Source organism: Argopecten irradians, chromosome 7 (genome assembly GCF_041381155.1).
Source record: "Argopecten irradians isolate NY chromosome 7, Ai_NY, whole genome shotgun sequence".
Classification (NCBI taxonomy): domain Eukaryota; kingdom Metazoa; phylum Mollusca; class Bivalvia; order Pectinida; family Pectinidae; genus Argopecten; species Argopecten irradians.
In genome coordinates, this window is record NC_091140.1 from 30,395,982 (window position 1) to 30,497,957 (window position 101,976).

At 34.2% G+C, this 101,976-nt stretch overlaps 5 protein-coding genes across 6 annotated transcripts; 4 read left to right on the forward strand and 1 right to left on the reverse strand.

Moving 5' to 3' along the window:
- Positions 1 to 236: 236 nt before the first annotated feature.
- LOC138328114 (uncharacterized) lies at positions 237 to 15,735 on the forward strand. Its single transcript, XM_069274747.1, has 13 exons — positions 237 to 486; positions 1,865 to 2,130; positions 6,019 to 6,147; positions 8,152 to 8,287; positions 8,616 to 8,777; positions 9,100 to 9,254; positions 11,119 to 11,280; positions 11,478 to 11,521; positions 11,997 to 12,113; positions 12,664 to 12,747; positions 13,171 to 13,317; positions 13,695 to 13,708; positions 14,421 to 15,735. Exons 1-13 carry the CDS (start codon positions 385 to 387, stop codon positions 14,787 to 14,789), a joined length of 1,887 nt encoding a protein of 628 aa, XP_069130848.1. The 5' UTR covers positions 237 to 384; the 3' UTR covers positions 14,790 to 15,735.
- Positions 15,627 to 31,401, forward strand: LOC138327135 (uncharacterized). Its single transcript, XM_069273119.1, has 15 exons — positions 15,627 to 15,633; positions 16,844 to 16,983; positions 18,432 to 18,700; positions 21,952 to 22,083; positions 23,127 to 23,262; positions 23,512 to 23,658; positions 24,795 to 24,934; positions 25,393 to 25,551; positions 25,881 to 25,921; positions 26,458 to 26,574; positions 26,785 to 26,868; positions 27,113 to 27,257; positions 27,573 to 27,667; positions 28,088 to 28,101; positions 30,928 to 31,401. Exons 1-15 carry the CDS (start codon positions 15,627 to 15,629, stop codon positions 31,354 to 31,356), a joined length of 2,055 nt encoding a protein of 684 aa, XP_069129220.1. The 3' UTR covers positions 31,357 to 31,401.
- Positions 31,402 to 31,571: 170 nt separating this feature from the next.
- Positions 31,572 to 47,639, reverse strand: LOC138328115 (cytoskeleton-associated protein 2-like). Of its 2 annotated transcripts, none has more exons than XM_069274748.1 (11): positions 47,527 to 47,639; positions 45,820 to 45,907; positions 43,512 to 43,736; positions 41,580 to 41,645; positions 40,431 to 40,809; positions 39,501 to 39,790; positions 38,278 to 38,425; positions 37,783 to 37,950; positions 36,844 to 37,014; positions 36,210 to 36,379; positions 31,572 to 34,869 (listed from the first exon to the last, which is right to left on the reverse strand). In XM_069274748.1, exons 1-11 carry the CDS (start codon positions 47,609 to 47,611, stop codon positions 34,602 to 34,604), a joined length of 2,058 nt encoding a protein of 685 aa, XP_069130849.1. In that variant the 5' UTR covers positions 47,612 to 47,639; the 3' UTR covers positions 31,572 to 34,601. The 2 variants fall into 2 exon arrangements, with proteins under 2 accessions (XP_069130849.1, XP_069130850.1); XM_069274749.1 differs by having other exon boundaries at positions 47,493 to 47,634.
- A 3,626-nt stretch (positions 47,640 to 51,265) lies between these two features.
- On the forward strand, positions 51,266 to 59,414 carry LOC138328116 (tyrosyl-DNA phosphodiesterase 2-like). Its single transcript, XM_069274750.1, has 6 exons — positions 51,266 to 51,515; positions 53,108 to 53,214; positions 54,941 to 55,057; positions 55,735 to 55,945; positions 56,986 to 57,156; positions 58,537 to 59,414. The coding sequence occupies exons 1-6, from the start codon at positions 51,366 to 51,368 to the stop codon at positions 58,852 to 58,854; spliced, it is 1,074 nt and encodes a 357-aa protein (XP_069130851.1). The 5' UTR covers positions 51,266 to 51,365; the 3' UTR covers positions 58,855 to 59,414.
- Positions 59,415 to 76,357: 16,943 nt separating this feature from the next.
- LOC138327136 (protein FAM47E-like) lies at positions 76,358 to 79,145 on the forward strand. Its single transcript, XM_069273120.1, has 4 exons — positions 76,358 to 76,490; positions 77,769 to 77,925; positions 78,458 to 78,679; positions 79,098 to 79,145. Exons 1-4 carry the CDS (start codon positions 76,420 to 76,422, stop codon positions 79,143 to 79,145), a joined length of 498 nt encoding a protein of 165 aa, XP_069129221.1. The 5' UTR covers positions 76,358 to 76,419.
- Positions 79,146 to 101,976: the final 22,831 nt, after the last annotated feature.

The following is a 101,976-nucleotide window of genomic DNA, read 5'->3' on the forward strand; positions in this document are numbered from 1 at the left end:
CACTTTATTATAGATAAGGGCCGAAGAGAGTTGACCACAGATTACCTGTTCGAAAGGGAGAGATTTACGATATAAATAATTTGCTTTCGCCAATGTCCAGCTCAATAATAGAATATAAAATTTCACACATGATAAATACATGAACTTATGATAATATACTAAAACCAATTTAATACACTATATCTGACCTATCGTCACCAATCTGCGCATGCTCATGACGAATGACCAGTGAATTTCGTTGTATAACGATAGGAAATGAGATATATGATACTTTTTATCAGTTTATACATGTTTTTCGTGATGTTTTGTTAAAACTGCTGATATGGTTGGACTTTACTGACCAGAACTTAGTTCACAATCTTCCGTACACCCCGCGGACATGCAATGCACGTACTCACGGCCTGTGTAGTTTTCTGCGCCTCCTTCATACTCACACAGACGGCGTTTCTTGGTGGGACTGTCAGCTGGCGTGAATTCGAGGGATCGGTAAGGCTGCAAATTAGAATTAGCAACATCATGTTTCAAAAATAATATTTAAAGACCCACTACGTTTTCGAAACGTATTCTTATCATTTTATATTTCAAAATAACTGTAAAACGAGTAATTTGTAAATGCCAAAAGTTATTAGATTATCGTAAAGTTAATACTACACTTTAAATCACTCCCTGAACAATTTTAATCAGGTAGATAAATTTTTCATTTTTATTTTTGTATCCCGGTGTCGTCCTTATCACTGCGCGTTAGTTGACTATAACTACGTCAGACGGCAAAACAGTAAAAAGAAACTTTAACCTTCATTCTCAAAGTCAAATGTGCCGTATTTTTCATACTCACAAATCAAGATAATCTTTTAACATGTTATTCCCAACCAACAGTAACTAATATTTTGAAATTACAGTACTTTCAATGTATTGGTTTTAATTCTACAAAAACAAATAAAATCAGAAGATGATTTTCAACAGTACTGCCGAAAATCATTATATTTACATCTATAGTGTAGCGAAATGAGAACCTACGGTCAGACCATGAAGCAAAATTGTGGTCGATAATTTCATGTCACATTTTTACATTAATATAAGTAATTGTAAAGTGAATTTTGCAGGAAAGTTTCTATCTAAACATACATAACGCATAAATAAAAAAAAATTACAGTACATAATTTCTGTGTTGTAACTAAGGTTTATAAGGCATCTGAAGCCATTTGAATAATTTTTCACGGCTTACTTCGCCAAGCCTTATGGTTTCCAATAGATAAATGGAGCCAAAATTTTTCGCCCAGTAACGGCACACATAACTAGAAATTGTCTGCTAAGAGATATTTTCCTGCTGGGGACTGACACTGTATAACCTGACCAATAAAAAAGGGAATTTACGAGATCATAATTCTCCCATAACTCCCGTTATTGTACTGATATATATAGTATATTTTGAGACGTCGTTCTTACCGACGTCATGACGCAATGCGGTTTTTTATTTGTACTTGCATTATACCGTAATGGAATACCTCAATTGCTTTATATTATTCGCAAAAGTATCTGAAGTGATTATTTCGAATTGATGAATATTCTTAAGATTGAACATATTGATTAAAATGTTAGAAGTGTACTGCTAATTTTATGGTTATTTCTGTGTAAGACGTGATTAATCATAACGCGATCTAACGCGCGTTATTAAATTTGTATGCAATGCTGGGAGAAATATAGGCCTATAATTTCCTCAAAAAGGCAGCTTAATGCTTACGTATAAAAAAGATACAAACATCCAGTGAATAAGAAGTTTCAATTTTCTTAACGTGATGGTTTTAGTGTAATTCAAAGGCCGACACCGGAATTGTATATGTTGTTCAATGTCTGCCTCATTTAGATCCGTTTCATTTATCGAACGACATGGGAGAAGGGGACTGGACCATGCGGCCCTTCGTGCTCACGCGCTGACTTCCTATCCAGACGTCCCCTTCCGCAATCTCTTAATTCCCTGTCATGGAAATGCACTTCCGGTTGTACCGGAAGTCCCGTGTTGGGAGACGCCAACTACATTTTGACATCAGTGAGTGAAAGTTTTCCTGGATGGGAGCAGGGCGAGGATCAGTTCTTCTACAACCTCACAGGAATTGGGCCATACAGTATTTCGTAAGTCTCATAAAAAATCAAACTTGGATATTGGTGTTGACTTAGAATTTTGAAATATTTGACATTCGTTAAAATTAACTCATTAAAGTACCATAAAGTTAAGGTTTTGCATCTGACCTTCATAAATTTTATTTTCGCTTCTGCGATATTGTATTTTGTTTTTACAGCTACTTATTCAATATCTGTGGTAGCTTTTGATAACACATTGACAAGAATGACACAAATGTGTATTGGTCAAAAAGACATATTGTGTGTGTTGTCGAGCGTCCGGCACTGTCAGCGTATTGTTATGAAACATAACGCCAGATATGACGTCGAAGATTCCCTCACATTTTTTATAAACGGTATGTTACCAAGTTTACCGCATTTGATGAAATTGAAGAGTTTTTTACACAATAATGTGTCTTGCGATATTTTTACGACTTCTGAAAGGGCGAATGATTCGGTGAACATAATTCAGAAAATAAATAGAAGAAATGAATAAAAGGTGTGTATTTGAAACTTATCCAATTTTACATCGAAAAAAAACATCAGTAAAGTTGATTGATGATTGTCTGACATCGCGTATCTAAGAAATAAGATATATAAAGTTTCTTTTCTGAAATACAATCTTATGCAATTATACCGTAAATTTTGTAAGTCAGACAAGTTTTCTTACAATATAGGAACATTACTTATGATTTGAATTATTTTGAAGAATTTCCCACCCAAATATATAGTAGAAAGTCATGACTGATATACACTGTCAATATCCCGAATATCGTCATTATACAGTCAACGCTTGATATTCACATGAGGTTTATTGAAGTGGTCATCTGGAGTTCGTTCAGTAAGGGAAGTTAATGAACACTATAGTGTAAATCCGAGAGAATTAATAAAGATGACCGTATATTGATAAGGTACTTCAGTAAATCACTTTCTATTCGTGATAAGGTTTAAAAGGATTCACAGCGGTCACCTTCACCATATCACTAATCCTATTCATTGACACGGCGACTTTGGTTGTGTTTCTATTGAAAATTATATACTGTACATTAAAATACGTCTTAGCGGCCACCAAGCTACACAATAACCAATATATGTGCCATACCGGGGCGAACATTTTGACATGCTATTTTTTCATAGGTAATCTATTTAAAAGCATTCGTTTTGATGTATGGAAATCACTCATAGGCATGACAAATATGTATTATGCTTTGTACAAATGAGTTACAACATATCATTTACTCGTCATAACATTTCTTGTTTTATTATAGTAATTATAATAAATGGTTATTTAATAAAACACATACACAATATTGATAGTAATGGCTACGGTGTTTATTTTGCCATTTAATATTGGGCGTCAATAAAGGCCCACAACAAGCTAAGGTCGATAACTGCCCAACTGGCATCCCTACCAGTAGAAAACAAGTATAATAACAATTTACATTGACTGAAAATTCAAGACATTTGATGATCGAGGAGAATCCAATGATCATACAAAATATGCCAATTTAACTTGTGAAATATGATTTTAATTATTCCCTGGGCTGATGTTAGCGAAGTCCTGCCAGCCCAACTATATGGCATTAAAAAGCACGAAGGAAACACATGCGCAGACGTATACAAACCAAAGTCATGGCACAAACTCTACTGAAGCATTCAATATAATGTCCATCCTCCTGTAACTGTATAATTGGAATGGCGACTTTCACAGGTGTTATACAAACCATGAGGAAAATTCCAGCGTTGCTGAAAGGGACATAAAAACAACGCAGAAATCTCTTTCAATTTAAAAGGATAGGGACGGAGGTTTTACGTTAACACCGTGACAAAAAAGACCAGAAAGGTCACTTCCGGCGAGCCACAAAAGGTCGATTGGGCTGTATGTTATGAAGGGGGAACATTCGTATATATCAATTAAACTAAAAAAAAATGAAATAAACAAATTTGAAAAGCTAAAATTGTTCCTTAAAAAAATAAGTTATTCTGTAGTAAAAACTTGTATTAGTAGAATCTTACATGGGCCTGTCAGGTGGACAGGGATATATCAACACGAGTGAAATATTTTGGCTTGTCTACCCGAGGCTTGCCGAGGGTTGATGGTCAAAATATTTCACGAGGGTTGAGATATCCCTGCCAACCTGACAGGCCCATGTAGGATTCTTTTTCTCCCATACTTTAACGACTCATATATGGTGAAGAACGTCTCTGTGTGTAAAATGGTCAGCGCATTTATATGATGACGTCACTATCTAGCGCGTGTGAGCTGTCTTTTCCCTACCCCGGTAAAAGACAAAGTAAACCTTTCCCTTACAACCGCGGGATAACCCTGTCAAGTATTGGAGAACAATATATTTATCCAGCAACAAGCATTAATTGTTATTGAAATACGTATATGCATAGTGGTACAGCCAATTGGAACGAATAGCATGATGAGCCTATGCACATTATCTCTCTGCTTATTAAGTTGGCCAAAGTTTGTGGACAAGTATATATTTATACAAAATTACTATTTTACATAATAGCAATGACATTTTATGGTACAATTATAAACATAGATAGTCTTTTGTTAGTAGAGATATGAGTACTTTTAATACACTTGCCTTATCTAATATTTATATAATAAAATTTTAACAGTTTTATTTCTACCTTTTTAAAAATATATATTCCTTTCAAACAAACAGCTGCTCTGAAATATAAGCTTTAATTTTAGCACGGGTCAGAAAAAAATGGCAAGCCACTTTTGTCGGTCTTAACATTCGCCAAGATACAGCTTATTCACTCATTGGCGTTTCCTTATATCTGTTATTTTATTCTTTTTAAAATTGATTTTTTGTTTCTGTATTCTGATTTTTAATGTCCTCTACCAGATCCTCTCACTTCATACAATAAATTAGTATTTCCCATAATTATGCTTTATTGGATTTTTTTGTTGCTCTGCGTGTTAACATTACTATCTGAATACAATTTTCAGGCCTTCTCTCTATAACTTATTTAAAACCAAATAACATTAAGTTTTATAAATCTTAATTTCAGAAACTACATGTATTGTTTGCTCTTCAATCCCATTTTTAATGCAATGTAGTTATTGAAAATAAAACATTTCGAAATGAAATGTAATATATTATAAAACACTTTCATATGTGGTTAAGAAGGATAGGATATTCTTGTCGAGAGTAACAAAATTCGATTACCAGGGAATGTATCAACATTGTTTGGTCCCTATCAAGACTAATATGCCTATCCTTCATATGGGCATATGAAAGGTGTTTTTCTCTCATACCTACACTATATACAATACTGCACATGTATAGTTTTGCACATTCCGATGACGTTTTATTGTTTACATTTTGTGACAGTACTGTTCAACTTTGTGTTGTTCGCTACGTCCTGTATTTATACGGTTTTTGTTTATTTCGTTGAAAAAGAATGGTCAGATATGACAGTATGATATATTGCGGATATTGAGTTGGATGAAGTGTAGTCAAAGTCTTTTAACATCAAAATATTTAATAAATATTATCATTAATATTATTCAGACTCGTAAAATTTGGAACAGTAGGAATTTGTTAATCATTCAACATCCTCATAACTGAAAAAATTATGTTTATGCAAAAAATATACCTTAATCAGCGACATAGATAGATAGAATACACATACAAAAATGTTGCATTTGTCTCTATAATACCGATTTTTCCGTGTTAATTTGTTTCGACTTCAATTAATACATTCTTATCATGTTAACAGCATGACATTGAGAGAGAAATCCAACACTTAATAAATGCATGAATCATGAATATAGTAATCAATATTGGACGGATTCATCTCTACATGAACGTTATATAGGTTATTTTCATTTAAAGTTAAGTATTGTAAAATCCCAAGTTATTTATTCACTCGTAGAATGGATGGTCTCCCTTGGGCTAATGCCTCCGGATTTGGCCGCATGGTTGCGTCTGTTCAACTCGGAATTCGGAATGACACGAACGTTACGAATGCTAGCCCTATCGCTGCGGTGCCGCCCTCTGTCGGGTGAGTAAACCCATACAGACAATGTTTATAAATAAGATTTAGATTTTATAATTAAAGGCCCACTACCTTTGCAAAACAAAAATTTAAAGTTTAAAAATAATATACGAAAATGTATATCAATGTCCGTAGAGGATGTTATAACACCGACCAAATGCTTGATTCCCTGGGTAAAACTATGTTAACAGTGGAGATTTATTTCGCTATTTTGTCGTCTGGTACATTGATAATCAACCGACGCCCGGTAATTAGGACGATGACGGGAAACAAAAAACGACCCGCGTTATGAAAAATTTACATTGAATTTATCTAAAATATATTGTGACAGTAAGTGAAGTATTAACGGTAAGTTAATAACTTTTTGACTCTATGAAATTATCAATTTTGTTTAACATTCCCATTTTAAAGTCGTTTCGGAAAAGTAGTGGGCCTTTTAAGCTGTATTTCATTGGGTTTTTTTGTAATTATTATTTGTTTTTGTTTCATAGTTCTGAGTGGTTTTGCATCTTTTATTGATATGATATCATTTCTTATTGATTTTTATTGTTTACTTGTATTCATTAATAAATCTTTTATTTTATTAATTTTATTTGATTTTTTATAGTTTGAGTGGTTTGCATTTTTGTTGATACAATATCATTTATTGATTTTTATTGTTTACTTGTATTCTATAATACATCTTATTTATTTTTTATTTATTTTTTGGGGAATGCGAGTAAGAATACTGAATATACCTCTACTAAAATTCTAACGTTTAAGCATACATTTTGCAGAATTCCTTTTGACTGTAAAAGTGTAATAAGTTTGCCTGCTGAAGATCCGGACGTAGACACTGTAAGATGCCGGTTAGCTACCACTAGCCGAGTGCGCAAGTGCGTGCACTGATTTGCCGCATTTTCGTATCAACGAGGTAAAATATCAAATATCAACACTTTTCCCCAAAATAAATGTATTTCACTTTAGTATTTTTTACTGTTTTTACTTATATTTAAAAAAAAAATCATAAAAGGTTTTAAATTAACATAGCAAATATGGTTTCAATGATTATTTTTCACTCCCATCTCTTCAGTGATTTTCTTTTTTCTTTCTCAAAAAGGCATATGGTCTCCCTTGGGCTAATGCCTCCGGATTTGGCCGCATGGTTGCGTCTGTTCAACTCGGAATTCGGAATGACACGAACGTTACGAATGCTAGCCCTATCGCTGCGGTGCCGCCCTCTGTCGGGTGAGTAAACCCATACAGACAATGTTTATAAATAAGATTTAGATTTTATAATTAAAGGCCCACTACCTTTGCAAAACAAAAATTTAAAGTTTAAAAATAATATACGAAAATGTATATCAATGTCCGTAGAGGATGTTATAACCCCGACCAAATGCTTGATTCCCTGGGTAAACTATGTTAACAGTGGAGATTTATTTCGCTATTTTGCCGTCTGGTACATTGATAATCAACCGACGCCCGGTAATTAGGACGATGACGGGAAACAAAAAACGACCCGCGTTATGAAAAATTTACATTGAATTTATCTAAAATATATTGTGACAGTAAGTGAAGTATTAACGGTAAGTTAATAACTTTTTGACTCTATGAACTTATCAATTTTGTTTAACATTCCCATTTTAAAGTCGTCTCGGAAAAGTAATGGGCCTTTTAAGCTGTATTTCATCGGGTTTTTTTTAATTATTATTTGTTTTTGTTTCATAGTTAGTTCTGAGTGGTCTTGCATCTTTTATTGATACAATATCATTTCTTATTGATTTTTTATTGTTTACTTGTATTCTATAATACATCTTATTATTTTATTAATTTTATTTGATTTGTTTTATAGTTCTGAGTGGATTTGCATTTTTTGTTGATACAATATCATTTATTGATTTTTATTGTTTACTTGTATTCTATAATACATCTTATTTCATTTTTTTTTAATTAATTTTTGGGGAATGCGAGTAAGAATACTGAATATACCTCTACTAAAATTCTAACGTTTAAGCATACATTTTGCAGAATTCCTTTTGACTGTAAAAGTGTAATAAGTTTGCCTGCTGAAGATCCGGACGTAGACACTGTAAGATGCCGGTTAGCTACCACTGCCGAGTGCGCAGGTGCGTGCACTGATTTGCCGCATTTCCGTATCAACGAGGTAAAATAACAAATATCAAGACTTTTCCCCCAAAATAAATGTATTTCACTTTAGTAATTTTTACTGTTTTTACTTATATTAAAAAAATCATAAAAGGTTTTAAATTAACATCGCATATATGGTTTCAATGATTAATTTTCACTCTCTTCTCTTCACTGACTTTCTTTTTTTCTTTCTCAAAAAGGCATCAAAATAATTCAATATTTTATAGTTATTTATCTATTTGGCCTTCTTTTATTATTGTTTTACTCCCTTTGTTTGCCAATTATTTATATCTTTTCCGTTTGCTCACCTATTTATTTATTAGTTGTTTTTGTTTGACTTTTAGGAAAACTGTACCCTGACTGTAGACACATCCGCCATCAATGGATACCGACCTGATTCACTTTACCGTGTAACAATTATGGTTGAAGATTTTCCGGATTACACCATCAGTGTCGGATCGGAGATAAAAAATCCCCGTCATAGGCTCAGTGCAATACCTTTGCAAGTGAGTACAATTTCATTTCCGAAGACTACCGGAAATTTTTCCGAAATGCTGCGATAGGCACGCTTCCGCCTTAAAGAGCCCACGTCTGTAAATCGTTACAAATTCCACATGTAATGATTCATGCCTATCTCCTCATCTGAAGGTAAAATAATTGCAAAATAAAGAAGAAAAGTACATGAAAAGCAATGAAAAAAAGCTTATGAAAATCCTGATATTAATTTCTTTACCTTGATGTGATGTTATTTTCCTTGTTTATTGTAACTGCGCCATTCTTTGAAATAGTGATTGATCATCTAATATTTATACATGCGTACTCGTATAGTTTTCAGTGAACGTGTTATCCACCAATGATGGCTGTTATAACCCGGAAATGACGTTTACAGCTCCAGATATCCCGGATGAGATCCGTTTTCCATATCCGCCGACAGGGCCCTTGTTTCAAACACTCTCTTACTACATTGAGACACCTAATATAAGGTAGATATTCACATTTGAAATAAGTCTTCTTTGGTTATATTTCAATTAATCTGTCAACACCGAAAAGTTCAATTTCAACTCAATGTCAATGTGTCGATTTGTTTCCAAATGTAACACACATCATATAGGAATTACATTGACTTAGCCCAAAAATAAATGAACATGATTCAAAGATGCGGTATGATATGTCAAATGACATTCATGATCTTTCAATGGTGTTAGATGATTAAAACCGTCATCATTCGTCTTTGCAAAAATGTAACGCTTTACCCAGATAAAACGATGTTCAATTTCATAGTAATAATATTACTATTAATATTAATATTGAGAGAAAGCTGCAAGTTATTTCAAGTATTTGAAAAATGTACGAAATGTGTTTTTATTGAATTTATCATACATATGATATAGCCCAGTTTTAAGAAAGCTTTCACTTAAAACAGAGAAAATTATCAATTCCGTTATGTGTCCACCAAGTGAGTTTCTATTACTTTTTGCAAATATAGCGATTTATTTATGTTTATCAGTTTATTAGGAAATATTGAATATAGATATAAAATTATATTCGCAATGTGTCCTAACTGAAAATTGTTTAGCACTTTTTCTTTTGATTGTGCGATCAATAATAAAAATAACTGCGTATTTGAAAGATTCCGTAAATTGTCCGCTTATAAAACGACGTAAGACCAAACGATATTCCGAATGGAAGTGGCCTTGGAAATAAGATAAAACGGAGTGCCCGGATTTGATAACTAGAAATGTGTTAAACTATGGAGAAAGACTAGGAACGAAAAGGGTATATTTTAGCGTTCACTTCGTAACGCAGGTACCTGAGATATAGTTACAGTTAATACATATTTAAGACACACTAGAGTGTCCACACTCCATTTTTAGATGTGTAGGAGTCTAAATAAAAAAAAATAAGGAAATTTCATTCTCTTCGTGGTGTATTATACGAGCACAGTGTACATGTAGAATACGAATTTTACCAATTTTTATCTAGATCCATAAAACGTCTAAAGATAATATATGGGCACTCAGTTAGGTCCAAATTGATATATACTGTACTAATTCTCAGACCCCTGTGGTTCATAACGGTAACTCCAGGCAAGCCATTTAACAAGCATGATTAGAAATCGATCTGTACTAAAATTAAAAGAAAATTAATCAACATAGGTCATAGGAAAAGTGCTTTAATATTTACAGTCAAATTCGCGACGACGACGCGATGATATTACATGTTTGTCGGTACACCTTAACCACTCAGCCATCACGGCCGTGTAAGTTCCAGTAAACCTCAATAAAAATAGTGAACATAGTCATGAGGAAATTAACTCCTTTATGCATAGTCTAGCCTGTAAATGTTCGTTATTTATAATAGCGTATCATTCTTTTATTAATGGTACATGTATACATTGGATAACGGTAAAACATGCGTTATAATAATAACACGTCAGAAAATCAACGCAAAAACGACGTCAATTATGTGTTACGCAAAATGTCACCAACATCGCGCGTTACGTCATTAAACATCAATGTATATTGCAATACAGATATAAACAAAATATTTCTCAATTGCTGCGTTGAGATGAATCGCCAAAAGTATTAAATGCAGGCACGGAGTTCTATCCCGCCTGCGGCGAAATCTTTTGGGTTTGTATTCCCATGATTTCCCAATGCTTCTGTTTTCTAAATCTCCATTGCATACTTTTTTAACTTGCATTGTCAGTAATTGTATTTTGTTTTGATATGGAAAAGCAGAAAATCAGATAAAGAGTAATTTTAATTGAGTGATATAGAAACATTTATTGGTTTCAAGAGACTTCCTATATTTATTATTTATAAATGCATATTTATTATTTTACAGTGCTACCGATTTCGTAGTCAGTCTGGCCGCAATGTTTAACCACAGCAAGATCCCGGATGACAAAAATCGGGTAAACGTGACTCACCTTTACGGTTCGTGGTACTCTCGGCGGGACCAATCAGGAGACTCCTTCAACTGTGTCTGGGGCAGACGTCAAGACGGGTAGGAACTCGCGCGCAATTTCACGTTTTGAATTATGTTAAAATAACACTTTTAATCGAAAACCATTTTAGTTAACGCATTTCTTTTTTATAGATTTTGCAATGGTTTTTGAAATTAAACAAAACACATCACCTAAATATTAAATTTAACATCATTTGATGACAAGCTGAGATTCATTTGACTAATTTATCTTGCAGTCTTACTACACTTGGCAAACGCTGCATGACTGTATATCTTAACGGTAAGAACTATGTATGTACATTGAATAACTTCTGATAGCATGGATCCATATATAAACTTTAAATGCTTTCAACAATAATCTTTACTATTTTCCTTGACGAGTATATCCCCCTAGCCTTAGTTTCATACAATGTCTTTTTAATCGCGTTTCGTCTTTTAATCCGCGTTTCGTCTTTTCATCCGAAACAATCGCGGTTTCCATTTTGGATTTTGAGTTAAAACTTATTCCATTTTGATAACTAACTCATATCAAGATGGCCGGCAGAAAGCCATCTTAGTTTTTGATAACTAAACTTACCCCTATTTCTCAGAAATAACTGAAGAGATCTGTTTCAAATTAATATAAAGTCTCGCTATTGAATATACTTTATAATAGTACTAGTATGCTTAACCACAAACAACGGAACTGATAAGTTGATATCTTATTGTACTTTGTTGTTTTAGACAGAATCATTCATACCAATCCTTTGTTCTAGATGTTGACCACTGTGGCGGGGGTGCGTCCTGTAAACGTAATGGCACGTGCATGACACTTTACAAACGTTACACGTGTAAATGTCCGCATGGTTTCAAACCTCCTGACTGTATGTTACGTAAGTGTATCTGTAAAATAAATACAATACCATTATGTAATTGTAATAAGTGTATTTATTATTATTTTTTGTTAAAGAATAAGTTCAAATGACACATATATCCATTCAAGAATAATGTTTAGTGATATGCTTTTCAAAAATTGAGATATTTTTGTAGTGTTTGCTACAAACTATTAAAAGCTTTTCATTCAACATACATTATAGCATTTAATAGTTTAGAAACAAAAAGAATATAAAAACAACATTTCTACACTGTACATTAATTGTTATTTCCACATTTTTTTATTTTCTTTGGTGAATGCAAAAAAATAAGCATATAAATGGCAAAAAATGTTTATTCGTATGACCAGTTATTTTCGCTGTGATGATATTTTCGCGGATCTTCGACGTGATCGCGAAATTATGATGAAGGAGGGAATAGGTTAAATCGCCAAATCACAAAACAAATATTCTTTAAAATCTGATCATCCTGTTTTTGTCCTAATCTAATTTTGACCTCCAAAAATAATCGTCTATGCGGTAAATAAAATTCTCATCATTTTGTTAAAAGGTGTAAGTTGTCTGGATTTTCCTTGTAAACACAATGGATCGTGCATTGACACAGGAAAGATGTACAAGTGCATGTGTGCACCAGGTAATGTTCCTACTCTAGTATTGTAAAGAAGAACTAAATATATCGTTAATGCAATATTTTGACAATAGTCCATGCTTATTTGTTACGATTGTGGAAATTTGAATCATGGGAACAGCGTTGCTTCGTGATCATTGTGTTAAATCTTAATTTTTCGATCATTATGAAATATTTACAAAATAATTACTACAAGTATCAAACGTATATCTGGCGTATATAAACAAGAATGCACATTTTGGTTTTTTATTTAAATATGTGCAAAACATATAGCTATTTGACTCCAATAGAAACGTGTTGTTGAAGATGAAATCATTATGCATCAGGAATTTGTTTAGAAATCATGATGAACAAAAAAGATGACTTCATTTTTGAGGATTATGTTTCTACAAACTTTGATACTCATTAATCTGTGATATTTCTTTAAAGGATATTACGGAGTTGATTGTGAATGGAAATATGACCAATGCGCAAGCACACCATGCCAGAATAATGGCACGTGCAATAATGATGACGCCACAGGGTTTACCTGTACATGTTCAGCTAATTACACTGGCGACGCATGCCAAACACTCGGTTAGTAAAAAACAATCCAAACGACGTATAGATATACGTCAGCTTTGTTTGATGCATTAACGTGTTTTATTGTACGTCATTATATTATGTGTACCACGTTATTCCATTATGTGCGATACGTTATCAATCAGTATATTGTTGCAGTAGAGTAATTTATAAAAAATTGTGTCGTTGCTTACTACAAAAGAAGCTATAATGAATCTTATAATCAACTATAATGAATTTATAATGACTTAATTCTACAATTCAACATCCAATATAATGTGAAGAGTGTTTATCTATCAGTGATAACGAATTTCTACTTAGCAGTAACTAGATGTTGGAAGTCATGCAATTTATGTATCCATTTTAAAACATATGTTATAATGGTGTTTCAGGCGCAACTGATTTGGTATGTAGAACGTTTTTCATATATTTTATCTACATGTCAAATCTTCGAGCTAGATTTCAACAAAAATAAAAAATAAAATGTGTGTACTTTGCTAGTGCCATAAACATTTTATGCTTTATGCTCTATAATAAACGTTCTGATCATAATATTATGGGGTTAAGATGTGCGTTGAAATGTCGAAGTAACAATCAAACAAGTAGATATTTTTGTTGTCACTGGAATCAAACGTGTTCATCTGTTTATATTTTTTACTACGGCAATCTTTTTAATATCATAGGGAGTACGGGTTGGCGGAGTATGGAGGGATGAAAGATTTCAAATGGTGCTATTTGATTTTTTTGGGGGGAGTTATTTTGTGATTTTCCATTATGCAACAGTCACGCTAATGCAACTTTATATTAAATAGGCTATTGCCTCATGATGTCACGAGAAATTCAACGATATTTAAAAACATGGGCTTGTCTTTTTCTGGTTAGTACATTTATCATTAATATTAAATTTTAATGAACGTGTATTGTATAAATTTAATAAAACGCACCTGTTAGTATTATATCAACTCTATGAAAATAACTGGTACGGTACGTCATTAGCTAGAGAGAAAATCGTCATTGGTTTACCAGAAACGAAAATTATTTTCGCGAAAATTAGTTGGTTTACAGTATTTTGCATTATTGTCACTATGAGTCCTTATATTCCCTTTTTTTACTGACAGGACGCGCGTGTTATGGTAAAGACGCTAGATCCCCCAGTCTGGCCCGCTTTGGTTGGTGTTTTTGGCGGAGGGACGTTAGCTGTGGCGGCAGCTGCGTGCTGCTGGTACTTCTTAGCTGCTGCAAAACGCCGGAAGAAGAAAAAGAAGAGACAGGTAGAACCCGCGTCAGGCTGGGTGGACAATTCAAAGGACATATCGCGGCCTTCAAGTGGCCATACCAGCAAGGAGAAATCTGTACACAGTTCTGGTGCGGCCAATGGAGACCTACACATCAAATCACAAAATGGTGGTATTACCGGATCTGACGTCACAGATAACGGAGCATCTGCACATGTGTATAAAGACTCGGTGAAATTACTTGATTTTTAAGGCATGAAAGAAAAATCGTTCATAGACGACCAATGACAGTACAACTATAGCTGTTTATCCTTAATATAAAGATAGTGTAATTCCATATAGATTGAGATTTTAATAGAATAAGGTAATCTGCTCTTTGACATTTATATTTGTAATATAAGATTTGGCCTGAAGACTTGATTTGGACAATTTTGTGATATGATAATTGTCAGCATACAATTAATACATATTAGAAAATAGTATCAATGGCAAAAACAACTTAATTATAATTTAAATTAAAAACTCCCAAAAACTTTCAAAGGAAGGAAAACGTATTCGAGATTGTTTCTTTTTGATTCTGTAATAATTATATAATGCCAAAAACAAAAAATAATAAATGTGTTTCATCTATATAACAAAAGCATTGTCAAATTTATCATCTTTTCAACATTTTTTTTTTATTCTGAAAAGCATGCGATTAAATTTTGCGTGCAATAAGAAATCGTGAAAATACAGCTAAACTGGAAACAAAGCTGTCTTGACCGCGAAATTACATTGTCATAACAACAAAGTTAGACGTGAAAACACGGTTAGGCGTGAAAACAAGGTTAGACGTGAAAACACGAAAACAAGTCATCGCGAACAAGATTTGATTTACATTAACTGAATATGGAACACGTGGGAAACTGATAAAAGGTGTCGATACTAGAAAGAACATCGCTTAGAGAGAAGATTATGTGATTTCTCTGCACGTATACTATCTTCTTACCCAATGATAAGCATTTGTTAAAATGGAAGATATTTTTAAAAATAGCTTTCCGTTTTAATACCACGGTAGTATGCTATCAGTATCGATAAGATATCAATACCATGAGTAGTAATATGTAAAGATTGTCATGCTTTAGCTGGTGTCAAATTATCAATGGTAAATGTAACCTTTGGGTATTTGTCGAAGGTCAACGTTGTTATTAAATTAACGTGCTACTTTTTAAGAAGTAGTCCTGATCCGTTAACATTGTTTTGATATTTGGTATTTGACTTGTGCATCCTATAAACAGTTATGGTCATTTAAATATATGGTTGTATTTGGTGGTAGAACAATTACGACGTTCACGGTATACAAGTATACAAAAGGAAAATTTCTGTTCTGGTTGATAGTAAGTTCAATTTTGTTCGCGATAATAACTAAGCAGTGAGATTACATGATGATTATATTGTGCTATATTTATCAAAGTTATAGGTGAGGAGGAAACACCTGGAGTCATACATCTCGTTTAATTCAAATTGTTTAGTCCCGACTAAACTTTTCACCGTATATCCAGTTACACGTAACTCTAACACTCGAATAACTCAAACACTCGGAAACTCAAATACTCGGAAGACTCGAATACTTAGATAACTCGATTACTCAAATAGCTCGAACACTCGGAAAACTGACCTTCTCTGATAACTCAAATTCTAGAACTCAAATGTACAGATAACTCGAATACATGAATAACTCGAACACTCGGATAACTCGAATGCTCGGATAACTCGTTCTATATATTCCGAATTAGACAGATTTGATTGTATTTGTAATTTATTTAAACAGCAAATCAGACTGATTCAATTTAATGATTCTTTTTCTAAACATGCAAGATCAATCAAAATGGAAAACAAATCAAATAATCATTTATTGAGTTCTGCGTTTCTCCCATATTCGGCCTCATATACTGATTAAGACACCCGTCCGTTTCTCGATTCGATATAAAATTTTCGAAAAACATACCATATGGTGCCTCGGTTGCTAGTTAAGTTAATAATTCGTCCATATGTGTCCTTTATTTATAAGGAATCAATCTCGATTCCATATGAATGACGTTTTCCCCCAAATGGGACCTCTGCTTCATGTTAACGATTGTAGTTTATCGGCTAATAAGTTTCTCCCATCAGGAGCCTCTGCAGATGATTTTAGGCAATAACCGTTTCTCAATTCCCTGTAAAATTACAGTAATAAGTGGAGTATCCTCGATACCCTAATCCGGCGTCTTAAGACGATTACTGATAACATATGCTTATAGGCGTTTAAACTGTACCTTCTCAATAAGAAATTCTATCATTGTTATCTTCACTGTCCAAGACGATGTCAGTGGTACGGACGGTTACAGTCATCGTAATTGCTATTTCTGTATACTGTGAAGGACAATTTCTTGGTGGAAGCATTAATTGGTATATGCTGAATGGCAAGGTAAGTATTTCAAATATGGAATACTGAGTTGATCATATTATTAAAAAATAATTACTTATTAGAAATTAAATTAGCAATTCTAAGGTTTAGAAGTTTTCGAAGTGATATTTATCTTCAAAAGCCGAAAATAGGTACATTTTGACGTTTAATTATTTTAAGGTTCACAGCAAGTCATATTTGTATTTCCATTTTAACTTAGCTGCAGCTGCTTGTCACTGACATTGGAGTTTACACCTTCAAATGCCTGTTTTGTTCTCATTTTCAACGTAAAACAATAATAGAAGACCAAGTGATGACATTTAGCAATGTTTTCGCTTTCACTTTGAAATTGAACGTTCGCCGTAGTAGAATATAAAAAGGCATCTTAATATCAACATCGTGCCAATAGCAATATAAAAATCGTTTCAGAACTTTTACTTTCAGTAAGATACATATTCAGAGGTCTTTTTTATATATATATCATATAGCAGCCTGTTTAATTTTTGATCACACTTTTGTCGCTCATTTAATACGCCCAAGTATTATCATTTGTCTTAGTTTAATATGATTTTTAAAATGACATGTACAGTGTCAGAAATTTATATTGTTAATACATTGTTCGTCTCGCTTCCCAGCATTGTTAATTAGATTTTTAATAATCGCCCAAACCTAATGAAAAATAATCAATTCTAACCCTGAATACATTCGTCATATCGCCTGACATTGATATAAATGTACTTAATATGCATGATTTTTTTACATGCGTTTGTTTTAAATATGCATTCCGTTCGTAAATGTGGACACAGTTAACATTAACGTATACAACATAGAAAAAGTACTAATTAATCACTTTTGGGGGTCGTGTCATAATTTAAGTCACACCAATGACACATTATATGTTGATGTTCAGAAAAACAAAAGGTTTTGGTGAACGATATAAAACAACTAAGCCCTGTCACTGCATGATATACTATACGGGGTATTTTTATAAATTTATAAATATTGAGTGCTGCTTTATTGAAATTAAACAAAGCCTAGCAACAATAATGTTCCGTCAAAGATTTAAAAACCTCATGATCAGTGAGCGTGAATGTTACTGAATGATCTCGCGGTTGACTTCGTTGAGCGTAATATACTGTGTAGCTTGGAAGTTTTGCGAGAATGATGTTTTCGCGGTTTCGGGGGGCATTGCTATGATCGCGAACATGTGATCTAAGAAAAATAGTGAAATGAATGAATTATCCATAGCCTTACAGTCAATTCCCGTAATTTTAAAACCACTTATATTTACTTTTCTGGCTTTAGTCTAATTCGCGAAAACTTTGACTCGTGAAAATAACTGGCTTAACAGTACTTTATAATGTGTTCTTGTGATTTTGATAAATCTACATCCACGTACGTTCAGGTTTTTTTTATAAATATTATTGGAAATGTCTAATATGTAATGAAGATCTAAATTTTCAAACAAGGTTCGTTTTACGTACCGCATGACCTGGGAGAAGGGATCGGGTCCCTGTGGTACCGGTTGTTCACAAGCAAGTATAAACAAAGCTGGGACATTACCTCTTCCGTTGACCATATCGTCATGGACTTGCACCGTCGGTTGTTCTGGAACGAAAAAGCTGCATGACGTCAACTATATAACCACGTCAGTTGGATCAGCGGCATCAAGTTGGGAGCAGGGAGAAGGAAGTTTTCTCTGGACGCCACCTGTGCCTAATGGAAAATACGAAATTACGTAAGTTGTCTGAAGTTTTATGAAGCGTCCTTAAAGCCCCAATACCTTTCCGAAAAAATAAACATTTTTAAAGATGATCCACCGCCGACAGAGCATAAATGATATTCATTATTTGAACAATAATTGGTGTTTAATTGTATATATATATATATGTGTCTAATAAACACAAAAAATAATATAAAATGATTTATTTCGCCTTTGGTGCATGCGCAATCAGTACTTCATTCCATATAGGATATAGTGCAATGGAATTTTTTCGGGATGCAATTAATAATTTTCGTATTTTTAACTTGAAGTCAAATTAAAAGCTCAAACTTTTCAGTGGTGGTAACGGTGTAAAGTAAGTAACTTTTGTAACTTAAGAAAATACTTAATCGTCTGCTCCTGTTTTTGATAGTGAAAAAATACCATTTGTCAGCGGTGGAGCATCTTTAACAACAATTATAAGATAATAGAATTGATATCGGTGGTTTTAGACGAGGTTACAATACTTAACAAATGTAACATTCCCTGCGATTCTTATGCTATCAGTAAAAATTCATTTCCCTGTTTTGCTGTCTGATCCAGTGATAGTCAACTTACACGCGGTAATTAGGACGAAGACGGGAAACATTTTACGACCCGCGTTATGAAAATTGACATTTTATATACTTTAACTAAATACTTCAGAATGTGAATATAATTATAGCATTAATGGCAGCTAATAGATTTTGCGACACCACAAATTATAAATATCTTTTTACATTCCCATTTTGAAAATTAAAATCTGTTCGGGAAAAGTAGTGGGCCTCTTATTCAGGATAATAATACATGTACATTAAAATTAGTAGTATGGTGTGTAATTAATTTTCGTTCAAATAATATTTCTTTTCATACTATCCGTAAATGTATGTGCATGTCTTGAATCACACTAAATAAGTGACCGGGTGATTTAGGTTTCCAACCATTCAATATTTTTCCTGGTTCCCCCTCCCCTCGGTCACCATATTATAGGAGAGCGTAAGGGAGTTACAAGGTACTGAAATATAACCATGGATTTCCCATGGATTTTAGATTTTATTTTCTTACTCCTAAACTGTTTTAAGGACCACGGCACTTGTTATGATACAAAATACCTCTCAAATTTTTACATTTGATATATATATGATATCAAAGCATGAGCATGGGCACAATTGCTATACAGGATAAGAAACCAATGTTCCTAAACCTCAACGCACGTTTTCTTTAGAAAAATCTAATATTTGAGAAATAACATAAACTGACATTTTATTGTGTTTTACATTCGCTGGTCAAATGAGCTATCATTTTCTTAGCAATCTTTAAAAAAAATGATGATTTTTTCAAATAATTTAGGATTCAATATATTTCTTTAAAACAAAGTTATTTTCATAATATAACCAGTTTTTTCCGCGTTAATTATATTTTTCTATAATGTCTAAAAAAAATTGTGATTCCAGACTTGTTAGCATTAAAATCTGAACTGATGACTTGAAGTGTCATGACGGATTTGCCTTGTGCGTGTTTACATCCCTTTCAACGAAATTCAAATATGATGTGTAAATGTATATCTTAAGTTCAAAGAGGCAAATTAGGCAAACAATAATTACAATCAAAATACGATTACTTTTATTTCATTTGGTGGTATTTGTAAATAATTGGTGGTATTGCGCCGCAGTCATTTACTATTATGGAAGGGTTTGATTCTGAAAAATAAGAAGACTCGAAATTGTACTTTGTTGCTCCAAATGAAAATTGTTATTTGTTTTTTTCATCACGCGAAATTACTACTAGTAACTTAATACTAAAGTGTCAGTTTGTTTATCTCATTTTGTCTTGTTAAAAATAACACTAACATGCAGCATTGTTTTGTGTCGCGGCAGTTCATAAATGTGCACCGATATTAAATAGGATGGTGCTTAATTTTTGACACTGTGTATCTTTGTTTATACAACGATATTGTTTTATCAATCAATAAAATTTGATATCAGCATAAATAAATTAATGTGAAAAGTTTTCCCATCAGTAAACTGTATACACCTTAACACAAAAATAGCTTTATAAAGCACTTAATGACAGTTCAAGTCACCACCATACATCATAAATATTTAAAAACAACAATAAAAAATCAATATTTATAATATCTTTGTTTATGTAACAAATCTACTCTAAGTTACAAGTAAATCAAAATTCCATAATTGTTTTATAAAAATCCACTTGTGATAATAAAATGAAAGTGACATATGAAGTTTGGCCTACTTCAAAGTATCCCCTTCATGGGGTATCTATAGTCATATCATTATGGAAAGACATTACGTTAGTCTGCCCTGTCAAATCCTCCTTTGACCCTAACAGCGAGACTGGATTACGGGTATTAACCCCAAAGTTTGGTCCTGATCTTTCCCGTCAACTCGACTACGTAAAAATATTCCTATAATATCTTTTTAAAACAAAGTGTTCTAATTTCAATTTGATATTTACTCGTGGATTAGCTGATCAATACTCACATTTCTCCATTACCTCGGCGTCACCAGGGCGTCACCAAGATAGGTAAACTTCACGTTTCTATTCAAATTGATTTTCTTGCCGTAAACCAACTTTTCGAGTTTTCATTTCTAATGAACTTTACCGTTTATTGTAAACTAAATTTCTAATCGGCCACGAAAACGCATGTGTATCTGAACCGCAGTAAATGCGGCCCCTGTTCCCAGGGGTTAAGTAAATGATTGTTGAAATAGACACCTTCATGAAATAGTGGCTTATTAAAGTTGTTATGACTAAATATGTTATGATTTGTCCATAATCTTGATTAGCACAATCCTTAGCATCGTCTCACATGTTCGCATATGTAAGAGTTGGATATTTAAGTTAAGTTTGACAAGAAAATTCTGTCAAACCATTCATTGTCATTACAATGTTTTAAATGCAAGAACATCGACGCGAAAAGGTTGAAATCAAAAATCATTAAATTAAAATCTCAGTCAGTACATTTACCAGTGTTTTGGAATGTTTAGATGCGTTGCATGGAAAAATGAATTATACCTTACCAAAATAAAGAGACACATATTAGGATGAATCTAAATTAGTAAATGTTGTATTTTCTTAATACTACCAAAAGAAATTAGTAAAGAATTCGTGACATAGCTAAAGATATATGTAGTGAAGTTCATCACTCAAATAAATCCTGTGCCTTTAAACTAAATCAGGAGTTTAGAAAGACATTGACAGTACCATGATATTGCTTTTGTTGAAAGTTTGAGCCCCTTGCGGTGGTCGACACAGGCTAATGGTCCCGGCCAGCTGAAGACAACAGTGGACCTAAGGACTCGGAGTGATACGAACCTTCCTAATGCCAGTCCTATAGCAGCTGTACAACCCACCATTGGGTAAGAGACACCATTTACAGCATTTCGTGTTATTGTTTAATTAGTCCGGTGAAAGCGGAGTGGACTATGGTGTTAGTCTCCATCTGTCTGTCTGTCCGGATGCTAGTTTCCAGACGATAACTTGACAACGAGTTGATGAATGTTGTTGATACATTATGCAATGGTAGCTTATGAGATAACACAGCTTGCGATTGATATTAGAGTCAAAAGGTCAACTACAAAGGTCACTGTTACTAAAAACAATTTTTTTGGAAATTTTGGTATCAAGACTTTCAACTAAGAAAGGTTGGATTTTCACGAAACGTTATACGATGGAATGATATGAGGAAACACAATTGGTGATTGACTTTGGGGTCAAAAGGTCAACTACACATGTCACTATTACTAGAAATAGACTGAGGTCAATGTGATAGCTTGTAGCGACCGGCAGGGGACATCATTGCTTCAGCAATACTCTCAGAATACTTGATAGTTTTGTTTTATCTACCGTGGTAATTACAATTAATATGTATCGATATTCTGTAACATTAGTTTACCTAACTTCGTCGAAAGGAGAAGGGGTTGTTTACGGTACTAAAATACGATAAACAAGAGGCCGAAGAGGCCGTAACGTTCATCTGAAATCCTACTCATCATTTAAGTATGAAATTGAATTTAGTTGTATTAAATATGTGTTTTTCAATATTGTGAGAATATGATGTCCACCTCGGCTTTTGAATAGACAGGGCAGTGCTTTTTGGAGGTTCTAAAATAACTATATTTTAATTTAGATGTCATTTAAAGATGGATTCCTGCATATTTGCCCTCAGTTTCATTTTCCGCAAATCATTCTTTATTTTAGAAGTAATTCTCTGTTAATACCAAATCTATAATGTCACTTGAAGTATAAATTCTAACAAAAAAGATATCCCTTTTTGAGAATTATTGTGTTAATAGTTAATTATTTATACTACAATTTACTTCCGGAAAATGAAAATTGAGCGTAATTTTTGCAAAACAAATAAGTGTTTTGTTAGTAATATTTCTGTATCCATTTATGCCAGAATACCAGCTGGATGTATGAAGACAGTGGCATTGCCAGTGATAGACCCAGACGCTGATAGAATCAAGTGTCGACTAGCTGGTCCATCAGAGTGTGGAGCTGCGTGTACAACAGATCCAGGGATACACATAGATCATGTATTACAATTATTATTTGGTTTTGCAATAGGAGTTAGCAACTACATGTAGCTCAATACGGAGATTCCGATATACCAAAACGATTTGGGTACAAATTACTGTCGAGTAGTCCTACCTTCCGATGATTGTGACGTCAAAAAGTACTTCAAATCATAACGTCACAATTACCGGAAGGTGAGACTCATCGACAGTAAATCGTACTTTACCAACGTCGAAACCGACGTATTACTTTTTTTCCATAACTTACAGAACAAATGCACAGCGACTTTCCCGGCTTCTCTTAAAAAGGGTGATTACCGACTAACTGTGGTTGTTGAGGATTACCCGCGTAGTGCCATCAAACTAGGGAGCGCCACCAGTGGCTACAACCAGCCCCTCAGCAATGTACCCCTACAGGTAAACACACTGATGCCTGCATGTTTGATAAAATGTTTCATATAAATTCCGTTAAATTAAGAGTTATCTTCCTTTCTTGTAGGTATCGATTGTGACGTCATAACTTTGTGAGCACAAATTACGTGGTTTTCTAAAAATAGAAGAGAGAAAAAAACCGTTATAATCATTTCCATCCCGCAAGGGTAAATAACTGTAACAGTATCGTTACAGATTTATTCTAAAGAACTTAAAGCATCAATGTCAGCTTGTTTATCTCATTTTGTCTTGTTAAAAATAACACTAACATGCAGCATTGTTTTGTGTCGCGGCAGTTCATAAATGTGCACCGATATTAAATAGGATGGTGCTTAATTTTTGACACTGTGTATCTTTGTTTATACAACGATATTGTTTTATCAATCAATAACATTTGATATCAGCATAAATAAATTAATGTGAAAAGTTTTCCCATCAGTAAACTGTATACACCTTAACACAAAAATAGCTTTATAAAGCACTTAATGACAGTTCAAGTCACCACCATACATCATAAATATTTAAAAACAAAAATAAAAATTAATATTTATAATATCTTTGTTTATGTAACAAATCTACTCTAAGTTACAAGTAAATCAAAATTCCATAATTGTTTTATAAAAATCCACTTGTGATAATAAAATGAAAGTGACATATGAAGTTTGGCCTACTTCAAAGTATCCCCTTCATGGGGTATCTATACTTTTAGCACCGATATTTGAATCAATTTCCTACAATAAATTATTTTTTGTTCGTAATTATGGAAAAAGTCATTTCATTTATAAAGCACTCCATATTTCTTGATGGGTTCCCGCATATACAATTGTTGATTTTTTTTGTCAACGTAGAACCGGAAAATTTAATACGTCGGCGATTTTCATACACGCGGAGATCTTTTATCGTTTCGCCATGTTATATTTTTATTATTTCTATTTCGAATTATATGGTAAATCTTGTATAAATAAAATATTGATAACTTTAGACATTACGGAAAAAAAGAATCTGTCGTTTTACTTTTCTGAGAAGATAATTTGAGCGCAAAAGATATGGGAACATATCTTAGATAATTATATCACGAAGATGACAGTTCTTGTACTTAAACCTAAATTCGTATTATTTAGTTGACTGTCCACGTGACCCAGACCAGTGGCCCGTGCGGTCCATTGTCTCAAGGTAGTACAGATACAGGTCCGACTGTTGTGTACCCAACTTCCGGTTCTCATCCTCGAACTCTCCACACGGTGAACGTTTCTGCTACAAGGTGAAGGTCATGCATTTGAAAGTATTATTTTTTCTCTAAAGTATTTAAGCGTATGAATCAAAAATCCCTTATCTGAACCTTTAATCAGATATTGAACGGTTGTACAAAAAGTAATCACGATCATACTTTTTGCTATATACTTAATTAAGATTGATTGTTTGGACCACTCAACCTGTTCTATAACAAGCAAGCAAATATTTATCCATAAACGTAAATGTGTAACGTTTTGTATCATGATAACAAGATAACATACATTGTATATATATTATATATAATCAATACATATAGATCTTATATAAATATTGCATAATGATGTCAAAAAAATGTTGTCATCATATTTGAATGGATTGTTATCGATGAGAACAATTGAACTCCCATGCCATGCTTTCCTTAAAACCCAAACACCGTTTTGTAAATTAACCTTTAAAATATGTTGGAAGTTCTTACTGATTTAACAGCCATTCGGAAGCTATAGTTAGCTCGTCTGCTGGGATGACCGTCACACCGAGGCCGGACCCTGGTCATCCTGGAAACATTATGGTGGACACACAATGGACGCCAAGTTCAGACCAAAACGGGCCAGCATTTACCTGTGTGTGGGCACTACAAAGTGATGGGTTGGAATCGTATTTTATCTTTTCTGCTTTGTCATTATCCCTTGATGTGCAACATAAATCCTAATAATTCCATATACTGTATAACATGAAATATTCGTGTACTTTTGTGTGGTTTGGAGCTTTCAAAGCATTTCTTGGGTAGAAATATTCGTGGTTGAACACTGATGGATTGGTACATATCAAATAAGATGGCATATCATCCCGGTAATTGTCGTTCTAAAAGTAAGAGCAATTTTGCATAATTGCACTGTAGTCTATAATACCTTTACAATCATAGAACAATTATTTCAGTTTAATAATTCAATGGATATTCATTATATCTGTTCCAGAACTACTTCTGAACAACAATGTTTCACCACAAACGTTAGAGGTAAGGGTTTCTAAAACTCGGTCTTCAGTACCCTACATGATGCTGTTCAATGTCATGTAGTTTTTCGTTGGCAGTTGAACATGATGTCGTATGAAGATTACACCCATGTATTATATCTTCAAAAGTAACATAGCGATCCCTTTATTAACCTGAATCAAATTGAACTGGAGATAGCATCACAAGTAGTGACGCTTTTAGCGAAGTGGGTAGTATGTAAATATATTTGGGAGCATTTGATTGCAGATTATGCGTGTAAGGGTCATTTTATACAAAACTTGTAGTAAATATAATCATCATTTATGCCTTATTCCTTACTGTTGTTCATTAGTTATTTTTTCTGGGTTTTTTTTTCATTTTTTTTTTCGTTCGTTCGTTCGCCAATTCGTTCTTTCATTCGTTCGATTTGAAGCGAAGGGAAAACGTGATAAAGCGTTTGTCAGTTCGATAACATTACTACAAATATGCTGAGTGGAAATCCCGTCTTTTGATCGCAATCAAGGTAAGTTATTCCTTATATTTTGCAATTTCTGATTTAGACCAAGACGACTGTAGTGGTGGAAGTAAATGTCAGCATGGCGGTACCTGTGTTGATCTGTACAAAAGATTCACATGCAAATGTCTAGGTGGTTTCGTATCAAACGACTGTTCGGTTCGTAAGTATTACTTGTCATGCTAAACTTTTATATACAAATGCATAATGTTGACCGAATGAATAAAAATATAAGCTTACCTTGTGAGCTAAACATTGTCTAATTTTGGATGATTTGAATTTAATATGCATTTACATTTCGACCCAAATGCACTGCTGATACAAAGGTTGATAATACATTATCTTTATAATGGTATTTTTTGTTTGTTGAAAGGTGCGTCATGTGCGACTTCTAATCCATGTGTGAATGGAACTTGTGAAGTGAGGCATGGGTCGCTTTTCTGTATCTGTACTCCAGGTAAGACAAATTAAGTTCATTGATTTTATGACATTGAGTAATGATGAAATCACCCCTGAAATTTCAAAATGGACTGATCTAGTCTTTGATTTGGAAGAGCCTAAATATGCCTTCGGGGGTGAATAAGTTAATAAATATATCCTGCTGTTTTTCGCTTCAAGACTGCCTGCTTTTGTTATAGAATTCTACCTTTTCAAAAAGAAAAATGTACTTCATTTAATGTCTAAAAAAATGTTTTTCGCAGGTTATTCAGGAAAAATTTGTGATACAAAGATGGATACTTGTGCTTCATCACCGTGCCAACACGGTGGAACGTGCACTGCCAATGCCACTGGGGCATCATGTGCATGTACTGCGCAGTTTACCGGAAACCACTGTGAGACACGTAAGTTTAATATCACTGATACATGTTCCGACGTTTTTTCCTGGACGGATACCTCAGAACTAAGGCGATACATTAAATGTAACACGTCTTTAAAAACTGCATAATACACAATGCATAAAAACAACAATTTTACAGTACAAAATTATGTGTTGTAACTAACGGGTATAAGGCATTTGAAGCCATTTGAATGATCTTTAATGCTTAATTCATCAAACCCAGTGGTTTTCAATAGATAATTGAGAAAAATTAAAATGTATTTTTTTCGCCTAGTTAAGGCACATATAACTTTAAAATCGGCAGATACCCGTCAAACTACGAGATTTCCCGTCACTGGAAAGCACGTGTTACAAGCCATAGCTACCATAGCGTCAGACAGCCAGGGGATCCAGGTGCTGGATTTTGTCAAAGTGTTGGGTGAGTGGAAAAAAAACATGTCTATAACGCATGATATAAGCTAACTTTCTTTTGCGGCTACTACATATATAATTTCTGCGTTTGTCGTTTCAAAGTATTTTCGCATTTAAACTTGAATGGAAATAGCTTGAGAAGGGATGCTATTTTCTATGGTGTAGGCATTTTATTTTTAAAATAACTCTTTCATGATTATGTAGCCTAAAAAACGGTTTACCTGCTGACAATATAAAAGAAATAAGTGCTGTGAAACCTTTGTCTAAAAGTTTAGAAAGTTGTATTTCTTTGTAAGCTTCCCAAATCATTCCTAACTTCGTCTTTGTTACTCGTGCAAAGATTAAAAACAACTAAAACTATCGACTTAAGCAACAAAATTTAAAGTAAGAGATCATATGTAACATTTTTCTTTTTCTTTTCTTTTAGATAAAAACAAAAATGTAAGTATACTTTAAGTCTCATTTTACACAAGGCAAGTTTAATATATGTATGCCTAAGCTAATAATCTAGATATTTTTGACAACATGTTCATATATACCAATTTCTTATTTTTGTTGAAATTAATATACGCAGCAGTCATATGATGAAGTCTTTCGGAGAAAATGCTTTAAATGTTTTGTATAACCGCTACATTAACAAAAGGGCCATGGGCCTTAACGGTCACTTGATATTTGATACAAATTAGTTACGTAATTTACTAGCCAACTGATGTGTTTTGTTAACGAAATAGGAACATACATCTTCTAGGTCTACATACAGATTTTCATTAAGTTTCGTGCATATTTACTCACATTACCGTTTTCACAAGGATCAATAACTATTATTGTAAAGGGAAATAACTCCGTTAATGATTGTCGAATCAAGCTGATTTTTCAAAATCGTCCGAGATCTTTCTAAGGTAAGTCTACATACAAAAATCATTCAGCTCAGTGCAAATTTACTCAAATTATCATGTTCACAAGTTTCAATAATTACAATTGCAAAGAGCAATAGCTCCGTAAGTTACGATCTGATCAGGTCAATTTCCTAGCTTGTCGGAGATCTTTCCAATTTTAGTCTAAATACATAGTTTCATGAAGCTGAGTGCATATTTATTCAAGTAATCGTATTCACAACGTCCAATAATAATTATTAGTGCAAAGGGCAATCACTGCGTAAATGATCTCGAATCCAGCTGATTTTCAAACTCGTCCTACATCTTTCCAATGTTAGTCTACACACAAAGTTTCATTAAGCTCGGTTCATATTTACTCAAGTTATAGCGTTCACAAAGTCCAATAGTAATTATTAGTGCAAAGGGCAATAACCCCGTAAATTACTGTCGAATCAGTCTGATTTTCGAATTTGTCCGAGATCTTTCCAAAGTAAGTTTACACACAAAGTTTCATCAAGATCGGTTCATATTTACTCAAGTTATCTCGTTCACAATGTACAATAATAATTATTAGCGAAAAGGGCAATAACTCCGTAAATTAAAGTCGAATCACGCTGATGTTTCAAACCCATCTGAGATCTCTCCAATGTTAGTCTACATACAAAGTTTCATTAAGCTCGGTTTATATTTACTAAAGTTGTCGCGTTCAAAATGTCCAATAATAAGTATTAGTATAAAAGGACAATAACTCCATAAATAACAGTCAAGTCACGCTGATTTTCGAAGTCGTCCAAGATCTTTCAAATGTTAGTCTACATACAAAGTTTGATTAAAGTTGTATGGTCTATCACTTTCGCTCTTTTTGTCATAGTGGAAACTGTTTAAGTGTTATACACATTTTTCCCCGTCTGTCCGAGGTTTAAACTTTCTACTTTTACCACTTTTTATAAAGTTGCAGCACTGGAAGTATTTTTAATTATAGAAGTAAAAAATCTTTTTAACGTGTACACGTCAAAAATAAACTCGAAAGATGCCGAATCATTCCGAACTCTTCCGAACATCGTCGCGACAATCTCGAAGTAACACGAGAGTTGTGAAACCAAATGTCAACAATTTTTTTCATAAACAAAACATGCGGTCGACCTCAGCAGACTGGATCTACAAAGAAAATAATGCTTGCACATTACAATATTTGATACACACAATATTGAATTACGGCAATGTGTGAATTAGATGTTTCAAATACTCGCTCTGTGGTAGACATATACCAGCACGATTTGCTCATATTAGCCAGAAGGAAAACGTAAACAAACACATGTGCGCTTACGCTAGTTACCTGGATCACCACGTGCAGGACGTGTAGACATAAGTCACATGGTACGATTCGGAATGCCGACAAAAGCCGAAGGTACTGAACATGGCGGTGACTGAAGGCGCTGTATTCAAAACCAGGAATATATGATCCCTAGATTTCGGCGCTCTTATAGGCCGACATATTCTTTTGGGGAGCTTAATCAATAAGTTACATGTGCATGTTCAAATATCAAATGTTTAAGCAATGTATCGTTACAGTGAAAATTACCAGAAATACAACTTTAAGCTCGATTTATATTTACTCAAGTTATCGCGTTCACAAGAAAATGTTAACGCACGACGGACGACGACGGACAAAAGACTATCGCAATAGGTGACCTAATAATATGTAGCTGATATGAGGTGCAGAACGCTTACTATTGGTTCTATTTTAGTGGTGCCTGTAAAAAACAAAACGTATTAATTTTATTCGATTCATTTTTTCGCCATTTTATCAAGCTTTTGCATCACAGCAAAAACTGTTACAAGGAAGGGTATTATTTTGTATATATTTTACAGCTCTGTCGGCGGTGGAGCATCTTAGAGTAGAAAGAACATATTTAACAGTTTTTTGTTTGCAAATCACAGTTCAAATAAGATGAAACACTTCAGTGTGAAGTGTTTTCGTTTTTGTTAGTATCGAAAATTGTATTTACTAAAATCTTCCATTTTACGTTTCGCACTGGATGTTAAACCTTGACATGGCCTTGCTAAGATTACATGCTAGGGCAATATGGGCTGAGCGACGAGGATAAATTATGTCATATTCAATTAATGGTTTCGACTGTCATCTTAAAGCAGGTTTTAAGTTAATTAAGTTTGCTTCATCAGATTATATCCAGCAATAGTTACACTGAAAAAAAAGGATGCTAATGTCCCACTTCATGATCGTCGAAGGCGACTAAATTTGGGATATCAATCTCGCAGTTCAAATCATTTGATACATATATGTAGCTTGAGAGTTATATTAAGTAATATGGATCTTTTACTTGACACTACCTGCTTAATACAGTTAATCTCGTTGTATTTTATTGTATAGGATGTCAATGTCGTTGTGAACAACGACGCTCCCCCTCTGTGGCCAATAGGTGTGGCAGTGGGAGGCGTGGTACTTCTTGCTTTGGCTGGATGTGGATTGTGGTGGTGGTGTTGTGGCAGTCGTGGCCAAAACAAAGGTATCATCGAACCAACTGATCAATGGATGCGCCCTCGGCGCTCTAGTGATGACACCCCTCGCCGCGGCTCAGGTGAAGCAAAACCTCGCTCTGCAGAAACTTCGGCCTCGGATCAGACCGCACGAAAAGCCGGGAATAATGTTACCCAGGTGGAAACCAACACAGGAACACAAGTATCGGGAGGTTCGCCTCGAATACTGAATATCTACCAGTCGTCTGCTAATGATCCGCACATACACAAATGTGGTACAAATTCGCGCGGGAATGTATACCACAAAAATACTTTCTGGTAACACGATGTGAGCTAAAGGAACTTACCCCTAAATAGTATTCTTGTTTATAAATAAATTATTTATTTTGTCCAGTATTACAAATGTTTCACGTTAACATGAAGTGAGTACACCACGGTAGGGCAACATTCATTGTTCCAATGGTAATAGTTATGACGTCTCATTGGAAATCCATGGTTACCAATATCGTCGTGTCAGAAAATGAAAAAGAAAACGTTCAGTAAATCAGATTTATAAACATTTGGCATCATTTCTGGTTACATGATATAAGTGTATCCATTTCATTAACATAGTTATTACAGCATGAGGATAAGTACATGTATACATACATTTATATATTTCATAGTTTTACTAATATAAAAAATAATGCAATTCCTCAGCATCTTTTACATAAAAAGCCCTATATATCTACAAGAATTGCATTAGAAAAAGAAAAGTAATGTTATAAAACAATTTCTATCATCTGATTTGATTTGAAGTGCTTTAGGAGCATTGTAGATATGATTTGTTTTTTCTGAATATCTTTTCTACGCAATTTTTCTTTAAATTAGATGATAGAAATTATTTTATAACATTCCCTTTATAGTTAGTACTTGGAAACTACAATATGAGTTACATGAAGACACGTGTACTGTCCATCATTGTCATATACAGAAACGTTATAAAGATTGAAAACTCCTTCCTTGTTCATAGATGTGCCACCACTGATGAATGATATGTTTTCACTATCAAAAATAGGAGCAGATGCATTAGTTTTTTTCTTCAGTTACAAAAATTACTTACTTTATACCATTATCATCATTGAAATGTTAGACCTCCTCATTTTACTTCACGATAGAAATATTAAAAATAATTAATTGCGTCCCGAAAACAATCCAGGGCACTATTCCCTATATGGAATGAAGTAGCGATTGCGCATGCACCAAAACCAAATAAATTATTTGTTATGTAGTTTTGTGTTTAATCAATTAGACACATATTTACATGTTTAATTAAACATCAGTTTTTGTTCAAATGATGGGTATCGTTTTTGCTCTGTCGGCAAGTTTTTTCCCCATTTGTTTACCTCATAAGTACAAAATGTCAAACATGTTATTTTCCATGAATATAAAGTAAGTTTAAATATTACATAAAGATCTGATATGACCAGTTTTCTGAATATGTTAAAATATTATTGTTGCAAGCTTGAAAATAAGCAATTTAACTTAGTTATTTCCCTTTAAAAATTATCATTCCAAAACTAGAAGTGCATTTTCACAATGATTAGTGTACATGAATCAGTCAAATATTTTTTTTCTTTCAAAAATTGTGCCCACACCATCCGAAAATTAGTAAATTTTTTAAATATCAAAACTATAGTCCGGTAAAAGTAAGTCTTGGCCAAAAAATAATTGCAAACGTTATTCTTCTATGAATGAAAAAAAAAATATTGAAAAACCTCCAAGCACATACACAGGAGTATAGCTGCCGACATAATTGTATCAATTCAAAATATGGATACTCAACTCAAATTTATCTTTCGATAGAACCACCAGAAACAAAACTTCAAAGGACTTGCGACACGCCAACTTTTTTTGTTTTAATTATATGTATATTTCGATTAAAGCTGACAGTAAATATTGGTTACAACACTAACTCGCTTGGCTGCCAAAATTTGCCATCTGACAGCTCAGTTAATACGCGATTCCCAGGCTCCAGGACTGCGAGACAATCCTAACTTTTTTCAAACACTTAAAAACATAGAAGCTTATGCAAGAAGCTATAAAATATTAAAATCAATAAACACGCACATATCAAAATATTTAATAAGTTTAATATCAACAAACAATGAAAATATAAACAGAAACTTTCAAATAATGTTTTGAACAGAAATTTGATACAAAATCCGGCTTGTATGTAACATTTTCGTCTACCAAGACAAAAATTTGATGACACAATTTTCGTAAATAAAAAATTGAAGGCACATACTGTTTGACATTTGTGTTATTCAGATTTAGTTCAATAACATCTGTTAAAATTGTCTAAAATCAAAATATTGGAAAAAAACTGAAAATATAGTATCGAAAGATAGAAGTTTAGAGATAGATAAAAAGATTTGAAAAACAGAATGCAAAAGTGATAGATAGAAAATGAAAGATGAACATAAAAAAGTGACTAATGAATAGAGCATTATTTATAGCTCTTTCCAAGCTAACACTTTAAACATAGATGGCATGCGATTCAAATAGCCCACTATCTATGTCTAAATAAAAGAGTTAGGCATGAAATAAATGCATAAAGATGAATAAGGGCGCCTGAAAAAAGAAGCAGGTCTGAGAACAGGGTCATACAATTCAAAGGCAAAAAGATAATCTCTTTTCTTCCCACAAAAAGAATTTTCACTAAAGGGCCACCGTACAGTAGCCACATCCCCATTTAGGCACTGGTAATTAAAATACATAAAAAGTATAATCGATGTCATGATTCAATAATTTTTTTTAAAATGCAGCAATTCAAAACCTGAAATTGGAAAGATGGTCATCTTTCATTGAAAATTTAAAAAGTAAAAAATGTTGTAGAATAGATATAACTCACTAATACCGTATTCGACCCAATAAGCGCCCATGTACTTAAAAGGAAAAAAATAAATGGGCGCTTAGTAGAACCAAAATTAATTTATTCCACGAAGAAAGTCATATTAAAATCCATTTGCAAAAGAAATCAAAGAAAGAAACCTTCAGTTTTCATATTTTCAGTCTACATTTATAACTTATAGGGATTGAGGCACTGATTGGGTCGAATATGGTATGTGAATAAAGTGAGATAGCGGGGTTAGTAGCGGTGATTATCTCCATTTTTATGTTATTATCTTTACAAAATACAATGTTAGTCTCTCTGAGAATGTAATGGTATCTATGAAACGAGATCCCTGAGAGATGCCTACCATAGAGTGATTTATGTCTGTCAGGGATTGGAAAGATCAATGCTTTTACCATCTTTCCCACACTAGGATCCAAAGGGAAACTTACATTTGAAATTTGTGAAGGATCCTTAAGTGTTGTCTGAGAAATAGCGATAAAGGTGGGAGAGATGGATGACAGACCAGACAATTTGAATAGCAAAAAAGCCCCAAACACCAGCCTAGCAAACCCTTCCAAATAAATGATTATGGAATAATATCTTAGCCAAGATTTTTTGGAATAAAAATTAGTACTATTATTTCCAACATTAAAATATGAGAGTACAAGTGAGGAATAGTTGTTACAAGCTCAGACCAAAACATCACTAGAATCATTGAAATCTAGTGTAAACTTTTCCAGCACACCTTCCTCTGAATACAGTGGCGTTAGAGCTGTGTTTTCTTTGAACAATGTCTTTTTCTGGTCATCCTTGGAGAGTTCCTCCAGAGTGTTAAACACGGGTGTTTTCTCTTGAAGGTTGTCCGGTAGACTAGCCAGACTCCGGCGTGTAGACCGCCTCACGGGTGTCAGCACATTGCACTGGGGAGTTGATATATCGCCTGTTGATTTTCTACTCCTGTATATGAAAATTTGAAGAAAATTGTTAAACAAACAGACTTTACTTTAAGGTCAGTTAGTTAGTTAGTTACAGGTATAGCCTAGTCCCTACATGACTTTGACTGCTACTTAGCTTTGTCACAGTTTTGAACGGTTAAACCTGCTCTCACAGAAGCCTGCATATAGTGACCACCTGCCTATTACATCTGGCTTTTAGACTTTCTGTATGAAACTAGAACACTGACACGTCAGAAAGGGCCCCGCTATGTGTCTGACGTGCTTAAGTGGAAAAGTAGTATTTTGACAACGAATTCTTCCGTGTTAGCTATATGTTGCTAATAAATAATTAATGTCAACATTAATTGGGAAACCGATGATGGTACATTATTATAATTCTTTGGAAAAAGTCTTCCAAGTATTTAACTTGAATCCTGATTCCAAGCTAACATTACATTAAGAGCATACAATTAACTCAAATACCCCTTTTAAACAAGGTAAACCTCATAGTTTGCTGAAGAAACACATAACAAATGTGAAAGGAAGGGAATAAAGGTCTTGCTCAAATATTTTAATCATCTAAAAGTTTTTTTTCCATAAGAGTTGTATCTGCAAATAAACTCTGTGGAATGGTATATCTAATCATATCATGTAGCCATTTTGATTCAAATCATATTGACTTTAATTAATATATTAAGCAATGAATAATTTTATTTATTTTGTCATAACAAATTGTTAATAAGTCCAAAAATGGAAAATGTGTCCACAACCTTTGATGCAGTGACCCCATGATCTTACCTTTGGTCAGTCAAAACTTTGGTGAGTTGACTTCTTGTTTAATTCTGAACAAGTTTAATTCTGAACAACTCTGCTTCATTATAAATGTTGTAGCAAAATGTTCATGAGAAAATAATTTTTTTAAATTTGACCTTGACCTTTGACTTAGTAACCTTGGCCCATGACCTTACCTTTGGACAGTCAACTCCTTGTTTAATTCTGAACAACTTTGCATCATAATGTTATAACAAAATGTTTATCAGTTAAGAGCAACAACATTGTGATTTTTTTTAATGTTAAAATCCAAGATGGCCGATTTTTTAATTTAATTTCAGCCTGAAAAATTACCAAGCAGATCTAGGATGGATGGGGAATCATCATGTAAAATATGGGGAAAATACTCCACTCCCTTCCATCATTAATGTGCAAAAGAAAAAAAACGGACAGACGGACGGACGGACGACGGACGGACAACCCGATTACTATAGGGCACCCGCATCTCGATGCGGGGCCCTAATTACTAAACTTATACTTAATACTTTCATATCTATGCACATAATATAAAGTTGTATTAAAATTAAATACCTCTTTTTGAACGGGGTAACTTGACGAACACAGTATTTGATGGTTGAGGACTCAAATATATTTTCCTCTTGAAGACGTTTCTCAACTCCTTTCTGGCGTGCTTTCCGTTCCCTCTCCTTTGTGATGTCCTTGACAATGGTTGTCAGAGCTGAGGCCAGTTCCTGTGCAGGCTGTGGGAAAAGTGGAAAATAAATATATCTATCAAATATTTTAATATTTGACTAGAATAAAACATGCACTTACCAGGCAATATTAAATATGTCACTATCCAACATTTCCTTTATCGGTTTTATGTTTTATCTTTGTATGTCGTACCATCATTTTCTGCGTATTACCCGTACAAGTACAAGATTCTATTCATCACATAACTAAAAGCTTTAATAGTGAAAATGATCATGTAGATGCGAATTGTACCTTTAGTTGTTAGCTATAGTTTTTCTTTATTTGATTTCTTTTACAAATTGACTTATAGCTCACTTTGTGCGGTAAGTTTGGAAAGGTTCCTTGAAATTTGGTCCTATTAAGCACACCCCACCCCCCCCCTTTTTTTTTTTTTTTTTTTTTTTAATTTTTGAGCGCACTGATCATGAGAGATTATTAAGTCGAATATGGTATATTAAGTCTTAAACTATACCTGGGCTGCATTGATAACAGCTTGTTCAAACACCTTGAGGACACTATCCAGATCGGCAGTACACTGTAACACCTGAGCCTTACAGATATAGAAGATGGCCGACTTCTTAGCCAGGGGTATGTTCTGTTCAATGGAATCCAGCCATTTCAGGATGTCAGTCTGTGGACAGCCCTATAAATTTAATGAAGGATATAAGAATTAATCAGATTCAATTTTTATTTTCAGCAGATTTTATTTATAATAAAATTGGAGTTGCCTGAAAACAAACATTCATCTCTATTGGTCATTGATGGATCACCAGCTGTCAAACAAACCATCTGAGTACCACAAACGACTTCACATTTCGTATTTTGTATGCTAAGACATCAAATATGTACACATGCATTTGCAAACACAAGGTGGGGCTACATACTGGCTGCCGATCCCTCAATTTCAACACAAGTAATGGTTGGATCATGATGACAAATAGCTCACCCATTGCAGTATGCACAATATGTAATGGTGTGATCATAATTCATCAAAAACTAGAAGTTCTGGAAAGATTTACAATAAAATTGAATGCCATTTCAATCTTTCCAAATCACCCATCTGTTATTCACATAGCCTGGTCGCCAATTTTGACACCGCTTGGGCAGAGCAACTAATACTTTGGCTTGTTAGTATAAACAAAAGAGGTGTGAAACAATAAGCCTGTAATTGAAACCCTGTATTGGTAGTCAGTCTGTACTGGTTCCATTGAATACGGGAGTTTCAATATACCAAAATGACGAGGTAAAGTACAAATTACCGTTGATTAGTCCCACCTTCCTGTGATTGTGACATTATATCTTTGAATGATTTTTGTAAGATCATAATCACTGAAAGGATGGATGAATTTATGGTTAATCGTACCTTACCCACGAAATTTTGGTATTTTGAAACCCCCAGTATTATACTCACTGCCTCAAAAAGAATGGTACATTCATCCAGAATGGTACGCAGCTGAGAGAGATCAGAGTCCTCTTGTGTCTGACCGTCACCTGCTCCAATCTCCTCTTCTTCGGCAACTTTATCAAATGCTCCTTTTAGATTCACAGCCACTGGGGTCTCTCTGTCCATTGTCTCTTGCTGTGAAAGTTACATATGTAAAAGATATTTGTGACTGACCGTTTGTAATTTATTTGCAGTGGTTTTATTTTTCGCAAATCACCATAATAGCCCTTGAAAGCGCCATTCACATGATATGAAGTGATCTATAAAACCAGGATTTTTCAATAATTTTGAAAGTTTTTTTTAATTTTGTGAGTTAGGGTTAATCCACAAATTTAGCAAAATCAAAACTCACGCCAATATTAGTAACTGCATTTTTTTCACAAATTTTTCCAACAAGAATAGAATGTGTCATGTGATCAAATATGGAACGTTTTATTAAAACAGAAAACAAATGTTACATACCTGTACCGTGAGTTCCTCAACTGTTAAGCTTCTTAACATCTTTGGGTCCCTTTTCTTTCTCTCAGACATTTTGGCATCAAAGCAGACAAGATGTCGGAATTTTGATGGTGTTTTTCCTTTGGCAACAAGCCAATCATTTAGTTTGTGTCTGTATTTCAATAGAAAATAGCAAATTGAAACATAAATGAATTTTATGTATCAAATGATTGATGGCATAAAAGGAAACCGAGGCCAATTTAGTGAATGCCTAATCAAAACCTGAGTCTGTTGATAATGGCAAGAGATCCAGGAGGGATCTTGATCATAATATTCAGTGCTCCAGTTAAAGTTGCTCCACCGCTGACAAATGGTATTTTTTCACTATCAAAAACAGGAGCAGACGATTTAGTAATTTTCTTCAGTTACTAAAGATACTTATTTTACACCATTACCACCATTGAAAAGTTTGAGTTTCTGATTTTACTTAAAGTTGAAAATATAAAAAATTATTAATTGCATCTCGAAAAAAATCCGTGGCACTATATCCTATATGGAATGATGTACTGATTGCACATGCACCAAAGGCAAAATAAATCATTTTATATTATTTTTGTGTTAATTAGACATACATATACAAGATTATACACCAATTATTGTTCTAATGATTAATGCTAATTATGCTCTGTTGGCGGTGGAGCATCGTTAAGAAACGTACATGGCTAAAATACTCATTAAAATCTGTCAATTACCTCTGAAAATTGTATGAGCATTTTCTTATTAAACCTAAGATATTTATAATTAAGCAGTCAAATTATTATGAGCGCTTACACCCAGAAAGAAAATCAGAATAAATTTAGTAAAATAGAAGAATTTCAGTCATGCTCAATAGTTTGCATCAACTGTGCTCTTGTTTCAGATATAAATTTGCACAATTGCTAGTTTATCATCAATTACTAAAATTATATAATCACATAACTTTTTCCGGCATATCTCAAACTTGTGGGTTCAGAGTTATACCTGTGTTTTTAATTCCCCCCAAAATTCATCATTTCTTTAGATTTTTGGCTATTTTACGTAAAAGTTTATGATTCCACAGAATAAATGTTCTTCATTTTTTTTTGTTTAAATAAATTTGCAATAAAGCTTTTTGAAACTTATGAAACTGCGCATGCCAGGATCATTTGCCAAAGATTTTTCTTACTGTAGTAATAGGTCCTTATAAAATACAGTTTAACAAGACTAACCTCATGGATTCCTCCTTGGGCCCATGTTTACTAGGAGTCTTCCTGAACATGGTATCGTTGGTCTGGTGCTGCGGGGAAGAGAATCGCACAGTCCTAGCTGTATCTGGAGTTTTACACACTCGAATGGTTGTCTGCCCAGTTTTGTTGTCAGTAGGCGACGGGGCCGATGTTTTATCCTTGGTGGGAACTCTGTCACAGGATTCTGTCTCTTGATTACCTCCAAAATCGGCGATACAAGACTTCCTCTTCAGAATCCCACGTCTTCTTAAAGGACTGAGTCGAGCTTGGACCTTAAGATTATTACAGCTAGTAAGTATTCTATTGTACAGTGTTTTCTTCACTGAAACATGTACCTAAAATGGCAGCTACCGAACGAATCACTTTTGCCCATTGTTCCTATTGTATCTTGTTTTAGGGTACCCATGCATTCAAAACAAAAATTAAATGTAACAAAACAAATGAATAACTAGTTTATTTCTTTTATTAAAGCACAATAAATAAGCGCGGCATTATCCCCCGCTCCCTGCAGAGTTGGTATGAAAATCCAAATACATCAAGGTCAAAGTAACAACTTTTCAAGTATAACTTCAAATGTATGCGAGTAATGTAAAACTGAAAAATAACCCAGCAGGTATCAAAAAGAAACAGTAATTTGGTATTTTTGGTAAGTTTCCATGGTAACAGAAGAAATATATAACATGGAAGGTCCATAATAGCAAAAGGCACAAATCATGGCATTTTGTCTAAAATATACAGAAAGTTTCAAGGAGCTGCGTCGAATGGTTTTTGAGTTATAGCCCGGAAAAGCATCTCTGATGGAGGGACCCCATTTTGAATATCCCCCCGTAAACGCGTTTCGCGGGGATAATAATAATTTTCTACCAACTGAACAGTCATTGAATCTTTGGGGTTATTTTCGGATATTTATACCTCTGAGTGGCGTCGCTTTGGCTTTACTTTCTGAGTTGTTGTTTGACTCCTGCTGTTGGTTTGAGACTTAGTCACGGTGTCGTGTGATCCCGATGGCCTGGCTGTTGACCCTGGTCCAAGCATTCCTGTAACACTGCCCTTACGTGCCATGTTGTTCCTGGAGTTGGACATGGCCTGGGACAGCACACCATCTTTTGGTTTGATGATTGAGCCTTTGCCTCTGGACAGTCTTTCCCATTTACTCATAGATCCTTCAGTACTTGTAGGAGTCTTATCAGAGGTCCGACTTGCTTGTCGGTTTTGTGACTGTTGGGAAGGTCGTGGCCCAACTGGCTTGATCTGTTTCTTATATGAAGCTGTTAAACCTGTACAACTCTTTCTGAAAAGGACAATAATAGGTAATGCTATATTATTCTTACAAAAACAAGATATCTCAAAGGAATCTTGACACTCAATGAGATGGACGACGTATCAATAGATGAAATAGCAAGATCCCTTTGGTACTTTTTAAGACAATCTGATTAAAATCAGCTGTTTGATACTCCGCTAACTTCGTGCTCCACTCACAAAATTAGCCGAGTATCAAACAGCTGATTTTCATCAGATTGTTTTTAAGAAACAACGACATCAAACTTACAAATCAATTGTTAAAATGTAAGGTGGCTGCACCACAAGGATGTTGACTATATATGTTATTCTCTTTAGCACTTTCTGAGAATTAGCAGAAACAAACATTTATAAAAATCCATGATGGCTGCCTGTGAGCCATCTTGTTGACAGATTGAGCCCAAAATGTAATATACATAACTTGGACCCAATGCTGTTAATGGGAGTCTACATTAATATTTGAGACAGATCTCTTTAGTCAGAGATGTAGCGAAAACAAATAAAACTTCTTAAAAAGACTTACTTAGATGGCTGTCTGTCTTACCAAACAGTCCCAAAATGCAATATGCACAAATCTAAATGTAAAATTTGAGAAAGATCCATTTTGTACTTTTTGAGAAAATAAAGACCAGTAGTGATAAAATTTGGGTTGTTAAAGGGCTAAGATGATTGACAGACCAACACACTACGGTACAGACAAAAGGTGACTTGAACTGCCCACCATCATTAAAAGGTAGGCTAAAAATATAAGGGCATCACTACCTGTTTTCCTTCTTACTCTCTTGAATCCTTTTCTGTTTTTCTTCCTTCCATCGCTGTAGTCTCACTCTACAAAACCAGGATTTGATTTTAATTATTTCCAAGATGTTCAATGGTTTGCTTTAAAAACAAACTTTCAGAATATTACTGAAGCAAAACAAAAAGCTGTTACACTAAAACTAATTGATTTTTATTGACAGTGACATTTGTTATTGACCTCATGGCCCCAAATTTGAGTCTGGACTGTGTTTATTCCTCATATGGATAATTAGTGATGGGAATTGGTTTCATTTTCATAACTGATAATCGGAATGTCAAAATTGATGATATGGTACCATTATTTGAAGTTTCAACAAAAGCTATCAATCCATTCTGAAGTTATTGTATATAACTACACTGTCAGAATTTTTATATCCAGGGCTCTACAATATCATTTTTTCACGCTAGTCCATTCGCAGGGATCAATCTAGCTCTGATTTATTACCGTTTATGGGTAAATTTCCCCTCAAGGAATGAATTCCCCTCTGGCTTAAAATTCCCTGATGATTTAAAAATTTCCCATTTGAAGCTAAAAAATGACCGTTTTTGTAACAAAATTTCCCCTGTGACTTATTTTTCATTACTTTTTAAGAATTAACTCAAAGTTTTCATTATTGAGCTTAAAATCTTGCTTTACTAAATCTAAAAATAAAATTAGTTGTTTTACTGTACTTTTTTTCATAGAAATGCATATAATTTTGGACAAAAATAAGAAGATTCAAATATCCTATAATCGCCAAACTTTTCCCCTATTTTGAAAAAGGGTAGTTTCCCCCAAAACCTAGATTGATCCCTGATTCGGGCAAGTAATTTTAAAATCCACTTGTCCGACAGCCAAATCCACTTGTCCACACTTTAACCACGAACTTGTTGTATAGAAAAAAATGTTGGCATAATGTCATATTACTATTGAAATAAAATGTGTCAGTTACCTTTATTTTTATGTTTTGTTCATTGATAATTGAGCTTCATTTGTGACTTATAACTCATGTTACAAAAGTAAATGATCCGTTATCATCAGATACATCAGGTATTTTTCTTTTCCCTTCGACGCTGAAGCCATATGTTGTTAAATCCATTCTCCTATATATATTTATAAACAGTATATGTCATTTTAGCGCTTACAATAGAGCGACCCTTACATACAAACGCAACAGCGATCCAGATTTTCTTGATCGGAACACATCTGGCTTTTATCTAAAATATAAAGTACCAGTAACCTCCGGGTACCATTTTAGTTCAATCAATATTTTTGAAGTCATATTTTATTGAAAAAACGGCATGAACAACTATTGATTTCTGCAAGACAAGCGTTTTAAATCTTTTTGGCATTTCTGAGAATTTAGTTTCAGTTAAAAATCACTTGTCCATGCAAGCAAGTGTGTATCATAAGCATGATGAACTTGACCAACAGAGATTTGTACGGGTAAGGACAAGTCGGACTAACGTAATTGTCGAGTCCTGATATCTCTGACTTTGAAAAAGACAATCTTTTATATGCATTGTATATATATGGACACTCAACCTCTATGCAAAGCTGGATTTGCAAGATTTTACATTTTTGGAATTTTTATAACATTCTGGGGGCAAAAATGGTCCTTATTGCACCAACTCCTTTGTATAATGTTATCTATAAATGTAGATTTATTGTCAATGTCATTGATTGCATTGACTGATGAAGCGAGGTTAATTATTGTGCAAACAGTATATCACAGTTCTCTCTTCATTTGCACAAGAATTACTTCCCTTCATTAGTCAATGCTAGCAATAAAATTTGATATAAAATCCTTATTAAAGACCGCCTGTCTATATGATGGTTTTGGGTGTCTCCCTTGAGTGGTCTTTATAGACAGGGTTGATTGTATGTAATAGACAAAGCAAGAAAAAAACACATACAACATTGGTGTTTCTGGGTGTTCTGTTTCTGTGTCCACTATGGTGCTAACTCTTGGCTCCTGCTTCTGTGTCGATTGCTGAGAATTAGCAGGTTTCTTAGCTGTATTAGTTTTGCAAGGATTGGGTTTTGACCTGGATAGTGAGCCCAAAACGCCTGTGTTTTCTTTGGACTTCTTAAAAGGCACTTTACTAGTTGCATCTGGGCATGATTTTCTCTTCTGTACACTGGAAAGATTATAGCAATGTGTAAAATGGGTGATATTGCAATAATTCTGTGAATCTTGTAAATATATCAAATAAATATATGAGGTCTAAAGGATAACTTTGCCAGAACCAAACAAAGATTAAATATAACTTTAATTTCAGCTCAGACTGAGATTAAATATAATTTGTAGGTAATCAATTTAAAAGTTATATGTGCCATAATTTTCATAATCTTGAATCAAAATCAGCTTTTAATATGTTATTTATCACCAAAAATTACCAATATGCTGAGAATTTCAAAACTTACCATGCATAGGTTTCAATTTTACAAGAATAAATAAGAGCTGAAAATAATTTTTGGCAATACTGTCAAAAATTATTTTATTTACCCGGGTACATCTACAATGTAGTGAAAAGGGTACATATAGGGTCAGATGTATAGTTATAAAACTAAGTTGTGGTCTACAATTTCATTTCACATTTTTGTTATAATGTTAGTAGTAATTTTAATGTGATTTCTGTATGTATGTTTCTATCTGAACATGCATAAGGCATAAAAAAATAAGAATTTCACAGTGCATACATGTGTTGTTATATAACTATATTCTAACAAATGTTTATAAGGCACAATACGTGTCTGTTGGTCCATTTGAATGCTTTTGAATTCACATCTTATTTCATCAAATCTGATGGTTTTCAATTTCAAAAGATTACCGAAGAAAAAATAATGTGTAAAATTTTCGACCAGTTATGGTAGATATACACTTAAGGATGTATTTTTCTGAGGTTTCAGTCTCATTGAAGTCTTGTTTCAACAAAGGTCAAAGAAGTCGTGAGATTTTCAAATACAATGTATCAATATCTGTAGTAAGTTGTCAGTTGCAAATTTTGTCAAAAAATTACATTTCTATTTTTAGTAGATTTTTTTTATACAGGGATTTTAAAAAAATGACCTATTTGGCAGCCGTTTTGAAATTGTGTCTTTTTTCCCTTTGAGTAGACCCACAGTTTTTCCATTTTTTACTGAAATTGTTTTCACTTAAATCATCACTGCACCATCATTTTTAGCTGCATCAAGCTAATTTGTTGCTGTGAATCTTTACTAAGTTCTTGGTAATTAAAATATTGAGGATAAATGTGTGAAACGATACACTTTAATTTTGTCACTTTATTTTTACATTAAATGATAATTTGAGCACTTTTATTTTTTACGGGAAAATATTGAAAAATAACAAATATTCAAATGAGGCAAAAAAGTGTACATGTGCACACGGACCACATTTTTCTGCCTGATTTATAAAGAACAACCCTTTCCCTATTGATATGTAAAATGTTAACAAAAGTTTAATACCAGAAATTTTTCTATAAAGGGTAAAAAATGGCTGAAAATTGTGTATTTTGTAGCTAAAAATTAAGGGGTAGGGGTGCATATGTTGTTTCAAAGAGGACCACTGCAAAGTAAATTATACAAACATCCATACATATCAAAAACCTAATTAAGAAATTATGGCACCAGTTTAATATCTTGTATATATATGGTCAAAATGGCAAAATTCCCATAAAATCAAATATTTTGTCAACTAGGCATCTTTGAGTGACAATAGCTCAAAAACGAGCACACAGACATCTGTTTTTTCTTCCATTTCCTTGTATGGTATATGAATTCCTGTTTCCAAAAGTCTATATATATATTATAAGAAAAAAAGATTAGGCCAAACAAAAAAATATTTGTGTTTCAGGTAACACGACCGACCCTATAAAATTTTGTTTGGTTTTTCACAAAATCCATAATTTTGGTACAAATTCTATAAACTTAGACACCAATAGTCTTCCCAGAATCAAATCCATGGTTTATATATTAAGGTTGAATAAAGTCTAGTACAGTTTTTCACTGCAAGACTGGGGAAGAAGAGAAAAAAAAATATTTTAAAAAATCCCTATCTACATACCGACCCTTCATTTTTTAAAGGGTTTTATCAGAAACAAGAATATTTTTTCATTTAGCCTTAATACAAGAAAATTTCGACTTCACAGAGGAGTACATCCTTATTTGTTTTGTGTATTGCTAGCTGTTATATGTATTAAATAAATACCATCAACCTACTTGTTGTTTGTGGATTTTCTTCTTTCCTGAAGTGGCTGCTGCATTTGTTTGGCTTTTTTGAATTGGTGAAATCTTTCCATGTACTCATCTGGAAGGTATAATACAGCACACATTAGAGACACATAGATAATTTGTGTAATCATAGATAAAGGTATAATAGTTTTAATTAATTTTGAATTGCTTATTCTACTTTCTTTTACTTTTAATTTGGCAATTCATTGCAGCAATATGTAAGTAAAGATTAAATAACTAACCCCTGAGTTAAGTTTTGCCCGACTTAAACTCGACTTAAACTCTCATCCTCTCTCATACTAAATTCCTTACTGCAGAACTGACTCTTGTAAACACTTGTTATTTCCTCGTACTATCCAAGACTGGAAAGCACTTCCTCCAGATCTTGCATCATCAAATTCTCTTGTCTGTTTTAATTAAATCACATCTTCCCTCTCTCCATTTATTTTTTTTCCTTTCTCTGACCATAAGCACACATATATATATCCATATGATCTTCAATACGATAAAGTAGGTCAATAACTATAATAGATATATCATATATCTATTATAGTAGTTGACCTACTTTAATATGTTCATATAGATGTATGTATTATTGTATAACAGGAGAGGAGAAAATGTAGCAGTCAGGCTGGAATTCGAATCTGTGACCTTCAAGGCTTCAAACGCTAGTTGAATGTCTCTACCACCTGCACTGAGCAACCTGCATGGTCACCGATGATCTTATCAGCTATATATGTAGTACAATTCTGCTACACTCCTCCTTCCTTTTTCAAAGTCTTTGCCCTCAAAGACATACAAGACCATTATACAGTACAACCACTGTGGGTAATTAAATTGGGCGCCAATCTGAACATGTACAGGAGAGGAGAAAATATAGCAGCCAGACCGAACCCCTGGAGTATCACGGATGGACCAGGATTTGAACCTGAGACATCCAAACTCTAGTCAAATGCTTTACCGCTAATCGATGAACTACCTACCTGCCTACAGGTCAAATTCATTGATGATCGACCCATGGTCCAATCCTGCTACATGTAGTATAGACAGATGTCATGGAACTGTAAATGCTAATGTACCCAATCGAGATAAAAATGTATGAACTTCTCAACAAACATCAATCTATGTTTTCAAAAATAAAAGAAAAAATTACCATGCGAAATTCGGAATGAAAGTCTATCATTCATTTGATAATTCAAAATTGCCCCCCCATCCCCCATGTAAACATGTAAACAAGCTCTACCCCTACTCCAACAATGTTAGAGATAGCTAGCTCTATAGCACGACGAGACACCATTGAAACATGACTTGTCTTCAATATAGGCCTACCCATGTCCGATAAGAAAACGGCTGTCCAGTCGACTCTCTACTAGACTCTTCCAAATGTTTTAATTATTTCAAATCATTTCCCTGTCATTTTTAATATATTTGTACGTTTCTATTAATCATTATGCGCTGACTTATTACAATGTGTTTGAATTAGCGTACTCTTTAAGTCGCTTTTAGGCCTAGCTGTGTAGACTAACAGGCAGCAAAAATACCCCCGTCTCCCGATTTTCAAATGTAAACAAACCGAATAATCATCGGTTATTTTGGGGTTTTTTTATCCATGGCACAATTTCAACAATGCCTAAACTTTAGAATTATCTGTAAAATCTTACAAATGTCATATAAAATATACTTCTGCAATCTAACCGTGTTTGCTCTTGGATCCTATGCCAAGTTTTTCTTGGCGACTTTCTGCAGGAACGTCAGCCATTTTGCCCTCCTTCCGTTGCATTCCGAATTTGGCGCTGTTTGTAAAATTCTGTACGTTGATTGGTTGAATTTTATCAACTAGGGGAGCTAACTGACTTATTACTCAAGGCACACAACAGCGAACAGCATATATAATTTCAAAACAAATTCAATCTAGTAGCCATTAAATAATCTATAATATACATTATAAAAAAAAATGTTAATTTCTATGATATTCTATGATATCATTGTTGCTTTATAATCAAAAAAATAAAAACACACTATTCACAAATTAAAAGTTTGAAAGGTTATAAAAAGAAAGTTCTTGTAAGCAGCGGTACAGTTTCACTGGCCCTTCGCTGTACATTTCTAATAAAATGATGTCTTTTCTGTAAATAGAATAGGGTTTCAGATTGTGCTTGCATATTCTAGATGCGGTCTAATTAGGGATTTATATAAGTTTAAAAAGGTGTCCTTATCCAGATGTTCAAATGTTCTTTTGACTATTCCGTTCTTTTGTTTTCATTTTTAAACTTTTTCGGAGATATGTAGGCTAGACTGCTCATTTTTTTTTTATTTCTTGATTACTTTGGTCAGAAACATACATACATAACGAGACTAGCAACTCCTCCAATTTTACGATCGACAGATGTACCTCTGTATGTGCTTAGTTTTTTTTAGATAAACTCTTAAATAGTCGAATATAAAAGAATAACTTTGATATGTTGTTAAAGTTCAGTAATTTTCAGATGGTTTGAGTACGATTTTGGATAGGAAAAAAATATGTATGTTAACTTATTTATTAATAAAACAAGACACACTTCCGGTTTTGAACGCCTGATTTTCAAAAAACCAGGTAAAATCGCTTGTTTTCGTGCTTTCAAAAATCATATTAAATAACATCAATCGAGAAAACTGATTACATCAAACCATGATATAATGTTTAAACTTTGTGTTGATGTAAAAATATTATGTTTAAAAGAATACACTTCAAAGGATGTTAGCCAAGGGGAAATGCCTATAAACCGGAGGTCCCTCTGTCTGTCAGTTTTCAATCTCTAACACATGTATATATATATATGTTTCTGCTTTGGGATGTTATCCGTGTGCTCAACTGCTCATGGCGATTTTGTGGTTTTATAACTTATCGTCTTATTTCTTCATTATTGTGCGGTTGTTTAAATTGACATCTTGATGTAGGCTAGTGGTAAATTGTCAACTTTCTCTTCAGTAAACACGCATTCTATATGCGCGGCGCATTTCCTAAAACGTTCAAGCACATAATGTTCAAACCTTTAAAAGTAAAAATTCAATACACATGAACTACACTAAAAATGTCCATTAAGGGATTCTATGTACTACATTTGTATTTTTAAAAAAAATGTCTCTTTAAAAAATATTATTTTGTTTATATGTCTTAGCAAGACAATTAATTCATTATTATTTTGAGTTACAAAACAATGTGCCGATGGTGTGAAGCCGGTATGTTCAGATCGAGTAGGGTTGCACAATGATATGACGACACAATTATCACAATTATCATTTCCAAATCCAGGTTACTTTAAATCGAAAAATTACCATGGCAAGAACGATTTAAAATCATTAAAAATACATCGTAAAACTCATCTCAGCCATTCTAAATCGTATTTTTTTTTCCAGGGAGAGACCCCCCGGACCCCTCAAACACCAAAATCTTGCGCCTTCGGGCGCTCGCAAATTCATCAAAATGCATCGTAAACCTCACCTTAGCCATTCTAAATCGAACCCCTCAAACACCAAATTCTCGCGCTTTCGGCCGCTCGCAAAATCATCAAAACACATTGTTTGTTTGTTTGATTAATTAACGTCCTATTAACAGCTATGGTCATGTAAGGACGGCCTCCCCATGTATGCGGTGTGTTGTGTGTATGTTGTGCGAGGTGCGTGTTTCGGGAGACTGCGGTATAATTCATGTTGTGTCTTCTTGTATAGTGGAACTTTTGCCCTTTTTATAGTGCTATATCACTGGAGCATGCCGCCGAAGACACCAAGCAACACACCCCACCGGTCACATTATACTGACAACGGGCGAACCAGTCGTCCCACTCCCTTTTTGCTGAGCGCTAAGCAGGAGCAGAAACTACCACTTTCATAGACTTTGGTGTGTCTCGGCCAGGGGACAGAACCCAGAGCCTTCCTCACAGGGGGCGAACGCTCAATCTCAAGGCCAAAAGTGAGGCGGTGCCAAGGGAGGCATTAGGAAGGATAAAGTCAGTTAGGAAGAATAGAAAAGATAAGATCCTAAATTTAGTTCGCCTTTTACGATCATGCAATAGGGGCAGCGGACACATTGTAAAAACTCATCTCAGCCATTTCTAAAATCGTAATATTTTTCCCGGAGTCGACCACACCAACACCCAAAAATTTATAGACAGTGGGGTGCTAAACGGAAATTAACGAATTTGCGTATTCGTTAATTTCCGTTTAGCACCCCCACTGTCTATAAAATGTGTACAAGGATTATATTTAATGATATATGAAAAAAGTATATAAAGTATATATGATTGTGTGTTGAATTAATCCCCTCCTGTAGTGCGGCGGCGGGGGGATATTAAGGACCTTTGCCCCCCCCCCCCTCCCCCCCCCCTCCCGCCCCCCTCCGGTGTCCTCTACGGCTATGATGATCGATCTTGTCCATGGTTCGGACTTGTAAGCTTAACTTTTTATTTCCGAAATGGCTACTACATGGACTTGACGATGTAGACTATATTTTTTTTTAATCGAGATTGATAATTTTTATAGTTCCAAAAGTTATGAGCTTATGATTTATATAGTGGGAATCTATAGCATTCTTTATCATAAATATGTCTTGTTATTTGAATCTCCTGAAGGCCAGCGTTGGTAGGTTTTCTTTCTTGGTACTGTTAAGTCATGTTCTTTATCATCGGGACATACCTATAGTTGCTCTTAGACGCCCTCTATTTTTTCTCAATATGTATTTGAAGATGTGGTGCCCACACTGGACAAGCATAGTCGAGATGTGATCTAACTAAGCATTTGTAAAGTGGAATAAACTACAATCTATCCATAAACAGGAATGTTCCCGGAAAATTTTGAATATAGAGTTTGCCTCGTACTTTTTTTTTATTGGTATATATAATATTCATCGAATTTTGAGCAGCCAAGTGTTGCCCCACTGTCCTTGTCATTCTGAAGATCTAGGCTATCTTGATATTTTAATTATTCTAAATATTGACGTTGATTATCTGTGAATAAATACATTTCCGAGTCGACAGCTTAAAATTCAGAGAGGTTATTCCAATAAATCACAAACATTAGAGGTCGCAGTACTGAACCTTGTGGAACTCCTGATATAACGTTGCCACGGGTTCGATACCTTCTCTGCCAAACTTTACGATGATATCCAAGAAATTATTTGATTTGAATATAATATATATTATATATAACGTGATTTGTTGATTAATTATTTGCGCCAAATATGGAATGAAGTGCTGATATTGCGCATGTACCGAAATCAAAATATTCTATCATTTTTATTATACTATTCAAATCTGTGATTTAATGTAATATTCACTCTGATAACTGTAAACACTCGTGTGAATATGGATGCATGATTTGTAGATACATTGTATGTTGAACGATTTTAAAAAAGTAGATTATCCCGCAAAAACTAATAACAACTTCAATATCTTGTCTGACACACGATGCAATCCGGAAATTGTCATTTCCATTTTCCGTGTCATTTGTTAGAACTTGAAACCAATATCCGTTGACAGTACGCGCGAACGCGAAGCGAAATGAGCGACTCAGAGGAGGACAATAAAGATGACAGTTCACTTCCAAGTGGTGCCGAGTGCGAATCACGATGTCAAATGTTTGCAGAAGTAACTGGGACAGATACAGCACTCGCCATGTTCTATCTGCAGGACTTACAATGGGACGTTGATGTATGTACTAAGGTGTCTCTCCACAGTAGATTTGTACAATTTATGAAAATAAGGCACATGTCTAGACATTTAAATATAGTCCTTGACTCCTTTGACTGTAAATACCATTATAAAAGTATGTAATTAATCTGCACAACATTTGTAGTTTCTGGAAATGGAGCGGGTCGGTATGGTTTGTAGTGTTAAAGCTGACGGAGCATCCTTCTTTGGTTTAATCACAGGAGTTTGACGTTTTGTTAATAATATATCATCGATCTGACCCGTCCATCACAGGGCCTCGTTACTAATGATGATATATATAAGATAGGTCACGTCTATTTATGTAAATAGACGTGACCAATCTTATATATATCATCATTAGTAACGAGGCCCTGTGCGTCCATCGTCCATAAACTTTTCATTTAAATGCATGACTTCTTATCGATAACCAAAAGGCCCAGAGTACTCATATTTGGCCAGTAGCATGCTGGAATGAAAGGCTTCCAGCTTTGGTCAAATGAATGAATTTGACCTTCATTTTAGGTCACAGGGGTCAAATAGTCTTAAAATCTAAATTACTTCTTGTCAATAACTAATAGGACTACTGACCTGATAGTAAGTAGCATGATGGGATAAAGGGTTACCAAAATGCAAGTTTGTTCAAATGAATGACCTTAACCTTCATTTAAGGACACAGGAGTCAAACAGGCTGAAATGTTTAAATAAATTCAAATAATTTTCAGATGACCATTAAAGCCCTATCTAGAGGCCGTCCAAGTTAGAAACTTTTCAAAATATATCGATAACCAAAAGGCCAGTGTTTTTTAGGTCTTTAAATAGTCTTAAAATCTATAATTTTTCCTTGTCAATAACTAATAGTGATTACTACCTGATAGTAAGTCAGCATGCTTGGGATAAAGGATGTACCAAACATGCAAGGTTTTTTTCAAATGAAATGACCTTTTGAAACTCCTGTGTTCAAATAGGCTGTTTAAATAATTCAAATAATTTTCAGATGACCATAAAAGCCCTATATAGGCCTCAAGTTACAATTAAATTAATTGTAATGTTTTCTGTACTAACGACAGCACCAGGATAGAGCCTGCATAACTGAGCTATATAGTTAAAACAATCCCCTGTTATGCTGTATTTTAGAGCTGTCAGTTCAATTGTAGCTATACCCTGTGTACCAATGATAGACGATGAATACACAAGTTCCCTACATGTGTCACTGGGGCAGGGGCTGCAGTGGCAGAGGGGTCAAGATGTCTCAAGATACTACCACAAGCCTTACACGTCTGGGTCATGAGTTTGAATCCCATGTGGGGCAGTAGCCACTAGCCAGGTACTGACCACTGGTCAGTGGTTTTCCTCCATGTATTCCAGCTTTCCTCCACCACAAAACCTGGCACATCCTTATATGACCCTGGACATAGGACTTTAAACTAATAAAACCCAAAACCCTACAGGTGTCGTATCAAACAGATGGTACCATAAATTAAAAGCATGTACATGTACAGGAATTATGGTTCTAGCACTGAAACAATAAATAACATGTTTATGATGTGAGACACATTCCCACAATTATCATGCTATATATTTGTTTACTTCAGAGAGCTCTCAACAAATTTTATGAAGCACAAGGTGAGCAAGAAAGTAAAGGGTCAAAGAGAAAGCAAGAAGATGATGAGGAGCATAGTGAATCGCTTAAGATGTCGAGGTATCAAAGCATTAAAATAACATTTTAGAACAATTATGAATGTCTGCATTATGGTTGAATACCGGTAAGAATGAAACTATACGATACGATTGCCATAATGCTATAATGAAACAATACACAAGTAGTTTAACGATGAATTTTAATACTGATGTTTCTTTTGACACCGAACTTTTGCAAGTTCTAGTTTTTAAAACATGCTACAAATAGTTTTACTTTTAGGTCATTGCCACAGCGCCATCTTGAAACTCAAACTTCTTGGGTCAGGGATGACTTGCATATGATCCTGACGTCTCCCACAAAGTGTTTTCGTCCGGCGTCGATTGCGCCGTACACCGTACATTAACTTTTCTACCTGTTGGGATTAAAAAAGTTAATTTTCATTAAAAAAAGAACTACAAGACTTTTGAAGATCTTGTTCTTACTGCCTGTCTCCTTCATTTAGACTCTATTTACAAGTGGATTTCCTTAAAAAATCTTTTTCAGGTATCAATAAGAGTATTGATACTTTTTAAAACGGGTATAATATGTACCAGTCTTTTGTAAAATGAGTAACAATACTATATCTGTATTGAGTGCTGATACTCTATCTACATACAGGCACAGTGGAACTTCCCTAAACAAATCATAGTTGGTACATAGAATTTCGACTGGTTTAGGAAGGTTTGACTTTGAGAAATGAACCAAATAATTACTTGGAACATTTACCATATATGCCTATAATGTACAATTCTAATAACAACTGATTGATATTATAGTTAATGTGAATGTTGTCACAAAAGAGTGAATTTACTGTTTGAAATTAATGAAAAGTAAATGATGATTATAGGTAGTTGGGTGGTTCGTTATAGGACAATTCAGTCTAAGAGTACATTAAAATTTGCATAATTTGGAAAAAAAATCAGTTTTAATGGAAATTAGATTAGTTGGTTTTACTGTGATATTCCGGAGAAATGTATGTGAAATATTCAAACTCGCTTGCTGTCAACCATTACACTTTGTGGTCGAACGTCTTGTATGCCGAACCCTGGCCCTTGCCAGTGTAGTTAAGAATTTTTTGTTAGAACTACTCAAAACATAATTGTGTTTATGTTATTAAGTGCATGTTTTTGTCTAAATATAATTTCACCAACTCCTCAGTGGCTATTAAGTATTTATTGCATTTGTTTAACGTACGTGACTTTGGCTGTGAAAACTGAAAACTAATTCTCTTCCCCTGTTGCCCGCTACAACAGATATATCTGTTACCCATGTATCTTTGATATGTCCAGGTGAAAAATCCAGGTAGATCAGACACAGGTAAAGTTACCATTTATGATACAGACTATACATGCCAGGTTATGTTTTTAAAATGTAGGCATTCCGGGAAACAGACCACTGATAATACATAGGTAATGTTACCTGCACTTGAAAATGAAGTACAACATTTAATGGCTGGTTAGCTTGACTGATTGGAAGATGATATCAATAGAACACCAATTTAATTTGTTAATGGGCATCTCTTAATTATATATGAAGAACTGTGGATATAGATATATTAAGATATGTTCACTGTTTATATTTATATCTTGCAATATGAGCTCCATGTGAGACATGATGACTGATTAAATGTAAGAGATTTCAAGGATGAAATTGATAGGGCCACCAGAAGTTGAGCAGTGTTGATCACGTATTCAAAGTTTGAAACCTCTTACATTTTATAAACTACAGATCATTTTGTAAATTACAGAGGAGAAGAAATGGACCCTGAGCCTCACAGAATTCGACTTCTCTCCTGGAACATAGACGGGCTGGATGAAGTCGCGATCCAGCGACGGACCAAAGCAGTGTGTGAACTCATTAACAAGTGTGTACATAATGCTTTACTACAGAGTGTGTTCAAATAAGTTTAAGTGTTCAGTTGTTTTCAAGGTTTCCTATTGGTTTGCACTTTACACCATCTCTTGATTATACAAAAAATGTAAGTCTGGCACATTCTTGTATAAATTACCCTGACTGAAATGAGAATGAAAGAGAATAGGTCTTAATTTACAACTACTAGAACCTTCTCTATTGGTATGTTTATTGTAATATTCCATATAAAATGATATGTAATTGCCATGCCTTCGTCATGCCTTCGTTGTCTCATCGTTGTTTTAGACATTCTTGGTCACCAAGTTGATGATTGTATTTACTAGTATAATTATTTTACTTATCATTTGTACCGTATACTGCATTTTCGATATTTTGCCATTGTAACCATGGAAACTTTATAAAAAAGCTACCAAATTACATTTGTAAGCGCCCTTGTCCGGATAGCCACCCCTATGCCATTTTGAGAGTTCAGTCTTACATCAAATTAAATGCAGACTGAAACTTTGATTGCTTTTGTAATTTGATTAATGGTTCTACTCTGCAACAATCTCTGGTGAATTATTTAAATTTAAATACCCTTGGTACGTATTAGGTCAATACAGTACATGATTAAGGTACTTTCTTGGATAATAAGTTTGTGATCCATATAATATGCTCATTTTGTATCAGAGAGAACCCTCACACTGTTTTTCTACAAGAGGTGACAGTTGCGACACAAGCGATTATTGAGTCCAGCTGTCCTACCTACCAAATAATACCTGGAGGAGAAAGAGAATATTTCACCTGTATATTAATTAAGATTGGACAGGTGGAGATCATACATCACCAAACATTACCTTTCCCTAACACAATGATGATGCGAAATCTTCTGCTTTTACAGGTAAGTTTTTATTTCTGTATTATTTGCAAAGGTGGGGTATCAGTTGTGCAGTTTTTTTTTAAATTACGCATCAAGGATAAGTACAATGTATATGGTTTTAAAGCCATATAGTGATAAGCAAAATATATTACATATACATGTAGATACCTAATAGGGTCAGCTGTACAATCCGTTCCCTGACATTTCCGTTCGGATTGTGAGTTTTCCGGACTACCGGCGTCCGGATTATCGCGGGTCCACTGTATATTGTATGCTATGATCAGAACATTAAATTTTTCCTGGGCTCATGGTAATTTCAGCGGTCAAAGGTCAAAGGATGAAAAGTGATGTTTTCAATTTTTGAGCCCAAATTAATTTAAATATTAAGAGTAAACATGATATATTTGCAGGTTTTGCCTGCAAATCATGGATTTGTAAATTTTAGTTCAGAAAACAGATGGAAAAATGAAGAAGTAGGTCACAGTGTTCGGGCCTAGCAAAGCATTTATTCTGTGGTATTTTTAACCAACCATCAATAGATGATGTGCTATTCAAATCGCATTGTCAATCCGTCAGTTGATATTTCTTTTTTAGCTAAATCTCAGAAAGATATCTATTTAAAATTGTAGGTTTCTCTAGGGCCTTAGTTGAGGATTTTGCATTTTGGGACGGATTGTTCAACAAGGTGGCCACCAGGCAGGCATCTTAGACTTTGATAATTGATGTTTGTTAGCTCTGTTTTTCAGAAAGTGCTGAAGGGATCTTTCTAAAATTTCACATGTAGGTTCCCCTTGGGACCAATTCGACTACAGTATTGACGACTTGTTGCCATCTTGAATTTGTTAGAGTTTTAAAAGTAGAGACAATTATAAGATTGTCAATTGATAGACATAGATCATTCTATTGTGGGCCCGGGGCCAAGATTTTTCTGGGATCTCTTGTAGCATGGTTTTCCTTTTACAATGATTTGATAGCTGTATCAGAACTCAAGTGACCATTAAGGCCCTCCGGCCTCATGTTTTAGTCCATTTTGCATTATTTAATATTCTATTTCATTGCAGTGCAAGATAAAGGCGGAGAATTTTGTGTTGTTGACCTCGCATTTAGAAAGCACAAAAGACCATTCCAAAGAGCGTGTAGCTCAGCTACAGAAGGCATTCCGTGTGATGGAGAAATCTTCAGAGTCATCCACCGTCATCTTTGGAGGGGATCTCAATTTACGTGATAAAGAAGTTAGTACAACAATTTTAGCACCATTATTATAATTAAAATTTAAGTTAAATATGTATAATTTATGTGCCATAATTTTCATACTCTCCAATCAAGAAGAACTTTCAATATGTTATTCACCACCAAAAAATTTATGTTTTGAGAATTTAGAATTACAACACACTTACCATGCATAGGTTTTAATTTTACAAAGTCAATTAAGAGTTCAAAATGAATGTTGGCAGTAGTACTGTGCAATAAAATGAATGCAAGCTGTCAAACGAGGAAGCCAAGTTGTGGTCCATTGCATTTTACATTTTAACAATGATATTTGATTGAGTAATTATAAAGTGACTTATTCAGAAATAATTTCATCTAAACATACATAAAATCTGTGTTGTGACAGTGTCTATAAAGCATCATACATTTCTGTATGCTCAGAATTTGAATGATTTTCACAACTTGATTCATCAATACCCAAGGGTTTCAATACATTACTCAACAGAAAAAAACATGTCAAAAGTTTTGCTCAGTTACGGCACATACAACTTTAAAACCTACTGCCTTAAAAACCTGCACATCAATTCTTTCTAGGTTCCATTGTAGGCATTTAGCTTAGGTTTAACAAGAATCAGAGAACAGATTGATGGCCATATCTTTGATGCACATTAGTGTCTAACATACAATAGGATCATTGTATCATATATATCTAGTCCAATGTTATTTCAAGACAGAGAACACAGACCCTAGCTGAGTTGAGAACATGATTACAGTTATGAAATCATGAAACAAAATCAGCATAAATAGATCATATGACTGTTGTACATTGAACAAACATAAATTGTCCCCAGTGAATTTTTCCTGTTTCCATAGAAACTTGTCAAAAACACCAAACTACAGTTTCCTTTCATTTCTGGGTGGGCTATAACTCCTTGAGAATTTCTATGTTTCAGCCTGGCTAGTGCTATAATTGTGCCTTTTGCTGTTGTGTACCTTTCATTTTTGATAAAAACAGGAGCAGACGATTTAGTATTTTTCTTCAGTTTCAAAAGTAACTTACTTTACACCATTAATGTTTGAACTCCTAATTCAAAATATGAAAAATAATAATATGGAATGAAGTTCCAAAGGCAAAACAAACTATTCATATACTTTAATGTTATGTTTTGTGTTAATTAGGCATATATATATACACGATTTGTTCAAATGATGAATATCATTTATGCTCTGTCGTTGATGGAGCATCTTTAAGAATTTCTCATATATATTTCAATTCATTCTTTTGCCTAAATTAAAAATCCAGTTAATCTGTAAAATTTCTCGAAGTACTGCCTGAAAAACATGACTAATATTTGATGACATGTGAGTTTGAGTGCTTTAATTTTTGCATATTTTTTTTTCAGGTTGCCAATATAGGGGGTGTCCCGCGGGGTATCCAAGACATCTGGGAAATGACTGGCCAAAGGCCGGAGGCAGCTTATACATGGGACATGTCTCGCAATGACAACAAAGTTTTTCCTGGAAAATTTAAGCCGAAGTTGCGATTTGATAGGCTGTACATCAGAGGAGCAAAGCCACCTACTGTTGAGCCCGTTTATTTTGAACTTGTTGGACTTGAACGTGTTGCGAAGTGTGGAAAGTTTCCAAGTGATCATTGGGGACTGTTGACTCACTTCAACATTTTGTCCAAGGTCAAAAATGATGCTTCCAAGGTCAAATAGTCATGGAATGTCATCATACAATATCATCTCTAATTCATCAGAGTTGAACATGGAATAAGTGTAATAGCATTTATAGTGTCGTGACTGCTAATAAAACATTTATTTTTTAAGTGCATTGATTACATAATGAAAGACTTTTGACAAATAACATTTTGTAAACCATTGATCATTCATTTTAGTCCATTGGAATGAAGTGCTGGAGGGGCCTGTTATTACCATTAGACATTTGTTGTCTTTATATTATAAAAGAGAAAAAATATTCAATGCGGATAATGGATTTCTTGTTGTCGTTTCTTATATAGATAATTGCCACATAAAAAAAATACTGAAATAAATCCCATTCAAATTTTAATACTCTGGTTCAATGATCATAAAACAATCTTAAACTGATTGATATAAATTTTCATAGTATTTTTCATCACGTTATTTTTAAGTGGCTTAGTCAATATTTTTGATAGTTGTAGAGTTACATGGGACTGTTTTATGATATGGGAACCAGTGGAATTGGTGCTTATTTTGTTTTAATGATTGAGTTTTAATAATAAAAATTATTAAACTTTTTTTTGTTGCATATATTTTGATTTCGGCTTCCAACAAAATAAGACACTGTATATCACCCAAGGTTTGTAGCAGTCCGCTGTGTCTCAGGGGGAGCAATACTTGCACTCCTTGATCATGAATTATGGTATGCAACGAATGACTGCATCAGAAGGAGATGGAAGCAAGGAGAGGCGTCAGGAAACATAGATATTGAAAGATAAATTAAATGATTTCAATGGTTGCATGTTAAACAACTTTTATATTACAATGTATTATTCTTTCGATATTAGATGTTAAATTAAGTGAATGATCTACGACTTGTTTAAGGTAAGCCACATAAATAACGCGAATGATGACCAGGGATCATTGAAAAAGTTTATAATGTCCAAATTCAACACATTCTACCCTAGGTGTTTATTGTGATGTCATTATAATTATTTGGTGGCTCCGAAAATTATGATGTTTGGCTCGTAAAGACATGGTTTCACAATCAATATCTACCTGCAAGGACAGATAACTCTGGAATATGCAAATACAGAATAATCTATATCATCGTTAAATGCTGTAATAATAATAATAACTCAAGGTGAAACATTTGAAAGCACTTTGTCAATGCATGCACACAAGCCTTATCATTAACCAAATTCTAGCGCACGTGCTCGAAATTTAGAATTTAAAAATACTAACATGTGCTCGTGCATTGTAACAGGCAATATGTTCAATAATACTCAAATCAAACAATTTAAATGTACAGATGTATCTATGTGGTAAACACATTGATAATCCTCAAATGATACGACTGTGAAGTAGATGTCACGCTTCGTCCAGAGGCCAAAAAATGGGTAATAATAAAATGTACAAATGTTATGAAAAAAATCGTTTGCGTGATGTGATAAAATGATATAAAAAGAAATATACCCTGCTGAAAAAAGAAATTCTGATGTAAAATATACAAGTCGCCTTTATAAACCGCAGCCTGTGTACGTGCATTTGTATATATGACCTACATATGCACGTTTGTACATGAAAATGCATGCATATGTTAACGTTTCTCCTCATATATATGTACAATCATCCTCGATACACCAGAGGTTCTGATCACCTACGATCTCTACATCCCTGGACTATCTCATAGTAAAACTGAAGGCAGCTCAGGTGAAACGATCTGAACCAATCACAGACCTGCAAAGATTACCTTTGAAGACTACAGAGAGAGCGATGCCCAACTTCAAAGCCACAGAGTCACAGTGTACCGTTATACGGCTCTTTTGGTGTACATCAAAGGACCAAATTACCTGTTCTGTTGCCTCCAGTTTTACTACGAGATAGTCCAGGGGTGTAGAGATCGTAAGTGATCGGCACCCCTGGAGTATCGAGGACGATGGACAATAGGGAAGACAAAACCTAGAAATAGGCAGACTCCTTTAGACGCCGTTGAACTAACGTAATAACTACATGTACAACTAAGGCAAGAAAAAATGTTTGTTTAGGGTTACATCAGCAAAAAAAAAAAAAAAAAAAACGGTTGGTCGGTCGGGAGGATTTTTTTTATTTTTATTTTTTTTTTAGTGTTTTTCACTCTAAAATGATGGCCGGAACCGGAGTCTTAGATCGAAATTCCGACTTTTTAATATTTTTTCGTAGAAAAGTGGGAAAAAAAGATAGGGACGGGGGTAAAAAATAGGGTCGGTCTGGTAACTATAAATAGACATATTTTTTGCCTAGGTAATCAACTTTTCATAACGTATGTACGTGTATAAACGACCGATTATGTAATGTGGACGTCTGTGTGTGTCATCTCTTATCAAACGTAGTGATAATAAGGATCTGTATTTTAATCAGATTGTCATCTATCTCTTTAATGATTAAAATAGAACTAAATTGGAGACATACTGTCGGTCTTTCATTATATGCAAAGAGCAATGAAAACCGACTAAGACTTTTGTCATTTTCTATCTTTATAATTTACCTACAAGTATGGGGTCATAACATTATAGTTAATAATACTCTTGAGAAAATAATACATATTGTAGTTTGACGACATGATTTTTATACCGTTTTGGATAAAGAAAAAAAACCTTTCATACACCATTACTGAGCAACTTTGATAGAACGAATCACAGGTGGTAGGCTAGTTTCTGACTCAGAAATAAAAGATTTGAAAGTCCGGACAATACACATGTCCTTAAAGGATTTGTGCAGTCAAAAATGATAATTTCAGTTTATGCTGGAAATGGCTTTATTAGACCGTGAAGAAACCTCTCCGTGCCGCGCGCGACCGAAATAACCTGTAAACCGCCGATATCGAGGTCAAATTTTCTGACCGCCCGATTATGCATATTTTCTAGCCCTAAACCGTGTGACGTCACAATATAGTCCGTTGCTTATAGCTGTACTTTAACTGATGTGCTATCACTTACATCGACGGTCACAGGAAAAGCCGATCAAAGATTTTTTTATGATTACTTTTGAGTGAAGTTAATCGTACAATAACTTTGTCTCGAATATAAATAACTAAAAGAGTGAAATTCGATGTTTCAGTACTCTAATTTATGCTCTATTAGCAGGTATCTTCGTGTAATTATGAAAGAAAATCCACACAGAAATAAAAGTTTCAGATTTTTTGTCGAGGAGTTCAGCAACGAATACGCTTTAATTAAATAATATTTTCCTGTAGTCTGTATCTTTGATACATTGTGAATTGCCAAGTTTGTGACTGTAGAATGAAATTTTACGTAACAATTGAAGAAATCCTTGAAGCATCAAGGATATGATGCCTGACGTACGTACACACCGATGATTTATCATTATAAACATTGTGTTGTGTGTTGCTAACCGAATAAATCGAGATACATTTATTACAATACCGTAAAACGTTTTGGTAGAAAGAATTTACTTTTGATATTATAAAAGATGTAAATATTGAGATATTAAGCAAAACAAACAATTTTTTCAGACCGTGCGGTCGCTTTCAATTTTTAATCGATATACGAGTAGATACACCGACATTATAGATATATAATTAGCCATGCCTTTGGTTTGATGGTTATGTAATACCTTGACCAGGATGTTATTTACCTGTACACAACGCCATTCATCGAACTCACCTGTAATTACCTGACCGCGGGCAATTTGCTATTCGGTGGACTATATCGAGTATTTGCTATTGTCTTACTGTCAATCAGGTTAGGACATCCGTTAATTGGATTGTGATTTGAATTATGGAAACCTCGTACATCTATGCTCTAGGTTTTTTTTATTGTCACCTACATTTTTAAAATGATGATGTAAAAGCAAATGGAAATAAAATATACCTGATCATACCTAGGATTACATATTACATACACATATATATATGTCGTACGCAGGTAAAACAAAAATGGAAGGTGACTTATTCAGAAACAAAAATGGTTCTAAGAACTAGTTCAACTAAAGGTTTAACCTTAAAAATTATTCCAGTCTAGACTGTAATTACGGAATCGTGGCATATAGCAATCTCCAGTAATTTCTAAGGTATTAGTAAAAATTCTAAGAATGTATTTTCACCGTTTCGAATCTTAATATACTACATGTATATTCATACAAGAAGGGTTACAACATTATCACACTAAATATACTTATTTAAATATCACTTAGTATATTTTAAAAAAGGTACAAGATATTATATCTATTTTTAATGACTGTATACGAATAATTTCAATTTTCATTTGAACACTGTATGTGGTTACTTTTTGGATTATACGATAAATGTTCATATATCATACTATAAATCTCGGTATGATATACAAAACGGTCGACAATGAATATAGTTTTTTATAGGATTTAGTATAATTTTGAAATAATGAATTTAAATCTACACTTAAACTGTAATATAGGAACATATATCAGAAATAACATTGATGTATTTCTGCTTTTTAGTAAACGTTATGGATAAAATTTCAAAGGCAACAATATAGATATACATAGTATTTTCGGTATAAGTTCGGTACTGTAACTCCAATATCACATAACTGATAACCGTCCACATTTTATTTTTCTCAAAAAATGTGCCGTGTTTGCATCGTTATAGCAGAGGTTTGAATGAAATAAAATCACGGATCCTAGATATATTCATGCTAAATTTTGGGATTTTACTCGTAAAAAGATAGTGTTACATTATACTTTTTTATTACACTGAAATTTACATCACATGCTATCTAAATCTGAGTCCAAACTGATCCGAACATCATTTTGATATCGCTATCAAATTGGACTGATTATCTAATCTAAAGTTAAATATATGCTTGTTTGAATTTTTGAAGTGGTGTAAATGTTTTGAAACTGAAAATATCTACATCATAAAGCTAGAATAACCATTTACTCGAAAAACTCAAGTTGTAGATCTAACGTATACATGTACGTATATATGCTGTATACATGTATAGTACTAGCTCTAGGCTTGTCGTGTTGTCGACTTGTCATGTTGTCGAGTTTGTCGACTTGTCGCCTTCCTGTTACACATGCGCAAATCATATGAAATAGCCACTATCTTTGAATATAGGAAACTGAAGTCAGTGCTTGTTTAATAAAGAAATGTGTGTGTTATTGTCAGGTTCGGTTCGGACCGCTGGTAATGATATATATTGCAGGACACAAAACGAAGAATTCAAGTGGAATTTGCTTTTCTCTTGTATTGTATTTCTTTCTCATATATCAAACATATGTGGCACATTACATAGAAATAAAATGAAAGTTCACTCGTATTGGTAATCCAATATGTAGACACCGAATTAATTGTCCGTAGATGGCGATCCACCTTATAAAAGTTCCGAATTCGAATAATGTTCACTCACAGTTCACTATCTGGTAATCCAAGAAATATATCCGTAGTGACCGTCTTGAAGGTTGGAAATCCAACTGATGTTCATAAATCAGACATGGGTTTTTATAATAAAATGACCATTGTCCAATAGGTAAACCCGGATGTAATCAAGATTAATAGCATAAAGATATTATCACAACGACTAGACAATATATCGACAGTTTGATATGAAATATATCTACTTAAGCTTATCAATGGCACCATTGCCCCAAGGAAGATTATAAACACTTTGACATGTGAATACTATATGTAATTGGTGGTCACTCCACAAAAATAAGACCACAATGCCTTAGGGTAGATTTTAAACTGATCAACACATCTATAGGTAAAATATACAATTATATAACAACAAAGAACATCTCAAATTTCTCTATGACACTTGTACCATATATTATGGTGGCATATGTCTGCCATCGATTTGCCGACTTACGACTTAATAATGTCGACATCGTTAAGGCATTAAGTCGACATCATATCGGAAGATGTCGACATAAACAGAAGAATATGTCGACTTACCACATGTACATGCCCACATAATGATTCCAAGCTATTTATGTAGACAGTCGGTAACTCGGCGATTAATGTGTTTATGCTCGGGTGTGACACCGACTTGTCAGTTATTGATGTCGACATCTAAACTAAAAGATGTCGACATCTGGTCTTGAATGTGGAAATCAAAGGCCACCCTTTCATAGACCACTGTGTATATGCAGCAAAAGTATGGTGGCATATTTCTGCCATTGTGTTATTTTAGGTCGAGTTATGTAACGTAACTTTGCCGAGATAATTATGTCGACCTGTCGAGTTATATCATGACTTGCTGAGATATTTATGTCGGCAAGTCGACTTACATCATACATCCTGGAAAATTGATTTACCTTATTACGACGAGATCCACGATAGTCAGTCGCGATAGTGTAACTCGACTTTCCAATATGAATATGTGGACTTATATATCTCAACAAGCCATGTTATAACTCGACTGGTCAACGTAACTATATCAAAAAGTCATCTTATAACTCGACTTGCCGACATAACTATCTGGTCAAAGTTGAGTTACCCTAAGTCGACCTAAACTAACTCGATGGCAGAAATATGCCACCATACAAAAGCCATACAGCAGAGATCGACGTTGATTTTGTTAATTCAAGTTTTTATTTATTTGATTTCAAAAAAAAAAAAAAAATGTGATCCAGCACATCCCGGCCATGAAACTGTAGTCTGCGTGTACGTAGTTGTTAGCCCGAGCCAAGGAAGTGTACAGCGAATTATTAATATATATAACCGTGGGTTGAAAATTCGTTTCAAAGCTGTGTGTGTGTTTTGTTGATTGGCATTCGTACCGAGTCCATGTAGTACATACCGTAATATACTATATTAAAAGAATGAATGAAAAAAAAAAATGAAAAAATGAAATAAAAAAAAGATTTTTTTTATGTTGTATTTTCTTGTGAATCCCGAAAAATACCAGTTACGTAATTTTAAAGCCATAAAGGTCACAGTACAGGTACACAATACACATTGGGAAACCAGCTATACTTGTTAGCTTGGCCTGTCCATATACAATAAAATGTATATATACATAAATATTTACATCCCTCGATGCACTTATATAAAGGCACAACGAATTTTTGTTACGGTCTTAATGGTCAGATTCAACCTTTGGGCTAAAAATCCTCCAGGGACGCGGTTTTAAACTCCCAACTCGCGATACATCTGCATCTATTTTTCGTAGTAAAAACATGCGTTCTTTGTAGTCAAACGTAGTAAAAAAAAAGTCACGTGCTTATACCTCATTCTTGCCATTGGCCGGAATATACAATTGTGTTATGGGTAACTAGTGATCACGTGATTTTGTGTTTAATTCCAAATATGGTGATAGATTGCTTGCCATTTCTTCGGAGAAATTGAGTTATTTGAAAATATTTAGACTCCAAAATGTCTTTAATATTGCATGCATAACATTTTGACTTGTACATATGCACTGTTTTACTAAAAATAATGAACTGAATGAGTTATAAAACTGACATTTCCACGTTTTATATATAAATGATATAATACGAATTGACCAATTCAATAGGTCTAACCGTCTAATCTAGGATTAGCGAAGATCGGCTACTCCCGGCTAAATTCGTAGAATTCTAAATCTATATTTATATATTTTATTACCTGCTTTAGGGTTCAGAACATATACATATAACACAAAGAAAATAAGGCCAAATTATATATAAATACCAGGTCAGAGAAATCACTCTATTTTGGAAGTAAACACACACTCATGTGATCACTAGTTACCCACTAAAACAATTCCATATTTATTTCGGCCAATGGCATGAATGAGGTATAATCACGTGACTTGTTTTACTACGTTTTACTACAAAGAACGCGTGCTTTGTACCATTATGGGGGAAATCGCTCCGCGGATCGTGGTTTCATTTCCACCATTTGAAATTGTTAGCAATACTATCATATCATAGTTTATTTTCCATATTATTTCCAAACAAATAGTTATAAGTTTCCGCATAGCCCACTTAGCTTTTTGGGAATCTAATACATACATGTATGTACACATATACTATGAAACACGGGCTTATGCTTCCCGCCTGGTAAATTGGGACCTAGGGCCTAACTCATTATGCTTCGGTAGGTTCCGTACGAAAATGTATCATTTTGTTTCTTCATAAATTGAAAGGTCTCAAGGCCCACTGGCACTACCTAATATTGTGAATTTCATGGCCCTGGGGTCTCGGGAATTTTCCCCAGAGGATAGGGTCTTTACCATAGTTTATATAGGGAAACACATTTATGAGCATTATTTGCTCAATTTTCATAGGAAACAGATGTAATGGAATCAAATACTCTTCATATATTAAAAGGTTAAATGGATATCATCACTGGCTGATTTCATGGGCCTGATAGGCCAATATATGGTGCTTATATACAGTGTATGTATTTGTTTCATTCTGTATCCGAACTCTGGTGACCAATCAGAAAAAAAAACATGCATGGCTGACAGGTGGCTATGTGTTTTTTTGTTATTCCTGCTATATAGACTTCATTTTTAGTTTTCCCATGTTATAAAACAGAAAACAGGAAAGAAAAAGGTAAAAAATTACAGAAATAGAGAAAAGATCCATCTTTAATTGGCATGATTTACATCAGTCAGTAGTGGGTACCAAGTTCATTAAACTTTTTAAATGTGCAACTGCAGGGGCGTAGGAAGGAAAGGGTCCTCCTGCACATTTTTTTGTACTTCATTTTAGAAAATTTTGCCGCTTTGCGGCGCATTTCCTAAAAGTTCAAGCACGTAATGTTCAAACCTTTAATAATAAAAATTCAATACACATGAACTAGACTAAAAATGTCCATCAAGGGATTCTACTATTTCAAAAATGTTTCTTAAAATATTAAATTGTTTATATGTCTAAGCAAGACAATTAAATCAATTCATTTTTTTTAGTTAAACAACAATGTGCTGATGGTGTGAAGTCGTATGTTGAGATCGAGCAGGGTTGCATAATGATATGACGACATTCACAATTATAATTTCTAAATGCAGGTAAATGTAAATCGAAAAATTACCACGTTAAGAACGCATTAAAATCCTCAAAATACACCGTAAAACTCATCTTGGCCATTCCAAATCGTAATATTTTTCGCGGGGGAGACCCCCGGACCCCCAGAACACCAAAGTCTCGCGCATTCGGCGCTCGCAAAATCATCAAAATCGTATTTTTTTCCGGGGGAGATCCCCGGACCCTCAAAACACCAATATCTCGCGCATTCGGCGTTCGCAAAATCATCAAAATACATCGTAAAAATTATCTCAGCCATTCTAAATCGTAATATTTTTTTTCCGGGAGAGACCCCGGACCTCCAAACACCAAAATATCGACTCTTCGACGCTCGCACGCCATTTTGCATATTCATTAATTTCCTGTTAGCGTCGCCATTGATATGGATGTGTACAAGGATTATATGTAATGATTTATGAGAAAAAGTATATAAAGTATTATGGTTGTGTTGTGGTTGTGTGTAATCTCCTCCTGAGTGACCTATTGCAATTGTCTTTTGGCCGGCATTATCCAGTGTCTGTGGTAAACAATTTACAATCCTCTTAATAACCAAGAACCTCATACATGGACATGTTATTGGGCCATAGCATGCTGGGATGAAGGGATACAAAGTTTGTTCAAATCAATGATCTTGACCTATGTGCCAAGTCACAGGGCTGAGACATATTTATTTGTTTGTTTAAAAGCAAAACATTATTTATAACTGTGCATATCGGAATTTAGGTGACTGTTAGACTTATATATCCTTATTGCCTTCTGCTCATTCTCAACTCTCATCCATTTGTAAACAATTCAAATTTTAACAAACTTCTTCTCCACAACACGGTTTTTCTCATTTTACAGCAAGTACAAACAACAACAATCAAATAACAATCATGAATATTTTGTATTGATATCATTTTTTTGCAAATTTTCAGCAAAACAAACATGTTTCAAATTAAATTAATACACATATTTGATTAATATATTTGATCTGCATTCACATGGTTTGTCATTTTAATCAAGGGAGATAAATCCGTTTTGAAGGATTTTCCACAAAGTGGAAAAGTTAAGATTAATTCACTTCCCATGCATTGTTCAACCAAATTTAGCCTGGTACATTTCCTGGTCAACATCAATTATAATTTCAACACAAATGAATCAGATGATGTTTCAAGTAATTGTCGAGTATATATACATGAACTTTGACATCTGCCATGGCACAACATGCAATCTTCAATTTATCAATGTTTCACAATCAAAGTCTACTCTAAGCCTTCTGTTTCAAATGGTGTAAATGAAATCACGATCCGTGGGGGATTTTCCCAATAATGGCACAAAACACGCGTTCTCTGTTGTCAAACTCAAACGTAGTAAAACAAGTCACGTGATTATACCTCATTCATGCCATTGGCCGAAATAAATATGGAATTGTATTATGGGTAACTAGTGATAACATGAGTGTGTGTTTACTTCCAAATAGAGTGATTTCTCTGACCTGGTATTTATACATAATTAGGCCTTTTGAAGAAGATCTTATTTTCTCTGTGTTATATGTATATGTTCTGAACCCTAAAGCAGGTAATAATATATATAAATATAAATTTAGAATTCTACGAATTTAGCCGGGAGTAGCCGATCTTCGCTGATCTTAGATTAGACGTTTAGACCTATTGAATTGGTCAATTCGCATTATATCATTTATTTACAAAACGTGGAAATGACAGTTTTATAACTCATTTCAGTTCATTTTTTATAGTAAAATAATACATATGTGCAAGTCAAAATGATATGCATGCAATATTAATAACATTTTGGAGTCTAAATATTTTCAAATAAATCAATTTCTCCGAAGAAATGGCAAGCAAACTATCACCATATTTGGAAGTAAACACACAATCATGTGATCACTAGTTACCCATAATGCAATTGTATATTCCGGCCAATGGCATGAATGAGGTATAAGCACGTGACTTTTTTTTACTACGTTTTTACTACAAAAAATTGATGCAGATAAATCCCGAGTTTGTAGCTAAAACCGCGTCTCGCGGGAGGTTTTGTAGCCCAAAGATTGAATCTGGCCATTAAGACCGTAACAAAAAATCGTTGTGCCTTTATTTAAGTGTATCGAGGGATGTAAATATTTATGTATATATATGGACAGGGCAAGCTAACAAGTAAAGCTGGTTTCCAAATGGGTATTGTGTATCTGTGTTGTGACCTTTTTGGCTTTTAAATTACGTAACGGCTGGTATTTTTCGTGATTTGCAAAAAAAACAAATGAAATCTTGAAAAAATCACTGTAATATAGTATAGTACGGTATGTACCACATAGACTTGGTACGAATGCTAATCCACAAAGCACACACACACAGCTTTTAAACGAATTTTCAACCCACGGTTATATATATTAATAAATGATTATGGCCAAGAGGATGGAAATTCGTTGTACAAAGCAGAGTCCTTTTGCACTCTAACTTCCTCAGCTCGGACTAACAGTTACAATGTGTACATATACGCAGGCTACAGCTGCATGGCGGGGATGTGCAGGATCACAATTTTTAATTTTGAAATCAAATAAATAAAAACTTTTCTGAATTAACAAAATCAACGTCGAACTCTGCTGTATGGTGCCTTGCTGCATATACACAGTGCCCTATGAAAGGGTGGCCTTTGAATTCTACTTTCAAGACCAGATGTCGATCGCGACATCTTTAAGTTTAGATGTCGACATCGATAACTGACAAGTCGGTGTCACACCCGAGCATAAACACGATTAATCGCCGAGTTACCGACTTTCTACATAATTATTCTTCTGTTTATGTCGGCATCTTCCGATATGATGTCGGCAACTCGATGGCAGAAATATGCCACCATATTAAAATTGCAATATTTTCTAATTTTCAGATTAACGGGCCTTCGAACTATTAGGCCTTAGCGGTTCGAGTGACCTTAAAATGACTGCGTACTAATCAGACGGCGTGACCAGACCATTATTACACGATTATCACGTAATAAACAAATTATTGAAATTCATAGTTCAGAGAAAAATACTTTGACAACTCTCGGTAAAGAAATTGCTATCAAATATCTTCATCTAGCTACAAACACATGCACACAATTATTTTCATTAGCAATCCAATATGGCGAGTGTTATCCATTGTTTGCGCATGTGTAACAGGAAGGCGACAAGTCGACAACTCGACAACACGACAAGTCGACAAGGCGACAACAGGACAAGTCGATAACTCGACAACACGACAAGTCGACATTTTACCACGACAACACGAGATTCTGTACGCGCTAAATAGCGTGCTTGAAATGTCGACTTGTCGTGTTGTCGACTTGTCGTCTTGTCGTGTTGTCGACTTGTCGCGGTTCGAAAACGCGACAAGTCGACATTTTAACTGTTAAATCTCGGGTTGTCGCAGTGTGAGACCGCGACAACTCGACAAGGCGACAACTCGACAAGGCGACAACACAACAACTCGAGATGGCCGTAATCAGCCACCATAAAAACTGCAGGTCCGTCAGGTTTTATACTTAATAATGGCTTTAAACCAACGGTCGAACCGGTTGTTTCGAATAAACGAAAACTGCCCTGTATCCGTCGGAAAGTCTTTAGAGCTACATTTTGTACAATATGGCAGTCAATTTAACTATAGCACTGGCCCATGGGACCTTTTGAATATTTTAAACGCATTTCAATGGCTAGTAATTGATGTTGCTTCATAATTAGGGCTTTTCACCAATTTGGTGAAAAGACCTATTGTTTTTGTTCTGTTTTTTATTATTAGGGCTTTTCACCAATTTAAGCGTAAACTTTTTCTCTCTACATGTTATTACAAAAAATGGCAACTTCCGGTTTTCGGTAAGGGTCAAATGTTAAAGTTCCTGTTTTTTAACAATAAACTTGAAAACTTTTCTCCTGAAGTTCTGTAAGGTCTAGGATCTTCATGTTTCATATATAAGATGTCCAGGGGATGGGCTATGAAGTCAGATATTAGGAATGACCTTGACCCATATTCAAGGTCACATGAGTCATATATGTTCAAATCTTTAAATGATTCAACAATAACCAAAATGACAAGAGTCTTCATACGTTCAAGGTCACAGGGGTCCAGAGTTTAAATATACATACCGGGGTATATATACTTAACAACACCGCAAGTCAGATGACGTTAAGGCGCATTCGATCTCGTTATCATTTGCTCGAACGAATTTGGAAATATGAATTGGATTAAGATGAGAGTTCTCTTCGGCTGATCAAACTTAATCTGCGCAAAGAGAAAGATAACTCCCCCTAAAAACCTATGTAACAGTATATTTCTTTATAAGTGATTACGCTTGTTCATATGTTGGTAAGCAAGTCGAAATGACTCAACAATAACCAAAATGACAAGAGTCTTCATACATACCGGGGTATATGTACTTAACAACACCGCAAGTCAGATGACGTTAAGGCACATTCGATCACGTTATCATTTGCTTGAACGAATTTGGAAATATGAATTGGATTAAGATGAGAGTTTCTCTTCGGCTGATCAAACTTCATGCAGATCTTCACTAAAACATTTTTATTCGGGGCTAAAAGTCAAGGTCATTTATTGGTTACAACTTCAAAACCCATGCATTACCTAGTTCTTAAATTACCTGGCAATGACGGTATTGTAAACTAAATATAGTGAAAAGCCCGCCAAATTGTCTATGACAATTTCTAGTGTATATTTAGTTTTATGTTCATGGGCAAATTATCATTGTTCGTGAAATAGGCCCTTAAGGGGAACTTGGCAGCCAGACATCCGTTAGATATTTAAAAAAAAAACACGAATTATAAACTTTTGGACTAAATCAACAGCCGTTAAACAAAGTAAAATAAATAGTTATTATGCACGAATGAGTGTAAAAAGTGCTGCGGCCTTGGAAGGGAGGCTTTTTTAGGCAGGCCTTTTGGGGACTGGATTCGTAGGAAGCTTTTCGAGGGAATTGGATAGATTCTGGAGAGGACTTAGGATTTATAGGAGCTTCTTAATTGGATTAGTTGGATTTAGTAGTTACATATGACTAGGTTTTATTAGCCCACCATCATCACATAGTGGGCTGTTCAAATCGCTTTTCGTCCGTGGTCCGTCCTTCCGTCCGTTCGTTAACAATTCTTGTTACCACTATTTTTCAGAATTTGAAATTAAAAATTGGAGCGAGAGGTCAACTTCGCTAGCCAAGAGTATTAGTCCAATTCTCTCTACTTTTACGTAAAAAGTAGAGAGAATCGGACTTATACCCTGGGCTAGCGAAGTTGGCGAGAGGTTGGATTTTGTTTTTCTCATTTTGAGAAAAATATATATTTCAATAATTGTAGTATTTAACATGTTCCAATTCATTATATTTGAATGATAGAGAGCGCCTTCGGCCCATTCGCAACACAGGGACCTGGCAAGAAAAATTTTAACCAATAGTATACATATATATATTATAGTATCAAGGGTATGAACTCGGCGGTCGAGAAAAACGGACCTATTTTTTTGAAACCGTGATTATTTTAATAAATGAGTTCTATGATACTATTATTCTATTATGGCCCTTTCCAGAGGGAACTGTTCTGCTATGGTGTTGTCTGGCGAGGTATAGTCCCCGAGTCGAAGATTAGGGGACTATACCTCGCCAGACAACACTATAGGAGAACTGTTCCCGAGGAAAAGGGCCATAATAGATTTAGTACGTCACATGACATTCATTATGACGTCATATATTTGGTCGCGTGCTCATTCCCGGGGGACTATACTTTGGTATAGTTCCCGTAGTCAGGTATAGTCTCCCGTAGTCAAGAAGGACAGGGAACTGTCGCAAAATAGATCATAGCTGTTATCCAATCGCATTCCTAGTAATTATCATGTGATGGTACTAAAATATATATATATGTATACTGTTAGTTTTAAAAAAAATCGTGCCAGGTCCCTGTGGTTCGCAAAGCGAATTCTTGTGATAGAGGTGTCTCGGTAACGTTATTCTATGTCACTCGAGCGATGGCTAAACCACGGATGCCCAAATATGTAATTGTTATATGGTAATGAGCAAATTTGTTTGAAAGCGTTTCATTGGCCGAACCAATATGGTACATTGTCATTGGGTGACAGAATTAACTGGCTACCCGCTAGCCCACATGGACCTGAGAATAAGTTACAGATTATGTAATCATGGACCCACCATAGTGCCCTAAGACCATTTCTAGACGTTTTAGAGCTCTAGATAAAAAAAAACCGATAAAAATTATACTCTACATGGTACTAGATAGATGTTTTTAAATAAACAATGCGGTACATGCGATACTTATAATTACGCGTATTCTTGTTTGTTTTTTATATGATTTCTTCTATTTTCTTCTAATATTTCAAATTGATAAGTTGATCCAAAACATGTGCCATTGGAAATCACTGTGTCAACATGTACATATATGTAAATTCCGCTACGCTCTAGCTGTTTATAAGCTCTGTGTAGGTTGATCGCCTCATAATTACTCGGGTTACCGACGACGCTAGCAATATGACCGTGTAACAACTCAGTAGATTACTGGTGCTATTAAATGAAATTTTGTTAAATAATGAAGCTGTAAGAACAAAACTCTCAACATAAATAGAGGAAAAAAAAGTTGTTGCCTATTGAATATTGGTTTTTTTTTTCTTGCATTTATATGTTTATCCTTACAGTGTTTCCATTTGGACAAATGCCATAAAACATGTATGTGGTAAAACTTAAGACACGTGATATCAATCGCCTTTTTAATGTACTGTACACATGCATCTATAATATTAATACATTATGAACATTGTATCATGTCCAGTTATCTATATTAAGGATGTACTCCTCTGAGAAGTCAAAAAATTTCTGGTATTAACTTTTTTTCTCATATAGATTTTTGGAAATAGGAGTTCATACCATAAAAGAAAATGGAAGAAAAAACAAATGTCCGTGTGCTCGTTTTTGAGCTATCGTCACTCAAAGATACCTAATTGACAAAATACTGGATTTTATGGGAATTTTTGCCGTTTTTGACCATGAACACCAGAGATTAAAGCCATAATTTCCTAATCTGATCTTTGATATGTATGGATGTTTGTAGAATTTATTTTCCTGTAGTATTCTTTAAAAATATACCAGTTTTGACTAATAAGACTTATGCTTTTTCTCAGAATAACAACATATGCTACCCCTACCCCTTAATTTTGAGCTACAAAAATTAATAGAAATAGTTCTGGTATTATTAAAGTGAATAGTCGGGCAAAGAAAACCAGTTTTAAATGCGTTCATTGGCCTTCCAAAAGTTCTCGCATATTAATACGACGGTCAAGTTCTGCTTAGTTTCCCAGTTCTGACAATTAAAGTACAGAAAAGTTGAAAGCATTGAAAGCGAGGCTGCGTGGAAATGTAACCACGGACATAGTGAGCCGGGAGGACGTTTTAGAATTTCCATACTTTAAATTAATTTATTCGTACGCAGACAGACTTTGACGAGAGAATTTTATTTTTTCCATTTCATAAGAAATTATACTGGATACATTCACACCATTTTTACCGAATTTAGCCATCATTGCCCGACTGTTCACTTTAAACTTTTGTTAATATTTTGCAAATCAATAGGGAAGGGGTTGGTCTTTCTAAATTAGGCAGAAAAATGGGGGGGGGGGGGATCCGTGTTTACTGGTTACTTTTTTGCCCCAGTTGAATATTTGTTATTTTACAGTACTACATGTATTTTAAAGTAAAAAAATAAAAGTGCTCAAATTAGCATTAGATGTAAAATAAAGTTTCACGCATTGATGATCGTTAGCAGCTAAAAATGATTGCGTAGTGATGATTTAAGTAAAAACAATTTCAGTTAAAAATGTTTAAACTGAGGCTCTACTCAAAGCGAAAAAAGACGCTATTTCCAAATGGCCGCCAAATGGGTCATTTCTTAAAATCTCTGTATAAAAAATCTACTAAAAATAGAAATGTATATTTTTGACAAAATTTGCATCTGGCAACTTGCTACAGATATTAATGAATTATATTTAAAAAATCTCATAATGTCTTTGATCTTTGTCGAGACGAGACTTCAACGGGACTGAAACCTCAGAAGAATGCATTCTAAAAGAAATAAAAAAGGTTCATCTCGTTGTTTTCATAATTTTGCTGGAGTTCGTGTTGTTTACTAACTAAATTTAACTACTTTTTTAATATTGTAATATATACATGTACCAAAACTTGAACACTCGAAAAGGAGTAGATTTCATGCGAATTACTGCCCTTTGACCACCGACAAAATATTGATTTCCCGCGTTATCCGACAATATTACCTCCATTTGAAGAGTCGTGTAACCATGGGTGATATACGCGTATGGGACTACTTTCTTAATTACTAATATTAACATATTATTTGAGAAATTTCGATTATAACTAAATTTCAAAATAAAATTAAACGGATAATTATTTTATTTGTTGATTAAAAATATTTTATTGTTGTATTTGCATTGTTTACATTTGAATTGTGGTTTATATTTTTACTCGTATGCGTATCCGTTAATGTGTGACTCGGTGTAAACAAATGGAGGTTGGTTGAGAGTTGAAACAAAAATGGCAGAAAGGAAATACGATCTAGCCCTTGTAAATACACTAACAGACAAAAAAGTTCGGCTTCATCCATGGTAAATATTTGTCAATAACGTACTTCGTTCACATTGATAATAATAAGTGAAGTATTCGGTATCTGAACCGATTTCAAACAATCAAGAAAGTCAGAATCACTGAATCTCATTAGATTCGAGGACAGGACAATGTCTCTTATGAAAACCAAATTTACTGTGGGTCGGTCCTTCTTTACAACCACGTTGACCATGCATGCTCATCTTACGATTTTTCACAGTCAGTGACCAATACATTGGATGTAATCAGGTCGGGGAAGGTTAGTGGTTTACCTCGAGCTGATAACAGTGGCAGTAATTAAGCTGTTTAAATTTAGTGCACTATGGTGTAAAGGTAAGCTTACACTCAACGTTATATACAAGTTCAAATGTAACGGAGAATACATATGCAGAACAACAGCAAAATACACATGATTCCTGTCGATTGCCCTGATTAAGATTAAAACTCTGGTCTGCGCTGTAAAAAACTGCAGTTATACCAACTGAGCCAAAAAAGCATGACAGATATCTCATTTAACACTTTGCACAAACCACACTGATCTTTTCCTTTTACACTAGAGCGTGTTCGGGTATATTTGGCCCCCTTACAGAAATATCATTTTCTCAGAATTTTCTGATCCCAATTCAGGAAACTGTGTGAACGCAGGATTACGATAGGTTTAAGTGTGTTTGTTTCCAAAGAAACCGAAGGTTTAGGCTGCTTGTGCTAGTGGCAATTTCCGACTTTTTATAACATGATGCTGTCTGCTGGTTTCGGCCCCCTACTGGAGTTTTCGGCCATCAAGTGTGAAGTTTTCGGCCATCTTCAATATTTGGAAATATTTCAATTCCTAGTGAAAAATTCATCTCATCAAATGATTTAGGCACGCTTAACGAAAATATTTTTTATTTGTTACTAACGCATTTTAAATATTTTCTGTCTCTTATTAGACTGATCGGACGTTAGAATATACTTAGTCAATTTTACCGGTAATTGGCACCAACTAATTAATCATTATAAGAGTGCATGCTTTTATGAACGTAATACCAATACAGTATATATATTGAATCGATGTTTAAAAGTTACCATGTTGATTCCTAGCTAGAGAGAACTTCTCTTTAGCTCGATCAGTTGAACATCAGACTACTAATCCAGAGGTCCCGAGTTTGATCCCTGGCAGAAGCAGTGATTAAATTTGATATAAAATCTTGCACCTTGTTACATAGATGATCTGTTTCTGATCAGCTCGTTATAAAAATGTTTTCAGTCCATTATATTTAATAATGTCCTATCTTATTCAGGTATAAAGAAAGATTACAGACAAAGCACATCAAATCTTTGAAGCCAGCCGATACTTCAAAATGTTTGATGGGAAAAGATTGGCTTTTCCTGAAGGATGGTTTGGATGATTTTAGAGATGGCTTGCCACCACCAGTTCAAGGAGATGTTTTCATCAAGGTACAAAACAAGAATTGACATGTTGATCAATTAGTCATGAAACAAACATTACCTATTGTCATGAAAATATTTTGAAATTTGTTTTGATTTTTGAACCACCTTATCCTTTTTAATTTTTGACTGAAAGCAATATGAGGTGAAGTCATCTATTTAGAATTGATACGCTATATAATGATGCAGTTACTGTATAAGAACATGTTACTTATCCAATAAAAAGCACCTTTTTGGCTTTTGTATGTAAATGTATATACTTACCATATCTTTCAATGTTTTATGCAACTTTCTGAAACAAGGCACATCCTAAATTACTTTGCATGAGCAACATTTACAAACAAACAAAAAATTTTGAGGTATTAACTTCTGTTGGATTAGCTGGTTTGATGTCAGCTTCTTCATAATTATTTGACATACAGTATAAATTATAAACATACTTTTTCTAATGATGAACGTGAATTCAAATCACTTATTAAAAATAAATGTGAATAGCTGGCAGTTAGATGAAGGAATGTTTAATTAGTTAGGTTTTTTCCAGGGAAGCAAAGGCCCAGGACCTAATGTAAAGCACAGTAGCGAGAATGCTAAGGTGGTGAAACAGCCAGCCGTTAGGAATCGATTCACCAAACATCAGATTTGTTTCTCGAGACAAACCCCTCTGCAACAGCAGCGTAGGGATCATATAGATGAAATTGAGTATGGTCTAACACAGCATCCTCTGGCCCTGTACCCTCACCTGGAGGAGAGTGTAAACCCAGAGGTAAGTGGTGATTGTTTATTTGTTTCATACGAAGATTTCATCAATTTGTTCAATGTCTATATCATATACAAATGTTTACATTCAAAATGTAATAAATAGTAAGTCAATGTGTTTTTGAAAATCAATTATTTTCATATTTTTTAAAATGTAGTATTTTCTTAAAAGGATTCAAACATGGCATGCTTTGCAGGGAGTTTTAATGATTCAAAGTGAGTTTTCATATTCAGTATCAAGCCTGTATTACTATGATTAAACTCATGAGAGTTGTGTTTCAATCAAATCAGAACTTACAGACTATTTTTAAGGAAAAGGGAGAAAAAATACAGTACCTCAATCAAAAATTGTGAATTAAAGTTAAAATTTATCATTAAGAATTGTATTATAAATATGAGGTTATTTATCATTATCTTGTTGACAGCTGTTTGAGGACATTGCTCACTCATCATATGATGACGACGACGACTGATAATGATGAAGACCAATAAAAAAGAGGATTATGTAATGAAAATAATAATAATAAAAAATGTTGATGATAATGATCATCATAGTTGTCAACATCCTATGTCATCATTGCCATCGACATTATCATTTCCACTGTCTTTGGTGTTGTCATCATCATCATAATCATTGTCATCATCATCATCATCATAATCATTGTCATTATCATTACCCAATTATCATTATTGTTGATCAGATCCTTAACTGTAGACTTTCGGGATTTAGGTGTCTTTTACATAGACAGGTTTGACTGTACATCTAGTGTCTTTGGCAGCATGCTTCAGTCATATAGCACTATGAAAAGGGCAAGAGTTCCGCTATCACAAGAAGACATAACATGAATATACCGCAGTCTCTCAAAATATGCACCACTCACTTTACACACTACACACTGCAAAAATGGGAGGCCATCCGTAAATGACCTTAAAGGACGTTAATTAAATAAACAAACATACCTTAGAGCTTTGAAATGTTACAGCATGTCGGACCGATAGTTTGGCTGTTAATATACGTTAATTCAATAAAAAAATAAAAAACAACAAAAAACATATATACATTTGTATATACTTAGATTTGTGATATGTTACAGCATGTCTGATGATATTTTGGCTGTTAATAGGACGTTATTTCAAGAAAAGAAATCACACATACATTTGTACTTAGATACTTAGATTTGAGCATGTCTGACCGATATTTTCCCTCTATTTCAGTGTAAATGTGGAGTGTGGACCAGCTGAGGAGCGTGTCTTACTCACAGGTCTACACGCTGTGGCCGATATTTTCTGTGAATGCTGTAAAACCACGCTAGGGTGGAAATATGTAAGTTTTAATGCTTAATTCACAAAAGATAGATATCAAATACAGATTTGTTTGCTATTCATTGTGACCTGAAGGGTTTATAAGAATAATATCGTCCTGTGATCTTGGTTAAATGAGACAAACCAGCAGAGACATACATGTACATCCGTAGAGCTCCAAGGGGTAGTATTTAAAATAGAAGGGCTGGAAATAAAAGTGTTATGGAAATTTAGGTACAAAATGTTTAGCATGTGATAATATGAGTAATCTTATATTCTGCAGAATACTTCCTTATATTTTGTAACATTAATTAATTAGTAAATACTGAAAATTTTAAAATCAAAATAAGGGATAAAAAGATCAAATGTATAGTTCATGTAATAATTATAAAGCTGCTGAACAGAACAGTTGTGGTCTCTCATAATTAAAAAGTAAATGTGTATTTTGTATGGAATGCAAAATTTTCAATTATAATTGGTTTTTTTTTTTTAGTTATTATCCAAAAAGCAGTTATCATTTAATCACTGATCTCATATATTTTATCACCCTGTTGCATAATAAGATTTATTTGATTTGATTTGTAAAGTTGATCAGGATCAGTTTGGGTATTCAATGTATTCAATCAGACAGAATTTGAAATAAATTTGTGTGACAAATTGGTAATTAACTTATTAATAATTCTTTACCATTATATTCTCTAATCTTATACATATTTGCCTGATATATATATATGACCTAGATTTATAGGTATGTAAACAACAACAGCTGATGTTATATATATTGTATTGGGTACTTTGTGATAAGGCTCTTTATTTACATCCGACAGCAGATGTTAGTGTAAAATCTCGGTAAATACAACCTTAGTACAGTATTCAAATCTTTGTAAACAATTTGGTATCACATGAGTGCTAGAAACACAAATTGATATGTACCTTTGGACCCTTTTTGTACTTGAAAATCATAATGCACCCTACCTTCTTCATTTCCTGTAGTGAAGCCAGCTTGCATTAAAGATTACATCATATTTTTTTTTTTTCAATTCGTTTAGAGTGGAGTGCACATGGAAGAAGTGACTTTAAGTTGGATATATAAGTTTAAACAAGATATTTCCAATATTCTCTCTCCTCTTTGTGCCGACATATTATCTGAAGCCCTTCCGTTTTGAGTCATTTGTTTGAATGTGGGACAGTTGCCAGGCACTGACCACTGGTCAGTGTTTTTTGTCTTGGGACTCTTGCTTTCCAGCTACCACATGAAAATGAAAAAAAAATGCACATCCTCAAATGTTCTAGCTTGGCTGTTTAATAGGACAAAAAAAAAACCCCAATTTTGGCTTACTTATTGAATTGTCTCCCTTGTGTCTTATACTTTCGTTGATTTATCTCCCTTTATTGAATTATCTCCCTTGTGTTTTATGTTATAGTCTTATTGAATTATTTCCCTTGTGTCTGATAGCTTACCAAGATAGCCCCTTAAAACAATAGGATAGTTATTGCTTCTGTAATATTCTAATATTCAAATCATTTGCTACGTTTAGGAAAAGGACCTTAACTTTGACATTGTCATTCTTTATGCCTCACTGTTTTTAATGTATATGTTTATAAAACTTTCAGGAACATGCATTTGAGTCTAGTCAGAAGTACAAAGAGGGAAAGTTCATTATAGAACTTGCACATATGATAAAGGACAATGGATGGGACTGATGGATATAAGGGGAGGACAGGTTACCTCCCTTGTGTCTTTTGGTGGGGGAGGAACAGAGACCTTATACTTAGGAATCCTCCCTTACCATCATAGACTGGCCTCATTATTCTACAACTTGTACTCATAGGACCAACACATCACACCGAACTTGTTTTGACCTCTACAGATGGTCATGGTATTTGAATGACTTTTCAAATAATAGTCATGAGTTTCTGTAGAGCTGTGGGAGATCCTGATTCTGATGATGTTCTGTTAACTAATGTTTGGAGGATATTCAAGGAATGCCTTTCTGATGAAGGTTTCATGATCAGTGACCTGCAAGAAAAGGTCAGAACATTGACCTTTGACCTGAACATGTTTATATTGGTTGTTATGGTAACCAAGGTATTTTCATGATACCTGATACCTGAGCTTATCACACAGTGATTGTTTTCAAAGGAAGACATGTTCCAACTCAAGTTTTCAAGAACGGATCATCAAGTGACCTTGAAAGGTGACATTTTGAAACTGTCACAACTTTTTTTGACGTGGACCATGTCATGTTTAATCGTGACCTTTCTCACCATGTGTGTGACCTCACCAGAAATGTGCGACCTAGTTCACAGGGAACATGTGACCTAATTACCACAGGTGTATGTGCAGACGACATTGTGTCATAAAGTAACGGCTTCTTCATCAGCTAATACTACATACAACATCATGGCATTGTGTCAGCTGTTTCTGTATATCTACAATACAGGGTGTCAATGTTCAGATCATCCAATGTTATCATTCGAAAGTGTGGAATTTCCATCACATCCATCTAGGACTCAAGATTCTATAGATATCTTCTTAAAAAAAAATTACTACGAAAGCATTGAAACATTTTATAAACATCAAAACATTTTATTATGTTCTAAAAAAATTTAATGCCATATTACAAATTTGAGCTATTTTGATTCGTAATCGAAAATGTAATGTTACAAATTTGAGCCAATTTATTCAATTATCATTTATAATTTTACTAGACTTCAAAGAATTTCTATAAAATTTTGTCTGGCTTTTTCTTAAATTATCTCCCTTGTTATAGCAAATTTGGTGATTAAGCAAAGCATTAAAAAAATTCAAAATAAAAATTTTTGGTATCAGAGAAATCAATTTATGAACATTTTCTCTATCTGTATTGTTTTTGATAATTACCTCTGTCATATGTTTCTTTGTTTCGTAGTAATTTGATTAGATCCGATCATAGCAGTCTGATTGGATGTATAGATTTTAAACAGCTCGCTATGAAAGGGTAAATTGAAAAAGAAAAAAAAATGACAAATTCAAGAGTTTAAAGAACAATCATATCAGTGTTAAAATGTAAACAATCATTTTTTTTATGATGAACATTCATTGATTGTCATGTGTTGAAAAAAACTGACAATGCACTAGACCAACACTGATTTCATGTTTAATTCCAAGTGTGAAAGTGTTTAGTATACAAGTACGGAAATGATGCGAAGCTTTTTTTTTTTTACTTGGGGCTCCAGTTCTAGTTTGTAACAAGATTTCATCATTTGTATGGTAAACTTTCTGGTTTGAGATTATTAAATGTTTTCCATTTTTTTTTTAAACCTCTAGCATTATTCTGAGTGCCTATATTCAAGAGGTATATTCAATTCCAAGAAGATGATTAATGATAGCGATTCATTTAAATAATTTCTCCCTGATTACACATTTGCGAAACTATTCGTGGATTCTAAGTCTAGGAACAGTTTTATTCTAGAATTATTACAGGCGGTGAATAAACTTAAATCAGAAAACATCACATTAGTATATCACTTTACATATATACATGTATGTAATTATCAGAGCTTAAATATAATCTGGAGATGATAAATTTGAGATTTCCGGTAGAAATGATTGGCCTAAGTAGTATGGGTGTATTTGTGCTCATGTCGACATTAATTGTTCATTAGGAAGTGAATATGTGATATCTAAGTGGGTGTGAGAAAATTTGGGCTAAAATACAAACAGGTTGGTAGGAACTGATCCTCGATTGAAATTCTCAGGTATATTACATCTGTTCTGCTCGATGGCCAAAATGTTCACAAAAAGTTTTGACTTGGGGGACAGGGGCTTAATTCTGTTATAGTAGAGTTTTGAAGTAAGTGGGAATAGAGGGATACAACTCTTTGTGGAGTTTGTAATTGTGGATAAAGGGACACAACTCTTACTGCCATTAAGAAATATTAGTGCTAATATTTCCAGAAACATACGAGGTGCTAAGTTATTTATTTAATTATTAAAAAAAATCTTTAATTAATCAAAAATAAGTAGTTGAGATGGTTTTTTTTTATGTAATAAAAAATGACATTCTGATGCATTATACGTATCTTAAAATTTAAACAAAAGAAGAAAAACAAAATGTAAATACTGTTAAACCTCATTAACTAAAAACTGTACTATAAGTCTCATTCATCCCCATGCTGAAGACACATTTAGGCTCTTCTATTTCAATATGATTAGACCAGTACACCCATTTTGAAATTTCAGGGGTGAGTGAGTTAACTCAAACACACTTGAAGATTTGAATTTGTTTTTCAGTTAAGTAATGTTTGACAGTAGTATGTATAAGATATGTTGCAGTAATTAGAGTTTACGGTTTTCTACTTGGTATAATAAATTCTGTAGAATTTTAACTGACTAACGACGAGAAAGTCAGAACATCTGTGATGAAACTTATAAATCACTTTGGAGGAAGTGATAGAAAATAGCCATATCATGTTTTTTTTCTATCAAATGTGAATTAATGTGTTTCATATGTAAATCATGTAGTTTGGAAGAAAAAAAAACCCATTTACAATGTATTTAATTACAAAGTCTTTGTAAAAATAATGTTTTATGCATTTAAAAAAGTTAAAAAGCAGTTTTTTCGACTGTTTATTAATGTTTTCATTGGCAGTGATATTTCTTCATCCTAAGATAAAATATTATATATCGTCAATTTCACCGTGTGATTAAAGGTAGATTGTGTTTAAAGATCAGACAGAATTCATAAATTGATGTTCAATTGTGTATATTGTATAGATGATTGTATTTGCTGGTAAGATTTTTTGCGATGTTGACTTAAACAAGAAAATTAGTTTTCAGCAAATCTAAAATTTAGCAATCTACACTTTAAGAGTACACTTATATGATTTACCTATTATGGATTTAATCACATCTATTAGCCCATACAATACCAAAATTATTTTTTAAGGAATCTTACAAAAATTAATCAGTGTAAGCATGGTAACTGTTGAAGTTTAATTGTGATTTTTTGAGATAAAAAGACTAGGTAGTTTGCTGATGTCTGAAAAAATGTCAAATGCAAAAGGAAAAAGAGAAGACCATGATAAAAGTATTCCTCTCTCTGCAAAAGTTATTTGAAGAAAAAATGAAACCCAGGATCAGTTTTAGTAGAATATTTGTTTATTGTTTTGTTTTGTAAAGTAGTAGTAATTAAAAAGTATGATGGTTACAGACATTTATTAGGTGGTTAAAAAATTAATGTATTAATTAAGTGTTCTGTGGTAATATGGTATCCCATGTTTTTTTTCAGTTGCTAAAAGTGATATTATTCTATAGTGTGTTTCTTCAGTGATTAAATGTGATTTTTGTAATGATGTAGTAGTGATGACTGGATAGACTTCCCTTATTATCTATTCATTTCCATGAATTTTTCTAAAGTGCAAATAAATATTCGCCTGTTTTAACTAAAACATCTGGGGCTCAAAACATAACCCATTTCTGTCCACATTATCATTATTTTTGTATATATAAAATTTCATCGGACGATTCTTCACAGTTTTTGATGGTATGACATTTTTTGGAGGAATTAAGATATATATAAAAGGTAGTGTTTGAGACGAAAACGTGGCCAGATCATCTCTAAAGACAATTTGTGATAAAAGCTATTTATTTTTCCAGAAAAAAATGCTTCAAAATTGTTTCACAATGTGTATATTTTTGTATTGTTTCCAGTTATAATATTTGTATAATTACTATATTGTTGCTTTCAGTGTCCATATTAGATCATGTAATGTATGGTTATATTCATTTGATTTTTGACAATTTTGACCCAACCCCTTAGCAATATACGTTGCTTAGTATCTTAACCCTAAATTATGTGTTGCTGATTATGTAAAACTGTGGTAACTTTACTTGGAATTCGTAGAGAGGCATTGGCGTATAAGGATATGATTTAACTGTACTACATTAAGAGGATTTTCAAATTTGACTGAGACCAAGTTTTTTTTTTTTTTTTTTTTTTTTTTAAATTGAATAATATTAAAAACAATATTTTTTTGTGTTTTTACAGGAAAAACAATCTTTCAAAACACAATTTAATATATTTTAAATACAGAAAACTCACTAAGCTCCTTCAAAATTTTGTTTTGATCAACAAAAAGCAATTGTGACTAATGAATCAAATTACATTGTAGTTGTCTCCCTAACATTAAAGTGCGAAAAACTGAAACAGAATTATTATTAACATTTGTACTTCATTGAACGATTTTAAAACAAAAATATTCTATATATCTTGGATTCCTTCATAATATGTATGTGTTTATTACAATATAATAAACAACCTGAATAGTATCCATATGTTTCAAATACAATATGCTATACTACTTTACTATAGAATAAAACCCAAGTCTTTCATTATGGCAAACAATGCTTCATTGCTAAACATATTTATTTTGTAGATTAAAACTTTAAGAAAGTTGAGAAAAAAAAAGAAAATAATTTTGAAACAGACTTTGGTATAAACAATGCTGTGCTATTAAATCATATATAACAATAATAATCTTCTTTCCAATGATTCCAATTTAAGTCTGGAAATTCAAAAAAGGTAATAATATGTAATGTTCATTTATATGGAATTAATTTTTTTTATCAATTATTCTTCATTAGCACAATATAAAAGTCACTCAAGTATTATATTTTTGTTTTTGTAATTATTTTACTAAACATAACTTTTGTTTTGTTTTACACCTTACATGTGTATTTTAATGTCACTCCTGGACCATCCATCACATCACTTACCATCAATATTTTGGAACAGTTTCTTTGTTCAAATGTACGGGAACTAAGCATAATTCCCAAACTCATTTCCTAATATGCATATTACAGAGTTAGCTCCCTTGAAGGTAGGTATCCATTGTAACGTTAATATTTTGGAGCGCAATTACCTCGTTTTGAAAGTATGACATTACGCTCGCGAACACATGACGTCACAATCAATACCTAAACACAAGGGCAGATAACTCTGTAGTATGTAAATACAGAATTAGTAATGGTTTGATAACTCATGTCAAGTCCCTGTGCTCTGACGTTCGACTTTAACCAGTGGTATGTAATTGATATTACATTTTCTAATGAATGGACTAATGAATGGACTTTTGAGTGGCTATGTTAATTTTGTTCATGATACTGGGTAGAAAAAACACAGTTCCCATGCTGTCAGTACTGTAAGTAGTTCAATCGTTGAAGGTATCTATCATTTATTGTAAGTCTAATTCTGTTGCAGAGTTATCTACCCTGATAGCAGAATTTTTATTACATCATTAATTCTTTGTAGAGATGACACATAAAAATTTTGAGAAAACTAAATAATTTTCTCTAAGATGGACAAGACCATCTGAGTAGCTGTTGTCGATGTCTTTCAAATGAATTAGTTACCACCAATTATTCACAGGAGAAGACTATTTCTCCAAGAAAAGACAACTTTGGCTAAGAAAAGACAACTCTTGCCAAGAGAAGTCAAATGCCAAGAGAAGTCAAATCTTGCTAAGATAAGTCAAATATTTCAAAGATAAGAAACTCTTCTCAAGAGAAGATAACTATTGCCAAGGAAAGACAACTCTTCCTAAGAGAAGACAACTCTTCTCAAGAGAAGATAACCATTGCCAAGGAAAGACAACTCTTCCTAACAGAAGACAACTCTTCTGAAGAGAAGATAACTCTGCAAAATGAAAAGACTCTTTTGATTCCTGCCTCTAATTACAGTATAGGTGTGTATTAGTATACAACCTACCATCAGAACCGTCACTCATATGGTCATCATAATTTGGTTGTCATGTAATAAAGATTTGATGCTCGGTTTCATCAACTCTTTATTACATTGTATCTATAGATGATAGGAACTTTTGATATCACAGTGGATACCATGGTAACAGAAAGACCACGTGTTGTGATGGAAATGTGTCCTAATCATGTCTAGCCACATAATTCCACTATCAGTAACTCACTGCGTCATGTTATAAGCGATTCGTGAACTTGTTATCCACGTCTTGTCTAACTTCGACACAGACGATGTACATATAAAAAAGATGTATGGATGCTACGATTTTGTTAATGTAATGTTCAATCACAGGGCCATGTATAGTCTCTATGAAAAAATAGCCAGAAGTACATATTTATATGTATTTCTGGCTATTTTTTCATAGAGACTATACATGGTCCTGTGGTTCAATCGGTGTCTCCTAGTTTTGTTAGCGTTTAACACAAATGCTTTATGATATTGTTTTGCTTGTTATTGTGATTAGTTCGAATTTCCCTATGTTGTCTTTCATATTAATTATCGTTAGTACGTTGATGTACGACCCCCCGTGGCGGTCGTTTGACGCCACGTGCAGGTCGTCTTGGATTGGATAGACAATCCTTGGTTGCTACAGCGACCCCGTTTTGTATAAGACTAAGCGTAGTATTGTGCCAGGGGTTCTGAGCTAACCGATTTGTATAGTATAACATTAACTTATACATTGTCATGACATTTTAGCTTGACGGCTTGCAATAAATACATTTTAAAACAAATCTTTGTGTCGTTGTTAATTGTTATTTGGTAATCAGTTGAACCTCATTAACTGGAATCTGTGGAACTCGAATACCCCATTTAATTCGAAATATTCCGTTGAATCAGGCTTAAATTTTCACTAGAGTACTATATAATAATGTGAACTTATATATGAGCATCGAACCGAATTCGAGTTAGTGAGGTTTTACTGTGTCTAGAGACATACAGGAGATTTGCTTTTGCTGGAATGACCAATGTCACAACAAACCATATCATCACGCCTCTGCACACAAAACTCACAATATTGTTGGTATATGGATCGAGAGGTCTTTGGCGCATCTCTAAGAAGTACGTTTCGACTCTATAAGAGTTACATGAAGACTTATTAGAAAGACTAGTCTATCCAGAATGTTTTGTACCAGCTATGGTGACCTGGATCGTTTCAGATCAGATTGGGAAACTATATTGGCGCCAACATAATAAAGTAACCAACATACGTGATTCGAAAGGCATGATTCATGAATGCTTTGGTCGACCAAGACGGATATCAAAATAGATAAGTTAAATAACAGACGTCGTTTTGAGATCCAATAAAATTACATTTGAAGTTTATTAAAGCGCATATCACGTCTAAATCAAACAGATCGATAATAATCAAGAGAAGTAAATAAAAATGAGTAATTCAGCATATTTAAACTGCCCGTCTTTGTCTCGTCAAAAGTAGATCCAGGTACATGTATTCCGAATTTGCATGTCACAGAGTTATCTGCACTTGCGGGTAGGTATTGATTGTGACGTCATGTGTTTGGGAACGTAACGTCATACGTTTCGGAGAAAACGACGTGAATTGCGCTCACAAAATAATGACGTAACAATCTATACCTACCCGCAAGGGAGCTAACTCTGTAATATGCAAAGACGGAATATTAATAAGGTAATGGAGACACGTCTTAAAATAGAACATGGAAAATATTGAAGCGCTGGATTGAAAACGCTTATGCTACAAGGATTACTGTAACAATTTGAAAAAATGATGTCGGTATATTTAACAATTTTGAATTTCGAAAATTATAATTAGAAACATTGTATTGCAACAGACTAAAATGACCACTCGACTAATAGGTTACAGGTAATTTATACAGCGTTAAGGATTTCACAAGCCATACAGTGTATATCGCATTTTAATTTGTTTCTAAATGGGATTGAGGGTGTGAACAAACAACATCAAGAATACTTGAAATGCATTAACTTTCTTTTACAATTGTGACTCCCCCCCCCCCCCAAAAAAAAAAAAATAAATAAAAAAAAATATAATAAATAAATAAACAGAACAAAATTACAAATTCAACATATGTTTCTGGTGTTGGTGATTACATTCTGTCATTCTGATAATATTCACACAAAAATCATTGTATCTAAAAGTTATATATCGCACAAGAAATTCTATAACTTACATTTAATAACGCAAATAACAGTAAGGGTTTTCTATGATATCTTTTACCTTGAATATCAAATGAAATATCATATATGAGCAGGTCTTTAAGAAGAAGTATCTATTCTGTTCATTGTTGATCCAAACGGGTAATATTACGGTAACAAACATAGATCACTTGATGATCGCAGTGATATTATAGTAACCCCTGGACATGACTGAAGAAGTAGATACATGAAAGTATTGAATTATTAATGCGAAACAAAACAGAAATGTGTTATTTTTCACAATAAAATTTTAAACCTGAACGTTGCAAAATTGTTTACCTGCCATGAAAGCTATTGGCCAATGGAGGAGACGGTTTGTCGTGGGTATGCTTATAGTCGTTGATGACCTGTTATTCTTCTGGTGTTTTTTGTCTCCAAGAACCCTCAGAAAACTGTACATCAGCTAGCAAATGCATTACATTATTTTGCTCAATAAAGGTGACTAATCTGGATACTAGCATACTAGAACGAATATAGGTGTAGATTTCAGTTGGTTACCATGTAACGCTGTCCAATAATAAGGGAGAAAGCTGATGTTTCCAGAGGACAAGGTTGCAACGTTCATCGGGATTTGGAGAAGAAAACTTTCAAACATATCTAAGAGACTACAGACTGTTTTTTCAATTGTGATTAAGGTTAGTATAAATTCTTTAAAAACAGGGAAACATGACGGTGATGTGTGTATTGATCAATATAGTTGTAGTTATCCATAAGATATGTCAATGCCAATTTGCATATATTTGTACTTTTCACATAAATACGTCAAACTTTACTGAGTAGTAAAAATAATTAAATGATGCTCAATAAATAGGGTTACATGTAGGGGATCGCTTATGGAAAATGAGGTAATTTTGGTATGTTTTGGTATTTTTACGAAAATTTGGTGATTTCGGTAAGGTTACAAAGTTAGAATTATGAACTTGATTAAAACAAGAACATGTAACAGACATAATGTTTTTTGTGGGAAATTGTAATTTATATTGACTGTATGAATGCTGATTTGATTTATAAGCATCGATATAAAATTCCTGACGACATATGATAAGATCGCGTATGCTCTTCAATATGTTTTCTTTAGACAAAGTTACTTTATTGATAATACATTATGTGTTAACCCATCTGAAAAAAACCCTGCATGTTTCTACGTAGATACAATAAGTAGAGAAAGATAATATTTTTCAAATGTGTCTCTTGGAAAGCTCATTTGATAATTCATAGAAATTGTTCGATTATTCCGGAAAGTCAGTCATATTTCCACGTTTTAAAACTAAATTTCTGCAGACAGCTGTAGAGATACTGCTGCTTATTTCAGTTTGTGTGTTGCATACAACATGGTGTCTACCGGTGTTACGATATAAGCCATGTTTTCGCTACTGTTATTTCTTAATAAAAAAATCAAGGTTGAAACGAATTTTTGACGAGCCTTACCCTCAAGAAGAGAAACCAATCCTTAAAGGCCCACTACGTACCTTACCGAAAAAAAATTAAAAATAAATAAATAAATAAAGTTTTTAAAAAACATAAATAACATAAGGAAATATATATCGACGGCCTAAGATGAGGTTACAACACCAAACAAATGCAAGATTCCCTGCATAAAATATGTTAACAGTGAAGATTCATTTCGCTGTTTTGTCGTCTGGTGCAGGGATAGTCAACTAACGCTCGGTAATTAGAACGACGGCGGGAAACATAATACGACCCGCGTTATGAAAATTAACATTTTCTTAATTGTTCAGTAGGTGATGACAGGTGTAGTATTAACGGTAAGCTTGTGCAACTCTACAAAATTATCAATCTCGTTTAAATTTCCAATTTTAAAAATTAAAAGCCTTTTCGGAGAGGTAGCGAACCTTTAAGGTATTAGTCCCTGTTCAAACTATCTGTAATATCAGATAAATCAACTAACAAATTAAGGTGAAACAATTTGACGTCAAGTTCAACGCCGGTAGAAAAAGAGGGATCAGTTGTGTAAAATGCACGTTAACTTTTCCAAGCCACAGGTTGGTATATCTTATTGCTTATACTTGTACTATAAAGATGATATTATACTGCTGCATTTGCTGTTTATACACGGCCTATGAAGTAGACCATGCCATTCTAATTTTTTGATTGCATTCACCTGTAAACTACTATTCATGATATCTGTTTTAACCAGAAACTCCAATGGGTTTTTTTTTTAGTTTTCTATCCTGTCAGTATACACATGAATTTCTTAACTTATAACTCTGTCTCAAGATTATATATACAACGACAATTTAAAAAGGAGCGTTTCTCAAAGGCTTCCTTACTCGATATAGGTGTAAATTACTATTTACTATATTTTTGGCCAATTAATGAAAATGAAGTTTAATATTCATTTGCATATTTATATTGTTCATTTAAATATGACATAACATTTAGCATAGTAACGACTAAATTCAGTTGTTTTGGTGACGTTTCGCCCACCATCCTCCTTTGAGTAATTTAGCTACATGTATAAAGCACTTCTGAACTGCAGGAATCGGTTGGGACGTTGATTTGTACATACTATATCACGAGTTAACATACATGTTTTTATCCGTAATATTCTTGTTTCATTGACTTGCATGTCGTACAGAATTCACACTCGAATTTTGTTGTCATATTTGATGTAAAATGAAATATATGTAAAACAATGTATTTCGGGAAAACATGTTTTGTTTCCTAAGATATGGTGAACGTTACAATGAGATTGGCATGGTATTTTCTTAAATAAAACGAGATCGAATGATTCAGACCTATAAACACACAGAAATTAATTTTTAAATATACAGAATACAAAAAGGTTTCCTAATCTTGATTCAAATTTTCGTGGAAATTTATGAAATTTTGTAATTTAAAAACAGTTACTCTCAGACACCAGCAAGCAACACAACTCATCCTACATATTACTAAGCCATCGACTGCCTACAATTGATAGTGTCCTCGGCTCGGTTATAACCGGAACAAGGACGTTAAGCCCCATCAATCAATCAATCAATCGACCTAGAGTGGACCTCCCCTGATAGAGTATGGACGGCTTTCGCTCACCTCTGATAAAAATGTGAAGAAATCCCATTAGACGGATCACGGAGGACGTATAAGTTTGGAGAACATGCGGGAAAAGATAAGTCATCTCATTGCTCCGAATATGTCAACTTCAAAGCCTTTGTGACCTGTGATCACCCATGCTATAATAAACAAACTACTGGCACCAGTAAACGGAATCGCTCTGCGAAAATGGTCAGCAGCTTTCAGACCCTTTGCACCTTGCGAAAATGGTCAGCAGTTTCTTGCTAATCAAACCCCTTTCTCAAATCAGTTCCAGCAGCAGCTGATGATGAACGCACTGACGTCTCAAGGGGTCATTCCCCAGTAGTTTATTCAGCCTAATAGTAGTATATCCGACTCGGACATAGAACGTATTGCCAAAGCTGTCCGGAGTTTATTACTTGATGATATAAACGCCATCGTCCAAAACCAAATTGCTCCTTTGACTGCTCGTGTCAAATCACTTGAAACAGATAATGAAAATCTCAGACACCAAATCGATGACCTAGAGCAATATGGTCGTCGACCATTAGTCAGATTTTCTGGTTTCCCTGAAAATGAGCGTGAAAATACCACCGACATCGTGCTCCAGGCTACTGCCGCTTGTGGGATAAATTTGGGTCCAGAAGATGTCGAACGATCTCATCGGGTAGGGAAATTCGGTTCAAACCAGTCTAAGCCACGCCAAATTATCATGCGTCTTCGCTCTGTGGACACCAAGTTTCTTCTGCTGAAATCCGCCAAAAACTTTCGAAAAAATGAAAACTATAAACATATATCGGTTAATGAAGATCTGACAAAACTACGCAGCCAACTCGCCTATTTCGCCAGACAGACTGTCAAAAACGGTCGTGCTTCTCAGACCTGGACCGCAAATGGAAAAGTCATGATCAGAGACCGAAATGAGCGCGTGTTCACCATCAAAACGGAACGAGACCTCACTGCATTTGGCCATGTCATGGACACTTGACCTCTGACTATCAGATTACACGGAACATGTATAATAATGTAGCAGGTAGTAGACCATTCTGGTCTGCAGTACACATGGACTTTAGTGTACACCGCTACATTACAGCTACATCTATACTGTTACCTATCTCGATGCAGTGATGACTTTGTAATGATTCGTAAATTGCCTTTCACAATTATGGAAAATAACAATGTGATATGCTTTATCTACTGTATGCTACAAATACACTACGATTATATGTCATGCCAAACCATGTATGTTGAGCAGTGGTTGTATTAAGTAATACATATATATATTAAATGGTGTAGGCATGTTACATATTTATGCACACAATTAACCATGTCGATTGATGTATGTTTTACATATATCTACGTCACATGTGATATACGTATGTTGTACATTATATTTACGCCACCAGAGATATGTATGTTGCACGTTATATTTACGTCACAAGAGATGTATGTTGTGCGTTATATCTACGTCATAAGTGATATACGTATGTTGTACGTTATATCTACGTCACATGTGATATACGTATGTTGTACGTTATATTTACGTCACAAGATATATATGTATGTGTACGTTATATCTACGTCATAAGTGATATACGTATGTTGTACGTTATATCTACGTCAAATGTATGTATGTTGTACGTTATATCTACGTCAAGAAATGCACGTAAGTCGTGCGTTATACCTACGTTAAATGTATGTATGTTGTACGTTATATCTGCGTCAAATGATGTAGGTTTGTTGTACGTTATATCTGCGTCAAATGATGTATGTAAGTTGTACGATATATTTATGTCAAGAAATGCATGTAAGTCGTGCGTTATATATACGTCACTTCAACAATTCAAAGTGATATATTTACATTTTCACTTCGCTCCGCCTCAATGAAACTAGTAAACTCCGATCACTTCATTTCCCAATGAAGATGCTTGGTCACGCGCTGACCTCTGACCGGCGTGAGAATACATTTTGACATTGTTTACATTTTGACCTACATTGTAGTTTTACGCCGCTTCAGTTTTGAACGAACTTTCTGCGATGTGGCCTAGGCCTACCGTTGTACATTTAGAAACACAGACAAGAATGCTTGATAAAGTGATATTAGAAATTGTCAGTAATATAATATTATAGTCGCCTAGAGATATTTTACACGTATTTTGATGACACACTGAATTAGGCTCAAGCCCAGGTAAAAAAATGCTGAGCATAGCCTGAACCGGGGATGCTTCAAAGCTCTCTATTTAGGCCTATAAATATATGCACTGCTGACAAGTAAACAAAGCATGAAATTAAAACTAAAAGCATTTATTTGTTTAATGTTTAGAGAGATATCTTAATTCAAGCACACGTAAGAAAATTTTAACAATGTTATCTTCAAAAAGTGTAATTTGGGTTAGCGTCATGTTAGGACCGAACGCAGTGAGGTTCACCACTCATCGCATATAGTAGGCATAATCGAACGCAAATAGTTTAATGTGTACAATATATGTGAAACGGTGTCATACATGTAAGCTTAGAAACGATAGATTCCATGAAAATACGCTCAAATAGCAAACAGGCTATTTTCAGTTACATTAAGCCTAACGAAACGATTCTGTGAGTGTCAAAATCCACGGCATTGGAGGGTCGTTGGAAACCGCCAATTTTTCAAATCGATATTTCTCTACTTACTTTATACCGAATTTTAATCCCCAAACTTCAGTAGACAGAGAAGTTATCACAATTCAAGAATAACACAGAAGTCTTCCAGTGATCTGCGACTAAGTCCCGCACATTTTAACACGTTTTATTGAGCCCCGGAAGCATGATTATTGGACTGCATCACATACTATAGACACAGGGGTTGGATTTCACAACAGGTTTAGTTAATACATATTTAAATGTCAGCTACAAATAATTATCAGACGGAAATACAACATTCAGTTAATTCCATAACAATTATAATTGAGTTTTAAAAGGTTTGATTATGTTTAGATACCAACTATTCAGCATTTTCACCACAATCGTCATTTTCTTCGAAACCGGACCCCTGCTCAATCGAGCGACCGGATTACACATTGACTGCACTGCTAGTACTGCGCAGCAATTTTTGTATTTGAAGCTACATAATAATGTTTTATGATAAAATTTAAGCCATTAATTCTTGAATATAAAAACAATATTTCAAAATCTCCGTTTTTTATCGTAACAACGCACAAAGAATGAAGTTATTTTCGGAACAACATTTTGTGTTGCCTTGGTGACGAGAAGAACTGACTGGCGGCTGTTCCGTAGCTGTACATACATGTACGATAACTGGTACAATGTTGCAAAATTGTATAATAATCTTATACCGAACACATATAATTTGACTTTTTTCAAAAGCGGAATTTTTAAATTGGTTAATGTAAATATAAGGATTGATTATCAATTTTGTTGCTTGCATTGACTGATGAAGAAAGTTAATCTCGTGCAAATGTTACATGAACTGCTTCGCAGTTCACTTCATTTGCACGAGATTAACTTTCTTCATCAGTCAATGCAAGCAACAAAATTGAAGCAGTTCATGTAACATTTGCACGAGATTAACTTTCTTCATCAGTCAATGCAAGCAACAAAATTGACAATCAATCCTTAAATACAGTACGTATGTTGTACGTTATATCTAAGTCACAAGTGATATGTATGTTGTACGTTATATCTACGTCAAGAAATGCATGTAAGTCGTGCGTTATATCTACGTCACTTCAACAATTCAAGTGATATACAGTACGTATGTTGTACGTTATATGTACATCAAATGATGTATGTATGTTGCACTTTATATCTATGTCAAGAAATGCATTTATCACAAATCCGCCTTTTATCCAGTGATTTTTGTTTTCATCAAGGTCAATTGAATATGTATGTTGTACATTATATCTACGTCATGTATGTATGTATGTATGTATGTATGTATGTATGTATGTATGTATGTATGTATGTATGTATGTATGTATGTATGTATGTATGTATTCTATATATTACATATATATATATTCCTCGTTGCCCCTACACTACAAAAAGTTATTTTACCCCTCTTATTTCTAGTTACCAAGCATTATATTACTATACCCTGAGCGTTCCCCTCCTCCATATACTAAGTATGTTATCGTGCACTTTCTGTCCTCCGGATCCCTCTTTCATTCTTATTAAACTCCAAATGTTTTCTATTCTTGTTTTCTCTGTTTCCTCCTCTGCTAGGAATCATCTTTCCCCCCACCTCTTTCTTCCAATCTTACATTTTTTTCTATCCTCCCCCCTCCCCCCTTCCTTTAGATTTACTGAATGTTTTTATAGTTCCTTCTCCCCTTACCCAACCCCACCCCTTGTTGCTCAACATGTATCTGACTTCATCTTTACATCAAGACACCTATTCTGGCACTTCATTTTTTCTTCTCTTTAACCCCGGGATTACATAATGCCAATTAATGTATCTCTCTACCGTGCTAGGATTGGTGTCTTCAACAACTGTGTACAGACGGCAAAATTTATCTCTCTCGTGAACGTTCGCGACATGCTGTGTATCAAACTATTACTATTTCTAGTTTATCCCTTCATATTTTACACTTGTATAAGTGTTGCATCTCTCTATAAATGTAGTCGAAGATATTCCCTCTTCTGGTTTGCTTATTTCATAACAGATACTGTCAGTCTTATCTCGATATATTATGCATTTATCACCTTGAGAATATCCGGTGATATTGAATTAAATCCAGGTCCCTTATCTACTAGTTCATTGAGCTCGTCTCTGTCCTCTAATCCAAGTACCCAGTTCTGCACCGACAGGTATTCCTTTGTTCATCTGAACGTTCAAAGTATCAAACATAAGCTCGATGTCCTGTATACTGAGCTCAATACTTTTTCTATATTATCATTTACCGAAACTTGGTTAAGTGACGATGACATCTCTTCCAACTTAAATTTACACGGTTACTCAGACCCTTTCTACCACTGTAGGCCCGATCGAGTGGGTGGTGGAATATCTGTCTATGTGAAAGTAAATATATCTGCTAAACGTAGGCGTGATCTGGAGCTGCCTACTGTTGAAAGTGTTTGGCTTGAACTTGTTTTGGATGGAGAGAAATACCTATATGGTACATTATATAGACCTCCTAACTCCCCTGTAATCATTTGATCCCATATCTCACAGTCTATTGAAAATGCGTTTAATACTGGTATATCTAAAATTGTAATAACAGGCGACCTCAATGCTAATTTGTTAGTCGATCGTCAATCATCTTACTTGCGTGATATACTTTTTTCGTTTAATTTAACACAACTAGTAGAAGACCCAACATTCTATACGGAGGCTTCTACATCTCTACTTGATATAGTTTGTACTAATGACGCTAATATAATAAGTAAATGTACTGTTGGCGAAAGTTTTCTCGACCAGCCGTTAAGATACCATTGCCCAACGTATTGTTCCTTTAATATTGTTAAGCCAGAGCAGCACACATTTAAACGTAACATATGGCTTTTTGACCATGGTAACTATCCATTATTTAGGGAGAAACTGAGTGCAGTTAATTGGGAAAATTTTATTGATGTCGATGACATTAATTTCTCGGTAGAACATTTCATAGGTACTTTACTAGCCATTGCTAAATCTTGTATTCCTAATAAAACTGTAACAGTCAGATCTGACGACCCTCCCTGGATGTCTAATGATATACGTAGACTTATTCGCAAACGGAAACGCACTCATAAGAGAGCTAAACGTACCATGAACAACACTCATTGGTTAGCATTCCGCCAGATTCGAAATAAATGTGTAAATACTATAAAGAAGGCTAAAATTCAGTATATTGATAACTTATGTGGAAAAATAAAAAGACCCTCGAATCTTAGTGCAAAAGATTGGTGGAAAACTGTTAATCTTTTATACCAAACTCTGGCAAATTCTGTATACCTCCACTGACCATTAATGACACTGTAGTCACAGATGACTTTCTGAAAGCTAATTTGTTTAATGACTTTTTCTGTTCCCAATCACAGATTGATGAAACTAATGCTAACCTCCCAACTATTAATAACGAAACTAACGCTATTTTGTCCACTATAAATATAACAGCTGCTGACGTTAAAGACGCTATACTATCTCTTGACTGTTCCAAAGCTATTGGTCCAGACCTTGTGAATCCTCGCTTACTTAAAGAAGCAGTAGATGTTTTATGTATCCCATTAAGTTCTCTATTTAATAAATCTCTTAATTCAAGTGTATTTCCTTGTGACTGGAAAGCTGCGAATGTTACTCCAGTACATAAAAAAGATAGCAAGTCTATTTTGACTAATTATAGACCAATTTCTTTGTTGTCCATTGTAGGTAAATTGATGGAAAGGTGTGTTTTCAAACACGTATATAATTTCTTATTTACCCATTCCCTTCTGTCACCCTATCAGTCAGGGTTTAAACACGGCGACTCACCGACCTACCAGCTTCTTTCAATCATTTATGACATATACTCTTCTTTAGATAAAGGTAAAGAAATACGATTGGTCTTTTGCGACATTAGCAAGGCCTTTGATCGTGTTTGGCACAAGGGTCTTCTCTGTGTAAACTATCTAGTTTTGGAATCCGGGGTTCTCTGCTTTTATGGTTTGAGGATTATCTTCGTAACCGAAAGCAAAGAGTTGTAATTAATGGTAAAAAATCTGATTGGTCAGAAGTCAAGGCAGGTGTTCCACAAGGTTCTATACTTGGCCCACTTTTATTCTTAATCTTCATTAATGACATTGTAAAAAATATCAACTCTATTATCAAGCTTTTTGCTGATGATACCTCTTTGTATGTTATTATTGATTCTCCCAGGATAAGCGCAGAAATTTTGAACACTGATCTAAATAAGATCCACGAGTGGTCACAGAAGTGGTTGGTCAACTTCAATCCCGGTAAAACTGAAACTTTACTAATAAGTAGAAAAATTCCGAATCCCATTCATCCCCCCTTGACTATGAATAACACTATCATTACTGAAGTCAAAACACATAAGCACCTAGGTGTATTTCTATCGAGTAATGGGGATTGGAAAGACCATATCAACTATTTAATAACTAAAACGTCACCTAAAATAAATATCTTGCGGTCATTTAAATTTACATTAGACCGTTTTTGTCTACAAACATTATATTTTACCCTAATAAGACCTATTCTCGAATATAGTGATATTGTCTGGGATTGTCTTACAAAGGCTCAATCCGACCTTTTGGAAGACATACAGTTGGAAGCAGCACGTATTGTTACTGGTGCCACTAAGCTGACAAGTAGAGTAAAACTTTATACCGAAACTGGCTGGCTTCCCCTCCAGCGAAGACGCGAACAACATAAAATAATCCAGTTTCACAAAATGGTCCATGGACTGGTCCCTCAATTCCTTCATGATATACTTCCTCCGCGAAACAGTAGAATACATGACCACAATACTCGTGTTTGTAATAACTTCCGTCCTATTGCCTGTCGCTCCAGTTTATATCAGAAATCTTTTTTGCCTTCCGTAATCAGCCTTTGGAACTCCCTACCCGAATTGATAAAACGAGACCCTTCTATATCTAGACTAAAAGGACATCTAAACGAATCCAATATTAAAATTCCCTCTTTCTATTATTGTGGTAGCAGAATTGGCCAAATCCATCATGCTAGATTAAGGATGGAGTGCAGCTCTCTTAATTTCTACCTGTTCCGCAGAAATCTTGTAAACAGTCCTTCATGTCCATGCAATGATGGAGATGAAACCAATGAACATTTCGTATTACACTGTCGCCTCTTCTCTCAACTTCGTACACGTGCTTATAATGAAATAACATGTCCAATTTCAACTCAAATATTGTTGTTCGGAAATGATGAATTGTCATATAATGAAAATGTCCGAATATTCACGTGTGTTCAAAGTTTTATAATAAGCACTAAGAGATTTAACTAAATTTCCATTTACTGTAACATGTAGTTTTATGTATGCTATTTCATATTCTTTGTCCCATTTGCACAGCTTTCCGCATCCTGTACAGATCCTTTCATAACTTTTACTTTTAATTAATTATGAATTATTTCACTTGCATGTTGGGCAACAACCTCTCCCACCCCACCCCTTCCTCCCCATTCCCGAATTATAATTATCCAGTTATTTATTGTTTCAATTATGTGAAAATATATCAAATATTCCACACATCATCATGCCTCGTCCATAATCTAATGCTTTTTCTATTTCTGGAGACGGATTTATATAAGTTGTAAAACTTGTTTCCGAATCCAAACCTTAGAATTGTAATTGCTGTATGTCTCTCAAAGAAAACGAAATAAAGTTTATATCAAGTTTAGATGTCGACATCGATAACTGACAAGTCGGTGTCACACCCGAGCATAAACACGATTAATCGCCGAGTTACCGACTTTCTACATAATTATTCTTCTGTTTATGTCGGCATCTTCCGATATGATGTCGGCAACTCGATGGCAGAAATATGCCACCATAAAATTGCAATATTTTCTAATTTTCGGATTAACGGGCCTTCGAACTATTAGGCCTTAGCGGTTCGAGTGACCTTAAAATGACTGCGTACTAATCAGACGGCGTGACCAGACCATTATTACACGATTATCATGTAATAAACAAATTATTGAAATTCATAGTTCAGAGAAAAATACTTTGACAACTCTCGGTAAAGAAATTGCTATCAAATATCTTCATCTAGCTACAAACACATGCACACAATTATTTTCATTAGCAATCCAATATGGCGAGTGTTATCCATTGTTTGCGCATGTGTAACAGGAAGGCGACAAGTCGACAACTCGACAACACGACAAGTCGACAAGGCGACAACAGGACAAGTCGATAACTCGACAACACGACAAGTCGACATTTTACCACGACAACACGAGATTCTGTACGCGCTAAATAGCGTGCTTGAAATGTCGACTTGTCGTGTTGTCGACTTGTCGCGGTTCGAAAACGCGACAAGT

Coding starts and splice junctions, on each gene's coding strand:
- LOC138328114 (XM_069274747.1), top strand. CDS start 385: ATGCACGTACTCACGGCCTGTGTAGTTTTCTGCGCCTCCTTCATACTC. Junction 487..1,864: donor GGCGTGAATTCGAGGGATCG/GTAAGGCTGCAA, acceptor TGCCTCATTTAG/ATCCGTTTCATTTATCGAAC. Junction 2,131..6,018: donor ATTGGGCCATACAGTATTTC/GTAAGTCTCATA, acceptor ATTCACTCGTAG/AATGGATGGTCTCCCTTGGG.
- LOC138327135 (XM_069273119.1), top strand. Junction 22,084..23,126: donor GCTGTACAACCCACCATTGG/GTAAGAGACACC, acceptor CATTTATGCCAG/AATACCAGCTGGATGTATGA. Junction 24,935..25,392: donor GTGAACGTTTCTGCTACAAG/GTGAAGGTCATG, acceptor CTGATTTAACAG/CCATTCGGAAGCTATAGTTA.
- LOC138327136 (XM_069273120.1), top strand. CDS start 76,420: ATGGCAGAAAGGAAATACGATCTAGCCCTTGTAAATACACTAACAGAC. Junction 77,926..78,457: donor AAGGAGATGTTTTCATCAAG/GTACAAAACAAG, acceptor GGTTTTTTCCAG/GGAAGCAAAGGCCCAGGACC. Junction 78,680..79,097: donor AGGAGAGTGTAAACCCAGAG/GTAAGTGGTGAT, acceptor TCTTGTTGACAG/CTGTTTGAGGACATTGCTCA.
- LOC138328116 (XM_069274750.1), top strand. CDS start 51,366: ATGAGCGACTCAGAGGAGGACAATAAAGATGACAGTTCACTTCCAAGT. Junction 53,215..54,940: donor GAATCGCTTAAGATGTCGAG/GTATCAAAGCAT, acceptor TGTAAATTACAG/AGGAGAAGAAATGGACCCTG. Junction 57,157..58,536: donor TCAATTTACGTGATAAAGAA/GTTAGTACAACA, acceptor TTTTTTTTTCAG/GTTGCCAATATAGGGGGTGT.
- LOC138328115 (XM_069274748.1), bottom strand. CDS start 47,611: ATGCAACGGAAGGAGGGCAAAATGGCTGACGTTCCTGCAGAAAGTCGC. Junction 45,908..47,526: donor AGGATCCAAGAGCAAACACG/GTTAGATTGCAG, acceptor TATACCTTCCAG/ATGAGTACATGGAAAGATTT. Junction 36,380..36,843: donor CTGTTATCAATGCAGCCCAG/GTATAGTTTAAG, acceptor CTTTTCCCACAG/CCTGCACAGGAACTGGCCTC.